Genomic DNA, 102,455 nt, shown 5'->3' on the forward strand with positions numbered 1-102,455 from the left:
TCGATCAAAATCGATATCGGCATCCTGTTTTTTTTAGCAAATTGGGTAAATAATAAGAGCTAGAGCCACCAAACATGATATGTTGCTTGTAGAATATTATAGATATTTCAAGTATCTTTAATTTCAAACCTATCGCCACCTCCCCGCTACCACCCCAGAGCTATAAATCAAGTTAATAACCCAACTTTTATTGCCAACCAATTTAAACCACAATTTAAATGCAATTGATTTTTTCAGAATACACAAATATTCTATGGTACAATAAGATATACTGTAGAAAATTTCATAAAGATCGGTTAAGAAAAACCAAAGTTATATGCAACTGCGCAATTGAATGGGGCAGCAGCTTTAAGAATTTCTGTATACATGTACACACACACGTTCATGCGCGTCTGCTTCGCATTCTAATAGCATGGTAATTGCATCTTTTTTTTGTAATGTTATTTTAGTTCCTTTTTATCATAAGTATTTAATTGTTGGTGTGGCTGCTGAGTAGAGGCATAGCAAGTGGTGCGGTCTGTCCCGAGTTCGAGCCCTACCGGGGAAAGTATTATTTTTTTTTTTGCTGGTGTGGCTGTTGAGTAGAGTCGACAGCAAGTAATGCGGTCAGTTGCAAATTCGAGCCCTGCCAAGGGAACTTTTTTTTATTAATTTATTTGGTGTTGGAAAAAGATGGTTCAGGGTATCCCCTAGTCGGGAGCTCCCGACTAGAACCTCTTACTTGTCATTATAAAAACTCTGGGAACACATGTTTCAGCTATTTTGGAAGTCCCAGCCGCAAATAAAATGGTTGTAAAGTTTTTTTTTATAAAATCAGCTTCAAAATCATTTCCAAAGACCTAACGTTTCACAAAATGCATCTCTCTTGGATGAAAATGCAGACGATGACAGACATTTTAAAATATCTATGTAGAATATAAATTTGAACGTAGAGTTCCACAAATTTGTAAGAATAATTTGTGATTTTCGAAATGTATTGAACTAACTCGGCATTTAGTGGTTGTACTACGCTTCTTACAAATGAGAAGGCAATCATTTTCTGTAGATCAGCTCCACCGTCGACTTCGTGAGCGAGCTTTGGACCCGAACAAAAACGAAGAAGTCGACGGTGGACCTGTGGTGGATCGACGGAAATTTAGTGGCTATCAATGTTTCTTCTGGCTGTCCCATCTATACGATGAATGGTTAACCCAATCCGCCAAAGGGGGGAGATGAAGAACAATATCGGTTGTTCTTTTTATTTAATCTTCATACAGATTTTAGACTCAAAGCGATGTAAATTAAACTCATATTGACGCCTTAATTAGTACATGGCAAAATAAATGTAAACGTTTCAAATCGAAGTCCAACTATAGAATAAACAATTCTTGAATGTTGTTCACAAATTTTATTCGTATATATTAAAATATTTTACACGCACACACACACATAGATGCAAATACATTAATCATATTCTGATACATGTTACATAGGTATTGAGTTTGAGACTGATTCAGTCGACTTAGATAAATTACATTTTGTATAATATGGCGATGTAACCAGATGAATTAAGTAAAACATATATCAATGTCTGACATACTTAGTCCATTCAAACGGATCGATCGCATTGGAACACACACAAATCAGTATAATTTCAGTTGAATTGAAACTTACCATAGAAATTGGGGTCTGTTTATATTATTTGTTGGATACTCAGTTATAAAACTTTGCTTAACATAAAACTAATTGGATTGTATACAAAATATGTGTATATTGAATGACGAGACACACCTTTGAAATAAATATTTGTACAGATATGTTAATAATAGCGGAAGCTTCATATTATTTATTCATTTATTTTTTCTCGACTTTTTTGTTCTTGTATAAAGCAACACAAAACCAAGTCAATTTTCCTTCTTCTCTTTTTAAGTACTTGTTTTAAGATTGTGCAAACCTAGCTGATAGTGGTAATTTATTCAGTTATGCTTAATGTTACTTTATATTATTGGATTGCTAGAGTAATTAGACATAAATGTACATCGTTTTATGGACTATCATTATATTTTTTACGCACAACCACAATATATTTTTGGCTAATGTCCCTTGCGAGTTGTCAAGCAAATAAATAGGTATATATATATATATATATATATATAAACTTTACTTTGCTTAACAACCTTTAAGGGACATCACCAAAAGAACAGAAAAAGTTAAGGAATCTCAATTTAAATGACTATAATATGTACAAACCTAGTTTGATTTGCTTAGGCCTTACGTTCTAACCATTCGCAAGGTATATATTTTTTTATTGAATTATTTCTTAAGCATTGGCGAAAATTAAATTTGAAAAAATATTACAAGATCATTGCCGTTTAGTCGGTAGTTGATACATTTATGCTAAGTATGCAGGTCCTGTATCGGTGGTTCTATAGTGCACACAGATATGCACTATAGATTTAGCTTACTTTAGACTATATAGACATGTGCACACGTGAGAATTAAACAATATTCATGTATTTTCCTAAGGATGCACTTACGTGATGACATCGGGCTTTGGACTGTATTATATTCGTATTCAGTCTTCGGAATACAGTGCATAGCCCCCATGTTAAAGCAGAAAGAAATCAAAATAAATTATTTAAAAAAAAAAAAACTACATATTTCATGTATGTACTCGTTTTCTAGTTATTGGTGGGTTATTTAATATAATCTAATAATTTCTTCTTAAGTGCTTTAATATTAATTTGATTTCTTGTTTTTAGACAACTTGAATTTAATTTAAGTTTGAGAAAAAATGCTTGCATCAATTTAGTTATCTTCTTTGCAACATTTACAAATACATGCATTATTTTTGATATTTTTTGAAATCAAAGATTTTGTTGAGAATTCATTAAAATAATTTCACACTTTTTCGCTGTTCAAAATGAAACAACACGGACAAGTTTTTGTATATATCTATAAGTAGCAATGTGTATACAACTATTGTTGATCTGTAATCCTTATATAGCATCTTATTTTTTACAAACATACATAATGACATACACACATATACATTTTAGACATTTACTTACTACAGATTTTTATAACCGATAGCGAATACATTCTTGTGTATTTCATCATGTCTTTATCATATATATATATACGTTTAGTGATATAAAATTGACCAGATAAACCTTTTAATTAAACTCTAAAGAACATATAAGTGTATAAGCACGCATAAGCCGGTTCCCACTCGTTGTATATCATGGAAGGAAAAATTACGCATTCTCAGAAAACACAAACGAACGTTTTTTCAATATAGTATAGATAACAAATCATCTTATTTTTTTAGAATATTCATTATCCGGAATGGGTATATCCACAGATTTACTACAAGAAAAGAAATTACAAATAAAGGAGAGAAAAACGAAAAAGATTTGAATGAATAAAATTTATTCCATCATTGCACTTATTGTGCCACAATAGTTGTCTAAACTATCAATCCTATAAAACTCGAAGGTAAAAATAATAAATAATTTACACATAAATGTTATGAAATACGTACATGCATTAATCGAAAATTAATCAAAATTGCGCAGATATATTAACATCTGTAATTACAAACTTATAATAGTAATAATGCACACATATATATATATATATCTTTAATTATATAAACTGAAATGATGTCACGGTGTTGTTGCTATTTCATCGAATGCTTTAATATCTCTATGTATATATGTAGCTATCCAAGTAGTCTGCTGATGGATTATATTAATATTTTCAATGACGAGTTGAGTTGACTTTGTCGAAATTAAATGCGGATACCACACAAATAACTGCAAAGCTGCTTCGCCCCGATATACCTTTTGTCGGTAAAAAATAGTATTGTTACGTTTAGTTTCCGCAGGGCTACCAGGTAACATAGTATGCTTTGATAGAAGAACTAATGTAATACAAAATTTCGTCTGTTTTACTACACGTGACATTGTAGTTGTGTATCTTTCATCAGATTTGATGCAGATTTATGTTTACAAATTACATTTTACATAGATACATACATATATATTTTAAATTAAATTATCAATTAGTTTTAATGTATATTAAAATCAGTCGATTTTTCCGTTTACGTTTGGATTATTTTATATATATATATATATATTGAATATCGATTCTTAGACATTAATATTACTGACATGCATTATAGTGTAATAAACATACAAACATTTTACATAAATATCAATGAGCAAATTCCATACATGCCCACAAAAAAAAACACTTTTTTTTTTATCCTTTCCTCGACAAGTAGCATAGTCAATGGAATGATGTTAGTGTAAGTGTATGAATGTGCTAAGTTTATGGCAGTACGACTTTACGGCTGTAAAAGTTTATGGCTGCATCACATACATTAATTAGATGAGGGACTTAAACAAATATTGTACGACAAAGAATTTGGGCTTACACACACTCACATTTATATATTTTTGCATAGGTGGTATGTACGAGTATATAAAGAAATGGACTTCCTGTTCCATCATAATTGGTTAATACACAAGCACTTTCATACTAACATATTTTAGATGCATAAAATCGTAGTTTCCAGTTTTTATTTTTGAGAATGGTGAGGCGAGGCTTATTCAGCTGACATGATATTATGAACCTGCTCCAATTTAAATGCAAGTCGTTGTTTTTGAGAAAATTCGTCCTCCTCCAGTGTAACCGTCAACTGCTCGTTATATTTAACAGCGTAAGTGTAGAGCTCATGTAGAGCACAATTCGTATTAAACTCAGTTGTGTGCAGCTGAAAGCATAGGAAATCATTAGGTTCACATTGACTCACAACTCAAACAAGAAGAAAACTACATTTTTGAATCGAACATTAGATAAAGTCATACATATGTATTCCAAGTATTGCAAATTTAGTTTTAATATTGCAAAAAAAAAAAAAAAAAAAAAAAAAGATGACGTAACGCTTGAATATCTCCAATACAAGTTTACTAGATAGTATTAGCCGGACTTTATTCGGGCCAACTAACTTTTAACCTTTTATTCCAAAACAAAGAAGGGGGATTTGCAAAGTGTGCATTTTCACAAACACCTTCAGATAAAAAATTCAGTTGCTTAGCTCAATTATACTTATAATTTTTCTATTTAAAATTTAAATAAAATTAACCAGTCTGAGGCATCACATGGGCGCATAGCTCGAACGACGAACCGAAGCACACAAAATTAATTTTTACTTGTAATCATGATTTTAAAGAAGATTTGTTTGCCATTTAATTTTATTTTAAAACTTACCCTAGATTCTTCAGCGAGCATAGCGTTCATGTCCTGATCAGAAATGGATGACATATCCCGAATATCCCTGTAATACCGGTCAACCCACTTGCGATACTCGGGTATATCCTTAGCGTATAATAGTTTTGAGCTTGGCGAATCTTTGCCTGCAATAAAAAACACATTGACATTAAGTTTGTTGTGTCACCAAGTGGAATAATTGGATTTATTTTATCCTACCCAATCGATGATCTGACGTTGAGCAAGAATCCATAAATGTTTGAGCTACAACTGACAGACAGGAGTCCACAATATTCGATTTATGTATATCAAATACAAAATTTGGATTCTTTATTAAATTCACCCAGAAACTAGAAATTAAACGAAAATTAATAAATCACTTGTCGTAATTAATGCAAATTGTATAAAATACGAACCGCAAAGGTAAACTGTTGCTTTTCCAAGTGTGTACGACTTCGGGATCTGTTATTCCGTGCAAAAGGGCTTGGTCATCCAAAAAGTCAAACATGTATTTAATTGCCAAGGGCAAGGCGGAGCCACGATGAGCGGTACTGAATATTGTCTCAAAGAGGTCATCTACGAACTTCTGCAAAGTACCCTTAGTCGCCAGCAGTCTTGTTAGGTATATTTCAGAGACCAATTTATTGACACGTTCGCCTTCCTTTTGAATATCGCTGTCATGATGTTTGACCAAATGCCAATATTTCATTCCATTTTCGTGCATATCATTGTTCAAGGGGCTTCCGGCGCGGCTGAATGTCGGTGAGGAGGAGGTGTACTTCGATATATTCAGTGTTTCATATCTAAATGGCAGAAAAATAAATTATTTTGCTACAAATTAAGTAAAGAACATCACACTTTTTTCATTAACCTTTCAGATGGTATTCGAAAACCACGAAATACTAGAAAAAACCAACTTCGTCATAATGTATGTATATCTATATATATAGTTCGCAGGAGCTCCTAAGTATATTCTACTACGAGATCGAAGCATTCCTTGGATTGAAAATATTGGCCAATCCCACTAGAGACAAATAAACAAGTAAGAGGTTCTAGTCGGGAGCTCCCGATTAGGGGATACCCTGAACCCTCTTCTTCCAACATCAAATGCATATATATATTCTATTTTAGAAACTATATGTTAAGTTTGGTGACTCTAGCTCTTATTATTTACCAAAATTGCCCAAAAACAGGATATCGATATCGATTTTTATCGATTACTTGGAAACGGAGTAAGTTATCGATTATCGGAAACAAACTCGATCTGCGCGGGAACTAGGAGTATCTACATCTAAAATTTCTCTAATGTCTCTAGCTCTTATAGGTTCTGAGATCCTTGCGTTCATACATACGGACGGACGGACTGACAGACAGACGGACATAGATCGACTCGGCTATTGATGCTGATCAAGAATATATATACTTTATGGGGTCGGAGATGTTTCCTTCTGCCTGTTACATACATTTGGATTTTGCACAAATACAATATACCCTTATAACCATTTTTAATGTGTTCAGGGTATAAAAACTTGTCATATTTCTGCTAGTTTTACCACCCAAAGATAGTTGTTCTTTCCTTTTTGTTACTTACTTGTGAGATTTCTCGTTTTTATCAGACAATATACTAAAGTTATAGATGGAACTTTGCTTTGGTACTAGGCTCAGACCGGCTCCATCTGGCACATTGTAATGCTGCAATGTGTTTAGCTTTTTCCAATCGCTCTCCGTTTTTGATGTAGCATCCTCATCATATAGAATTACACGACCCGTTGCTCCAGTTCGCCATTCTAATTAGGTAAAAAAAGAAAAAAAAAATGTAAGTACAAATTGATTTATGCAGACGATGAATTAATGATCACATACCCAGGTCCAAATCATCTTTGCGAGGTCTTTGGCTGGATGGTATATTTCTATAAATCGTTTCCAAGCATTTCTCCTTCACCTGACCAATCGTATCGCAGTCGAGCACCTTAACGGATACGTTCTCGGTGTGTGACGGCAACATGTCCAAATTATTGCAAAAAATTGGCTGTTGTATAATGCTGGCATTCACGGTCATGGGTCGAAAATCAATGGACTGCCGGATAAGCTTCTCCTCGCTCAGAGAGTAGCGAGCCTCGTGGGTGCACGCATCAACCGGACCCTTGTCTACTTGACCCTTAACCGCACGAAACAGCATGTATAGAGGCTCTCCGGCACACTCCTTTAGGAATTTGTAGAGAAGAAACGTAAACCAAGCACTCAACATTTTCTCGGCCACACTTTCGGTACGTCGAAGCAATAATTTGGGATGACTCTTGCCCTCAATGCATTTTTCAATAAGGTCGCCCAATAATGTTTTCAATATGTCCGTACAATACTCCAGTTTTGATTGCAGCGTGACCATTATTAATGAGGCGACATTAACACGTTCCCGCATCGAGAAATAACGATTCGACTCTAAAGTTCTTATGAAAAGCAGCAGGAATGTTTTGTTCATAATGAGCTGGGCAAATAGCCGCAATCCCTTTTCTTTGCGCAACAATTCCGGTCGCTCCCATTGCAAGACGACGTGATCTTCATGATTGGGAAATAAGATTTTCATAGCATACGAGCGATAATCCAAAAATGGTATGCCACCCGACGTTAGATCGCCCGTCAAGTCCGTCATTTCCGTTTGAAGTTCGGCGAATGCTTCCTTACACTCGGCAGCCACACGCAATTCCAAAATGTCCATTTGCTCCTGCATGTTTCGGAGCTCACGGTGAGACTCGGCGGTCTTTTTTCTATATGCCACAAGCAGGGCACAAAAGATCAGAAAGAATATAACGCAGCCGGCAATTACAACAAAGACAACGTTATCCCCCCAATCCATAATCAGGTTCGATGACTCGTAACTGAGTATGCCAATGCGATACTCCAATGATGATCCAATACGCACAATCACCTCCGGACCATTGGGACTGTTACTGGCAGCGACTGCTTCGGTGGGCGGCCGGCAAGTCAGCTGCTGTCGCGATAGAGACGTTATATTGCAGTAGCCGTTGCCAATTTTCACTTCAACATCCGTTTCTTTGCACGCGCGATCTAGATTTCGACCATTTATGGTGAGGTACTCACTTTTGAAGTATTTGACACGTTCCTCGAAAGTGAAGTATTCCGGATTCGGGTAGAGCTCAAAATGATTGTTGTGCTTTTTCGACAAGTTCTGAACCTTAAGCACATTGTCCATGAGAAATCCGTATTCGAGCAGCGTGGGATTCTCCGGATCCAAAATTTGGCTATCTGCCTCAATAGTCGGCGACGGGCATTCCATTTCCGTATCGGATTGAACCCGGCACTGGCTCGCGTACATTTGACCCTTGTAAAAGACATAGATGCTTGGTGCTTGTATGCTGGTAAATTGTGTTCCCGTAACTATAATTCGTATACCGCCAGCAGGAATACCCTTTGGTACTTTAATTTGGCCACTGGGTCCGGAGCTAACTTGCTCAACAGTTGGATCGAGTACATATTTAAAATTGTAGTCGTTAAATTCTCGCGGCCCATTGTCGAAAGACATTTTCAGACGTCCTTCGATAATACCCGGAGACGGCGCGGTCCGACATATCGCTTGCGATGAGTCCGTGCTAATGATTTTACAAGGTAGATGATCATTTATAAAGGCCTGTATTCGTGATCCGGCATTCAAATGTTTGCCAATTATCCGTATTTGGGTACCTCCTGACGACGGGCCGAAGCGCGGATAAAAATTCGATATTTTCGGATCGACAAACTCATAATCTTCCTTTGATTCGCCACGATAGTCCCCGATTTGAACCACGATTCGCCCATTTCGATACATCTGCTCGCCGGGACTATCCACAGTACAAACAATTTGTTTTGTGTCAATGTAAAACTGTTGAAATGGCATGCAATTAATGCCAGCAATTCGAACCCCGGAATATATGTCATTATAATTTTTTCCCAGATTTATGCCCTTTATAGTTATATTAGTGCCGCCCTCCCATGGTCCAGTTTTGGGACCAAAGGAATGAATCTCTGGATTTGGACAAATCTCGCTACGATTCAGCCAATCCGTTTTGCCTTCATTATTTTTGTTACATTGCTCAACCACCTCGCATGTGTTCGTCGAAGAACACCATCCGCAATTGTACTTTTCGGCCAGCGCAAGACATATTCCACAACTATCTGCCATCACGCGACAACGATAAATCACAACTGTAAACAAAAGAAAGGTTGGTTAAAACTGAAATTTATAATAGATCTCTATGTATAAAAATGTTTGAAGGTGCACGTTAAGACGGGGTTTCGGGAAATTCCACCCGCACGTGTGGAATATACGCGATAAACGTTTGTATAAAACTTTCTTGTTTACCATCCGATCAACCACAAACTCATTTTCAAAGATCTTTGTTCTAATTTAAATTTAACGCTTTTTCGCACTTCTCGAAAAATTCATTACTTTTGGCTGAATATGGGAGTCAAAAATTTGGTATATCACGTTTTATGTTCAAAATTTATTTTGCAAAGATCTTTACGAAAAATCATTTGAGACGTTTCAAACTTTTCGCAGCATTTAAGATTGTTCGTGGAAAATGCGATTTATTGGCTTTTTGGGTGAAGTTTTAAGTTTTATCCGGGCAAGGCCGGGCTTTCCATACCTTTCGTATTTTTTTTTTTGGCGCTATTCAAAGTGAAAACTTGAAACTTGGCTTTATAGTTTAATATTTTGAGGGTCGTGCTAACTCATGAGCGCGATAATACATAAAAGAATTAAAGCTGTAGTCAGTAAATTATATAGTAAGTCCAATATTAATAAGACTCCATTCGAATAATTAAAGCGGTATTTGAGAAAGAAAATAATTGAACTTTAACATTTTAAAACAAGAAAGAGGTTCTTGACGGGAGCTCCCGTCTAGGGAATACCCTGAACTCTTTTATTCCAACACCAAATGCAGTCCGCGCAACGCGCTCGTTTGCAGTAAGATAAATTAAAAACAAATAAGAGGTTCTAGTCGGGAGCTCCCGCTTAGGGGATACCCTGAACCCTCTTCTTCCAACATCATATATATATATATATATATTTATTCTATTTTAGAAGCTATATGTCAAGTTTGGTGACTAGCTCTTATTATTTACCAAAATTCCCCAAAAAACAAGATATCGATATCGTTTTTTATCGATTGCTTGGAAACGGAGTAAGTTATCGATTATCGGAAACAAACTCGATTTGCGAAAGCCCTAGAAGCACCATCATCTAATTTCAAGTCTCTAGCTCTTATAGGTTCTGAGATCCTTGCGTTCATACATACGGACGGACGGACGGACAGACAGACGGACATGGCTAGATCGACTCGGCTATTGATGCTGATCAAGAATATATGTACTTTATGGGGTCGGAGAAGCTTACTTCTGCCTGTTACATACATTTGGATTTTGCACAAATACAATATACCCTTTTTACCCATTTTTAAAGGGTTTATATGGGGTAAAAGTGGGTTTAAATCTTTGGACGAAAATATATAAATTTTTTCATAAAACAGTTTCATAAAAAGTAGAAAGTACGTATATCTTCGGCACGCCGGAGATTTAATACCCTTGTTGAGATTTGCCTACGGTTGTGCAGATATGTGAGAATAGTGCAGCTCGTAAATGCTGACTTTAAACAAAGTATCTGGATAAATATAATATTTAACTTTACGAAAATTCATTAATCGATCGGTTCTTCCTATTCTGGTTTATTAATATACAGTCGTATAATATTAATAAGATTTGGCTTATATGCCAGCAGCATAGTTTAACTAATAAGTTAAGATATTTTGATAAACAGAAAAGTTTTTCATACGAGAACTTATGATGGCCGAAGTTGATCAAAAATTTGTCATATGTAGTGAAAATTATAAATGCCGAGTTTGGTAAAGAGAGAACTTGATAAAAAAAAGTTGTTAATGCAAACTTCACGACGATAGCTTTAAAATTGAGGGACTAGTTGGATATGAAACAGACAGAAACAGACATCAGCTCGCCTGTTCTAAAGCTGATCTAGAATTGTTAATTATTTATTATCGTTAAATATTACTAAATGGAGTCGGAGATGTCTCCTCTATGTGTTACGCATTTATGAGAAAATGACAAGAAGGGCTTCCAAGGCTGCGGCAGACTTACCGTGAATATTATGGGGATTGTCGAGAGGCTTCGATCCGCCCCATATAACTGCAAAAGTTGCGGTTAGGTTCGGTGATCGTGATGTGTACTGAAATTCCATGCTGTCGCAGTAGATTGTATCGCCAAGCAATTGGGCGTTTAGGCTAGTCACACGACCTTCAATATTGAACTGGCATACGAAACGTGTCTGCACAATAAACTGGCCAATGATGTGAACCTTAACCTTGATGGATTTGCTGGTGCCGGCAGCAACAAGAACCTCACTGCCATCGCCGGTGGCGTTAATGGTCGGGCAGAAACCAGGTCCGGACCGATAGCTCGGACCAATGCGGCTGACGCCGGTCACCAGGATATCGTTGCGGCAATTCTCGGCCGTATCATGGGTGCAGCGGTGCGCCTCCACACACCAGTCGCACGGAAACTCCGATGATACACAGCGCGTACACGATGAGTGCGTGCTGCAGTCGAAGAACGTGAAGTCGGTTGAGACAAGATCTGGACCGTTCCGCGTGCGCACCGATAGCTTCGCTGTGAAATGATGTTTGCCCTGTTCAATTTGCGGCAACATATCCGTGCGGGGCGTGGTACAGTTGACGCCGTTTCGCTTCTTTGTGGCATTTGTGAATAGAGCCTTGTCCTCGGTTGTGAAAGCGCAAATCAGATTCTCTTTTAGCTGCGGCAAATGATCAATGATCAGCTCCAAGGTTCGAGCGGTCGTACGCTGTAATTGATGTGGCACCACGCTCGTAATTGTCGTACATTTACCCGTTTTGTAGCTAACCCAGTAAAGTGGATCATTGGCGTCATCCTGACAATTTGAGCGTGGGCTGCACTTATTTTCCAGTGAGCACCAACCACAGTATGGATCTTTTGCACCCAGACATTCGCCACAAGTCCTAAAGTCAGCACAATCATAAACCTTCACCTTGGATACCTTGCGCTCGGACATGGCGTAAACGTAAAGGTTCTGGTTATCGAACTGCATGTCCTGATTGATGGCCGATCCCAAATCAACGGCCAAGCTTGCATATTCATTTGCAACGGTCGCCGATTCAACGACTACTTTCTTAATATATCCGTCCACGGTTCCAATGAACACAACCGTATACCCGCTGGTGCTGGTCGCAGCTACAGATGTGAGCCTCGTGTTAAACATTGCCACTGGGACAGCTGTGATTGGCTGCTCTCCTCCGAGGGGTGAATTAACATCCAGTCCGCAAAAGTCTTCGCCAATGGTTTGTAGTTTCTGCAATCAGTAATATTATTTAGTTATACTTATTATTATTTATTAAGTTTTGTCAGCCACAACTTTGGCCAAACCAACTGCCCCACGAGCCGCAGAACCTAAACCCATATATTTTTCTAAAATGGCTTGGCTTAAAATTAAAAACTGTTGTCCTTTTGAAGAGTCAGCCCACGGAAAAACAAACTTGGGCCTCAGCCATTGCATTTATATTAGCATATTCGGTAGATGCCAATTTTTGATACAGATCAAACTACGGATTTCAATATTGTCAGTCGAATTCTATTTTCATCAACAATTTGAAAATGGGTTTTCAGTAGATTGTTCCATCCGAAAGCCGAACAACTAACTTCTTTGGGTTTGCAGCCCCGATATGCAACAATTCTCTGATCTACTTAGATTCTCTTTATCGTTTTGGTATATCCCGGGGCCTGGCGCAGTTCAATATTTTTGCTTCAAATTTTAGACATTAATTTTACACCCATTTCCCACCCGTGAAGTATTTAACTTTACCAAGTTCTTGTCTCAGTAATTTTTAGTCGTATGTAAAGTCGAAAAATAAAAATTCATAAAATCTTTGACCCGCTTTTTTACCCATGTATTAAATTAAATTTCACAAAGGGCTTCGAAACTGTGCCGATCGGATGCTGAACAAAAAAAAAGTGACATACACCAATTCTGCCAATTTCCCACAGTTGCGAGTGGAATTTCCAAACTTGGAAAGGTGAATTTCCCAAAAAATGTGAAACGTGTCTTAAATGAATTTGCATAATGATATTTGTTAATTAGCTAACTTTCGATACTTCGCCCATTTAAACTTTGAGGGTCTGCTTTGAAGGAATTGGGATTTTAAGATATTCCCCGATTTTTCCACACTTGCGATTGAAATTTTGTGTATAAATACATACCGTTAAAACACAAGGCATGCTGGGTGATATAAAGTCGAGTCCACGCATTCCATTTCCGTTGAAGCAGAATTTGATGTTCTGCATAAATTTGCGACGAATTGATTTCAATGAGTAGATGCAAAGGGCCGAGTTGTTGGTTGGGGTATTGCTTTCACCCTTTGAGAAGACAGCAAAGAGGACGTCATCCTGTATCGAGATACCCAAACTTTGCGCCAAATCCGAGCTAGGTTTGCCCAAAAAGCCGGCCTGAACCAAATTGAATTTAGTTCCGCCCTGAGCCTCACTAATGCACTCCACCGGAATTTCAGTGTACGAGTAATAGTTGGAGTCCTCTTGGCATATTCGGACCAATTTAGTTATATACTCCTTGGGCGACGAGTGATGACTATGCTTCAACTGGGTGGTTAGGAAATATGAAAACCGTTCTGAGCTGAAGCCGTACACATAGTTCACCAGATATGTTTCACGAGCATACGAATTTATAAAGGTGCGCGTGCCAGTCGTAACAGCCGATGATGCTATCTGAAACATTTTGGTTTTTTCCAGAGATCGGGACGCTACAGCTGGGATCTCGCTACGGTACGGCGAGTTGTTGGTATAGGTAACGCCCACGTACATAACATTCGTCACCGGATGCTGGGGGGGTCCAGGCGCAATGAAAGCAACCGTTGAGGAGTTGTCATCATTCGCAACAACGGCGTCCGGCACCTCATGCTCAACTATGCTAACATTTTGCAGATTACGGACCGTACAGGTGCCCTGGAACAAGGATCCACATGCGATTAGACGCGATGTGGCGCGATCTATAAGAAGCACCTTATTATAGTTATCTGTTGGCTTGCGCACGGCATTAAGCGGACAGTCCAGTATGGTGCACTCGACTGAATCATTTTGTGGTCCTGTCTTCACGGTTTCGTGTAGCTCCAGATCCGGCGATAGCTGATACAATCGATTCACACCGCCAACAAACACTCTGCCCGTAACTGTGTCCACCAGCAGATGGTTAAGTTTTGTGTCAAATTTGGCTACATTTGTTATTATATTCGTGCTGAAGTTCCCAGCATTACGGGCCAGTACATTTGGGTCCGTTTCCGTTATATTAACCCTAAGGGCTTCAGCACTTCGTCCAATCCTATCAGCCCGAACAGCCAATACAGACGGCTGCTCGATCGCAAATCCAGAATTTAGCTGTTCATTACTATTCTTATATAGGTGCAATATTTGTCCGTGGGCTGAACGTGATGGTAGATTTCCCAAAATTGTAATTGATAGTAAACAGAGTATACAGAGTATATTCATTTCCACAGTCGCTGGCTAATCGCCACAATGGCGATCAGATCGAAATATGAATAATCCTTTGCTAAGGATTCGCAATTCTCTATTGGGCTCCAAATATTTCCAGCTTCTTTTCTTTTATTCAAAACAAAAAGAACGTTGCAGTTGCGAGTGCGTTTAAATGTCTTGCAAGCAGCCGCAGTAAATGCCACTTTTCAAACACCGGATTCTGTTTTATCCATATTCATTTGATCTTTAGATATTAAATCTACAACTTGTGTCGACTCCCACTTGCTGCTACATTATTAATATCTCAGCACCTACATAAGAAAGTATATAATAAAGTACAGCAATTAATGAGGATGAAGAAAAATATGCCAAGAAAATACTTTAGACCTCTTTACTTAATTATACACCAATAGACCACAAAAGTTCATTTGTCCATGAGTTGAATGCACTTTAAGTGACCGTCCAGCAAATACCCTGCACTTGTACATGAAAAACGCACACATTAACATTGCAGCTGAGCCTTTATTCTTCGAAATTTCCGTTATCCAAAAACTATCCAGACACGGACAGAAGGATAATCAAGAATATATATATTGTGAATGTTGTTTGTCTGTCACATACATTTACACAAAACTATTATACCCACTACCTCCTCCCCACTCCACCCAGGGTGAAAAATGGAGATATCAACGGGGTGAAAATGGAGATATCAACAAATTTATCATTACTAGTTGCTTTGTTAATAATAAGTATTTGTTTTCCTTATTCTGACTGCTTGACAATGTAGCTCTCGTTTGGCAATTTTTTTTTTAATGTACTTCTCTGATTATATTACACAGTAGGAGCACATATATATTAGATATACATATATTTATATCCGGGCTTTGAAGCAATTTTCTTATACATATGTTTGTATGTGTGTACATATGTTGATACATGCACCGTCTGCAGTGAAATGTATTCCTTGCTATCAGTTCATTTTCATTCAAACATATACAAATGTGTACTTATATATCTGTAGAGCTGATTACAAACGATGTGATTATATGTACATTACATATGTCCATTAAATATATGTAAAACATAACCAACACAAATCACTGAACTTAACACATCCATCCACATGCTAGGGCTTATTTTGAATGAGTCAGAGTCAGAGTTATTTAGCTCTTTCGAATAATTCGACTCAATCAAATACCGTTTTTTCATGATTTCGTAAGCATCGGTAATATTTTGTGTGCATTCAGGATCATGTCGGCTCAAAAGTTTGATAGCGAATACCAGACCCACGCCCACCGCGGATAAAAGGCGTTATATGTGTTAATGGAGCTAATTAAATGTATCCACAGTTTGAGAAAATAAGCTTTAAGTTTTGATATCGTCGGTTCATTACACTGGCTAGTTAATTATCGTACGAAATCGTTATTCTATTGTTTCGAATAAACACAGTAATGTACATCTGACGGATGTACACACATAGTGTATGTATGTGCTCATACATGCGCACTTTTCATTTGCAGTTGATTGTTTTTTTCTTTTTCTTTTTTTCAATAAAAAATACCCACTTACACTTGTAATAACGTCTTATGTTCATATTATAAGATATATATACAAAAAAGTCGCAAGCATACGCACAAAGCTGTAATTCTAAAAATACTTATTTCTGTCGATTTAACAATTCAATATTCACAAATGTCTTTTATTGCATTTATATGTCAACGAAAGTGTTGACTGGTGGAAAAAATGAAAGTACAAAGAAAATTGATCGTTATTATAAATACAAAATATGACTTTATAAATTAATTGATTTAATACTTGGATTCTTGCAAAATAAATGTACACTTTTTGCCACCGAACGACACACACACACGCATGCACTAAACAAATACACACCGACATACCAGATACAACTCTACCATATTCAAGATGTCGGATACCATAAAATATCGATAATTTGATAGACGCATTGACCACCATTCAGTGTTGTACAGTGGTTTAAGATCGCAATGCAACATGCTGCAACGCCCAAATACATCGATATTTTTCAAAAAAGCAGCGCTGCTTCGATATTTTTTCATCACTATAGTGTGACCATTATTTCAGTTTCCTTTTCTTCGCAGCGTGCCGCGTGTAAGTTTTTAATAGAAAAAATTTTGTCAAAATGTCGGATTCTGAACAGCATGAATTCGGCGGCGACTCGGGTGCATCAGCAACTTACCCGATGCAATGTTCAGCGCTGCGCAAAAATGGATATGTGATGCTTAAGGGACGCCCTTGCAAGATAGTGGATATGTCTACCTCCAAGACAGGCAAGCATGGCCACGCCAAAGTCCATCTTGTTGGCATCGACATATTTACACAGAAAAAGTACGAGGATATCTGTCCCTCCACCCACAATATGGATGTGCCGCATGTAAAACGAGAGGACTTCCAGCTCACCGATATTAGTGATGATGGCTACCTATGTCTGATGAACGACAACGGCGACTTACGCGAAGACCTCAAGATTCCCGACAGTGCATTGGGTACATCTTTGCGCGCCGATCACGTTGCCGGAAAGGAGCTTTTGTGCACCGTGATGAAAGCCTGTGGAGAGGAGTGCGTTATTGCCGTCAAAAACAATACTGCTTTGGATAAATAAGCTTATCGGGGTAGTTTCAACCACTGACCTGATACTGGAAAAGTGTAATGATATAATGAAGTAATATCAATTAAAAAATTCAAAAATACAAACTGCTGCGTTTTTTTTGTATTTATTTACATACATATGTATTGAGCATTATTTCAGCTTGACATTTCAATTGCCATTTTCGTTTAAGCATCAAAACGAACATTGGTTAATTTGTGAGCTATTCAATGGCTGAATGTAAATTGCCGACGCATGAACGTAGTTTTTTTTAAACCAAAAACTGGCTTTAAAAATTCGCAAACACGTGGATCTTGCCAATTTTTTTAGTGATGAGCATTTAACTTGATAATGAAAAACGCTGAGGTTAGAGCGAGAGCGCACAATATCCATAATGCAAATGTGAGAACATTTCGCACGTAGTACATGTGTGTATGTATGTATTTGGAATATATATATATATATATATATATATATATATATATATATATATGTGTGTGTGTGTGTGTCTGTGTATATATATGTCCAAATGAATCCTGATCAGAGTTAAATATAATAAATACTTTTGCACTCAGTTTTATAAATTAGCCATATAGGTTCTAGATACCACAAATAATTCACTTTCATTATCATTTAAAATGACAAGTTTAAACCCTTGGAATTTTTGTACGACGCCCGATCTGCAACATCTTTCAATAAGGAATTTTCTAAACTGAGTTATTTTAGTACTTTGTTAAAATATTGAAAAGGAGGTTAATGGCTGTTTGCTTTTTCATCTTTTCCCTAATGTTTACACATATAGAGGAATGTTCGTGGATATTCGCCGCAGTGTCAACTTTTTTGTTACCCCACCATACTAACAATACTTGCAGACATTTCTGAAAATCAATAACTCCCATATTCTAAGGCTACAAGGTAATGAGTCTCATTTAGATATAAAATTGTTAGAATCGTTTTGCTATAAAAAAGTATAGCAAGAATCGAGGTATAATTAAGTCTTAACATGATAATTAAACGTGTCGAGAGAGACTATATGAGAATATTGATACTCGCATAAGAGTGTATTTGTTTCGATGACACAACAGGGCTGCCAACTGGCGCTATAAAAACTATTAAATTCAAAGTTAAGAATTGCTCGAAATGTTTGCATTATCACTGAAAATAGTTTAATTCAACTAGAAATTAGCTGAATTGGTAACATTGCACTCGGATAAAAAGACATTCAAAAAAATCTCTAGAAATTTCAGTAACACCCGTGATACCAAAAAAAAAACATGCCTATCGATACATCACTTTAATGTCACTGTGACTATCGACAAATTTCAATACGACCGTAAATTATGTATTCATATTACGACGGTACCGTAGTACTTCTACAAACCTCCATCAGTTGGTCAAAAATGTTCGCGTTACGTGCTGCCGCTAAAGCTGATAAAAATTTGCTGCCATTTTTGGGGCAATTGTGTAAGTATAGATATGTATTTTTAGGAAAATACAAATATTAAGTATCCAGGAAAAAATGTTTTTCACGCAAAAAATCGTTCTTTAACTTGGTCTTATAACCGGACGAAGGTGGCTTGACGAAAAACGAACATAACCTTATATGTGGTTGAAAAGAACTGATTGCATAATATTGAAAATACAGTGTTTAACTTGACTTAGTTTTTATAAAGGTTAATTTGCTATTTCGGATGCAATAGGTACTAAAAACGAAAGTGCAAAACTTTTTTTTATAGGCATACACATATTTTTAATGGCCAGCAAAAAAATGTACATACATATGTATGTATGCACTTCGTGCATATCTGTTTTGCAAACTTTCGGTGTTTCAATGAAAAAACAATAACAAAAAATTGAATCTGGTTTTGTCATATCAATCTCCTACTATTTCCTGTTGTGATATTTAAAATCCTTACTCAATTATAGTGTGTGATATGATTGTGACGTAATATAGGGTGGTATGTACATGCATATGTATAACATACGCGTATGTATATGTATATCATATAACCGCATGCATTAGGAGAAGCAAAAAAGTTTATAAACATACATACACATATATATTTGAACGAATTCTGTTTGCAGCTCGCGGCCATGCTGCCAAGGCAGCCGCTAAGGCGGCCGCTGTAGCCAATGGCAAAATTGTGGCCGTAATTGGTGCCGTCGTGGACGTGCAATTTGATGATAACTTGCCGCCAATTCTGAATGCATTGGAGGTTGACAACCGTTCGCCCCGTTTGGTGCTGGAAGTGGCCCAACATTTGGGCGAGAACACCGTACGCACCATTGCTATGGACGGTACTGAGGGTTTGGTTCGTGGACAGAAGGTTCTCGATACTGGCTCCCCAATTCGTATTCCAGTCGGAGCGGAGACTCTAGGACGCATTATGAATGTCATTGGTAAGCATCAATTTATGAATATATTAAAACTGTTATGTTGTCTTTATATATGAAATGTTTCCCATGTTTAAAGGCGAACCAATCGATGAGCGTGGTCCCATTCCGTCTCAGAAGACCTCGCCTATTCATGCTGAAGCTCCCGAATTCGTGGACATGTCAGTCGAACAGGAAATCCTGGTTACCGGAATTAAAGTCGTCGACCTTCTGGCACCCTATTGTAAGGGTGGTAAAATTGGTCTGTTTGGTGGTGCCGGTGTCGGCAAAACTGTGCTAATTATGGAGCTTATCAACAACGTGGCTAAGGCACATGGTGGTTACTCTGTGTTCGCCGGCGTTGGCGAACGTACTCGCGAGGGCAATGATCTGTACAACGAGATGATTGAATCTGGTGTTATTTCGCTCAAGGATAAGACCTCGAAGGTGGCTCTAGTCTACGGTCAAATGAATGAACCCCCAGGCGCTCGTGCTCGTGTTGCCTTGACTGGTCTCACCGTTGCCGAATATTTCCGTGACGAGGAGGGACAGGATGTGCTGCTTTTCATTGACAACATTTTCCGTTTTACTCAGGCCGGTTCCGAAGTGTCCGCTCTTTTGGGTCGTATTCCATCAGCCGTCGGTTACCAGCCGACTTTGGCAACTGACATGGGTACTATGCAAGAGCGTATTACCACAACCAAAAAGGGCTCCATCACTTCGGTCCAGGCTATTTATGTGCCAGCTGACGATTTGACCGATCCTGCTCCAGCCACAACTTTCGCCCATTTGGACGCCACCACTGTCTTGTCGCGTGCCATTGCCGAATTGGGTATCTACCCGGCTGTCGATCCTTTGGATTCCACTTCACGTATCATGGATCCCAACATCATTGGCCAGGAACACTACAATGTCGCTCGCGGTGTGCAAAAAATCTTGCAAGATTACAAATCTCTCCAAGATATCATTGCCATTTTGGGTATGGATGAGTTGTCTGAGGAGGACAAACTGACTGTCGCGCGTGCACGTAAGATCCAGCGTTTCTTGTCACAGCCATTCCAAGTCGCTGAGGTCTTCACTGGACATGCCGGTAAACTAGTCCCATTGGAGCAAACAATTAAGGGCTTTTCACAGATTTTGGCTGGTGAATACGATCATCTGCCAGAGATTGCGTTCTACATGGTTGGCCCAATCGAAGAAGTTGTTGAGAAGGCCGACCGTCTAGCCAAGGAAGCAGCCTAAAATGCATATTACAAAAATGGTTTTTGCAAATTAATATTCAATTGTATTAAGCATAAAGATATCAGAGACAAATGAAAAAAATAAAACGTAATTAAACAACACGAGTCTTAAATATTTTAATATCTCTGCAGCCAAGGACACTACCGAACACCACAAGGTCATGGCTAGATCGATGCCCTCCCGTTATATTGAATTCTATCCAAATGTGATTGGACAAATCTTGGGATCAAGGTTACCGTATTTGGATTTTAGTACATTTCTAATCTGGTGCACTTTATCAACTGAATTTGTGCAGCATTGCCGGTTTCTCTGCAATTTTTTAAAATTTGGGGACTTCTCCAATGTATTTTTGTACCCTGACCCCATTGAATATGGATAAAACAGTTTTTGTCCAATTGTATGTAGCACCAAAAAGGAAGCATCTCCGACACCATAATATATATATATATATTCGTGATCAGCAACAACAGCCGGCTCGATATAGCAATATACATATGTCTGTCCGTATATATGAGCACATCAATCCCAACCAAAACAAATAAGAGCTGAAGACTTGTAATTTTGAACGTTAGTCGTCCTAGAGCCCGCGCAGTCCGATAATCGATAACTTGCCTCGTTTCCACGCAATCGATAAGAGTCAATATCGAATATCTGTTTTTGGAGCAAGCCTCTAATCATTTCCCTGATCCTTCGACTTTATTTTCACAAACATTCCAAAATCAAAGTAATGAAATTTAATCACGGAAATGCTCAAACTTGAGATTTCGTTCTTTATAAAACACAAGGAAGCATCCGTATGTACGTATATTCGAATTAGGTGATATATACAAACTTAGATCTACAGTTAAATTACAGGGTTGCCACTTAGGGTAAATGGCTTAAAGAAGCGTAAAGTGTTGGAAAGCGAGAACTAAATAACGGCAGATGACAAAATGAGGCTGAAAGTATGTAGATTTGGCATCAATAATAATTGCAGCTGATGCATATGAAGTATCCGGTGCATCTGACTGCCATTTCCAGTCGCATCGAGAAACTGGTCACATTGCACTGGACGACAAATGGACTCAATTGGATTGCTACGAGGCAAACATCATATTTTCATGACTGCCTTACAACCAAGTGACAGCGACCAGGCAGGAGAAAAACTTCGCTAGCTGCCGCTGCGGCTGCTGGACGTTTGAAATAATAGTCGCGAGCGTGGATGAAGAGTACTGGGAGGTACTGCGGCTCGCCAGCACCAGCGTCTGGAGCAGGCCAAGCGTGGAGCTACGGCGTGTCCGACTACGCGAAAGCCGTGCCAGGAGTATGCCGCGAATACTTCACGGAGCACAGTGCGAGCTATCTATTATCTCTATCATCCTTCACCTAAAGATAAGACTTTATTTTAATGAATTTCAAATAATGTCCACAATTAAGAGAGTCACTCGGTTACTTCGTTACAAAAAAAAACCGATTCCTAGACTTGGGTAGGGTCAGCTTGAAGCACCGTCGCCGTCGCGCAACTGCAGAAAATCTTCGCACAATAGTTTCGTCCAGTGTGTGGGATGCGCCTGCAGGTCGGTAATGATCTCGTCTAGCATAGCGACCAATATCTCCAATCTGTAGTCGTCCAACACATCATAACAATACAACTGCAGGCGATTGGGCATTGGGAATTAGCTCATTAATTATCAGGATAAAAGTGTGTTCCTTACAATATTTGGAAATATCCTGGCGATAGCAATGAAAACATTCCGCATCATCAGAGTTCCACTTGCCAATGGAGCTCTCGTTGGGCTGCTCGGATTTACGAACCACAACAGTTTTATATGGTATGCTCCCAGCGCTCTCGCTTTGGCTTACATCTCTCTCATTATGTCTAGGGATCGCATACACACATACATTAAAACGGTCCCTAGACATAATGAGGGGCAGTTTCCTGTAGTGGGAGCGAGATAAAAGACAGCAATGCTGATCTATCGTACAAATCATTTGTATTTTTTACTATCTTGATGTATGAGCATGAGAGCGTGTCTCGGACCCAAACAAAAACAAAAACTACTAAATATTTGAAACTAAGAGAGAGAGAGAACAGCCTCTTTAAAGTGATAATGACGACGGAGGAGTAGGCTCTACAGGTGGAAGGGCGGCAATGGGCGACGCGCTTTAATTTAGCTAAAGTTGTTATTATTGCGATTCTGATTTTTAAAGTAAAGTTTAAAGTAATATTTCTAATATCGCACATTGACTGAGTAAGTGCAAATGAATATTACACTAATTAAAGACCCATTTCGAGATATATGATATTTGTAATAATTTTTATTAGGTATGTATTTGTAGTTAATAAATCATAAATATATAATAATGAATATTGATTTTTAAGAGTTATTACCGATATTTTTAAATATGTATTTTTATATAGTATTTTGAGGACATCAACTACAGCAAGTTTGTAATTCGAATAGGCATTTGTAATTTGTGGTTTGATTTTTTTAATTTTCGTTTTCGTTTCGTTTTGTTTTAGTTTTATTTTTGAGACACTTGGTAAACAATTTGTTACATTCTATCTCTTACTGTGCTTACTGTTTTTTTTAACAACATTTCGATCGATTTATAAATTTGAGTTTGTATTTGTAATAATATTCGATCTTATAATACTATCATATTATAAGTATTTTTTTAGATAATTTAAGAAAACATTTTAAATACTAGAAAATTTGTAATAATCATTTTATTCCTGTTCCTTTTGGATTAATTGAACATGCATACACGACATCAACAGCAGTAACTTTCTCTTCTTCTTTAAAGATTAAAATTTATCCTTGATCCGTGATTATTGCATTTAAATTAAGAAATTATCGCCCCATATGGGATTCCAAAAATGTATGTACATATGTATTTATATATGTAAGTATGCATGTATGTCATATATATGTAATCATGTATTTAGGTAAATGTGACATATTTTATAATCATTTACTCATTTTTTATATATCCTTGCGTAGGTACACACATCTACATATATCTGACGAGCTGGGCTGATATAGATGATATGACAGTCATGTCGGTCTATCTGAAAAACTTTTCATAAATGTGTTTTTTTTTACAGATCGGACCACATTTATTATGTAGGTGGTACAGGAACTTTTTTCAAAACTATTTTACTTTACATTAAACAATTTCTTACAATTTCTTTCCAATTAGACAATTAAGAAAATGTTGTATCAACTATAAAGCATATAGCTCCCAAAGGAATACTAATTGTTAAATTCAACAATTGATTTTTTCCGTATTTCAAGAGTCTGCGTAAAATCGGAACACTTTTTTATATAGCTCGCATAGGACAAATCGGTTGAAACGTGCAGGTATTATAAATTGGTTGTTTAGAAATAAATTGCACCTCTGCAAGTGTATATAATCTTCGGCAATCCGACGATAACTGCATTTTCTTATTTAATTTTTGCCTTTGTGTAACAGTATTTGTGCACAATTATTACAAATTCATTGAATTTGTCGTTGAAGATCGGAGTTTAGTTTGGATTATATAAATTAAAAATGTTCTTTTGGTGATTCGACATATTTGGTTTTATATAGTACAATTAACATATTATGCGTATATTCTGTATGGATTAATATAAACAATTTATTTAATGTCGAAATGTCTGTGAAGCATGTTTCTTAACATTTTAACATTAACATTTTCTTTTTTACGGATACATAAGTAGTACACGTTTTGCTGTTTTAATAATCTTAGTCTCTGTTAGTTCACACAAACACGTTTTATAATTTTATAATCTTTCTATTAGATTTATTCGCAAACATTCAAGGAAAATTTGTCATTTACTGATAACTCACGAAATTAAAATTGGAATTTATAGTTGAAAGTCAATAAAATGATGCAGACATGTATTGAAAAAATGTATTCCAAAATTATGTACATTTATTTTTAAATAAGATTTCTGGTTTAATAAAAGAACATAAAAAAGAACATTTATATATTATATACGTAAATATGCATATATATGCATATGCATAAATACATATTTACAAAAGCCCCACAAAATATACAATTAGTTTTACACATATATATATATATATAGGTATATAGCTTAGCCTAGGACACTTGCTTCAGAAATCGACAAGAACTTCTTATTAAGGATCATAATGATCAATTTGATTTGGTTTTCTAGTCAAAATGTTTTTAGTTGTTTTAGTTAAATATTTGTTTACTAGAGTACTCGTATAAAATTCGAATAAATTATTTAAATACACATAAGAATTATTATCAAAATAGAAATTAGAATTTTATGACTCTTAGCTGCGTGTAGTTGTTGTCACTGCATGGTATCCACATTATTTTACATAACTTAAGTATCTGCATTAAGGATCTAAATTAGGATGAGTAGAAATTTAAGAGGCCATCCGAAATTATCCGATCAGAGAAGGATCGAACCTTTAGCGTTTGGCCAGCTTCCTAATTTCTAATTCGATACTTATTTTAGATTTGAATCCAATAATTCAGATACCAATCATTTGTAGCTCCATTTTTTTCTTTTAACAACAATTAGCTAATTGTTATTATTGTATTTTTGGTTCGGTTGTAATTTTTTTGGTGTAGTTAAATTTGTAAATGCTTAGTGTACATATTTATTAACTAATGCTTTGCAATATTATAATAGTTTCCTAGCTTCGATATCTTTTATAATTTCACACTTGTAGTATCCCAAAATGAATGGTAATATGGTAATAAGTTGTGGGTATGCATTGAAAAGTACATAAACATATATGCACATAAATGCACACACAATTATACATTAGACAATTACAATTGAATAATCTGCTTAAATTTTACATGAAGGTACGTACAATTATGTGAATAGTATGCTAAAACTTAATATGCTGACGGTCGATGTGTGTGTGTGTGTGTGCTAATAGAGATCTTTTTTTAAACAGAGCCTTTCTCTAGATACATTTATGTATTTATATCTGTTCGATAGCAAAGAACTAACTATTTATATGTATATGAATGAAATATTACATCCGATTTATGCATTTTGAATTGAAATATTTTATGTTTTTTTTCTTTTTAAGTGTCTTGAAAGTTTGTAATCCTTTCGATATCTGGGGACAATTTGTAATCCGTTTCCTTTGCTTTTATATATATATATTTTTTTTTTTGGGTTTACAATTAAAAATAGTCATAGCTTTTAGATCAAATAGTTGTGGATACGTTTTTGAATATTTACTGGACACATCGTGGTTACATTAATTTTGTATAATACATATTTATAGATATTACGCTTTCATAAAGCATTTTACTCTTTCGTTTGCATATACAACATAGTAATTAAATAGATTGTAAATTATAAAAGGGCAAAGAAACACACATTTTGAATATTATTTTTCTTTTTTTTTCCTATCTCTTCGATTTGCTTAGAAGTGCACACAAGTTGAGTTGAACTATTGTTGTTTCAGCTGTTTATTATAAAGATTCATACACACATAGATCATATTAGGCTATCGGAGCGAATTAATTATACTATCTTTGAATTTCTGCGGACTCCGCCTACTTCTGTGGCATAAAATCGAAAGTCGTTGCCCCGCTGATCTTGCCAGATGCACTTCGATGGAAGTGAACGTTTTGCCATTTATTGTCGCGTCTGTGCCAAACGCGTGTCTCCTCCGATTGATGAGTATGTGCGTGTCCTTGCCTAGTAAGATTTTTCAAAAAGCGTTATTCAAATATATTACAAATAAGACAGCATCATATTATAAGCATAGCGAGATCAATCCAATAGTTGACCACTATTCCAAAAAAATAAGTAAGAGGTTCTAGTCGGGAGCTCCCGACTAGGGGATACCCTGAACCCTCTTATTCCAACACCAAACAAATTAATAAAAAAAAGTTCCCTCTACAGGGCTCGAATTTGCAACTGACCGCATTACTTACTGTCGACTCTACTCAACAGCCACACCAGCAAAAAAAAAATAATAATACTTTCCCCGGTAGCGCTCGAACTCGCGACAGACCGCACCACTTGCTATGCCTCTGCCCAGCAGCCACACCAACAATTAAGTACTTATGATAAAAAAAAGAACTAAAATAACATTAAAAAAAAGATGCAATTACCATGCTATTAGAATGCGAAGCAGACGCGCATGAATGTGTGTGTGTACATGTATACAGAAATTCTTAAAGCTGCTGCCCCATTCAATTGCGCAGTTGCATATAACTTTGGTTTTTTTTACCCGATCTTTATGAAGTATACCTTATTGTACCATAGAATATTTGTGTATTCTGAAAAAATCAATTGCATTTAAATTGTGGTTTAAATTGGTTGGCAATTAAAGTTGGGTTATTAACTTGATTTATAGCTCTGGGGTGGAAGCGGGGAGGTGGCGATAGGTATGAAATGAAAGATACTTGAAATATCTATAATATTCTAGAAGCAACATATCATGTTTGGTGGCTCTAGCTCTTATTATTTACCCAATTTGCTAAAAAAAAACAGGATGTCGATATCGATTTTGATCGATTGCTTGGAAACGGAGTAAGTTATCGATTATCGGAAACAAACTCGATCTGCGCAGGAACTAGGAGCATCTACATCTAAAATTCAAGTCTCTAGCTCTTATAGGTTCTGAGATCCTTTGGCTCATACATACGGACGGACGGACGGATGGACGGACGGACAGACAGACAGACAGACGGACTAGATCGACTCGGCTATTAATGCTGATCAAGAATATATATACTTTATGGGGTCGGAGATGCTTCCTTCTGCCTGTTACATACATTTGGATTTTACACAAATACAATATACCCTTATACCCATTTTCATGGGTTCAGGGTATAAAAAGGCTCTAGTCGGAATTGCCTCCAGTCCTGCATAAACATATGCATATCCTAAGCCCATCTTGAATGACACTCTGGTTTCCTTCTGTGCTTCGTCTTCCCTCAGCATTCTTTAATAGCTTCGGTGCTCAAAGTGCGATCTTTTTGAAATTTTCATGGCTCCAAAAAGGCCAGGGTCTTAAAACCCCATGTTTGTTTGGAATAATGTGGCCAGGCTTTCAAAAAGTGAAACAGTTTTAAGCTTAACAAATATGAGACAAGATCCTGACAAAAAGTGATAAGTTCTGTGTATTTGTTAACGACAAAGCACATTTAAAATTTCGAATCTCTAGTTTCAGTTTCCTTGAAGTTTGACCTAGAGTCCTGCCACACACTACTTAAATAGATGAAAATAAATTCCACTAGATCGATTGAATTTTCCCTGCTGGCTCAAACTCTTTGATAAGTCGTAATTGGGTTCTTAGATGGTTTGTCAAATATATTTTCTAGTAAAAAATAAAAACTTACTTGTCAATGTACTGTGTAAGTCTTACATAGGCGATACAAGCGGCTTCTTCTCCCAGTAAGTGTACGTGGGGATTTAATATTGTTGTGTTAATGGCTTTGCAATTTTTGCCAAGTACTTAATTAAAATAAAAGAAATGCGTACATTAAATTTTAGTATTATTTAAATTTAGACAGCTCATTTACCGAGCTTCATTTATTCTTTGTCATATTTACCATTCTCGAAATAAAATTTGTGAAAATCAATTCCTTCGACCAAGTTTCCCAATGCCTCCGGCTCAAAAGCAGTTAGATGTGGATCACATATTTTACTGTAGCCAAAGAGGATTAACGAAAAATCAGCTTATACAGTTGGCCTAAAGGATAAGGTTAACTCACGTATATCCGTCAAAGTCGCCGCTGTTGATGGCTTCAATCAACTGCTCTGTGATCTTGATTATTTCCTGTCGTCTGGCTGCTTTTTTAGATGCATTTGTTTTCGAACATTTTTTGTAATAAGTTAAATTAAAACAGATCAGTGAACCAAGTCAGATTATTTTTAATAGTGTATTTCGTTAAAAGTCAGAGACTACAACCACGGATGAATTTCGATTATGAACGATAGTTGGATGAGAATTACAATTGAACAATCCAACCAACCAACATACTAAGGAAATCAAAAACCACAAACTAAATGCATGTGATGGTATACTTTGATAAACTCTTCAAAAAATAAAGTATGGCAATATGTCAATCGTGTACATATGTATGTACATCTTATGTTTATTTTTTGCCCTTGTGGAAGGTATTATAAAGCAGATATATCCTAGATCAGCATTAACAGCCGAGCTGATAAAGCCAAATCCGTCTGTCTGTTTCTATGCGAACAATATGAACGATCGGTCAAAAAGTTGGTTCTTATATGGAACACTTCTTTGTTTATCAAGATATCTTGACCAAACTCCGAATTTTTTAGTTTTCCTATGCTCCTCATATATATGCAATTCCTAACAACATCGGACCACTACATCATATAGCTGTCATAGGAAAATCGGTCGAAAATGAAGTAGTTGTATAGTAAACTTTTTTGTTTTTCTTAAAATCTTTACCGAACTCGGCATTATTAAGTTTCATTATGCGACAGTTAGGCAAAATCTTTAAAAAGAAGAATTTAAAAAGAATGTACCATTATAAATGAACTTCTTGGATGAACAACTTTTTGGTTTATAAAGAAATCTTGACCAATATCTTAAACTTTCACAAAGTGTATTACATCTTTAAAACATTTAATTCATTAAGTCTTGAAGTAAGCACACAATTACCGAATTATCTATTGAATTTAATGGACTATTTAATTAGAATTGATTAAATTTGTTCTTTACGTACACATAAAAAATTGTAATAAAATATTCATTCTTAAAACTACAAACACAGAAGAAACCGTGTTTATCACACGAAATTATGACGGAATTTTCAGGAGAAGACTATAGGGATCTGAACTTAACTAAGGAACATCTCGCCCGAAACGTTGATATTACCAGAAAATGAACGAGTGAACTTATTCAGCAAATTGAACTAAATATCCCCACTCTAATAAATACCACTCGCAAAACGAGTATTTTTGTCGGTATCTCTAATATATTTTGGTATTTCAACATATCGATAACAATCGGTTTTAAGGCTTGGTATTTTACCGTTATTTTTCATATTCAGTGTTAGATAGTAAGGGAAAAAATTGCAAATATATATAATGTATGAATATAAATAGTATCGTAACATATTTAAAAACTGAGGCTGGTAGCCGGTTTTATTTAAAAATAGTTCTGAAAAAGTGTTGCTTTTAAGGTGAATATAAATAACACTTTTCTTATTTAAATGATCAAGCCGGAGTGGAAACAGTTCTTAAATTTCCACTTTTACTTTCGCTTTCGATATTGATTTCGAAGTAGAAAACTGTCGAATAAAAGATTTTTAATTTTTTTTGAGACATTGTTTACCGTTTAGCAAATATTCAATTAGTGCACAATTTTTGGGTACAACTTTTTTGAAAACAAAATTGAGTTAAGAATGTGGCTAAGTAAAATATTCTTCATCAGAAAGCGGCTCACATGAAAGAAAAATTATCGACAGTTTTTTTTTTCGGTTTCAAGTTTTATACCACGGTACCAAGATCCTGATTTTCTATTCTATATAGTATCTATATAATATATAATATATTATAAATATATATAACATAATATAGACGTATAGGTCAAGACAACGTAGTATTCGATTTTATTTTATTAATTTTTTTATCTTATTTTTTTTTTTTTTTTTGCTTACCATCCCATTAAATATGGAAGTTTATTCTTCGACATTCTTACCAAGAAAAAAATACAACTTAAGACGTGTAGTTCAAATTTTAAGTTTAAAACTTGAAACTTGAAAAAATTGGACCGGGAGAGGCCGGGAATACCCAACTAGTTTGATCTAAGTCTTTGTCGTCCAATGAATACTGAAATCATTTGGCAACAATGTGGGTTGTATTATACTTATTATTTTTAGTTGAAAGAATTATAAAACAAAAATAAACCAGCCGTAGTGAAACCCCCTTTGTTATATAGCGTCAGCATCTGAGGTGCCACAAAATGTATATCAAATAATAATAATAATAATTGAAATGTGATAGCATGCACGTGAATGTGATTGATAAAGTAGCAAACTGTTTCGAAAATTCTAAATCAAAATGCAGATTTTCTTACGATAAGATACATTCAAGCATTTATAAAAGAAGAAATACAATGTATGATATACATAGTATAGATATACATATGCTTATGACTGATTAAAAAAGGATTGGGAGCTAAGGAGCAAAGCCCTAATACATACCTGAAGAGCATTGTGAGTTTCCTGATATTTGCTGGCAAGTTTTTGCAGGACACACAATCCTTATTTCTAAAACGCACACATTTCAATCATTTATAAATATATATACATTATTCAATATAACGTATATATATATATATATGTGTATATAAAATCAAAAGACTAAATAAATAATTAAGGATTCGTGTTCTTCAGATAATTATGCATGTAAGTTTTGTAAAATTAGATGACATTGAAATGCTTTTAAATGCTTTGCTAGACCAAAAGGGGAGAGGAATCCGGGAATCCGGAAATAGACCTACTCAAAACCAGTGTTGGAAGCTGCTGGAAACTAAATTATTGAGGGTTCGTGTTTATCAGATAATTATGCATTTAAGTTAATATGTCAACTGTGATACGTGAACTGCTTTCAAATGCTTTGCTAGACCAAAGGAGAGAGGAATCCGGGTATCTGGGAACCGACCTACTTAACACCAGTGTTGGAAACTGTGAAAAAACGGCTGAATTCAACGTTAAAAAGCGCTAAAACAAATAGCTGACAACTGGAAACTGACCTCAGAAAACAGTCGAATTTGGCTGACAATTGGAAACTGACCTCAGAAAACAGTCGAATTTGGCTGCAAACTTTCGGAATTTGATTATCTGATCATTATATTATTGTGTTAATTCTTTAAAAAAAAAAACAAAGAGAGATGCAACAGTTTTGAGTACGGGCTCATTTACATACTGGGAACATACTATACATAAGTATGTAAGGTTTCTAATGCCGAGCGCCAAGTTTTTTTTTAAGAACAACTGAGACATCAGCTAGCTTCAAACAAATACGAATATTATATACAGTATAATACGATGCCAGATATGTCTTATATGAAGCTACGAAAGTTGACGAGATAATACAATACGATACATACGTATGATATGCTTGCATTTGCAGCTGAGCTTAGTAGTTGACTTTTTTGGATATACAGCAAAAATTGAGCATGCGATCTGCAATAGATCAGAAAAAATATAATTCATGTATGTATAGAAAATAGACGCCATTATTTACAGAATTCATTTGCTTTTGCATCCAGAAACTGGGCTACAGAACTCTATAGAAAATGCCTAGCATTAATTTTGGAGCATACTCACCTCTAAGGCGGGACTTTGAATGCATTTGACTTTCGGCATCAATGCGTTTACAATTCTCATTAGTATTAATTTTGATACTGGCATTCGTATTGTCGATGACATTGGCCTCGACTCTGTTGGTGTACCCAACACCGAATGGCACGGTCGTCGACTTTGATTGGAGCTGGGTCTGTTGGCCGACTGTTAAAATGCGATGTGTACAGTCAGGCAAATATATAGTATATATATATATATCATATATATTATTGTTAGTAGAAGTCTCTTTGCAGCATGCAGCGGCTGGTCTGGTCAACATCGCGAATATCATTTAGCATAATTATTGTCTTTGTTAGTTTTCGCGAATGAATTCTTTATGAATCACGAATGATTCTTTAAAGAGCGAGTACTATTCGAATATGTATTGATTACAGTTTCCATACTCATACGACTTGAAGATGATATCTTTATGAATCACGAATGATTCTTTAAAGAGTGAGCACTATTCGAAGATGTGTTAATTACAGTTCCCATACTCATACGGATTGAGGTTGATTTTTAATATTCATACATTCATTTTCATATTAAGAATCTTTGTCAATTTAAGAAGCTACCAACTATGAAAAAAAAAAAACAAATTAACAGCAAACTGATCTTTGGAGAAATTCTAGACGAGATTGTTCGAAAATGTATGTATAAATCTGGAGGGAATCGGGCGATCCGATAAAAAGAGCTGTCGTTCCCAAGTTAATCCAAGGTGAGCAGCTCCAGTGCTGAAATTAAAATAAGTCAATGAAGACGGCGCCTTCAAATCAGATACGTAACAACTCGATAGTATCAGCTCGATAAAGTAGGGGCCGACTAAACCTCAGAGAGAATGACTTTTCAGAACTGCTCTTAGTTCGTTTATTGGGTTCGTTAGTCAAATAAAATGATATCACAAACTCGATCTGCTTTAAATGAATGCCTAAACGATTGACGACTTTAGTATGTGGTGCTTGTCTCGATGAGGTAACACAAGAAACAACAAAAACTATAATAATAGTAATAATAAAAAAAAAGGTAATCAAAAACTAAAAATAAAATGCAAATGAAAATTTACCTTCTGGGTCTTTTGATATGACTGTGGTACTGCGATCAACGATCCCTTTTTTATCTTCTAAAAAAAAAATAAACAAATTTCATAATTGAAAATGCAACCGTTTTTATTACTTTTAATTGTTAAGTATTGTTGTGTATTTGCGCACATACAGAAAATATTATTTTAAATACCCCTGGAATCCACCCAAGGACCCAAAAATATAAGGCCTATGTATAATGTGGTCCATGTTGTATATATACCGTATACATATACTTGTAGAGGGTATTATAGTTTTGCCACAGATCGAGACACATCTTCGATACCATAAAGTCTATATTTATTCTTGAACAGCCGAGTTGTTATAGCCATGTCCGTCTGTCTGTCTGTTTATATGCAAACTTGAGACCTTGCAAAATCCGTCTTTCTGTTGCAGGCTCGATCGGACCACATGTATATAGGTTTTTTTTTTATGGTTTAAGTTACTTTTATTTTTGCAAATTTTCTGTTACTTTTTACTTTTAGCAACTTTTATCAGCGTGAGTATGTATATAGGATAATTGTAAGAAAAACTTTCTTGTCTAGCATATAGAAGTTAAACGATGCTGCCTTTATTTGATCCAAATCTAATGAAGGCTGTATTATATGGCTGCATAGGAAACCTCGGTCAAAAAATGAGTTCTGTTTTTCCCCTCAGATATTTTCATCAAACTCAGCTTTTGCGAGCTACACTATTCTTACATCTCTCTGTCTGCTAGGTTATTAGATTTTCGTACTTCCGCGCTTGTGAATTATTTTGTAATATTTTAGCCTGAAAAGTTGAAAAGTGTGCAAAGAAATTTCTATTTTACAGGTACGTGTACTTTAAAGCTAATCACGACGAAAATAAAGCAAAGATGAATTGATCAATTGACTACATAAAAACATTATTTAATCTTGGCAATTTTTCAATGCAGTTAAAGATCGTGAAAGAAAATAAAATAAATTAAACTTTGCACCTAATTGGTATGATTTTCGAGTGATATTAAAAACGGGCAAGGTTTCTGGTATACCCAACATTAACACGTTCTGTCTATAATTATCTATAGTTAATATTGAAAATTTTTTCAGACTTTTGCAGCTTTCCAAATCTACAAATGGACCTGTAGATCGCCATTAAAAATGTTCAATGGGTTGTATTAAAAAAAAAGGTCTGTCTGTCTGTCTGTTTACCTTCCCGTCTACTTGTTTGTCTCTCTCTGTCTGACTTTGAGTCTTTCGGTTTGCAAGTCTTTCTGTCTGTCAATCTGTCTGTCTACCAGTGTGTCAGTCTGTCTGTCTGCCTTGCCATACATATGCCTGTCTTTCTGTATGTCTGCCTGTTTGAAGTCGCAGATGACTTTCCCTACAACTTGCATATTGCTACGGAATTTGATTGAGGCTCAAATCGAATTACTTTTATTCTTTAAGATGTTTTAAGATGAGCCTAAATTGATTAAACAAAACCTGTAGCCTATAATTATTTATGCCATCTGCAATGTGAAAACAAAAGTTGTGTATTCATGTTGACAAGTTAGTGTGATTTTTCTTAAAGTAAATATTAACCATGCCTATATTGAAATGTACAAAATGTATGGTAAAAAAAATGATAGACAAGCAGATTACAACCAGAATTACAATAGCTATTATAACGACATTAAAGTAATTAAATACACGTGCAGATTATATGAAAATAAATTGCCAGCATAAGTTGATAAATTGAAAATAAACCGATTCTAGTTAAAATGCACTATTTAATGCGACACTTAACGGTCAACGGTTATATACATATATAAATTATATAATTTATAAATGTTTTATATTATTTCACTATTCAATATATATATATATATATATATATATATATATATATATATATATATATATATATATATATATATATATATATATATATGAATATATTTTAGAAGGTATATCTTTAGCTATACTGTCTATTTTGTTGGCTAGAAACTCATTCAATTGTAAAATGTAACCTAACGAGCTGAACTCATCTATAAAAGAATTCCCCACTTCATTCAAAATAGGTTTTAGCGACAAAGATCATAAACAATTATAGACTCCAACTATTGTTCTAATTGACATAAATATTTACCTTTGACGTCATCGTCCTCTAGTGTTGTGCTAGAGGAATCGGTTGATTCCTTCACCTGAGATCCATCTCCCTTTTTGGTGATCATGCTTCTGCCTTTAAACGAAAATTAAACACAAAATTTATTTTTTCTTTCCATTACAATATTAAATCTATTTACTGGAGAAATTCCTAGTTGCCAGCATTGTGGTGAGTATAGCTCCCTTAAGCTTGCGACGAGCATTGAATTTCTTGAGACAATCCACGGTTTCCTGGCGATGTACTACAGAAGCAACACGCTCTCGTTGCTATTTAAAAATTACGGAGAACCTTGATTAGTCCGGAATGTATACGGCAAATATATGCCAGTTACTTACACAAATCCATGGATGTTTAAGGGCTTCAGCTGCGGTTATTCGCTTATTTGGGTTTACAGTGAGCATTTGATTGATCAGATTTTTTGCCTCTGGCGTAACCGTGTCCCATTCTGGCGAAGGATACTAAAATAGAAGTTGCAAGAATTTGATAAATATATATATACCAAGGATAATTTAGAAAATGTTATGCAGATAAATCTGCTGTCTGCATTTCCAATACTTAACTAATTGGATCTTTATGTTTGGATATCGAAATATTATCAAAATAGTAATTTTTATTGAGATCATGCAGTGTAAAAACTGAATCAGCGTACAAATATATCGTTTTCTAATTTAGGGTGGATTGAAAGAGGTTCTTACATCGTAGGCCCCGGCCTTGATTTGTGAATACAAGCGGTGTTGATCCTCGTCCCAGAACGGTGGATACCCGACCAGCAGTATGTAGAGTATCACTCCTGTATATAAACAATTCATATGCTTAAAGTTGTTCATAAACTATTTACAAATTGGGTTAACATAATGGAAGTGTGTAGTGAGTAGTGACAACAATAACATATTACACATAAAATAAATAAGAATAATAGATGAGAAATGCTTGTGCTTACCACATGCCCATATATCTACCGATTTGCCATATGGTTCCTTTTTCAATACCTCGGGCGATAGATACCCAGGGGTACCGGCAAATCCGAACCAGGCTTGGTGATCACCTTGTACTTCAATGGCTAGACCAAAGTCCGCGAGTTTCACAGCTGCACCCTTTGCCTTACTTGCTAATAGTAAATTCTCTGGCTTGAGATCTCGATGCACCACACCGTTCTGGTGGCAGTGATTGACAGATTCCAATATTTGCTGAATACAATGTGATGCATCAGCCTCTGAATAAAATTCACGTGCAACAATATCTTCGAAAAGTTCACCACCAGTTACACTGCAAAATGCATTTAGTATTCAGTTGGTAAATTTTGCTTCAAGTTCAAGTTTTTAGATTGCTTTCGTTCAGAAAATTGTTAATTCCATTTCGTATTTATACTAGGTATTTATACAAAGGTAGTTAGAGTGCAGATTTAAGAGAGAGCTATAGTTAGTAAGTAAACAGGAACTCGGTGGGGAAAGGATGAACTATGAATCTCAATAAACAATAGTCAAGTCCATTGCTTTATTCACAAAGGAACCCGAAAGCTTTTGTTTACAATCAAATTATAATTAGATATTTTTTCTACAAGCAACCTATATTCATAACATTGTATTAGTACATATATGAAACTCTACAGGGGTGCGAGTCGTTACTTACAGATCAAAAACAAGATAGTGATAGTTTTCCTCCTGTATGCTGTCATGCAATCGAACTGAAAGTCAAACAAATCGAATAAAAACCTTTTACATTTAATTATGATTAACATTATTATTCTATCGTTAAAGATATCCCATTGTCGCATTTATTTTATAACATATACTTAAACAGAAAGAGAGCTAAGTCGAGTTTTATAGACTAAGTTTTTTGTTCACATAGTAAAAAAATAAAATAGCGTTCCGGGAATTGATCCAAAACAGGTTTTAAAAACTCTTCTTCGGGCCGAAGAAGTACATTTTTATCGCATTAGACGTCTTTAAAACAAAAGCCTATGATAAACTCCTCTTTAACCGATTGTGTTTGGCTGATTAAATGGAATCAGTGCCAAATTTTAAAATTTATTTTATACAGAAGACTTCGTTTAGCTTGGATAATAAAACTAGACTACATGGACAATTTATATAGATATCATACCAATATTAGGATGGTGCAATTTCCTACAAATCCTAGCTTCTCGTTCTAGCTTTTGGAAATCTGAAAGAACGCAAAATGCAGTTTGTCATAAAGAAATACGAATATTTATTTAAAAAAATAATAGATTCTTACCTCTTGCTGTTAGTTTCTTGGTATTTATAATTTTAGCGGCAAACTCGAATCCAGTTGATTTTTGGACACATCTTTTTACTATTGAAAAAGCACCCCTGTAAAAAACATAAATTAATATAAACAAACTATTTTTTTTCTTAAGAGCAAGAAGAGTAGAAGACGATTAGGATCTGAGCCGATTTAGCCATGTTCTAGCCTGTTCTTCTGTGAATCGCGGACACTCGTAAGCTGAATGCTTTTAATTTGAAATATATATTCGAAATATCAACAATTTTGATGTTTATGTTAGACTATAGAGTATACAGATTGGAAATATTTAACTTTTTGTATACCTGCTTCGTCCCTGAGTTTTGGTCCTTATAAGAATCGGACAACAAACACAAATACCAATCAGAAAAGTTAATACCATAGGAAGAGGTATATGTAAAAGCCTGAAGGTTTGTAATGGCAACTCGGCGCAGGGTCACACTTGAGCATCTCGATGGAGGGGGCTGTGGGATTCGGTGTTTGCACTTACTTGCCGAGCTCTTCCTTGATATCGTAATTGTCCGAAAAACGCGTACAGGCTGCTGGGGCAGCCATCGCGATGGCACACTTGAGAAAATCTATTGTGTGTGTGTCAATTAGAGTCTGTATCACTTACTAGTTTGTAGCCGTAAATTTGCAGACAAACTTTACTAATCCTTGTTGTTCGTATTCAATTCAAATTGTGTTGCAGCACGCTTCCGTTGTTTTTGTTGGGGGAGATTTTTTCCGATTCCTGCGAGATGCTATTGAAATACTTGTGCTCTTGTTACAAAGAAATATATAAGCACATAAATAGATACATATGTTTTGTTCAAATCTGTAATTATCTACAGATGCCGAGTCTTTAATATACTTTATAACACACATACATATGTTGAAAGAACCTAACTTGATACACGTTCACACTGAATGATCATGCATATAAAAATACTTTAAATACTGTACAATAATAATCATGTTGCAAAGTGCGTTCTGAAAGTAATTATTTTAATATTACTTAATCACATTCTTAATTTTTAAATCCAATATTTTCCACTAAAGAACCTGAAGTCGTATAATTCATTGGTGAGTTTTACACCATGATCGATTTTTCCCTTCAAATAAGAGGAAAACTTACTAATCTAGGTACGGTCACACTGCGTGCAGTTGACCATGACCACGTTTTTCACTTGAAACAGGTGTCTTGTGATGCCAATACAGGAAAACGTAAAAAGTTAGATGCAAAATGAAAATTGTTAAATATGTATAGGACCCGCGTTTTTATTATCATTTACATTATAAAAAATACGAAACTGTTGACATGTTTTGCAAAACTGGTTAATAGAGAATAAAATATATCAAAACGCCAACCATTTTATAGCTAAAAAGTCCGTTAAATAAGTAAAATATTAGTTTAGGCATAGGTAGAAGGTTTGGCGGTAAAGTAATTTTCTTTAATCCAAATGCAGAGTAAATCTATATTAATGAACAAAAATTTATATAAACTGATTTTTTTATTCGAATATAAAGGTTGCAGCGTGAAGCAGTGCTATAAATGTATGAATATAAGAAATATATATGTATGTATATGCTATAAATATATGAAATCACATACATACATATATTCGTTACATATGCATTTGCATTGTATGTACACACACTGCAGTTAGCTATACATATGTGTATGTAAGTTGACAAGTTACCCAACATATTCCAGCAAAGGGTTCGACTGGAAGGCAACCGAGCCAATGTGCACCAAATAATGTCAGTAAATACATCGCCTTTTTCACAAGCACTGAATTGAAACAACATCACAAATAGTTACTGATGCATTGTATGAACAAATAACTACACTTTACAGAAGATAACACTATACTGTTGTTGTTCATATACATACATATATGCATGTATGTATAGTAGAAATGCATAATATACATATAATAATAATATGAAATCTATTAACTGTACAAATTGCAACAAGTTCTTGTATATACTTATATTATGCATACATATGTATGTATGTATGAATGTGCATGCCTAACTGTTACATTTGCAAGTGTATTTGCTTATACATACGTTTGTATGTAAGCTCATAGTTGACATTGTACATACGAATGCATGGATGGGTGTATATATACATACATGCAAATATTTTTGACAGGTTTCACATATTTACTAGTATGTATGTACATATGTCTGTATAGATTTATATATGAACATGTTGCTCTTGTTCCCATATTCCATTATAGCTGCGCATGAATTTTCCACCGTTCCAATTGCTAGTAATGCAGGGAGGGTATCAGAATACATACAAATTTATTTTGTGTACATTATACAGTCTACACATGTGTGCTGAAATAACATTTTTGTATATAAAGTTAACTTTTTACGTATGGACATATGTATGTACGTCCATACATTTTTTTAAGATGTGCGTAAAAAACATAGAAAACATGTTGGTATATATGTATATGCATAGTTAATTATACTTATTTTATCAGTCTAGGAATTGTAGATTGCTTGTACACATACATATGCACAAAGTATATAATCGAACTTATTGAATGTATACACATACATACATACGTGCTTAAGTGTAACCATGTCCTTACAAAATCGGACGACACGAAAAAAATCATACCTATTCATGCACATGGGTATTTCGAAAAATGCTTGTTATAGTAGTATATTTAAATATTCAAATATGCTTTTATATATTAATATATACATGTAAATATGTTATTTATATAATCGGTATGTATAAATATAATTGTACATATATACATATATAAATTTAAAAATGAAATCTAAATAAAAAAAGGTCAATATTTTCTGTCACCCTATTATATGTACATACATACATATGCATGTACTTAAGCAGCGTATACACGTTATGCTCACGCTATATAATGAGGAATATATATGTTTATTCGTAGATGTAAAGAGAGATGTATATACATATATATAAATATATAATATATATATATATATATATATATATATATATATATATTAAGAATGTGTGTACATCCATATGTAAATATGTAAATTTGTATGTACACCTTACCAATAATACATCGTGTGGGTACATATACATATATATGAACATTTGAATGCTTTTCGGATAGTTTTTTCAGCTATCTGATAAATATAATTTTGTGCGCACACAGATGCATATACGTACTTGTCTGTGTATATTATACGTAAGCGTTTCAACACATGGATATTCATATGTATTTGTGCATGAACGTTAACATATGTATCTACGTTTAATTGTTATATGCTTGAAAAGTATGTATCTGTCAAATGAATGGTAATGTATATACATACATACAATGTATATTAAACGTATTCCACTATAGAATGTACATATTTAAGTAAATGGGTAACGGGACCAGAGGCAGCACGCGACTTATGTGTATATATGTATGTATACCACGAATTGTCTTTTGTTAAACGTCCGTTGGTTAGCAAAGCGAATTCAATACTGATGGCTTCAGATATAAAAAAGCAGCATCAGGAGTAGATATAGGAACGCATATCTATATGTGTTCCACACATTTCTGTATCCCAGGTCGCCTCTTTATACTGAGAATGTTTTGGATATTGACTCTCTCGCTCTCTCTGAAGCTCGGGGAGGAAGTCTCCACTTTTTGGACGCATGACCGGCAAAAGCTTTTCTTCCTTTAGCCTAGTTTGAGCTTTTGCGCTTATATTCTTGATTATCGATAGCAGGTCATGAACTAAATCAATTGATGCCCGTAAAATATGTGCACACATGTATGTACATCGCTTCAACTTAAATCAACTTTTTATTTTACATTTGTCAGATGTACATACGTAGCTTTGTAATAAGCTAAAGAGAGCATTTCCAACCCTACAAAATTGAGAGGGAACAAATCTATATCTCTATTTCGTAAAAAAGTTTCTCATTAGTTGTCCACTCTTGCTATACCCTAAGACCTTAGAAAATGGATAAACAGCCGATCCAAGACTATTGAGCAATTGAATACGTATATACAATAATATATATTACATTAATAATGAATATTAATAAATAAATGGGGACCCCATAGAAATGTCTATTAGTCTGGTTTTATTGACGTGTTGGCTACTTTATTCTCAACCTATTCAGTTATAATATCTGTTATATTATGTTATAATGGACTCTCCTGCTCAAATTCTACAACGGTCTGCGCTTGTCTCCAGTCTCCAGTCTACAGTCTGCAGTCTGCAGTCTTCAAATTAAAGGTGAACTGCAGGTAACCTAATCAAGCTCCTATAGTTCGGATGGGATTCAACTAGTCAACAACTAAACTCTTAATCTGCTTATGGTCTACATTTAGTTCCATATAAAATGATTGACAGTATATGAATTACCATGTATAAAAATCTAGAAAGTACGGCACACCGAAAATTGTATACCCGTGTAGTCTATATTAGCTCGGCATGCACTAAATATGCTGATCCAGAATATATATACATATAGAATATATATATGAAAAATTTTAATAAATATTAATAGCATTTCTTTGAGACTCTAATATATTAACAAGCTTCGTTATAGACTTTTTACCAAACCGACCATGAGTTAAGTATAAAAATTCTATGTGTATAGACTTTGCTAAGTTAAAGCCTTCAAATGAATATTAAACATTTATATAATACATTTGTACCTATCAATGAATATTGAATAATGAACAATACAAATAGTTGGATTCACAAAAAAAATGCGAAAAGTGCGATTTCAACCAGGCAGACTAGGAAAACTCTAAAGGCAATTGGAAAATAGATAAACGATAGATAGAAATTTGTGATATAAACTGGCGCTGAAAACCTTATACAATCCGTATATGAGCTCTGTTCTAGAGAATGCACATTTAATAAATGTATTTCAGGGGAACTTCTTATCGATCGGGGGTTACCACAGGGATCGCTCGGACTATTAATTTTTTTTACAATTTATATTTATTTATATTTTGTATTTCCTAAAACCTTGTTCTCTGTAAAAAAAAAATTAAAAATTCATGTAAATTCGAGAGCCTTAAATAGATATTACGACAAACCAATATTAGAAATAAAATAAATCATATGCATATTTGAAAATGTTAGGGACTAGTCCTATATTAAGGATAATTCTTATATTATCCTTTATCATGAAATAAATAATAAATAAATAAATAATATTAGTTAACTAATAAATATAGGTATCGATTTTTAAATTACGTTTGTTGACTTTATATCGGGCCTAATAAGAGCTGGGGATATCGAATTAAGGATGAATTTCGAAAAAATTTCACTGTTTGGACTCCCCCGAACTTTTTGACGGTACGTACTTTGCTTCTTAATCTACTCGAGGAGGAGACTGAGACAGAGGCAGAACATCAACAATATGTGTATTTCCTGCTCTCATTTCGCATGTTCTCGATTATACAGAACTCTATTGACCGATATTTACATCCATTATCTATATTATATTGTTCCTTATCATAAAACACATATTGAAAGATTCACCAAATAATTCATTGAAGACGCTTTGCACTTTGCGGAAAGAAATTATATTAATACTTTATCGAATCTCTTTTACTATATTTATTTTTCAGTTTATTTTTTTTTATTAAAACCATGTTAGGTTATTTATGATTTCGCTTTATTTTATAAATTATAGAATGCAACTTTCGATCAGCACAACTAACATAAATAAGTTTGACATCCTTTAAGTTAGTTTAGTCAGAATGTAAATACTTTGCTCAATATAGATATTAAATTAAATATTTAATCGAATTTAGAGTTCCGACGTCATGCGATTTGTTAAGACCTGAACGCGTCGAGCATTACAGCTTTTGCACAGCACATGATCATCCAATGGATAACAGCCCCGACCATCAGCCTCAGAGGACAACAGGAGGGAACAGTCCTGGTTAAAAGAAATAAAGAATATATAAGCTGAGTTCTTATTTATACAGTCAATATTATTATAATGAATAGTATAGGTTAAGTAGCTTAATGTGTGTACAGATGCTTCAAATAGAAGATTTATGTTCTAGGTTTTTAGACGGACGGATGATTCTTTGTAGAGTTTTCCGAGACAGACTACTTTAAATGGAACTGATATTTCGTCCGTAATAACCATACGAATAATTGTTACACCAACCATTATTCAACGGTTAATTAAAGAGGGAAGATTAATTATCAGAAATCTTCTGTAATACGGACGGAATACGCACACCGGGATTGCATTTTAAGGGCAAACGCTTGCGTACAAAACGTAGCGAAGAGCTGAACAAAAAACTCAGAGAGTGTAATCTATTTATAGATTATCGTTAGCGTACAAAACGCAGCGAAGAGAAATTATTAAGAGCATATATAGCACAAACAAGCGGCTGAAAAAAAAAACAGAGTGAAATCTATTTATATAGATTATGGGAGATGAAAAGAAAACGGGCGGTTAACACACGGATCGGTAAATACTAGAAGAAGCGCACAAACAAAAATGCACAACACACATTTACAAATTGACAAATGAATGTGCTTAAATGCACAGGTCACAAATAAGTCCTTGCGATAAGACAAAAATAATCGAGCAGGTGAAGGTGTTTCAATTAATATTTTAAATAAGGGATTAGTACTACATTAAAGCTTTAATAAATAATAATAAATAAAACAAGAGGGTCTAGTCGGGAGCTCCCAACTAGAAGATACCTTAAACTCTCTTCTATCAACACCAAATGCAACTCGCGCTACGACCTCGTTTGCATAAGCATATAATGAAAAAAATAAAAACTTTTCTTCCTATAAGAACTCGAACTCGTAACAGCCTAAACCCATCATCCCAATACGAATTCGAACTCGTAATCGACTTAGCTATTGATGCTGCTGAAGAATATATATACTTTATGAGGTCGAGAAGATAGTTCCTCATGCCTGTTATATACATTTGCACAAAAACAATATACCCGTTTTATACATTTTATTTGAGTACAAGTTTAACTAAAAAAACAAGAAACAACTAACCCTTTTTATGTTATTGACTCTTTCAAAATCAGATAAAGAAAATTTTAAACAGTAATAAAAAGATTTTTGCAACTAAGCCTCAAAAGTTTTGGAGTAAAATCGGGCATAGAGTTGGCCTACCTCATCTATATAGTCTAGGTTATGTTGTGCAGGCGAATCACAACAATTGGAAAAGCAAAGGTAGACGAAAAGAATGCTCCGCCGGAAAAAAAAGAAACCTCAAAAATACAAATACATCTTGCCTAAAGACCTAATGTGAATTTAACGTCTAGATTTATGTGCGTAGGACCAATGCCCCATAAGCACATAGTGCTGTCTTATTAGTTAATAAAACATTTTTTATAAAAAACAACAAACCAATCGGAACTAGGTACAGGTACATACATCAGATTGATAAGATGACGATTGAGATTTCTGTGTTTGATTATATTTGAACTTTAAGTACAATATTTTTAGTAACGTATTTTCTATAAGCTTACCTCGCATTTATAGCAATCCAGGTGAAAGCTACGATCCAGAGCGACAACGCGCACAGTTTCCTCTTGGCCCGCTTCCGGCATAATTGGTTCTTGGCAGACACAGCACCGAGGCGCAAATTTCCTAAATTCAAATACGTTTTATTGCATTTAACATATATACTTTTGAACGATATGGCTTAACCAAAGACAATATAAACAATAAGATGAGTAACGCCATACAACAAAATGTTACTATGCAGCTTGATTTTTTGAAAATTGACAAACAAAAACGAAATCAGTTTCAATGCTAAAAATAAAATTTACTCTCAGCTTCGGCCTCGGCTCACCAACAAGCCGCGACTTCCACATTCGTTCGTCTGGCTTTGGAGAGCGAAAAGCCAGTCGTCAAGTGGGAAAAGCCAGATGAAAAGTCAGGCTAGATAAATTGCTCTCACTCATCTTAGTGTTCATATTGTCTTTGTCTCTAACGCACTTATGGAAATCGGCAATGCAGTAATTTTGATTGGTGGCATCGACTGTGAACGGAATGGCTGCAAAGCGAAGAACAAAATAATTAAACATCATTAAAATACAAAATACAAAAAATTAGAAATTAACATTTCCCACCATCCAAACTATTTCCGCATACAACACAAGTGAAGCATTGGGGATGATAGGGCTTGCCGGTTGCCCTCAGAATGCGCTCCAAAATTGGTTTCAAGCAAACCGAACATTTTTCCAGCGTCTGCAGGTAATCGTGTTCGCAAAACGGCTGCCCTTCCAGAGCATAAAATGGTTTTCCCTGCAAATTGATTTGGCATTCGGTGCAAGTGAAACACGAAATGTGATAAATCTGATCCATGGCCGTGCAGCCGCTGCTCTCGCCCAGGACGCGTTCGCCACATTTAAAGCAACGTCCTGTCAAACACACAAAAAACAAATGGTATTAGTCTTGACGCGTTACAAAGTTAATTAAATAATTTACTAACCGTAGCTCTCCACCTCACTTGTAGTATCAATCGAGGCCAAATGATATTGCTTCATGTTCTCGCCCATATTACTTGCATTATGTTCAGCTCTCGCCTCGCCATTGGAGTACAGATGAGTATTTGATTCACTCGCTACCAACATGCTATTGCTACTGCCGGAACCAACGGGCGTGTTGCTCTGATTTACGTACGTAGCATAAGTATTGCAATTAGCACGTGACGACATGTCGCTGGGTGGGCGTGGGTTAATGGGCTCATATATCGAGTCATATGTAGAAGAGCTCTACAAAAAAAATAAACAACGAAACAAATTTTAAATCCATTATATATTAGATAATAATTTTTTAAAGCTTTCAAGCCCGTTAACTAATTAAAACGCAATTGAAAAATAATATATATCTTTTTGGTCTTTATGTTTGAATATCGTTTGCTGCGTCCACGTTTTTCTACTCCAACAATTCCTTTGCCATCGAAAGATAGTTATATAGACGTTGCCACAAATTATTTCAAATGGTTTACGCAACAGTTTCGAGTTTCCTTGTTTCCAAAAGCAAAAGTCAAATGAATATCCTGCTTATTCGTTTAGTTGATTTTTGCGCCAGCATCCGACCGATCTCCGATCTCCAGCAGCGGAATGCGCTCGTCCTTAAAATATATGCTTTTGCCCGGATCTGCAAAATAGATCTTGACCCGCGTCGATTCTCCTTACAGTCCTCGAGTGAGCAGCTCGTTTCGCGGATAATCTTTGCAAGATTCACTCAAGCTAAAAATTAAAGCTCCGAGAGGCATTTATTTTGGATCGCTGCAAGCAATGTTATTTTTATGGCTGTTTCCTGCATGTCTTCCTTTTGACGAAATTGGAGCCTTTTTTTTTTATTAATTTTCACTCGCGTTTTCCGGCTGTTGTTATTTATCAAGGATATACAAGGTATATGGGGTATAGTATCCTATAAGGATAGAGTATGGGTATGCTTCCGCGCAGCTACCTGGGATAATGCACCATAGCCAAAATAGTCCGCACACGTTTTGTTTTGATAGCCCTTAAATATACAAAAAACACTTTGCTTAATTATTATATTCTCTAAATTTTAAGCGATGATAGTTTACCTTGAGATTTGCGTTCTGTGTAGCATAATGATTGGTATAATTTGCGCGTGAAATTGCAGGTGCGGCCTTTTTATTTGGATTTTCTTTGAAATTCGCCGCTTTGCTAAAGACATCGCTTGCTCGTCGGAGCTCGCTATAGGAAGAGCTCACCGGACTTGGGGGTGGTGGTAGGTCTTCTTCTGGCTCCTTGTCTAACATTGATTTTGTCCAAACGGAGAGCATTTTGGGCACAGACGCATTCGGCGAAACAACATCAACCATATTTGAATCTGTAAGGACAATTTGCTTAATAATTTGTTTATTTGTAATAAGTATCAATAGCTTAGTCCATGTAACTGTCGGCAATATCTATTTATCTCGTACAAAATGGCTTTAAAATCATTTTCTAACTTTCGTCAAAATTCACCCCTCTTAGATCGAGAATTTGGGCCAAGGGTTGAATGAGCGAAGACTAAAGACAAATATCTTTAGGAAAATTAATTTGAGTTGTGTTTCTCACATTTTTCTAAAATACTCTGATGGAAAATAAAGGTCATAAATTGAATGTACAGAACTTATTTGAAAATCTACACAAAAACTTAATTTCTACATTTCAGCGATCTTTTATATATCGCCAGACACTGTAAAAATCGTAAGAAAAATTTACCATACTTTGGTTTTGCCATATTTAAAATAAAATATATTTAAAAAATAACCTAAATAGTTGAACTTGAATGAATGGGAAAACGTGAACTTCAGCTCTTTTTTTATTTAAGCCTGGATGTAAAGTTCCCGCGAGCCGAATGCTAGGGAAATTTATAGAAAACATTTGAAGCGAAAAACATGGGAAATACTAGTTGCATATAAACGAGAACGTGATTATGAAAATTCCCCCAGACGAAAGATGGGTGCTTAAAAGATTCTGGGAAAATTTTAAATTAAAGATAAAAATAAAAAGGTGCATAAATTTGAGGCAATTTGTTGATTGAAACCTAATATCCATTTTTTAAAATTATTAACGTCCTTGGAAGCGAGTTTAATTTGATGCCGTATTTAAGATATGTTAATTTTGCTTGATAGGGCGTAAAGATGGACGCTTCAAGAAGCGGGTAATCATTATAAGAACTTAATGTGCTAACTCACCCTTTTGTGGACAATTTTGTAGTTGCATGGATAAATGCATGAATGCAGCTTTTGGCTCGTTGGTTGGAATCTCGCGAGCAGCTGGCAAATTGCTATAAATTGAAGCAATTGGGCTTCCGAAATGATGGCCACTCAATGACGTGGAAGAAAGCTTCGGAATGCTTTGAATGGGATCTGTGACCTGAGTCTGCGATCCCAACAGTCCTTTCCTTTCCATTTGCTGTTTGTGATACGCCAAAGCTTCCAGTTGCTGCTCCAATACGGCCGGGTTATCCAAAGTGGTTTGGCTGTTGCTAGGTTTATCGCCGCCGAGTCCTGAATATATGGCTGGCTGCCTGCGCAAAAGGTTGCCGCCGCCTTCGGTTCCTTTGGTTTTTGACAATTCCAAGCTGAGCAAAGGCTGGGAAAAAAGCGGTTCTCGGGTATCCATAACTTGTTTGCTGAGGGGTACCTAAAACAAAAAAAAAAAACAAAAAATATCCTCAATTAGAATAAACAACATAAATGAGTTGGGCTTGGCCGTGGATGTCTTTACCTGAGGCATTTCATTTGTTTTCTTCAATGGCTTTGGTGGAATGGATGGTGCCGTCTTCGATTTGCTGAGAGTGGCATTCTGTGCAGACTCAGCTTTCTGTTGTAAGTTGTCAACTAAAGCTGCTACTTTTCCGGTCCTTACAAGTCCATCGTCACACCTCCTGTTCAATATTGTTAGTTGCTTTAATTGCTCTTCTATGGAATTCATTGTGTCGTCTCCTCGCCCTATCAATTGCAAACTGACGAATATTTTGTTATTTTATAAAGACACACTAATCTGTTAAACGACTTTCCATCGCACAGTTAGTAGTTCATCTTCAACGATTGCGGAAAATAATTGATTTATAAATACACAACACAATTAGGGATGTGTGAACATTGACAGCAATTATCGTTGCATTATTTTCGGGTAATGCATGTAAGGGCTATCGCTATGATTTTTGTCCGACTATCGATGACAAGTCACAAATTATATTGATTTTTCAATGTAGCTTTTTATACGATAGTCTAAATAAGGTTGTTATATCGATACCATTTAAAGCTGATTAGAATTGTACCACTAACCATACAATGTATAGACATACCAAATAGCACTTTTTATCGAAACAAGAAAAATCGAAAGGCGACCTCAATGTTATTTGCGACCATTTTAGTGTGTCCAGACAGAGTAGGACTGCTGAGAGTGGCAACCGAACGCCGGCCTCAAAAGCCGAACGTTCAGTATGAAGCCGCATCTCGCTCAGCGCACAGCGTCGCGCGTGATGATGCGTTTTCTTAATATATGTATGTATGCCATTTTTAAATCCTTACAGCCCAAAAGCATATGTGTGTATGCATGTGCATCGCTCATTGCTTTACGCACTTGCGTCCATCTCTTTCTCCCTCCACGAGATCTACAAACATTCCTATGTTTGTGTTGTGTGGATGTGCGCACAAGTAGATCGCGGCGTTTGTCGCGAGCCAGAGGTTATTTCTTCAATTGTGTGCCTTTTGTGCATATGGTAGCAATAGGCACCCACATTTAAATGCTCTATCATGTATTTCTTCGTCCAGTCAGGCATGATGAGAAGAATTTTATCAAATTTTATTTTATACACAATTAATTAGCCTAAATTAAATATTTATATTTATTTTCTGTTTACTGTAGGGCCCTTTTTTGCTTAAAATACAAAAATATCTAAGTCGTATTTCTGCAAGGGTAATCACCGTCGGCTTGTCGAAGAATTTAAGAAATGAATAAAAATTGACGCACACTTTTTCAAGTAAGCAGTTGTGTGAAATTATAAAAGGGTTTGGCCTGTTCATGTGCAAAATTACTATTTTCCATGCTTCTTGTAGGGGTAAGGGTACCTGATCGCTGGCATGTGTGCTTGATTACTTTTTGGGTCGGCCAACCACGCACACTAACACACTTTTCTATATGGATGGGAGCATTACTGCGCTTGTGTGCGTGTTGGTTGCCTGCCTGCCTGCCCGATGCAAATTTGACAAAATTTGAAGTTTTTGGCATTTGTGAATTTCGAGCTCTACACACATACATACACACACTCACAAATGTGTGTGAATGTGCTGATCAAGAGTTTGTCGCGAGGCAGAAATATTTTTATCAATGGGTGCGTAAATTTGGGCGACTGGCAAGGTCTTTGTTTTTTTGGCATGCCTGCGGTGGGCTTGCAGCCGCAAAAGAAACAAATGTATAAAAAGGCAATGAAAATGGTATGGATCCAGACGCATGATATACATTCTGATCGTTAATTGCCTGTAATAAAACCCTTTAACCTAAGATTATAATAATGCCAATAAAAGATTACTTGCATTTTTTCCATATCAAAGTGCAAACCAGCGACAAGTGCCATCCACCTGTTTCATTCAAGCGCGACGTTGTGCGCTGAGCGAGATGCGGCTTCATACTGAACGTCCGGCTTTTGAGGCCGGCGTTCGGCTGCCACTCTCAGCAGTCTTACTCTGTATGGGCACACTAAAATGGTCGCAGGTACCATTGGGGGTTGGCTGGTGCCATTTGGTATGTCTATACATTGTATGGTTAGTGATTGTACACGTTGCCACAAGAGCACTACATTTTATCAAGAAATAAATGGTAGGACTTATCAGCTGTCCGTTACATTATATGCGTTTAAACACGTTTTGAGCGGGACCAGCGGTAATCGCTAGCTGGTGAATTCTTCTTTTATTTAGTCTTAGGTCCGGAAACGGACATTTTCTGTTACATGATGATGACTGAACAGGGATCAACGTTCGTTATTATCTTCATCGATTTAAATTTGTTTGATTTAATTCCCCAAAGCGAACACCAACCAAAATTAAATTTGTGTGGGCTTCAGATGATTTGCAACACTGCTTACAGCGTTGCCCTGGAGCGCGATCGAAAAGTTTGGCGCCAATGAAATTTACAGAGATATGAATTTAATATACCTACACCAGGTATTTTGCTTTTACGGATACTTGTATATCATGAGTATATTTATAAATATAAGCAAAAACCAGTTAAAAGAATTCTTTCTTTAAAGCTTATTAATTAATTATTTTGTATTGCATTTTTATATTTACACATTCACGGTAATACGAAGATTGGCATTAATATTGGTAAATCTAGGCTCTACTTGTTTGAATGAGCCAAAGTTAAACGAATGAAAATTATGCGTGTTCTCTACTGGCGGTAAAAAATTTACAAATTCCATTCGTATAGCCATTTTTCACTGTCAACATTTCTTAAATTTTTTGCGAATGTCACATTTTTTTTCTGGAAATGTGTGCGTTTTCCCATAGGAGATCACATTTCATACACTTTTCAAGAATGTGACATTAAAAAAAAAAAAAATTGGTATTCGCCCCGAATAATCGTGTTTTTTGCGACTTATCGATGTTATGAAAATATGAAAGTATCATTACCATAGACAGATGATAAGGCAACGAAGGTAAGAGGTAATTTTAAGTTATAATTTAAAATTTTACTAATTGTACAGTTTTTATACCCTGAACCCATTAAAAATGGGTATAAAGGTATATGCTGTTGCTAGCGTTTGCCTCGCAATAAGGTAAATATATTCATGAATAATTTCTGTATTTATTGTTCTAAGGTTATAAAAGGCAGTATACAAAAATGCATTTCGTTTAACACAAACTTGTTTTAATGACTTATTTGAGAAGTTCTTGTTTTTCTTTTACAATCTAAACATATGGTCAAAATTGCAGTTAAGAAATAATATTGTATATTTTCCATGTACAGCTTTATGCGGCTTTAGGCTTCTTATTCGGCACAAAGCTAGACGACTTTATGACACACTTGTGCTGACCGTGCAATCCATGGACGGGCAAACAGCGACAATCGCTGACCGTTTCGGTTTTAAATAGGGTGTCTGCAATGGAGGATGTGACCTGGTTGAGCACCTTCTTTTGGTCAGCAGCTTTGAGCTTATCGAAGTTTTGTGTGTCGAATGCCCAACCGCCGTTGTTGAGCACAAAATCAATGCCCATGTCGTTCTCGAATTGCAATTTGGTGCGCTTCTTGTTATCCTTGCCATCTAAGGTGGCCACCAAACGCGCATTAAAACCTAGATTGTGGACGAGTATGTTAATGTATATGCTTTCAACTTCTGAACCCATTAATTGCTCTTACCAACTAGCTTTTCCGATGGAACACCCTCCAGTGCAAGTCCCTTTATAGGCGCTATTAAGTGAAGAAGAGCCCCATCGAATTTGGTCACGGATCCTGTTATTTGGGCTCGAACGAACTTCAACTGCAGGAATACGAATAAAATTAATATTTGTAATGTGTTAAAAGGTAAAAATGTTAACCTAACGTTTATATTAGAGCTGCCAAGGCAAAGGCTAATTTAATCCCTAATATAAATAATTTGGTGATCGCGAGAGCAAATATAAATCAGTTGACATGACAGCCTCTTTTGCGCCTTTTTAAAAATATTTGAACAGCTCGCAGTCTGGGCACACTGAACATTTCATTAGAGCAGCTGATAGACGAAATCCAAAATTATACAAAACGTTTTTGCTTTTCGAAGATACCTTGACCAAATCGACATTTACTAGTTGCGCAAAGTGCACAGTTTTATCACAATCAGAGCATAAATATCAAATAGCTGCCATAGTAAATATTAGCAAAAATCCCGTTAGCTTAATTAAAGCGTGTTGCTTTAACCAAACATGGCATTTACGAATTATATTATGCGATTGAAATAAAATATAGCAGCCCAGTTAATCAAATACCTCTATAGAATGATGGGTAAGAAAGAGTTCTTGTATACTTTATGTCTATGCCGGCGTTTAAGCTTGGTTTTCCTAAAATAGCACATTTTGTTATGCATGTTATTTCGTTGCTTTGTTAAGTCACGATAGCACTGAAACTATTGAAAGTATCGATCGGGGTGCCTATCGATAGTTTGGCAGGCTCTAATGTAAACGCACGCATTGTAAATGCAATAGACGCTTACCCAGTTGTTGTACTGAAGGGAATTGCTGCGAACGCCAACAATGCTTTTGGCTGCGCCGGCACGGAACGGATAATCTAGAGCCAATTGGAATGCCTTTTCATCTGATTGCGGAACAATGGTCTTAACAAAACGCTCGAGCGTATTGTAGATGTCCAGTAATCGCTTTTCCGTGATAATTTGCTCGACACAATTTTCGCAGAAGTTCTTTGGCCCATTCAGTTGAACATTGGCCACGTTTCCTTTGTAGTTGATTTTACCGTTGTCACTCGTCAACAGGGCCGGGTAACGCTTGTTCTCATCAAATGCGATCACACCCACTTGAACATCGGAGAATCCACGTGTCTTGAGCGATTCGCGTAAATCGGTTATTGCGGGCGCAACCAAATTGGCCAAAACACTGGGCGTTACATTAATATCGACCACAAAGACAACATCTGCCTTGTTGGTTGGCGTCTTCACGGTGAATTCCTCGCCGAAGTCACGCTGACCTGGCGCACCGGAACACTTGAGACAGCGCGTTGGCAACAATACCCATTTGTGTTGTAACTTCAGCGCCGAGCCATATGCCAAGGCAAAGGTGCAGGCAACCGATTCCTTATCCTTTTCGGGTATATTCAGCACGGCAATATCGCACGCAAGGCGATAGGGCCTAGAGTCCAATGTCAAGTAATGGAGGGCCAGCGGTGATTCGATGCCAAAGATCTCGCTGCATATCTCATTGCGCGTCGGGCTCTCCAGCTGGGCCTTATCGAATGCCACGGGATTGCATTTACCCACACCATACTCGTTGCCCAAGGCCGCGGAGTCGCTGGCTAGCGTTCCATCGATTAGCAGATAGTCGTCGTAGGGCTCGGCGTTACCATTTCCGAGGAGGCCACGAGTTTTGCTTGTGTAAAATCCGTTGACATTGACATGGCAAACCTTGAGGTCCGTCGTGCAAACGATCTGCACGCCGTACTCCGAGTGCAGGTAGACCGTATAGAAGCGTCGCCAGCCATGGATGCCAGGCAAATGTTGCGGATACTCGACGGGTTTGCCGTTCACCTTAAGTGCAGCCGTATCGCTCACCTCCATATAGTTGCCGTCGCGATCAATCAGTGTGATGCCCTTCAGTTTGCCATTGTTGAGCTGCGCGATGACCGTAAAGTTTTTGTCGACGCTGTCCTGGGCCAGAATATATTTGCAATTGCCGGGATAGGCGTACGTCTGGCCATCGAAACTGAACACATGCTGGCCATCCACAATGTGGCCGTGCAGCTCGAAGTCGTGGAAGAAGAGCCAAGATTGCAACCAATTCTTGCTGAATATGCCCTCCCAGTTCTCGTTCAACAAAAAGTTGATCGCACTCGAACGGAACGACAGCGCCACCGGCAACCTGGCCAAGGCATCCAACGAACTGGGCCAGAAACTTAGCCAATCCTGCGAGTCGGCGAATGGAACGCGGCCAACGGGCGTATTGCTCTTGACGGCCGCCCAAACTGAACGCACAGCCTTCCACAACAACTTTGAGAGCTCGTCCAGTGACTTCTCCTCATTGACGGGCAACTGTTTCAGTTTGGACTCGAGATATTCGTGAAGCTTTTGCAACAGCTCGGTAACCTCAGGTGTTTGCGGTAAAATATTTAATTGCTCGAATATATTGTTGAGCAGCTCCAATGTGCGCTCGACAAGCTTAAGCTGTTTGACCTTGGTTGTCAGCTCGTTGCGTAGGCTTTCAAATGTTGGCAGCTTGGCCACGTATTCCTTAACTTCGTTGATTATTTCTTCAGCCGCATTCACGACGACCTTTATCAGTTCCTGGGCCGCTTCTTGCAAGGGTTTCAGCGCCTCGTTTATCGCCTTCCCGTAGTTCTTCAATGCGGGGCCGTATTTCTCCAGCCAAGCAATCAGTTCCTTGAATGCCTTTGTCCAGATATTGAGAAGCTCGACACGCAGTTGTCCAAGCACCTTTGTCGTGGCTACGACCAACTGTTCCCATGCCTTTAGCACTGAGTTCTCCCACAGATCCTTCAACTTTTCACCGAGCTCAACAAATGCCTTGTGCACTTTCTCATACTTTTCGGATGTCGTCTTTATAACTTCGTCGATTACTTTGCTTATTTTCTCAATGACGGTTCGTCTAAAAAAGAAATAATGAATTTAAATATCTTACGTGGCACTTTAATACTTCATACTATATATTCGAAGTATAAAATCAGAGTCTTCTAATCAGGGTATAGGATACCATTTGATCAGTTGGTCGACTAGGATCTCTTTTTGACTTCTTGATAAAAACTCATTCTAAATTCGAATTATCTTTCGATTATCTTCGATCATCAATTATCAACTGAAGATATTAAATACAGTTCATCTCATATACTTACGCAGCATCGATAATTGGTTTCAAAGTGGGATCGTTTTCGAGTTCTTTGATTATTGCTTTCACTTGATCCTCGTAGGCGTTCTTTAGTTTTGTAAAATCTGGGCCACTTTCAGAGGCCAATTTAAGATTCTCTTTAAGCTCCTGATAGACCTTATCGAAACGCTTTTTCAAATTTTCGGTTACCGAGTCCGTTTCTTTCTTAAGTTCCGTCTCAACAGTGCTCTGTAATAAATCAAATAGATGTTTAATAGAGGTTTATAGATAGGTTATTTTAATAATTTGCCTACCAGGAACGCGGAGACGTCGGCCTCATTTGTTTTGTAGTTGGTTTGCAGGAAGTTGGCGGGATCAAGAGCTATGCGTCCATTGTATATGGGTTTGCCGGCGCCTATCACATCGAACTTGAACTCTTTACCCAGCTTGACCTCGGCACTGGCATCAATAAGGTTTTGTCGCTTAACTGTGACCTTGGCCCACGTTGGCTGAATCTCGCTAAAGACTTCCAAGGGTTTCTGTTCGAAAACTTGCAGTTTCGAGTTGATTTTCGCAATACGCTTCTGCAGATCAAAGTCGCCGGCCACATGAAGTACTTGATCATTTAGCGCGTTCACCGAAATCTCGACACGATTCTTGTTGCCAAACAGATAGGCACCAGCCTTCTGGTCACCTGTGCTGCCCTGCAGCTCGGTGCTGGCACTGAAATCCGTTGTCTCCGTGTTCACAGCAGCATGCGTGTTTAGTTCGTATTGAATGCGCAAGCCGGAGGAACGGATTTGTTGGTTCGATGTAATATTGAAACCGTTTGCCGCGTGAATATTACGAATTTGATTCTTTGCAATCAGCTTATGTTCGGAACTGCGGAATATATCGAATATCAACTCGCTGTTGAGAATGCGCTGATCACGGTTGCCGTCCAGGCTGCCCGTAATGCTCAGAGGTCGTATCGTTGGATGTTCAACCTTCAGTTGACCCTTGGCATTGAGGGCGACCTGTTCCACGCCCGATAAGTCCAGCACGGCCGAGACGCGTGCCACATCATTCGGACGCTGCAGCTTGTCGATATAGAAGGCCGCGGACTGCTCGTAATGACCAAAGAATTGGCCATCCTTGGGCACTTGCTGAACGGTCTCGAACACAATTTGCCGCTTTGGCAGCGACAGTTGAACGTTTGAGCCGGCGGGCAGGAAATTGGCCGTGAGCTGATACTTGAGATTGTTGCTCGATATAATATGACCGTCCAGATTGTATTGGTACTTGAAGCCCTGACGTGTGTGCTTGGACTTGAACTCCAACTCGTAGGGATAGCCGAGCTCGCGTAGGTCGACCAGGATGAGCACATTATGCTGCACGGCGTCCAGTTGTTCATCGTTTGCGCTCACTGTGGACTGCAGCTGGATGTTGACACATTGCTTCTTCTCCTCACAGATGGACAGCTTGGTGTTGAATTCCTTGTTGGTTACTTTAATCGTTGCGACACCGTTCTTGGGGCCAACATTGCCATTGATTGTGTACGCAAAGCCGACTTCCTTGTCGGAGTTCAGGTCGAAGGTTTGACGGACAAGTTTGAAATTGCCGTTATGCGTTTTACCCTGGTATTGCACCTGTCCTTGGCCCTCAATTATTGCCTTGTTCTGCTCCTTCTTCAAACTGTATGTGGCTGTGCCTGCAATTATCGTGCTCTGTGCACTCTTAAGGTTGACCTTGATGGTCTTGCCCTGGCCCTTTACATCCAGAGCATAGTTGTCTAGCTTCAATTTCTTGGAATTCCAGTTGCCAACAATGTAGAAATCATCAATACTAGTATACGAGGCCTCAGCGCTCAATTTGATATCCAAGTCCAACACATTATCCAGGTCGACCCTGAGCTTAGCCTTACGCTCGCCCAGGACTTCCGCAATGGCAACCACAACTATGGGCTGCTGCGTGGGCAGCGTGACACGCAGATCCAGTCCCTTCTTATGCGTTGACCTATACAATTTGGTGTCCAGCCCGTAGGACTTGTCTGCCTGCTTCAACTGAGCGCTAAGCGAGCTGCTACCCTCGACAGCCTTGTCCTGGCGTACAGATATCTCGATATTCTTAGCAGACTCGTAGCTGGTGTCCAGTGTGTAATGGATGGCAGCTGTGTCGGCTCCGCCGTAATTAATATCCGCATTTGTTTTAATATATTTCTCGGCATATTGTGCCTGGAAAGCGTACTTTTGCGAGCCGCTAGCATTTCCTTCCGTCAAACTGCCCGACTTCTCGTTCTGATAGCTGCCATTAAATTTGATCGGAGCTTTTAGATTATTGTTCTGTGCATCAAAGGTGTAAGTGCCCTGTTTCGCTGTACCCTTCCATACGGAATTGATATTGGTGAATTGCCCATTTCCCGATTTGGTATACAGTGCAAATTCCACATCATAGGCACCTTGGCTGTCCGTTTGCTTCAACCACTTGCCCTGGCTGCTAGCCTCCCAGTTTTTGAACTCAGACTTGGGCGATTGCAGCTTGACTTGCAGCTCATAGCTGGCGGGCACAGTTGCCTCACCCGCATCGTATTTACCATTCGCGTTGACTATTAACCTATCACCCAATTTGACGGACATCTGAACCGCTTCCTGCTTGCTGGACTCATCGCTCGTGAAGGATAACTCAAAGGGTTGGCTCCACAGGGGACTTTGTGCGGAAACGACAAGTTCGACTGCATTGTTTTTGCCCTTCAGCAGATATTGTCCACGATAGTTGAGCTCGGACTTTTGTCCATTGTCGGGTGTATAGATTATTTGACCGTTAACCGAAAGTTCCTTCGTTTTGACATTCCAACGATCCAGCTTCCCCTTAAAAGCTAGCGAACGTTTCTTGCCCGACTCCTGGTAGTTAAACAGCACATCCATATTGCCCTGAATTAGATGGGTTTTGGGATTTGCCGTCACATGGCGATTGATGCTGCCATCGAGAATGTGTCCCTCCGGACAGGTGAGCGTGAACGTGCCCTGGACATCGCCATTTGTACGCCATTCGCCTTTTAGAGCTCCGCTCGCATCGAATGCGTACTTTTTATCATTCGCCTCGAACACATTTTTGGTGCTAAACTTCAGTTTATCGATGGTGTTTTCCGTTTTCAGTTGCACTTTCTTATTGCCGTCCAGTGTTAGACTCGCGTCCAGATCATATTTTGGCGCCTGCACGTGGAATTTGGCGTCAAGTTCTAGCTTATGCTTTGGCTCAGTCTTTTGGGTCTCAACGGTGGCCGTTAGCTCACCTTTGCCATTTTTGGTTATCTTAAAATCACCTTTGGCCGTTAGCAAATTCTTGACAATCACATTCACCTTGGCTGCGGCGATCTTATCCTGCGGATGTTGCGACTCACTGGTCAACTTAAATAATTCAGCGTTGTCGCGACTGATGCGCAGTTCGCTGTTGGTTTTCTCCGGCGTGCCGAGCACCTTGAGTATCCATTGTACGGGCTTCTCCTTGGCCGTTAGCTGTGCACTGCCCTGCAGATCGATGTGCACATCCTGTGCCGAGTAGCGCTGTCCCAGCTCACCCTTGGCCGTCAACGAGCTGCCCCAGCTGGTTGTCAGGACATTGTCTATGATGAATATATTACCACTGACATCACACTTGGAGACGAGGTCAATGGAATGCTTGTTCAGTTTCGCATTTGCCTTCAGTTCGTAGTCGTGCACGGAACGCTGATTGGATTGATATTTAACATTGAGCGTAGCGGACTTTTGGTCGCGTGTTGCCTCAACATCGAATTGGAATTTGTTCACATCGAACGTGGACTCGACTGTCACCGAGCCAACCGGCTTGTTCTTGTGCTCAACGCTCAGATCTTGCGAAAATTTGCCCGAACGCAGGTTATTGGAATTCTCGGTATTCACGTACTCCAGCTCTGTGTTGCTCTTGATGGACCAGGCCACAGCCTTGCCGGTCAGCTGCAGGGCATACACCTTTTCGCCAAGCGTTAGCTGTGCCGAGCCACCGTATACATTCTCCGGAGCACGTTCGTCATTGACAAACACACCGGCCGCATACTGGCCATTGTCCAGTTTAAAGTTGCTCTTCACCAGGAACGATTCCTGGTTGGGCGCAATACGCACTTCGGTGCTGAGCGAGGTCGGTCCGATATCGATCCAACCGTTGATCACGAAACGATCGTTGTTGCGGCTCGAGATTTGGAAATTCTGAAAATTGTAACGCGCCTGTTTCTCCCCCGTTTTTTGTAACACGATCTTGCCGTCGACCTGGTAGCCGTTGATGTTATTCGAGACACCGTTTTTATCCTGGATCTCAATAATCGGCTTGTACTCATTACCATTTTTGGCAAAACCAATTTTGCTCTTCTTAATTGTTTTATCCTGTTCATATTGACCGTATAGGACCAACTCCTGAGCGTCATTGGTAATGCCAGCTTCCACGCCCAGATGATACTGGGGACTATCCAGTGTTAGGCGACCATATGTTTTGGGTTTGGTACCGAGCTCAAGGGCCAAGCTGGTATCATGGGAAACCTTGGAGCCGGGCGTACTATACTGTAGTTTCCACTGATTGCTGCCCGATGGAAGAGTTGAGTGCGTACCCTTGAGGTTAAATTTACGCTCGGTTGTCAGGTAGACAGCAAATGTGAATGGACGGGAAAGATGAACCTCATCAACGAGTGAATTTCCCTTGCCGCCGCCAGCTCCAATATCGCTCAGACTGGTTGAACTGACCAAGCAGACGTTTAAACCAATCACATCCAGCTGATTAAAGCACAGCTCGGTTGGTTTGGCAGTCTTCTGTTTCTTGCCGGCCTTTAGGGGAATGGATTTGATGGGCTTGTCCTGTTCGGCAACGAAAAACTCCGTGTTCAACTGCACATTAATGAGCTCCAGCTTTTCGCGTGGCAGCTCCACGTTGACATTGAAGCCATCGCCATCCTTGATCAAAGAAACGGACACATCGCTGCCAGTTGCTGAATGTGCGCTCGACACAACCCGAAGGCCCGTGGCAAGCACCTGGGTATTGAAGCCAAGTTGAACATTTACATTAACATCAACGCTTGGCACAAATTTCAAACGGTATTTGGCTCTTTGCCAATTCTGTTCCAAAATTGCGTTGACATCGATGTTAACCGCAAAATCAATTTTGTTAGCCGCAAAGCCCTGGGCTGCCAGCTCCAGTGGCACGCCTAGGCCGGTTGGATAGGTAAGCTCTGAGTCGAGGAAGAGATGATGGCTGGAGAACTGTTTCTCGAATGAGGTCAATTCCTTTTTGGCCTTGTCAAATGCTTCCGAGAAGTGCTTGATAATGTCCTCCAAGGTGGTTGGAATATTGTCGCCCAGACTCAAAAATGCCAGCTCGGAGCCGAACAGTTTTAGCGACAGATCCAAGTTCAGGTCCTGTTCGTTATTACTGCCATAGGTTTTGTACTTTTTGGCCGTCTTGGCGGCATCGTCGACAATGGAGCGTCTGGCGCGGCCACCAGCTCCATTTCCGGCACCGTTGCCCACCTCAATCAGTTTGACAATCTCATCAAAGTCTTTGTTCAGCAAACCCTTGGGTCCCAAATAATATTCCAGAAGATTCTCAAGGTTCTCTTGTCGTACGTTTGCTTCAAACACATTGAAATTATGCCCAAAGATTTCCGTAGTCACATTAAAACGCGTTGAGCGTGGCAAAAATCCATGCTGCGAATAGATGAGCTTGTAATCTGAGCTGGCGCTCAAGCCCAATGCGTCCAGTTTATAGGAGAGCTCGTTGTTAAAGCTATATCTTCTATAGTCTTTCGGGAACTGCTTGGTCACGCGAATGTTGCCTAAGTAGTATCTTTGCTGCTCACGTGTCGCGTCCGTTGAATCGCGTATGGCTCTCAGATTGGATTCAATAAAGCCACCAACCTGATAAACCTTCTCCGTGTTAACCATTTCGGAAATCTGGTTGGCTAAATCGGCAGTTGGACAGCTAATGGCTGCCAGGTAGGCTTCAATGCGCAACTCGGAATCTTCATTGTGATCCTTAAGCAGGTCGACAGCCTTAGACCCTAAGGCTCCATTGCAGCCGAGGGTTGAGACCGCCTGCAGAGCAGCGACACGTATGCGATTGGAGCGGCCGGGAGAGACGCACTCGTTCAGTGCTTGTGGAACATTATTGGCAAAATTTTTCGCATTGCCAATGCCCTTCAGAATGTACACTATACGTTCCTCTTCCTTCTTGGAATTGGGCTTACAGCTCTTAAGACCATCGACAAACTTTTTAGAAATCGCCTCAATATCGCCGGATTTGCAGCCATTTTTGTTGCAATACTTGGCCACGAGGCTGCCCACAGCCAAATAGATCTCCTTTGGTGCATTGGGCGACAGTTGGGCAGACGCTTGATTGAGTGTTTCCTTGTCCACCGTCTCGACTAGGTTGAGCGACAATATAGCAAGGATTTTCTCCTTTACTTCGAATTTATTGAGCTGCTTTAGTATAGCTCTGGCCGATTCAGCTGTATTTGTGCGGAATAGTGCGTCCAGGTAGACCTTGCGAGCCAACACCTTGTTGGGATGCGGAATGGCCGACAGCTCCAGCAAGGTTTCCGCATCAGATTGTCGCAAAAGGCGTATTAGCTCAACGAATTTCTTGGCGCTATCCTTTTTGACATAATCACCGGTTAGGTCGACAAGTTCGGCGAGTGCCGACTTGAGAGCAGCAATATTTTTCGTCGCATAAGTTTCGGACTTTTGAAAAATAATGCTGGCTGGACTCGAACCAGTAGCCGGCGCATTCGCTGCTGTACCGGCAGGATTTTGTAGTTTCAGTGTGGTGACAACCTTGGCAGTGATATCCGTTACACCCTTTGTTGTGCCCGCGAATTTATACAGCTCCACTAACTGAACATTTTGGACAACACCACGTTCAATTTTCGATTCCTTATTGTAGTCGGACTGAAAGATTGCAGTCGACTTAACGCCAGCCTTCTCATTGACAATCCCGGACAACAGGCCGCTGGTGAGTTGCTCTCGATGAGCGCAGCTGTTCAGGTCGCGCACCTTGGTCACGGTCTCGACATTGCCAGACTTTGAGGTTGAGGTGTGCGTTGGACACTGGCCGAATACATCCACCTCATTCGTCACATCGGTTCCGGTTTCCGATTGCAAAAGCGATATAATGCCACGCTTAATGTTAAGCGAATACTCGGTATCGCTGGCATCGGTGCAAATCTGTGCGTCCAGCTGGCCATTGGCCAGTGTGAAGTGCACCGGCTTCTGGATGTTGGTCAGTATCTTTTTCTCAATCGATTCTTTGGTGTTAATAACCTTAACGGCGCCGACCTGCAGTGTGTAGCCGCAGTTGCCATTGGCAAAGATCTTGGCCGAGCCAGTTACTTTGAGGCTGGTGTCATCCGCTTCGTTGACAACGCCCGAACTCAATCCGACTGTTAAGATGCTGTCAAATGCGTACTCATAAAAGTTACCAGGCGTATATTTCAGTAGACCATTATCGGCTGTTACGTTATAAAAAAATCATTGTTATTGCCCGAAAAAAAAGTCAGCTTCCGATAGATTTACTTACGTCGAGGACATCCTTTATTGCAACTACCATCTGCAATCAATAAATAAATAATATTAATTTACGGCCTGCACCCAAAGAGAAATAATCAAATTTCAAAGAGTGCTCTACTAGAATATACGCCCAACCAAGCGCCGAGCTGCCTTCGTCTTCCTTTGGTCCAACATGGGAAATACCTTCGTGATTAGCTTCGAATTGCTAAGAATTTTAGATATTACATTTCCACGTCCGTGGAATCATCTTCTATTTATTAAAATTTTTTTTAATAGCGCATCGAATAAGGAATTTATGTTGGAATCAACGGCCTCCGCCCATGTTGGTCGTGTGTTGAGAATCTTGAGGCCGAAAATTAACCTTTGACCCACACTTTTCATCCAAGAGCGGTGAGCTTTGCGAAAAATGTATCAAATTAATTCTCTAACAGATCTTTGAAAATAAGTTTCAAACCGATAGTAAAATGGTTACAGATTTTCCGCCCAATTTCCACTGTTGCGGGTAAAATTGTACAATTCGTTAAAACACATATTCATTAAGTTCTTATATACAGATTTGAAAATCGATAGATCGACTGTAAAAAGTGTGGATGTGTTTTTTATACCCTTGCAGACGGTAATATAATTTTGCCTCGAAAATAGGCCGTTTTCTCTCGTTTTCATTAGAACTTTCTTATTTCGACTTTATTCGAAATGGTGATAATATGTGCTCTGAATAAATATTCACATTTAAATCAAATAACTTTTTGCATGTGCATTTATATACATAAATGTTCTTTTCTTATATGTACTTATATATATCTTGCCTGAACAAATGTGATTCCTGCTGCAGGCGGAAAACGGGCACTTCAATTAATTTCAATAAAACGCGATTATTTCAATACAATATTTGTATACCCTACAATAATTGATACAATAGTACAATTGTATTTCTGTGTTATGCTTATGCTTAATTTATCCACATCATATAGCACCACATCATATAAGTAGCTCGCATAGGGACAATTGCTCGAAAATGAACTGATTGCATAAGTACTCCATTGTGTGGATAAGTACAGCTACATAACGCACATCTACTGTATCTATTCAAAATGTGTAAAATGTATCTGTCGATTTGAATGTACGCGTCGATCTCAGAAGATATAGAAGCTAGAAGCTCTGACCGAATTTAAAGTTTTCTTTCGATATTTATTTATTTAAAAAATAAAATGTAGAATTTATTTTCTTGTACAGTATCTCCGGTTAAGTGTATGTCACTTTTTACGTATTACCTCACTTTTATAAATTTATAGTTTTCTTTCCATATTTATAGTTTTCGAGCCTATACAAATTTTAACAAGTAAGAGGTTCTAGTCGGGAGCTCCCGACTAGGGGATACCCTGAACCCTCTTATTCCAACACCAAATAAATCTCTTGGCAGGGCTCGAATTTGCAGCTGACCGCATTACTTACTGTCGACTCTACTCAACAGCCACACCAGCAAAAAAAAAAAAATAATAATACTTTCCCCGGTAGGGCTCGAACTCGCGACAGACCGCACCACTTGCTATGCCTCTACTCAGCAGCCACACCAACAATTAAATACTTATGATAAAAAGGAACTAAAATAACATTACAAAAAAAAGATGCAATTACCATGCTATTAGAATGCGAAGCAGACGCGCATGAACGTGTGTGTGTACATGTATACAGAAATTCTTAAAGCTGCTGCCCCATTCAATTGCACAGTTGCATATAACTTTGGTTTTTCTTAACCGATCTTTATGAAATTTTCTACAGTATATCTTATTGTACCATAGAATATTTGTGTATTCTGAAAAAATCAATTGCATGGTTTAAATAGGTTGGCAATAAAAGTTGGGTTATTAACTTGATTTATAGCTCTGGGGTGGTAGCGGGGAGGTGGCGATAGGTATGAAATGAAAGATACTTGAAATATCTATAATATTCTAGAAGCAACATATCATGTTTGGTGGCTCTAGCTCTTATAGGTTCTGAGATCCTTTGGCTCATACATACGGACGGACGGACGGACAGACAGACGGACATGGCTAGATCGACTCGGCTATTGATGCTGATCAAGAATATATATACTTTATGGGGTCGGAGATGCTTCCTTCTGCATGTTACATACATTTGGCTTTCGCACAAATACAATATACCCTTATACCCATTGTTAATGGGTTCAGGGTATAAAAATAAAATGTATTTATTTTCTTGTATAGTAATTTCGACTTTTGTATCCCACTTTTCAGTTCTAGAAATTCCATATAGACCGAACTGTCAACAGCGAAGTTTTGTCAAGAATGGCTGTTCGAATGACTGATACAGTGTATTCCACAGTCGGGCGTATACAATTAGAGCACCCGAAATATGTTTGCGTGTGTACATACCAGAGTTAACTGTAGTTGCCAATAGCAGAAGAATCAGGATACCACAAGTGTTAACAGGAATAGCCATCCTTTTAACTGTACCGGCCCCCTTTGGGTAAGCCTACAGAAAATGAATGGATCATTGCACATTGCATTAGTAATTTATTCGTATATGTGTATGCGTTTTTTTTTTTTAAATGTGTAATATTTTGGGAGAATATCATCCGTATGTACATTATGTTGCACTTATGTACTTGTTTTTAATTTTTTTGGTGTTTTTTTTTTATTGCATTGTGTAACACGAAATAGGAAGGATTCTGTACCTTTTATACACGGAAATTTATACTGCAATTCCTTTTACTGAACTAAGTTCAGAGAAACACGCACACAACTCGACAAACAACCGAATCGATATGGACCCGACGACAACTGACTTCGAATTAAGCCGCATTTTCCGCTAGAACACAATTTAAATACATCGCCTTGCCTCTGCGTACAAATACGTATCTGTTTATAGTATAATATCTACATAGAACTGTAGAAGTGTTCGTGCTTGTGCTTGCCTATGTGTGTTTGTATGCATGTATTAGTTGCTAAACGATATTCTTGATGAGCGTGTCCCCACTTGGGTGTCATTTTTGTCTGTGCTCTCACGGTCAGGTTGCTCTCATGCATTGAAATATCAGTTTGAAGCATTGAAGGGTGCGCTGCCTTCTGAGCATTTTCCATTATCAGAAGAGGATTTAACGCATTCGACCCCTGCTCAGCTACTTTATCTCCACTGTATGTGTGTGTACGTAAGTACACAGTACATATGTATGTGTGTGTGTGTGCATGGCAAGTGAGAGTGGCCGACTGGGAGATACCATGTAGCCTATTACAAATTGCTACACATGCATACATAAGCACACATACACACATGCATACATATCAAGGTTTTCGCGTCGTAAGCTGACCCCCCGCCTATTGCAATGACTGTGCTTCTTCTTATACCCTTAACGGTAAAAAGGTTTTGTGCAAATTTGTATAGCGCAAACTGCGCATCAAGCGGTGTTTGTGAGAGTGTGTGTGTATATGTGTGTGAATGTGTATTTTTGTATATGCATTGAGGGATGCTAGAATGAAGTAAAGCTGGCTTGGCGCTGTGCCCAGGGTAAATCCTAGTCGAGTACTCCCGACTGGAACACTTTTACTTGTTTCCCCCTTGCCCGACGCTTTAGAAAATGTATTTTTATACCCTGAACCCATTAAAAATGGGTATAAGGGTATATTGTATTTGTGCGAAAGCCAAATGTATGTAACAGGCAGAAGGAAGCATCTCCGACCCCATAAAGTATACATATTATTGATCAGCATCAATAGCCGAGTCGATCTAGCCATGTCCGTCTGTCTGTCTGTTCGTCCGTCCGTCCGTCCGGACGCTCCTAGCTCCCGCGCAGATCGAGTTTGTTTCCGATGATCGATAACTTACTCCGTTTCCAAGCAATCGATAAAAATCTATATCGATATCCTGTTTTGTCAATTTTGGTAAATAATAAGAGCTAGAGTCACCAAATTTGACATATAGCTTCTAAAATAGAATATATATATGCATTTGATGTTCGAAAAAGAGGGTTCAGGGTATCCCCTAGTCGGGAGCTCCCGACTAGAACCTCTTACTTGTCTGACTTATTTTTGTGTTTATTGACTGCAATGAATGATAGAATTATCCTAAGCTAAAACCGACAATAATTTCATTTTAGGTGCAGTTGAGGGAGGTAGCCGAAAAATTCCTACGTACATCGATGCTTGTGTGTGTGTGTACACATATGTATGTATGTATTTGTGTATGAATTGCAGCTTACGCCTGATAAGAAACTTTAATCGTTAATTAAAAGTTGCTTGAAAGCAAAACGCGGCTCGATAAGCGCACAAATTCTCGCTGTTCATACCTGACAGAAAAAATTACAGTTCGTAAGATTATCGCTTAAATATTATTGGTATAAGTCTATGCATAGCGAATTTCTTGTATCTATCTCTGTATATATAGCTGTTTATCATGACTGACTGTCTGACAGACTGACTGACTGACTGACCGACTCATTGATTGGTGATCAGATTAAGCTAAAATTTTTACTGTAGTACGGAGGACGAGGAGGCGCACGGTAACACAAGCTTTTCAGAAATTTCATCCGCAAGTATAGAAAAAGCGTGAAAAAGTGAAGCAGCGAAACTTTTTTGTTTGCCATCCGTTTGGCTTCAAAATTATTTCCAAATTTGATTGTTCAATTGATTTGAGAGGCTTTTAACACTTTTTAGGCAGTCCATACTTCCTTGGGTAACAACCTCTAGTCCACAGTGTGTTATGGATCTTAAGATATATAGAAACTTAAAGACTGATGGTCTCTCATCTTGTTACTTCAATAGTATTTCTAATCTAATCAATACAATTTAAGAAGCATTCATTTAACCTTTGTACTCACGATTGATTCTGCAGCTTGGGTAGAATTATTCGATTAATATAATTAATTTTTTATACTATATCGATTTATTTGTTAGCAAAGCAATAAAACTTTGAGAGTAGTTCGCATAGAAACAGACAGACGGCTGTTGATGCGGATAATAAATATATAAATATATATACTAAATGGGGTCGGAGAATGTGTTCTGCTATGCATTGCACATTTCATGACAACATTATAATACCCTCTACAAAGTAAATATGACCTTGGAGCTGCTCGGAGAGTATAGTTTTAGGACTTATCGAAAAACGTATCAAATAAATTCTCTAATAGATCTATTAAAATGAGTTTCAAATTGATAGTAAAAAAAGTTGCAAACTTTCCGCCCAATTTCCACTGTTGCGTCCCAAGACGCCGAAACACATATTAATTAAGTTCTTATGTAGGAATTTGAAAATAGGTTTGAAGACTTAAAACTTAGCGCAAAAATAAAAACTTTGAACCGCATTTTCCACCGAGAAAACATGGTTTCTGCGAAAATTGTGGAACACATCTCAAATGGTTTTAGTTTTATAGATCTTTGTACGAATATATCTATTGGAAAAGTCTTCAGCTCCCCAAATGAATTTTCTAACTCTTATAGTCGGGGCAAACAGTTTTATATATAGAGATTATTCTAGCAAGTATATAAACGAAGGGATCTCTATTATTTTAGCTATAACATATTCCGTCCGAACGAACTCCAACTTGTTACATGGCTTAAAGTCAAACGGATGGGAAACTAATTGTTGTTATCAATCATGTTCCTTAATCAATGAGGCACGTCGTTATCCGCGGCAAGGGCTAATAGGCTATAGAGCTAGGAACTTGAAATTTATAAATCATATTCTCGTTATATTTAATTAATTATATTCAAAATATCAATTTGTAAACAAAGCATACCTTGAAGATTGTGAAAGCTGCCGAGGCGTAAGTTCTTGAATACTATTCACAAAATTACCAATTACCAAAGTTATTCCAGACCGCACATTAGTTATAGATTTGTGTTAACCGTGGCCTACCTCTATTTTTTGTAAACGTTCTCTTAAGGCTACGGAAAATAAAGATAAATCACGGTTAACACAGACGTATAAAAACCCACAGTATAAGATCTCCAAATGCATACGATTTTTTATAAGGCAGATCTGATCTCTTTTAGTCGGGAATTTCACGTATAATCGAGGTTCAACTGTAGTTTTACCCAATGCGAAAATACGCTAAAATTATTATGGATCAATTGTCGTTTAAAGCTTAAAAATATTGTTTTTATTATTATTAATTATTATATGTTATGTTAATCACAAATTAACAAATTGTAGTATTTACGGTTTATTTAACGGCTTGGTTCTGAGCAACAGGAGTGTTAATTTTATTTTTATTTGTATTTTTATTTTGTTATTTTGTAATTTCATAAATGTAAGTTTGTATTCAACTGTCGAGAGTAATAAAAGAAACATCTTAATGTGTGTGGATCTGTTTCATTCAGTGGGTAATGTACAGTATAATGAATAAACACAGCCACACACACTTTTTGTGGCCCTTGTAAATGGCCTATATAATATCTAGATGTACTCACACATGCACATGCATTCATATATTATATATATTATATCATTCGATTTGATGAAAGTTTTACTTTGTTGTTTTTTGTGTATTTCGAATTTATTTAATAAATTTAGCTTGGCATGACTTTTTAAAAATCGGCTCAGAATGAAAAATTTATAAGGGCATGAAAACCTTTATCCTAACTATTAAATTTTACTATCCGGCAGACCGAAAATGTTGTGCCTATTCCAGAACTTTCTTAAGATTCGACACATTTTTGAAGATTTACGGAATATGAGAAACGAAGCTCAGAAACAGAATAAAGAAATATTTATGTACAATTTTGTTTAAATCACATGGCAAACAAATGGGAGATGCAATCGGGATAAACAAACTCTTAATTTAACGAGAATCCGGCTTCGACTTTTAGACTGTGGCTACAATAAAACCAAAAAAAAAAGATGAGAAGAAGAAAGAGGAGCTGTAAGATAATTAAACTAATAATTGGTGAGATTAACCTCAATCTTGAAAATAAAAATTTACTTTTAGTAAGAAAGTATTTTGGTTCTTAGAGATGGATCCTGTTTCAGCTTAACGACCAGCTGGCACTTAAAACAGATAGACAGATACGCGGATGCAGAACAACAAGTTAAATAATAATCAAGTATGTTGATAATGGGGCTTAATTTGCTTTGCCAATCAAAGTTGGAATAGGCATATTCTGAATATATGAAACCCTATCTGACATTCTGGCTACGCTACAGCACAGCTCTACGCTAATTGTCGCCTAAGAGTACTCGTAATAAGTATTTGGTAAAGACACTTGTATGGTTGGAATTATTACTTAATGTTATTCGCATTTGTTAATGTTTAGGTATGCATTTAGTATATTTTTCTCGCTGATTTAGGCACTTTGTAAACTTTAATTAGAGATATATAGATATATATATATATAAATACGTACATACATAGAATAAATACCCGCCCCTCACTTTAAAATTTTAAATATGCCAATATTACCCATAGGTAACGTTTACTTTTAAAATTTATTTGATTTTAATTCGGGGCCAATTGTTTAGAGTTCATTCCAGCAACCCTTAATTATTTAGGAGTGGCCCATTTGGAAAGTAAGGAGCTATTATCTTATGATTTCAAAGGACGGAAAATAGTTTAGCTTAGTAATTCCAGTCCATTTTATCTTTGCTTTTCACAAAAGATACATTAGAGTGCTGCAAAACAAAGGGGAAAATAAAATTAGTTTATCATTTGTTAATCTTTTATTGTTACTCGCTTCCTTTATTTGCAAATAATAACTAAATAAATGCAAAACTTTAAGCTCGCTCTAATGTGTTATGTTGAATGTCCGCACGCCTGTCCGTAGATCTCACAAATATAAACATATAGTTTTCGAAAAATATTGTATTCTAATAGATTATAATTTTTAAGAAATTGATCTACTTGCCTATAATTTAATTTCCGTAATTCAATAGGTAGTAAAACATTGTAGCCCACCAACTCGAAAAAAAATAACAAATTAATTTACAATTTTTGAATATCAAATATTTTTATAAATAATTTTTTTTTCTCATTTCAAAATAAGGTCTGTCACAATATTTCCGAACAAATATCAATCTTTTAAAAATAAATGTTTTTCCTATCAAACGAGATTAATCATTTTCATTTTTTGTTAATATTATCATTATTATTATTAATGTTATCATCATCATTATTATTATTATTAATATTATTATTATTATTATTATTATTATTATTGTTATTATTATTATTATAATCATTATCATTAACATTATCATTATCATGAATCTTCACCCACTAAAACTTTGCGACTGTTTTTTCCCGGTTTGGCTGTGTGTTGATCCGCACTCAGTCAGTCAGTTAGTTAGTCAAAAAGATGTCTCCATTAAAAATGTTGTGTCAAGATTGGAATACCCTATGCATTTTAATGGGTACCCATTTGCAATGGGTTCAGGATATGAAAATGATATTGGAAATGATTTTGCAACGCTTTAAAGAAGCGCAAAAAAAAGTAATGTGGATGCTGTAAAATGATGATGACTTACATTAAGGACAGCCGCATTCATCGACGACCATCTTGGGCAAATCACGTTTAATAATACCGTCGTCGCCGTAGTATATGAGGGACATGCTTGAGAATTTAATTGGAGCACAACAGGGACGCATGCCATTCAGCAGGCCCATTTTGCGATATTCCTCAATAAAGTGCGCATGAAATGTTTGAAATGTGTCCGGCGTACGAAACGGTCCAGTACACTCGCCTCTGCAATAATTGGCAAAATATCCCCTTGGCGCAATGATCCAATCGTCCCAGCCAAGTGCCTTAAACGACACGTAAAACGATTCCTTGCAGCATTGTCCGCTCAACGCGCCGCCGCAGTCGACCGCCCGTCTTCGAACACGCCGCGGCCGGGTCGATTCGGTGTGGAGCACGAGAAATGGGCGGTTTGGATTCACGTGACCCGAGCCAGTCTTCATCTTTGTGTAGGCATTCGGTGCAGACCACTGAAAGAGATGCAGCGAGTATTGGCTACCGCAGCCAGTGCAGTCGATCAATAGACGCAGATTTTCACCGGTAGCGTCGCGGTACCATTCGCGAATCGTTTCGGTTAGGTCGAACTTTTGCCAACCCAGGTGATCGGTGTCCACTTCAAAGGATGCCCGAAACAAAAAGGCCTGATCTATTGCCTGCCAATATATGAAGCAGAAATTTAGTTACCGATTACCACTTGATCGCCAGAAAATTACCTTTTCGGTTATATTTATGCCCTCGGTCATTCGAAATACCCAAATTTTGATCCTTTGGCGGGGTGCATTTGCGTGGTTCTTCCGTTTACCCTTCATTGTTGTCTGTTGTATTTGATGTTGGGCTTCGGCTCTTGCGTCCCATTCATTCGGCTGCTTTTCGATGCGAATGTGCATTTGCGCACTCCTAATGGATATCTTTTGGTTTGGAACACGCGCCTTTTGAGGAGCAAACTCGACTATACGGTACTTCCGATATTGTGTTCCTAAAAAAAAAAAGCGATCAGTTGATTTTATTAGAAGGAAAACCTAGAAACCTTTTTAACTTTTTGCTTTAGTCGAGTTAGGCGGTGGGGTTAGAGTATCTCCAAGTCGGGCACTCCCAACAAGAGCACACTTGTATTGATTAATTACACTTAATTAATATAGCTTGTAAGTTTTAATTGTTAAATTAAAATATTTTTTTGAGCTAATAATAATGCAAACAAGTGTAGACTGGCTAAGGACCGATTGGTCTAGTTGGAAGTGCTCGACTAGGGGATACCCTCACATCAACGCCGAGCTACCTTTACAAACACTCTAGGTTCCTCTTGTACATGCATACACAACAAGTGCACTAGGCTATACCCTAAACTTTCTTCTACCAACACCAAATGCAGCTCGCCCTAGATAGCTCGCCTTGGTAGTTACAAAATTAAATAATTTATCTGTATATACTATTCTAGTTGGTAAATGTCAAATTTGGTGACTCTAGCTCTTTCAATTTAAAGAAATTTTGTTTTAAAACGTGATTTTGATATTGATATTTATCGAGTGCTCGGAAACGGGTGAAAAAAATTTCAAGTCTCTAGGTCTTATAGATTCCGGTTATAGGTTCATACATACGGACATGGCTATATCGAATATATATACTTAATGGGGTCGGGAGCTGTGGCTGTACTAATTCTTTCCTTAGCCCCATACTATGGGAAATTCAATCGATATACGCTTCGGTGTCGATATCCCGATCTTTTCACGGCTTAATTATGGCACACAAAGGCTCAAGGCTCTAGGTTTAAAATTGATTTATTTTCCATTTTGGAGGGGAATGGGATGAGGTATATGTAATGAATTTTGGTGTATTTATTTTATTATTATTATTTTCTAGTTATGCTATATATATGCGAGAATATATATTTCATGGCAAAGTTGACTCAGCCCGTCATCTTGATCAAGAATATATACATATATGGTATACATTATAGGGGCAGAGATGCTTCTGTCTGCCTTCAGTCTGTTACATAAATCTACACTCGCATTATACCCTTTCTACCCTGACGAAGGCTAAACACCAACTAGAGTACTTTTGTTTTTTTTTCGTTTTGCATTTTTAATTGTTTACTCTGTCTGTTGCTCTTGTTTCGCACCTAAGAACAATAGTGAAAGTACTTCACCGCACCTCAGTCTGCAATATCCACTCAGACGACAGCACATTACTTCCATACGTCTGTCTATGCGTGCGTGTGTGTCTGTGTGTGTGTGTGTGTGTGTGTGTGTGTGTGTGTGTGTGCAGGTAGTCTGGTCGGGGCCAGACAAATACATACATAGATACTTGCTCGTCTATATGTACGGGTCCCTGTATGGCTGTAGGAGATACTTGAGTGCGCCTATGCCTCTAGTTGAGGACTGACATATCTGTATTGTACTAACGGCAACATAAAGGTGTCTGTCTATGCAAGTATACATACATATAGGTGTCTGCCAGCGGCTGGCAGCTCTTTTTCAACCCACCACCCAGCGCCGTCATTGACTTGCTTGGTTTACGTATTATTTGTCTATCTATCCGTTCTCTGTAACTTCGTATAAACACACACAAACATATTCACGTTTGCATGTATTCCTTGAGCACGTTAATACATATATATATATATACATATATGTATATATGTGTGTGTGCGAACTTACGTTACTAATGAAAACCCTGCAAAGAAAGCATACGTTTGGCATTGTTTTCTTGTTTTGCAGCACAATGTGACCATCCCCTCCCAATCGGGCAAGCAGAAAGGCGAGACACAGGCGGGTCACACTGGTTACATACAGAGCTTCAATTCAGGCTTTTCAGTGGCCCATTCTCGCTTCGAAAAACGTAGCCGAATCTAAATCTGAGCACAAATTGACAATAAACAACTTTCAGTACACAATTTCAGTTGCTTTCGGCCGACGATCCCTAATAATTAGTCCAATTTAAGAGGTTTTAGTCGGGAGTTCCCGACTAGGGTATACCCTGAACCCTCTTATTCCAACACCAAATGCAGCTCGCGCTACGCCCTCTTTTTTGCTTTAGAAGTAATAAAGAAAAATTAAACAAGTAAGAGGTTCTAGTCGGGAGCTCCCGACTAGGGGATACCCTGAATCCTCTTCTTCCAACATCAAATGCATATATATATTCTATTTTAGGATATGGATATAGATTTTTATCGATTGCATCTACATCTAAAATTTCAAGTCTCTAGCTCTTATAGGTTCTGAGATCCTTGCGTTTATACATACGGACGGATGGACGGACAGACAGACGGACATGACTAGATCGACTCGGCTATTGATGCTGATCAAGAATATATATACTTTATGGGGTCGGAGATGCTTCCTTCTGCCTGTTACATACATTTGGATTTTGCACAAATACAATATACCCTTATACCCATTTTTAATAGGTTCAGGGTATAAAAAGACTGAATAAGCTTACATGGATCAGGTTGCATTTTGGTAAAGAAGGGTGTGACAATATTAACACTAATATTAAAATACATGCATATTAAAAATTGACAATAGTTTTGTTCTATTAAATAACGGATTATTGTAATAAAATATATGGTTATAAAAAGAGAAGGACAGCGGCTTGGAACTCTAGAGTCGGTTACAAGTATGCTGATTATAGAACTGGAAGGTCCCGGAAATAGCTATGCACACATCCCGTCGACTCTTGGTGTTTATGCTTTAATAAAGAAATTCTGGTACTAACCCTCCTCGGCAAAGGTGATAATTTCTTGTGTGCTGCCAAAGAAGTCTTCGCGCTCGAGGCCGACGACATCGTGATCCTGCATGGGCATGGTTGTGTGTTGTGTCAAAGCCTCTTTCTCTTTGCCTCGAGCATTATGGGGCTGAAGTTTCGGTTTATGGTCTTTGGCATGGATCTGGACGCTGTAATCATTAAAATAAATATGATCATTGTGCTCGAAGCCGCCACCGCTTATGTCGTTATTGGTGCTATCACTATCACTACTACGATTTATATCAATAAGATATGTTGATTTTCTATAAGCATTTGACTTGGATTTCCTGTTGACACCATCCTCTTGCTCCTCTTTTCTGGCGACTCGCAATGGTGAACTGTCCGCGGTCCGTGCCGGACCATTTGCCGTGGCCCTTGTGCCCTTTGTTTGAATCGAATCGTTCCACTGCCACGTGGCTGTGTTTCTTCTTTCGGCTGTTCGATTTCTTAATAGATTTGCCTTCTGGCTGCTTTTGGTGCTCCTGCTAATCGTGTATGCCACATTTTTACTGGCGGAATCGGGAGCATGGTAGTCATTGATCTCGGCCACGGTCTGCAGCCTGTCGCTGTCAAAGACATCGTTGGTAACCATTTGGCCACCGTCTGCCCGATAGATCGTCTCCCAGATGAACTGTTTGGGTAGCGGATGGGATACATTTGGTTTATGGGTGAGTCCAAGTTTCGTTAGAATTTGTCGCTTTATCGACTCCAAACGAACCCGGTCGCTGAGCCCGATATTGTTATGGTTACGATTAGTTTTCTTATAGATGTAATTGTTGTTGTTGTGGTTATTGTACTTGTCATTGTTGTTGTTGTTGTTGTTGTTGTTGTTGTTGTAGTCTGTGTGTGGGTTATCTGTGTAAATGTGGACAATTGTTAAGTGTTTTGTAAGTATCAAAGTTGTTTGGATTCGTGTTGTAAATTTTGTGTACATATTAGAGATGGGCGCGTGCATACCTTTCAGCTTTGACGCAAGGCGTGCACTTGAAAAAAGAGCCCAGGCCTGCACTAACAATATTTTTTAAATGGCAAAAAAAAACATATAAACATACTAAACTTTTCTGTAAATACTATGTACACTTTGCAAAAATCTCCTCGCGTTTCTGCCTAAAGGAAGAACGGCCCGTGCCCATCTCTATTGCGAATACAGTGTTAATTGTGTGTTGTGCTTATTTTAAATGCCGACAAAATATTGTAGTCGGATACATCCGACTTTGAACATACTGCGCAATTAGTTTGACTTCATATTAACAAAAGAAAATCAGTAATGTACCTACCTGGAGATTCTAATTAAAAGGTATGGATGCCTTATGCTTAATGTAGCGATCAGACGGACTGTTCAGTTTTTTTCAGCTTTCTCTCGTGTACACTACTAACAAATCTTCACTGACCTATTAATTGAACATACTATGGATAATGTATAAATTTGAAGAAAAAATATAACTGAAGAAACTATGGATAAAGGATTAATTTGTTGAAAAAATATATTGTGTTCATTTAGTTTTAACAAGTGGTAAATGATAGAGTTGTTTATAGTGTTTTTATATTTTAATAAAGTTAATTAATATTATTTTTAATTAAACCTGAGAATGCTTTATCTCGACTAATTTTTTGCTTTTTAGCAACATATTCCTATGAAGTCATTGACAAAATTGGCTGTGATTAGGGGCGTAGCTGGGCACACTCGTTCTATAGCCAATTTATAAATAAACAAATAAACAATACAAATAAAAACAATCAGATTTTAATAAGGCCAATTTATTGGAATATGGAATTTGATTTGTAGTATGTAAATACGATGGGATTTAAAATGAGAGACTCACGTTTGTCGCTGTAAAAGTTGCCCTCTTCAAGTTGGCACAAAGTGCAGCCCTTCTGTGTGACCAGACTTGAAACATATCCGCCGCTGCTCGCAATCGCATTGCAGTTGATCAGCTTAACCTCAAGCCAAAACAGACAAATAAGCAGCCACACTAAATTAGCACGGTTGCGTTTGGCTTTAGAGAAATGGCGCATTGTGCCGTAATTGCCGCCCGATGGCCATGACGAAACGGAAGTCTTTAAAGACGACGTCGAATTGCACGTACGTATTTTTGCTGTTGCCATTATTTTTGCGCTGTCTCCTTCTCGTTCTCGCAGTACTTCCAGACTTGGCAGAAATATGCTGCTATCCTGATATTGCTGCTGTTTGCTGCTGCCCGTCTGCTGTCTGCTCCCGTTGTTGTTGCTGTTGTTGTGCCTCCGCCGTCGTCGACGGCGACGCCGACGTCGTCTTCTCTGCCTCTTGCGATTATTGCAAAACATTTTGCACAGGTTGTTCGTCTTCAGCTGCTGGTCATTTGTGATGTCATAGGAAGCATGACCGTGCCCATACTGTTCCTTCAATTTACTCTCCCCATTGCTGGTCGGCGCGCTGTTAGGCGCTGGCATGGAGCTGGGCGCAGCTATTTGGTGGCCCATCTTAAACAGCGTTATGTATCTGGTCATCAGCGCCAGGAGTGCAACCATCCATTGACGAGCAAGTGTGACGACCACGCCGAGTATCATTATGGCCGCTACCCGAATGCAGGCATTCGCCTTGAGCCGCTGCGTCGACGCACAGAGGTTGATGCTGCTGCTGCCGCTGCTGCTGCTGCTGCATGTTGTGCAGCATATCAGGCTTAGGTTAGTGCAGCTGCAGCAGCATACTAGAACGCAGCAGCCCTGTCGACAGCAGAAGCATGGGCAATTGTAGATGCATTTGATATCCTTGGATCCTGTTGCTGCTGCTGATACAATCGGTTCCTGTTGCTCAAAGTCGAGTCTCATTGTCATTTTTGCAGCGCCTACTCCATGATAGTGCATATTACGGCATCCACTTTCTTAATGGACAAATCCGTTTACTGCATTGAATAAAGAAGTACATGGATATCAGATTAAATTCAAATTATTTGGTTAAAAAAATTCAATTCAAATTTCTTCAACACGGGATGCTTGAATTGCAGAAGCAGAAAACTGAGTCGGTCGAACCAATCAGGTTCGCTTTAAACTCGACACAAGTTGCGTCTCCGTTTAGCTCGAACATGTTGCTGATTCGAAAATGTCGCACTTCAATTGTACGATTGTCTGCGGGATTGGCTAAATCGTTTATTCTAACATTACTCATCTCAATAAAATATTGTTTGCCAGCGATTTCTTTAACCTAGAATGCCATTATGGTTAATACTCTTATAGGTTAATACGGACGGGCGGACAGACAAACAGACGGACATGGTTATATCGACTCGACTATTGATGCTGGCGAAGGATATGTGTACCTTATGTGGTAGGAGATGCTTCCTTCTGCCTGTTTTCATACATTCAGGGTATACAAAATAAATTGTCTTCCGCCAGTTTTTGGTACCTAATTTGCCAAGCGATTTATTATTGTGCATAATAAATAATTTCATTTAAAATTTCAAAAATTAAAAAAAAGAAAATTTTTTTAATTAGATGAGGAACTTTTTCCCAACGAGAAACTTGTGGCAATTTATGACGAAAATCAAGAACATAAAGAAGCCGAAAACGGTAAAGAAACCCAAATTTAACCTGATCTACCCAAAAAAGCAATAAATGCTATTGAAATGGAGATTGTTGGCCCAAATGCAATGTAAACATATTTTAGGGGATTTTTCAGCAAAAGCTTAACGGCCATTATTCGAAAAACAAAAAAAATTTTTTTTTGGGCTTGGAAGCAGTTGAGTTTTTTCTCCAGCCAAATATAAATAGTTCTTCGGGCCCAAGAGGGGTTAACGAAGGGTAGGTGTTAATTGACACAACTTGGTTTGCCCGACTACCAGATACTCTTTACCCAATCGGTAAAATATTTGTGGCTTACTTCGCACTTCACGCTGCGGCATGCTTCTCTCCTCAGTCGATACTTTTGATTTAATTCGGTATTTATTGTCCAAGCTTTTCGAAAATTCTCCAAAAGTATGTAAATCCGAAACTTAAACTGAGTATTTATTTTTAATTTATGGATTTAATTTAATTTATTTAAAAGTAAAATTGTCTGATCATAGAATATAGCCAAATGCGAATTACAAAGGCCCCATACAGGTACCTATAGATGCATTTATATAAAAGTTAAATGCGGAATAAGGGTATATATATGGCATTCAATATTGAGATAGTTGTTCAATTTTGGGATCAGTGGAGAAGGCATCCAAAAAGTGAAATATTTCTAATATAAGTATGCTACAGACTAAATTTGATCCACATAGATCTCTAAGTTATTGAGTTAAGCTTAATAAACCAAGTCTGAAATCGATTTCGGATGATTGAGCAGGGCTATTGCTCTTTTTAAGAAACTAGTTACTAGTTCTACAACACCTGCAGCCCTTCAATTTAAAGACTTTAAGGTGAGGACTTCTATTTACACTCTATTGTGAATGCCAATCTCTGCAATTGGTTGTCATTCGACACTCTCCCGTTATGCCCAGCCTCGTGTACCGTTATGGAATGAAGTTCTTGCCTAGAATGACGGGTTCTTGTAATAAAGTAATTGCTAAATGTGGCCATAACAAGAACGTTAATGTAAATAATAATAAAAAATAATAAAAATAAAATATATATTAATAATAATAAAATAATTTGATCAAAAGTATAAAATGATGAAATATTAGACAAAACTGACAATAAAATGAGATAAACTAAATTGACAATACTTTTCTCCGTGACTGTGTGTGTATGTACTTGTGTATTTGTGTAAGTACACGAACAAACATACGCACATACACACATACATACACACGTATAGATTATGTTCATATAGTAGAAACCATTTGTAACGACTGACAGACAAAAGGATGCGACGAGACGACGCCAACAGCGACCAATATAAAAGCCAGCTGGGGCTGTGGGTTATAGGAAGAGCAAGCGGGACGGGACACAGCGAGGGGGTCCACAGCCAAAGCGGCAATCAAATGAATTGGAGAGTTTCTATGCTTTAAGCTATGATGACACAATCTATTTGGCTCACAATTTTGCAAGATTTTCAATAGAGAACTATTTAAATTTGCAGCACAGGAGTTGCCATTTATATTTTATATTTTTATTAATTAAACAATTAAACATTGGTGTGGGTATGGTATGGCGTGTAAATTGCTGGTTTTCTTCATTTTGGCATTTCGCAGACACAACAAAATTCCGGGTAATATTTTATTATACAACCCAGCTTAATTAACAATGTATTTATGTATGTATGTTTGCAAGTCTTACATTTACAGTTGGTTAGTGGCAGACAAACTAATATTGTATTAGACAATCTTGTAATAGTGACTAATATAATGGTTAGTTAAATCCAACAACTCTAAGTTCTTTGTTTACGAAGATGTCTAGATATCTACATACATGCATACTTATTCAGACTCACACACACACAGACACACACACACATAATCAGTGCTTAAGCATTGGAGACACTTCGTCTGGAGCACATTTATTGGAGATGGAGTGAAATTCGATTGTCAGCCAAAACTGGCAAATTCGCCAAGCTCACATATACACATACATACATACATTCAAATAGATAGTTGTGTATGTGTGTGTTAAAAGTACATAAGTGAATGTGCATGTGTATCTGCACATATGAATACATACATATCCATGTTGTGTGTTCTCTCCTTCATATGCATGTACATATGTACTTCATTTAATTGTGCTTGGTAGGTTTTCTAAGTCTTGTAACTCATTAGTGTTATTAATTTAATTTATTATGTATAATTAATAAGAATAAATTAATTTCTTTTGTTAGTTTAGTCTAGTACATTTCAATTTCTTTTTAATGTGCTATAATAATATATATATATATGGTATATATATTATAGTTTGTAATGTTAAATGTATTAGATATTTTGGATATTTTTCTGTTGTGTTACTTGAACCGATCGAAGCCGTTTACTTTAACACAATTAGCACACTTTAAATTTCTTATTTAATTCATAAAATAAACTGGCGAATTTATTTGATTTATGTTAATTGGCACTTTAAAAAACGTTAACTATTTATCTGGCACCAAATCGTGACAGTTGCAGAGCAAGTTGCTTTGCGAAATAACAATAACGTTTATTCCGCTCGGTGTTAACGGACTAAATGAAAATTGAAAAACGAAAACACGCTTACGAGTGAAAAGGCAATAGTATTTCATCAGCTGGTACAGTATGCACTCGATACGAATACTCCATAACTTTTACTTTAAGCAAGCAATAAGAATATTTGTTTTTAAACTACTATTTCTTGATTGGAAATCCCATTTGAATGTTTATTAAATATCAATAATTGCATTATGTAATATTTACATATTCATTTGATATTTTCTGTGTATATTTAATCCATTCTACTCGCCTTTAATTTATATCGATGTGTACATCAAAAGTGTAAAGAACAGTTAATAATAATGCCAATATATTAAACAAAGTTTGATAACTGTTTCTTACAGCGAGTTATGCCTGTGTATAAAATGTACTCTTTCAGGTTAACGGAAAACGAAGCGAACGAAACTACATTGGCCACATGTCAGCTGGTCGCATATATTAAAGGAGGGTGCTACTCGACAAGAGCTCACTGCTATGAATCTACGAAAGCCCTAGCCAGTATTCAAAAACTGGCCACCCTTTTTATTCGATTATTTATTTGCGCCAAACTCTGACAGAGAATAGAGTTTCAAAGAATATGATTAATTAAAATTGTCTATGATATACAAAAGCCCACAGCTAATATTATGTTTTGATTTTACGTTCCTTCAGGTTTTCTTAGCTTAGCAAATTTTGGTTCATTGAAGCAGCATACAACATATTTTTGATACTTATAATGTGTCAACACTGAGAATATATAGAATGGTTACATATCTACTTATCTTATATATCCATGCATTTGGCGGGTATCTTATTGCTTCTCGATTCAGACTTTGTTGTTATCGACTATATATTTTAAAACTTGCCGCAACAGAGCGCGTTTTCGGCTCAAACTGCTTATAAAGGGAATTGCACAATCAAATGCATACCCTGGCAGCCCTGGTTTTATCGATATAAACCACACACGATAATCGATTATTGTTCGTGCTCGTTTTGCTACGTGCTTTAAGTAATTCAAATTCGTACTTTATGTTGTTCTCACACACAGGAATGTCAACAAGTGCTGCGATGATTGCAAGTCACAGATTGCGTTCAATTAATATAGTCAAAATACTGACGTTTTGGGCCGCATCGTATCCGGAAAATTCCCAGATGTTAGACGTACCTGGCCACAGCCAGTCGAGGATGGCGACGTCAAATAATTTAATGTGTGCAATCGCAGTAATGCTGAGAAGATTAATACCACCACTTTCGCCATTCGCAATGTTCATTATTTCATCAAAGCGTTGTAATCAATCCGGCTACGAAAATTGTCAAAAGTTGATCCCCCCGCACATTGCTGCAGTTGTTCCATTTCTTCAATCTGCGGCGGGATCAAAGGGCGGGACAAAATGGCGCAGAGCGCAGGGACGGCAAACATAACCTGATTCAGCGATTTAATAAATTTCAGCCGCAATTATGGCAGGTCGGAGAATGGGTATAAAAATCTGGGACTCAGGTAAGAATGAACGAAAATCCGTAAACATTTTAAGGTAGCGTAAGGTCTCGACCTCTTGAAATATTAGCAGCTGACAATTGAAAATTTCTTCGCAAAAGATAAGATGATATTTATACCGGGCGGTCCATAAACAACATTCTTTGGCTTTGGCGGTAATTCCAATTAGAGATGATCGATATTTACTCAACCAGTTTGAAGTACCTTGAAGTATTTAGTTACTGTTAACAATTGTAAAAATAAGAGTGCTTTTTTTTTGTCAAGTGTCGTACAGCAACGGTACTGCTTGACGATGAATTGTCGATAGTTTTGGACTATCGCGAGCGCTTCGAGGTGAGCGATTGCCGAATGCAATTGAGTAACGATACTAATTGACGATGAATTTTCGATTTTTTTTTTTAAACAAGCTGGCGGCTATCGACGACAAATCATCACAATCATCAAATTTTGATTTGGCGCCAACTGTTTATATATTTAAAAGCATGCAATAAATTGCTATTGCTTGCGTTTGCTATTTAAATTAAGTTTTGAAATTAAATATTAATTAAATTGTCTGTCAAAATTGACGTGTGCGTTAGATGAAAATAGGAACAGAGAATACGATTATCTACTTGCTAAATAGTTTATAGAATAAGATTAAATAAGAGCAAAAGAAGACCCACAGATTTTCCTCTTGGAATCAGAACGAAACGTTTAATGCAAGGCATAGTTAATTGAACCAAATTTGAGAGATAAAGGTTTATAATTTGTATTAGTCTAAAGGGGGATTTTAATCATCGGGAATCTTCTGGAGTTTAATGGTACGCAAACTTTAGGATCCCAATTTATTCCATTTGAAAGAGATTGATTATGAAGAAAACTAAATAAAGAAGTTTATCGTTTACTACAAAGTTTTACAAACTTTTAAGCAGAAAATGTTCTCGTATTTATCTGTAAATATGCCAACATTTTTAAGTATGAAAAATGTTTTGGCGCTAAAGAAGTAACTTTAATTTCTTGACCAGAATACTCTTATTTTTTAATCAAAACTTTAATAACATTTCATTGTAATTTCAATTAACACCTTGTCCATTTGACAAAGTGTAGCCTCAACACTTACTTTACCTGCCCTGTTATGGCCAATATTGCTGGCCGATTCCTGGCATACTTAACAAAACAATAATAAACAAAAAATTATCATTTTAACATCATTTCACATTTAAAGCTACCTTGCCAAAAACAAAATCTCCTTTTGATAATTTGCCGATTTTTATACCCTGAACCCATTAAAAATGGGTATAAGGGTATATTGTATTTGTGCAAAATCCAAATGTATGTAACAGGCAGAAGGAAGCATCTCCGACCCCATAAAGTATATATATTACGGATCAGCATCAATAGCCGAGTCGATCTACCCATGTCCGTCTGTCTGTCTGTCTGTCCGTCCGCCCGTCCGTCCGTCCGTATGTATGAACGCAAGGATCTCAGAACCTATAAGAGCTAGAAACTTGATGTTATATTAGATGCTTCTAGTTCCCGCGCAGATCGAGTTTGGTTCCGATAATCGATAACTTCCTCCGTTTCCAAGCAATCGATAAAAATCTATATCGATTCCTGTTTTTTGGGCAATTTTGGTAAATAATAAGAGCTAGAGTCACAAAACTTGACATTTAGCTTCTAAAATAGAATATATATATGTATATTTTATATTGGAAAAAGAGGGTTCAGTATATCCCCTAGTCGGGAGCTCCCGACTAGAACCTTTTACTGGTTTTTTATTGTTCTCATTTTTTGGTATGTGAAAGAAGAATCTGTTCTAAACATCATTTCACATTAACATCATTTCACATTAAAAAGCTACCTTGGCAAGAACCAAATCGCTTTTAAATAATTTGCCGATATTTATTTTTTATACTCCTTTTTTGCGGTATGTGCAGGAAGAATCCATTGTAAAGTAAATTTCCCTGACAAGAGCATTTGCCCTTTTACCAAAAATATTGTCTTTTTGTAAATACTGGTACAGCTCATATGGGAGAGTCGGTGTAGTTTTGAGTGTATTAGTGGCTCGAGGAATTACGGTTCGCTGCTTTGTTTCCTATAAACATAAGCACATGCATACGAGCAGGCATTTTCTATATGTTTGTGCATTTGAGCACAATTGTAATTGTGAATGGGCTTTGCCACCAAGAAGTTAACTATATTTATTTTCGAAATTTAACAAAATACAAATTTATGTTTTCAAAGATGCTCCGAGAAGTTTTCCGGGCATCTCAGCAAAATACAATGGAATGTCTCGATTAGTTTATATTTTACGATTTAGTCAAAAGGGTTTGCTAAAAAATGTCGATTTCCTTATTTATTAAAATATGTCGTTGGACATGAATAACTAGAACAACAACAATGAGCTCAAGTCGAGCCTGACTAGGATATACCCTGTACCCAACCTGTAATATTCATAAAAAACACGCACAAGAGGAGAACGCAATCTGGACTCAATGCAGCGACAGATAAATCAAATAGTTTGATCTTTATTTAATTATGTATATGTTGAAAATGTAATTTTAATGTACAGTATGTCAAGTGTTATTACTATTATTATTACTATACTATAATTTGTATACCGTTTAATTCTAGTAAAAAAAAAAGAATCGAAATAAATTAGAAATGAAAAATAATACTGACTTTAAGGTATATTAATTTTCAAATAAACCTACAAAATGAGTTATATTCGTTAGTAAAAACACTTAACACAAAAAGCTGTCAAAAGATACATATACCCTTGTTAATCCATTTGCAATGGGTACAGGGTATAACGGGAGGCCTAACACAATTAAAACACAAGAAGACACAAAAAATAGCTTGCTCTTGCCGAAGATTCAATACCCTAGAAGATCTACAATAGATGTACGGTATACATATTTCTGATACCCTAACTTAAATAACTGAACGCAATTGTGTAGATACTTGTGTCGCCATGCCGTTCGATGCATTATATATTTCGTGAATACCTCTTAGCAGCCTCTTCGGCAAGGGTATAAAATAATGACGACGATAACAACAACAAAAACAACAAAAACAACAACAACAACAGTCGTCGCACATAATGGCAACTACAGCGGTAGCCAAAGCAAAATCAACATCAACAGAAAAAGCAACAGTCAAAGACCAAAAGAAACGGCAGAAAAGCAGTTTCGGTTGACTTGCAGACCGTGAAAAGCCACGAGCCACGATTGAAATACCGAATTTCATACCGAAAACATATGAATACTGATTGTTTAAATAAAGAGCAAGCGGTATAGATGACGCTACATACACACACATACACACATACCTATGCACAAGCTGATGATTGCACAAACAGACATACTTGTAACAACAACAATACACACACACACGCACACATAACAATAAGTGCTCATACAGATCAGCATACATATGCTTACATATAGTATGCATTGTGCCTGTGTGTGCTTGTGTGTGTGTGTGGACATACGGTACATATATATTAATGTGAAATTGCAATTACACACATTTACGATGATTGAGCACATATTTAATACATACAAATGCACGTACATACACATGCATGTGTAGAATATCTGAGCTAGAGGAACTACACTATTTTTAGCTAACTCGAAAACTGTTCGTCCTGACTGATTGACTGATTGACTGATTGACTGACTGACTTACTGATTGATTGACTGGTGATCAAGGCGCAGCCCAAAGAGACGAGTTTTGCGCTTTCGTCTGTTTGGATTCAAACTAGGAACGATTGTAGAAAATTCTTTGTACAAATTTATCTGATATGTACGTGTTTCACACTTTTTGCAAAATTCACCTGCCGTCATGGATTCCATTGCAAACTAATTTTCAATACTTATCTTAAATATCATACTATATATTTTGGGTAGATTTAAGTTTCGGAAAGTTTATAAAATTAAAATGTTAATATATGTGCATACATGTTAACTTATATATTTATAAAATGGCATAACCCCTACTTAATATATACCTATCCATACTGACAATAATGCTGCTCAATACCTCAAGAGTCGGGCATTTTAGTCCAAATATTTGTGAAGAAAAAAAAAGTCAGAAGTTATTCAAGGATCAATTGATGTATAAACCCAAACGCAAGGAGCCAAATTTTGTGGTCAGATCAGAGACTAAATTCCGCCCAGAAATTGTTAATATATATGCTAATATGTAGCTCTTGTTTTTTACTCTTGTATTCCTGTACAGAGCGTTGAACTCAGATCTCAGACCTCTGACGTCAAAAAAAAAAAAAAACAAAAAGGAAAAGGAAAGAAGAAAGAAACGAAAGAAGGGAGGAAGGAAGGAGGAAGGGAGGGAGGGCAAAGTAACTGAAAGGGAAGGCATGGGGTGGTTTTTCTGATAGCCAACACTCGCTCGGTTGACGGCGTCACGGTTCCATCTATCAAACAGGTGTTCTGTATAGAAAGCGCGGGCTTTGCTAGCCATAAAGAGGTTTTCACTTGTAAAGGCGAGATCACAGAAAACAAACTCAACCGAACGGATGCATGTACGTGTGTGTGTCTGTGTATGTTGTTTACAAAAATACTCGTAGTACATGCACATAGATATATAGATATATGTGGATATATATTCAAAACATACCCCGAGTCTTGGCCAGCTGTCTTCTTCATCGACAATTAGCCCGCTTTCTTCCACAGAGACTTTAAGGCCTATAAGACAGTAAATAGGAGGGCCCGACCAGGATTTCGATTGTGTATATGGGTATATATCTTAGATATTCTATATTGTACATCAGCAGCGGGTATTACCCGGCTTTGTCAGGGACAGGTTTTTTTTCTCTCTTTAAGTTAAATTGTTTTTCCAAACGTTTCTCGCCTGAAAATATCCATAGGAGATCGCAATCGTTGAACCTCGTTTCAAATGTAACTTTACACAGAAATTTAAGAATAAGTTAAAATTCTATCGGGTGATAAACAAAAGGTTACAATCCACATTTTCTGGCCTTGATATTTTACGGTGAGCTCAAAAATCATTTCGAAGCCAATCGGAACATATTTCTATATGTGTATAATAGCTGATATTATCCAAATTTATCCAAGAATTTGAAAATGAGATTTAATCGAATTCAAAACCAAAAGTTCAAAGAATTATAGAGCTTTTGAGCCGCCGTTTCTCAATTGACTTTCTACGCAGATCAAAAAAATTTAAAACAACAAAATCTTATACAATCATTCTTTTTTAATTTTCCACGTCTTGGGGTGGAATCTCTCAAAACAGAAAACACGTCATCTTGCCAGCTCCTTCGGCTTGGGCTGTGGATTGCTCAACAATCAGTCAGTCAGTATTTAGAGATGGATATACATATATAGATATATAGAGCTGTAGATCTATATATGTATATATATTTCATGCTTCGCATCTTGTATAATTTGTTAGAGTATAGATGCTGCGACTTTTGCTGCTGGCCTTAGAAATTCGACTTCGTAAGCCATATAGGAGATGGTTCAGTGATCATTCTCTCTCTTTCCCCTCATACTCTTCTTCGTTTTCTCCTTCTTCTTCTTCTGCCGTGGCTTACAACGGTAGTAGCCGTTTGTTTGGCACGCGCCGTCTTGTCAATCTCGCCAGCACCTGTGCAATGCGTGCGAAGAGTATGGCCAACCAGATCTATGTACATGTATGTACACATGTGTATATATGTATATATATCTGTGCATGTCTGTATGTGTGCATATCGAAATATTGTATAGCCTTCCGACGGGTACTCTTATTTGGCAATAAGGTATGTAACACATAGAAGGAGGGGTCTTCAATATATACCATAGAGTATGTATATTCTTGATCAATATCAGCAGTCTCTTCGTTAAGGTTAAATAGACTCTCATGTAATACTATTGCCATAATGCTCCGCATAGGAGTACATCTATATACACTATATAATTCGATATTTTAATGCTTTAAGCAAACTTAGCCTCATCGACATCGCACTTCTAAATCATATGGTTTTATGCGAGGGTATTTGAAGTTCGAGTCGGTCGAGTGGTTCGGTTCGAGTGGTTCGAGTACATGAGTTCGAGTACAACATTTACATGACTCGTATAAATTCATAAGTGCATATATGGAAGTAAGTAGTGTGTATTCCTTTTTAATTCAGATGCATATAATCATTATATATATATATATATATATATATATATATATATAATATATAGATTTTAAAAGCTCATGCCTGTTCTTACAAAGATGTACAGCAAATACTTTACTTTACTTTGTGGCACTGGCATACAAAAGATGAATAGATGTATTTCTTGAGCTATGTATTTTAATACGTTAGGCCCCTTTAAATGGATAATATTATTATCTATTAAAATTAGATATATCAGTTCTTAAGTAGGGAAGAGAAAGTATTTAAGAATAGAGAACGATTTTTTTTCAACTTCTAAGGTATACTATTTCCATATTCAATTTCAATAAGAAAATTGGGTAAGAAATTTTCCTATCTCAATTTTTAGGTATATTTGGATAAAGAGAAAATTAAATATATCAGCTTTTAAGTAGAGAAGAGAACAATCTAACATTTAAGACAAGAGCATTTTGCTTTCCATTTATTCAGTCCGTCAATCTGTCAATAAATCTAATCACTAAATCAATCTGACACAAAAATAATATGTTTTCTTTTAAATATATAAAAAAGTATGTAATTACGAATGCATAATTCGATGTGATTACAGGGTATCTACGAGTGTCATGAATACAAATACGTGCGATTTTTGAATAATTGTATATTATATATACACATATTAAGCACGGGGCTGTAAGCCAAAAAACCCCAACTTTGTGAAGCAACCCTGAATCAGGTTTTGGTATAATCTAAAAATTGAATGAAATTCTAGGCTTGTTCGCTCTGCCGAAAATATTGAGAGCTATATCTATTTTGATATGAAATATACGGACTAAATTTGATGTGGACCCAAAATTTAAAACTAAAGAAATGCTTGAAACCAATTTTTTTTAAATCTCTGGGGTTGACTCTTTGTTAAAATTGGCTTATTAAAAAACCAAACCATTTTTGAAAAACATATAATTCGGCTTAACTGTTTTTTGTGTCGAAAACTTCTTTATCGAACCGGTTCAGACCCGTATGTATTATATGAGTATGTCTTCCCCATACGAAACTGTACTGTTTAATGTATGTATATCACAAAGCTTGATATACATACGTATTTATATTCTTCATACAATTACAAAAGCAATACATACATACAAAGAAGATGAATAGTTTTTGTAAACCTGTAGAACATTCAACTTGCCAAATAATAGTCGGAAGAGGGTTGAAGGGAGACAGTCTTTCCTCCGTTTTTTTTTTTGTTTACATCTCTCCTATCACTCTTTACCCTAAAACAAGAAAAAATCATAAAGCTCCGCTTAATATACACACATATGCAGCGTATATTAAACACATATATATATAAACATTCTATATACATACGTCCCTATATTTGTATATATATATACTTTTATATAAATACATATATATATATATATATATATATATATATATATATATATATATATATAAATATATGTATTTATGTGTTTGGGGGAAATCAACGGCCCAGCCTAGCCTTCCTCACATGCATCGGTATGTTTGTGCTTGAATATGTAAATAGACATGTATATATGTATGTAGGTGTGTGTATATGCGTAAGAGTGCATGTAGTGTAAGCATATTTGAGTCTGTGACTGGGTTGAAGTGACATACATATATACACTTGTTCATACATACACATACATACATACTTAGCTGCTAACATGGCCACGCGCGTTTCTCTGAGCACGCACACATATGCATCTGTATGTGTGTACATATGAATGCGTACAACTTTTAAAATCGCGCTTCTCTGTTGATCGTGGAAGCACAACAAAAATAATAAAAAAAAACTTGCTCACACATTAGGTAAGGTAACGCAAACGCTCCCGATTAGTCGCCGGCCCGTTTGAGTAGAAACGAAACCGACCAACCGTAAAGCCACCAGTAGCATTTGTGCTCAGGCCTGGTTTTGAGAGTGGCTCAGAACACACTCACACACTTACATGCATCAATACACCAGCACACACACATACATACATACATATACATATAAATATCGCTCTCACTGCTCAAGCTGGTCTTGATATGCACACACACACATATGTACATGTCGCTCTCCCTGTTCAAGCTAGTTTTGATATGCACACACACACACACATATACATATCGCTCTCATTCCTCAAGCTAGTTTTGATATACACACACATATATATGAATATATATGTATATAAGACAATAAGTATGTATGTATCGAAAGCAGCTTGTTGAGTGAGAGCGGCTTCGAGCTGCTTCCGCCGACCATTCACATTCAACAGCCAAACAGTTTCGCCTAAGAACTCTTTCAGCGCGGTCTACCGATCCACCTGGCAGGGACCTGAAGCGCGGTCGCTAACAAAAGCAGCAGCAGTAGCAGCAGCAAGTGGAACGCGGCTTCTTCTTCTCTCTCGCTGTAACGACAAAGAATGATGTGAAAACACATACCCTGTATATTTGATAATTGCACACGAGATCGGTGTGGCCGTGATGTACAATCAATTCATTTGTGGGGTTACCTGTACAAAAAATGTGAAATCAATCGAAAATACTTGCATGAAAAAGCAGACAACATAATTAGTGAGAGAACTGTTGAGTGTCGGTTGTTTTATAGTGAATACTCAACAAGTCGCATTATTTAAAGCTTTTTTACTCTCGTTATGCAGACCAAAATTGCCAATTAAGTTGATTACCGTTTGAACAGCATTTGGGTGAGGTGAGTACATTTTTATACACTTTTATCCTTGCAGGTGCACCATGCAGGTGTCGAATAATCGCAGAACGAGTCAGTTAGGAATCTTTTCTCTCAAGAAAACTTAACATAGATCCGCGCGCATAATACCATATAGCTCAAATATGTACTATCGATTATCGGCTATCAATTATTGCTTAAACTCTTACAGTCTCTAATATTTTATTGCTAGGGTTGCAAGCCCCAAACAAAGAAACAGTGCTACGGTGCGCGGTTCGAGCCTTGAGTTTAAGGAATCGTTTCGTACAAAACTAGGGTTGACTTTATATTCATAAATATGGTTTCTTTTAAGTTTTTGCTTAATTTGATCTCTTCCCAAAATTTGTTCATTTCTAATGTGGTTAGATAAATGCATATTGAGCATTTTTATACCCTGAACCCATTAAAAATGGGTATAACGGTATATTGTATTTGTGCAAAATTCAAATGTTTGTAACAGGCAGAAGGAAGCATCCCCGACCCCATAAAGTATATATATTCTTGATCAGTACCAATAGCCGAGTCGATCTAGCCATCTCCGTCTGTCTTGTCGTCCGTCCGTCCGTCCGTCCGTCCGTATGTATGAACGCAAGGTTCTCAGAACCTATAAGAGCTAGAGACTTGAAATGATAGATGTAGATGCTCCTAGTTCCCGCGCAGATCGAGTTTGTTTCCGATAATCGATAGCTTACTCCGTTTCCAAGCAATCGATACAAATCGATATCGATATCCTGTTTTTTGACAATTTTGGTAAATAATAAGAGCTAGAGTCACCAAACTTGACATATAGCTTCTAAAATAAAATATATATATGCATTTGATGTTGGAAGAAGAGGGTTCAGGGTATCCCCTAGTCGGGAGCTCCCGACTAGAACCTCTTACTTTGTTTTTGTTAGGCTCATGGTTAAAGTAAATTGGAATTCCGGGTTCAAATCGGTTTGTTTTAAGCCTAGTTATCGACCAGTTATTACGATCATTGCCAGCTAAAAGTATTCAAAGTCTTAAGCGCTGGACAAAAATTAAGTTTGAGTTGAAATACATTTTCATTTCTTGCGGTTTGTAGTAGACACGTTGGAGAGGATAACTTAAGCCCTGAATGCAAGTATATTGTAACTCTTACTTACCTACAATAGAATTTCGAATAGAATATTCAACTAATAGCTCTAATAGCAAATCGTATTTGACCCCATGAAAAGAAGGCAGGTCTGAGAAAATGCTGAATGCCAACGCAAATGAAGATCAAGACCAAGTTATATTATGGACTCTATCTAGCAGATATGTGTGTGTGTGGTTATATGCATGTTTGTATGTTTGTATTTAAATAGAGACAAATTTACCCACGCTACTGACCTTGAGCTTGTTTTCCCGTTTCTTAGTGGAGTTTATTCGTAACTCTCGTGTTGCGCTAGGTCGACGTAGTCATCGTCGTCGTCATCGCTGTCGTCGTAGTCGTCGTCGTCGTCGTCGTCGGCGGCGTCGCCGCCATTATTTAGCGCGAGTGTGTGAAAATAAGTTTTTATTTTCCCACTTTTATTTTTCAAATTGAATGTATTACGCGGCCAAAATATGATCTAAGAGAGAATACTTAAGCACTTTGCTTAGGTTTCGAGTTGGTTCGTCCGTGATCTCTATACTCTATGCTGAGAATATCTCTTTTTATTAGATTATGCTTTCTACATCAACACATTAAATATAGGTATAGGCAGAGAACTTAGAACATTATCTTATGACACGGATATACACGTGCGTATTTTATTAAATTGTGGGCTAGGGAGCTGCGATCTTAGATCGTGCATTCGTTATCTCTATACTCTTTGCTGAATATCTCTTTCTTTTATTTAACATATAACCCTTTCCATATGAACACATTTATTACAGTTTTAGACAGAGAAATAGCTACATTATATTATGACACTTGCTTATTTAAATGGTGGGTTAGCTAACCCTAGCATAGAGCGGGATCTGCAATCTTAAAAGTATATCCATATATGTTCTTAATCAGCGACAGTAGCCAGTTTAATTTAACGATATTCAAGTTCTATCCACTTCTCTATAAGAGCTTGAATAAGGAAATAAAATGTTTTTGCTTTTTTGCATTCCTCCCGCACATTTGAAATCGCAATTTGTCATACTGATCGGACTTTAAGCACCGAAGCGTACGTATGTATTTGCTTGTATGTTTTTGTATATGATATGTATGTATGTTTCTATAGAAGGAAAATAAAATTGTTTAAGGACTAGGTGAGCCTTGGGGGTATCTTCTAGTCGGGCACTCGTACGTGATTTTGTAATACTTCTTCTTTCCTTCTTTCTACCAAGGATCAATTTTCTGCTAAGATCAGCTGTTTGCTATGAAATACGTGGTATTTGCCAGTCGGGCAGTCTCGACTAGAGCATTCTTATTTGTTATAGTCTTCTGTGGGTTAAGTTTGATGCATTCGTGTTTATTTTCCCGCCACGATCAGCCACAGCCGGCTCACAAGAGGCGCCTCTGTTCTGGTGGTGGCAATGTTTAAAGTTCATGGCCGTAAAGAGGCAAGAGACAAAGCGTAATAAGAGTTTCAAGAACATTTTTATTATTACTTTTTTATTTACTAATTGTAAACGGACAATTGAAGCTGAAATATTCCACAGTTTGGACCATAAAATGGGTTCAGGATCTTCTGTAAATTAACTTTCTTTTTATCTAAAAGAATATTGCAATCTGCTTATTTAATTATGTCCAGAAACATTATTTAAGAATATTTTTATTATACCTTTTTATACCCTGAACTCATTAAAAATGGGTATAAGGGTATATTGTATTTGTGCAAAATCCAAATGTATGTAACAGGCAGAAGTAAGCATCTCCGACCCCATAAAGTATATATATTCTTGATCAGCATCAATAGCCGAGTCGATCTAGCCATGTCCGTCTGTCTGTCCGTCCGTCCGTCCGTCCGTATGTATGAACGCAAGGACCAGAAAAAGGGTTCAATATATAATATGAGGATCTTCTGTAAATGAACTTTCTTTTTATCCAAAAGAACATTACGATCTCCTTTTTTGAATATGTTCAATATCTGAGCGGGATATAAGATCACAGACATATCAACCCGGCTGATTAAGTAGTATATATATATTGTTATATATATATATGTATATATATATATATAAATATATATATATATATTTGCATGTATGTGTATATATGCATATATATGTGTATGGGAAGTCTCCTTAAATGCTGCACACATGGCAGGATTAGAATACCCTGCACATGGCTAAAAAAAACAGGTGGTCCGTTAACTACATGCGGATAGAGATAGACACACATTCGACTATGCATCATATGCAATTCACAATAATATCATCAGTCTGAATGCCGGATCCCGCACCCCTAACATAAAGACCCATACATATGCACTTGCCCGACCGACGACAGTGACCCGACCCTAGGAGAGGGCGAGCCTTAAAAAGGTCAATTAACAACAGGTGAATAAGTGCGCGCGCGCGCGCCCTATATGCTCTGTCTGTATGCAGGTGTGTATATATGATATTTATACATACATATGTTCATGAATGTAGCTCGTGCGCGCTGCCACAAGAAGGGACGAATAAAGGTGAAGAGCCGGCCCAAAGAAATGAGCGGGAAAATACGACTATACGTTGCACCTAATATAGCTTAGCTATGTTAGATGCAATTTTCTTCTATTCAGGATCAGTAAAAAGCTAGTCGCGAGAAGTCCATGCATTCGAATGCGAGTACCCTAACAAACCTATGGAGGATTCCAATATCCCAACAAACCTGTAGAGCATTTAAATACTCTAACAAAACTGTAGAGTATGCGAATATCCCAACAAACCTGTAGAGTATTCGAATATCCTACCAAACCTGTAAAGTATTCCAATATCTCAACAATCCTGTAGAGTATTCGAATACTCTAACAAACCTGTAGGTGAATAACCTTACAAACCTGTAGAGTATTCGAATAGCATAACAAACCTGTAGAGTATTTCAATATCCCAACAAACCTGTAGAGTATTCGAATACTCTAACAAACCTGTAGAGAGAGTACTCGAATATCCCAACAAACCTGTAGAGTATTCGAATATCCAAACAAACCTGTGGAGTATTCGAATATCCCAACACACCTATAGAGAATTCGAATACTCTAACAAACCTGTAGATAATTCGAATATCCAATAGTTTCCTTTTCCCTTTGCCCTCTCCTATAATATGCTCTAGAACGAAAATGGATATTCCAGTTTAAAAAAAAAAAATTAAAATACCGAAAAGATTAAAAATTATCCTAATATTATGTTCAAATTATGTACTAGACTATATAAATGTTTTGGCAAATCAGGAAATTGGTGCCTCGAAATCAATTTCGACCGTTTTAGGCTGATTTTCGAATATTTTGAGATTGCTGGCGTAAATGAGAGAGGGAGAAAGGGAGGTTTTTTTTTGCCTACCTTTGCCTCGAGCTCCAAAAAAATGTGTGTTCTTTTTGTTTGAGGAGCAGGAACTGCAATCGTTTTGTGGTTGCAGTTTAGCTCATAATCAACATGATTTGCCTCGGCATTATCATCGAGATTTCTTGTGCAGCGTTTTGTCAGACCTGAACGTGCACCGAGTCCCCACTACTGGTTACCGCATTTGAACCCTGTTTTTTAGAGCCAAGTGAGGTATATCTGGTACGTTGAATGTCGGCAATAAACTCACCTCGAATAATCGTCCTGTTAGACTTAGCTGTGACAATGTAAGCTATGGCTATGAAAATGAACATAACGAGTAGCTAAATTTACTCATCTATTTTCTCAAGTTCTCAACACACACTCTAGTTATTATTACTTAACTGTCCAAAACTCCCGACTTATACTTACATAGTTTTTGTATACCATAAGCACACTTTTATATTGAGTTGAGCGCAAGAAAGAATCGATAAGGCATTTGGTACAGGGTATTACCTAGTCGAGTTCTATCGATAAGAAAACCAAACAATTTATATTCCTGTGCAAAGGTATATTGGGGTATAAGGGTATACTGATTTTGGGCACGAGTTGGTAAATTTCAGAAGCTTCATTGGAAGCATCTCCGTGTCCATAAAGTATGTAAAATTCTTGTTCATCTCGGAAACTACAATTACGAAGGTCTTGAAAAATTTGAAATGTATAATAAAATAAAATAATATAAAGTAAAATAAAATAAATAAAATAAATGAAATAAATAAAATAAAATATAATAAAATAAAGTAAAATATAATATAGCAAATGAATAAAACAAGTAAAATAAATAATATAATAAAATAAATAAAATAAAATAAACTGTATGATTCGAAATTAAATTTGCATAATGAAATATTATATATATATTACGAATATTTAATAAAATAAATTAAATTAAATAAAGTAATTTCTTACTGCTGATTAATAATTAAATTTTCATAATGAAATATTATACATATATTATACATAATTATGTATATATATATTGAAAAATGTGTTCCTTATCTTTTGTTTTGTAATTATAATTGTAAATCGATTTTTACAATTTTAATTATATTTAAATAATAATTAAATTGAGCTTTTGCGTGTACGTACATCTTATTATTTATTAATTTGTATAAAGGTAGCTGAGCACTTGACACAGGGTATCTGCCAGTCAGGTACGCCCGACTAGAGCACTCTTTGTTGCTGTTGTTGATTTTTTACCTTGTGCAATACTAGTTCTGTCTGTCTGCCTGCTGCTCGCCTTTACCTTGTTGTCTTCATCAGGTTGTTGTTTCGTGTTCGTGGTTCGAGCGCAAGCTAAAAAAACGGCTGCCATCCGTTCTCCGCCCTCCGTTGCCTGTTCCCTGTTCCTTGTCTTCCGTCGTCCGTCCCATGTCCTCGGTTGTCCGGCTGCTGAGCTTCTATCAGCACGTTTCTGAAATTCTATCAGTTGCCACTGCCACTGCTCTGTAAGTAGCACACTTTTCTCTAGTTATCTATAATTATGAATAGACAGGCCAAAAACCTTAGCCTTGGGCAAGGCATTTAGCAGATGGTAAGATTGTGGCTGTAGGACCGAGTAACTAAGTAACTGAGTAACTGATGTAGCCTACGTTCGCTTCGCTTTTTCAGGTATTTATGATATGCTTATAATGGAAATGCAGACGTCGCCACATCTTAGCCATGGGCTAGCGACACTCTCGCCTGTACACCACCTAGTACACCAGCATCAGCATCAGCACCAGCACCATATTATCCATCAATCCCAAGCCCAGCCCCAGCCCCAGCACCAGCATCAACAACTCCCACAGCAAATGGGCGGCTCATCAACATTGCACACACTCCAAAGCTCCACAGCCAGCGAGCACCTCGCCGTCAGCATCAGCACCCATCAGCATCAGCATCAGCATAGCCAAGTCTTTACCCAGACATCGTTGGATGACAAGTCAAAGGGTAAGTTATTCAAATCACTTTTACAATTGTTATCGGGGCTGGAAGTGATCGGCTGACGGTTCGAACCGGCTTGCTGCTTCAACTTGTAATACATTCGTATAATATTTAACGTATGGGTCAATAAGGAATATAGCCCATTCAAGAATATAAGCATAAATTATCTGCACCAAACTGGGAAATTAAAAGCTTTCTTTGAGAACTCAGATTGTATAAAAATCCATCTAACGGGCAAAACTTAGTTTATTTATAGCCTAATTTCACTGTCAACATTTGCTAATGTCAAACATGTTGCTTGCGTTTTCCCATAAGAAACTACATTTTTGACATGTGCCAAAAGTTGTTGGTATTCGCCCTGAGTAATGGGGGAACATAGAAAAGTATCATTAATAGCTTACTTCCACTGTCTTCATTTCCTACATTTTGTGACTGTATGTTTTCCCATAAGAAAATACATTTTTCACATTCAAGGTCGTATTTTTTGACTTTTTGAACGAAAACTTTGCGGCGCTTAGGTAAATTAAATCAAACCGATCAGCTGTTTATTTAAAGTAGCGCTACTTTTAACATTCATATATTATGCTAATGGAATTGCGTTATAGTGGAATCAGGTCCTAGGATATCCTTGTTCACGAAAAGTCTGAGTTTATTTTATATCATCGATGTAGATCATTTCCAAGAAATCAATAATAGTCGATATCATTTTATCTTGTCATTGACCATATCTCGGAGTCCTTAGGGGCTGAAGAGCCTAAATAATGGGATGTAGGATGTCTTAGAGTTTACAAAAATCTAGAATGGGAAGTGTCTTGAACTTTTGACATTTTGATGCCGTTTATTCCCTGAAAGTAGAAATAAATATATAGAATATAAACTATAAAGTTATAAACATATTCCACTGTTTTGAGACGAGAAACACCTAATTTGAGTAATTTTTATACCCTGCACCCATTAAAAATGGGTATAAGGGTATATTCTAATTGTGCAAAATCCAAATGTATGTAACAGGCAGAAGGAAGCATCTTCGACCCCACAAAGTATATATATTCTTGATCAGCATCAATAGCCGAGTCGATCTAGCCATGTCCGTCTGACTGTCCGTCCGTCCGTCCGTCCGTATGTATGAACGCAATGATCTCAGAACCTATAAGAGCTAGAGACTTGAAATGTTTAGATGTAGATGCTCCTAGTTTCCGCGCAGATCGAGTTTGTTTCCGATAATCGATAACTTACTCCGTTTCGAAGCAATCGATAAAAATCGATATCGATATCCTGTTTTTTTGGGCAATTATGGTAAATAATAAGAGCTAGAGTCACCAAACTTGACATATAGCTTCTATAATAGAATATATATGCATTTGATGTTGGAAGAAGAGGGTTCAGGGTATCCCCTAGTCGGCAGCTCCCGACTAGAACCTCTTACTTGTTTGTACTTGATTCAAGAATTTTTGTACTAGTTTTAAGACTTTTTAAAGCTTATATGAAATGAAGTTGAAATTACGCTTAATTCAAGAATTTTTATCCCGATTCGGGCTCAAAACCTAAAAATTGTTAAATCAAGTGCGAAAAGTCTTGTCATTAACACGTCGTTTTTCTCACTGTGTACTTACAAAAAATTACCACGCCCACTAGAAGTCGGCCGATGATCGAAAAAGGTTCAGGGCTGCAAATTGTAAAAGTCGACAGTTTGAAGGTCAACCGTAGCGAGTTTTCCATTGTAAATAATATTTTGTACTTAAACTAAAATCTAATTCATATATTAAACGGCATAAAATTAATGGTATAAAAAGAATAGGGGCTATGTAAATATGTACATGTTTGTCGACTTGATTTGAATACGTAGCAAGCTATTCATAAAACATTGAGGATGGAACAAGGAACTAAACAAAAGATTGCATTTACATTTCCGAGTTAACATAAGTAGGAGTGCTCTAGTCGGGCGTGCCCGACTGGGCGGATACCCTACCTTTATTCCATGCATACATAGCGCACTTTCGCTGAGCTCTTGCGTATTCTTTCCTCAGCCCCAAACTAATTAGATTAAATTAGGTGTTGATTATCTGATGTTTTTGAGATTTTCATGGCTTAATTATGCCACACAAAAGGGGTATCTGTATATACCAAATGATAACCTTATACCAAGTTAATCGTTTTCCATAAATCGATATTTATCAATATTATCAAAATAGGAGGAGGTTTAGAACACTAATTAGAATCTCGTTCCGCGAGAGTATATATACTTTTAAAATATCAAGTGTAGCTTGCTATCTAGTTCTAATAAATTTCAAAATAATCGATTTCCAGTTATCGATGTTTATCAATATTTTGAAAATTGAAGGAAATATGAAACCCTAATTTTTGTAATATATATATACTTTTTAAATATCGAGCATAGCTTTTGTATTTTGCCGAAATAGACTCAGGTCCACAAAAGCCTTTAAACCTGTTTTCCCCACACTCAATGCGTTCAGGGTATTAAAAAGGGTCAACGAAATAGCATACATTTATAAGTACACGCGGTTTGCTATTGAGAAAGGCATACAGACTAAACTCTAGTTAAAATTTTGTCAAAGAACAATAGCCTTGGCTCGCAACTTGCCTGCGATGGGGAGGGATCGGGGGATAGGTAGGCCAAAGACAAGTGTTCGACTTAAGAGTAAGACACATTCACGGACCTTGTTCTTCCGAGCTCTTCTTCTTGGTTTTCTGTTGTTATGTATGGTCTCGGAATTAAATGAACAAATTCTGTTGCTTCAGTCACGGATTTGACAATAGAAATTGTTGCGCAGCACAGTGGATCGATTTGCACAAATATTGGGCGAGACGAGATCAATACCCATTCCCATTTATCTCTTTCGTATCTATTACTTTCTGATAAGTTCTAAAATTGGGTAATCTGCAAACAAAGCTCTCATCCCTAAAGCTATAGTAATAAACCTTATATATAGCTGTCGAGATATCTTGATCAAACTAGATATTTACGAGATTCCTTACATATTTTTCATCAACATCCGACTACTGTCTCTATGTACAAAACTGTTTGTCCTGACTGGTTGACTGACTGACTGACTGATTGACTGACTGACTGACTGACTGATTGATTAATTAATTAAATTAACTTTTTATACCCTGAACCCATTGAAAATGGGTAAAAAGGGTATTTTGTATTTGTGCAAAATCCAAATGTATGTAACAGGCAGAAGGAAGCTTCTCCGACCCCATAAAGTATATATATTCTTGATCAGCATCAATAGCCGAGTCGATCTAGCCATGATCGTCTGTCTGTCCGTCCATCCGTCCGTCCGTTCGTCCGTATGTATGAAAGCAAAGATCTCAGAACCTATAAGAGCTAGAGACTTGAAATTTTAGTTGTATATGCTCCTAGTTCCCGCGCAGATCGAGTTTGTTTCCGGTAATCGATACCTTACTCCGTTTCCAAGCAATCGATAAAAATCGATATCGACATCCTGTTTTTTTTAGCAAATTGGGTAAATAATAAGAGCTAGAGCCACTAAACATGATATGTTGCTTCTAGAATATTATAGATATTTCAAGTATCTTTCATTTCATACCTATCGCCACCTCACCGCTTCCACCCCAGAGCTATAAATCAAGTTAATAACCCAACTTTTATTGCCAACCAATTTAAACCACAATTTAAATGCAATTGATTTTTTCAGTTAATTATTAATTGTTGGTGTGGCTGCAGAGTAGAGGCATAGCAAGTGGTGCGGTCTGTCGCGAGCTCGAGCCCTACCAAGGGAATTTTTTTTATTAATTTATTTGGTGTTGGAATAAGAGGGTTTAGGGTATCCCCTAGTCGGGAGCTCCCGACTAGAACCTCTTACTTGTTTTTTAAATATTGTAGGAGATATCCTTAAAGTGAAACAACGTAACATTTTTCGGATTCGCATTCGTATTCTTATTGATCTGACAAAACCTATCTGAGCCTCTCCTTATTGAGAATATATACATATTTTGCGATTCGCAATTTAAAGCATA

General features: G+C 37.1%; 7 protein-coding genes and 1 long non-coding RNA gene across 22 annotated transcripts; 3 read left to right on the forward strand and 5 right to left on the reverse strand.

Moving 5' to 3' along the window:
• Window positions 1–3,394: 3,394 nt before the first annotated feature.
• LOC115766794 (plexin-A2) lies at window positions 3,395–16,856 on the reverse strand. 3 transcript variants are annotated; one of them, XM_030710815.1, is made up of 9 exons: window positions 16,408–16,856; window positions 13,555–15,149; window positions 11,404–12,649; window positions 7,120–9,456; window positions 6,848–7,043; window positions 5,673–6,059; window positions 5,476–5,606; window positions 5,257–5,402; window positions 3,395–4,759 (listed from the first exon to the last, which is right to left on the reverse strand). In XM_030710815.1, exons 2-9 carry the CDS (start codon window positions 14,851–14,853, stop codon window positions 4,592–4,594), a joined length of 5,910 nt encoding a protein of 1,969 aa, XP_030566675.1. In that variant the 5' UTR covers window positions 14,854–15,149; window positions 16,408–16,856; the 3' UTR covers window positions 3,395–4,591. The 3 variants fall into 3 exon arrangements, with proteins under 3 accessions (XP_030566675.1, XP_030566676.1, XP_030566677.1); XM_030710816.1 differs by lacking the exon at window positions 16,408–16,856 and having other exon boundaries at window positions 13,555–15,159; XM_030710817.1 differs by lacking the exons at window positions 13,555–15,149; window positions 16,408–16,856 and adding an exon at window positions 13,441–13,481.
• An 83-nt stretch (window positions 16,857–16,939) lies between these two features.
• LOC115766795 (eukaryotic translation initiation factor 5A-like) lies at window positions 16,940–17,571 on the forward strand. Its single transcript, XM_030710818.1, has one exon. It carries the CDS (start codon window positions 17,000–17,002, stop codon window positions 17,477–17,479), a length of 480 nt encoding a protein of 159 aa, XP_030566678.1. The 5' UTR covers window positions 16,940–16,999; the 3' UTR covers window positions 17,480–17,571.
• Window positions 17,572–18,832: 1,261 nt separating this feature from the next.
• Window positions 18,833–21,183, forward strand: LOC115766732 (ATP synthase subunit beta, mitochondrial). Its single transcript, XM_030710693.1, has 3 exons — window positions 18,833–18,928; window positions 19,550–19,864; window positions 19,938–21,183. Exons 1-3 carry the CDS (start codon window positions 18,865–18,867, stop codon window positions 21,077–21,079), a joined length of 1,521 nt encoding a protein of 506 aa, XP_030566553.1. The 5' UTR covers window positions 18,833–18,864; the 3' UTR covers window positions 21,080–21,183.
• Window positions 21,184–21,801: 618 nt separating this feature from the next.
• Window positions 21,802–23,254, forward strand: LOC115766768. Its single transcript, XR_004018318.1, has 3 exons — window positions 21,802–21,877; window positions 21,935–22,023; window positions 22,100–23,254. It is a non-coding gene; the product is annotated as an uncharacterized LOC115766768 (long non-coding RNA).
• Window positions 23,255–25,670: 2,416 nt separating this feature from the next.
• On the reverse strand, window positions 25,671–41,321 carry LOC115766720 (calcium/calmodulin-dependent protein kinase type II alpha chain). Of its 12 annotated transcripts, none has more exons than XM_030710661.1 (16): window positions 41,172–41,313; window positions 38,349–38,601; window positions 37,832–37,926; window positions 37,700–37,759; window positions 37,226–37,280; window positions 36,537–36,862; window positions 36,292–36,386; window positions 35,932–36,054; window positions 35,736–35,862; window positions 35,579–35,671; window positions 33,472–33,528; window positions 31,266–31,331; window positions 28,797–28,875; window positions 28,635–28,729; window positions 28,422–28,536; window positions 25,671–26,769 (listed from the first exon to the last, which is right to left on the reverse strand). In XM_030710661.1, exons 2-16 carry the CDS (start codon window positions 38,411–38,413, stop codon window positions 26,625–26,627), a joined length of 1,596 nt encoding a protein of 531 aa, XP_030566521.1. In that variant the 5' UTR covers window positions 38,414–38,601; window positions 41,172–41,313; the 3' UTR covers window positions 25,671–26,624. The 12 variants fall into 12 exon arrangements, with proteins under 12 accessions (XP_030566521.1, XP_030566523.1, XP_030566520.1 ...); XM_030710663.1 differs by having other exon boundaries at window positions 28,797–28,872; window positions 41,168–41,313; XM_030710660.1 differs by having other exon boundaries at window positions 41,168–41,313.
• A 2,144-nt stretch (window positions 41,322–43,465) lies between these two features.
• Window positions 43,466–49,442, reverse strand: LOC115766774. The gene is made up of 9 exons (XM_030710786.1): window positions 49,063–49,442; window positions 48,528–48,978; window positions 47,406–47,674; window positions 47,285–47,338; window positions 46,299–46,581; window positions 45,937–46,227; window positions 45,803–45,860; window positions 45,331–45,451; window positions 43,466–43,754 (listed from the first exon to the last, which is right to left on the reverse strand). The coding sequence occupies exons 1-9, from the start codon at window positions 49,267–49,269 to the stop codon at window positions 43,623–43,625; spliced, it is 1,866 nt and encodes a 621-aa protein (XP_030566646.1). The 5' UTR covers window positions 49,270–49,442; the 3' UTR covers window positions 43,466–43,622.
• Window positions 49,443–52,131: 2,689 nt separating this feature from the next.
• On the reverse strand, window positions 52,132–66,188 carry LOC115766730 (apolipophorins). The gene is made up of 8 exons (XM_030710690.1): window positions 66,099–66,188; window positions 65,797–65,896; window positions 63,414–63,443; window positions 56,177–63,345; window positions 55,891–56,111; window positions 53,528–55,646; window positions 52,699–52,819; window positions 52,132–52,633 (listed from the first exon to the last, which is right to left on the reverse strand). Exons 2-8 carry the CDS (start codon window positions 65,861–65,863, stop codon window positions 52,311–52,313), a joined length of 10,050 nt encoding a protein of 3,349 aa, XP_030566550.1. The 5' UTR covers window positions 65,864–65,896; window positions 66,099–66,188; the 3' UTR covers window positions 52,132–52,310.
• A 3,395-nt stretch (window positions 66,189–69,583) lies between these two features.
• LOC115766731 (inhibin beta chain) lies at window positions 69,584–81,321 on the reverse strand. Of its 2 annotated transcripts, XM_030710691.1 has the most exons (6): window positions 81,232–81,321; window positions 77,436–78,494; window positions 75,583–76,467; window positions 72,585–72,847; window positions 71,882–72,524; window positions 69,584–71,029 (listed from the first exon to the last, which is right to left on the reverse strand). In XM_030710691.1, exons 2-5 carry the CDS (start codon window positions 78,454–78,456, stop codon window positions 71,883–71,885), a joined length of 2,811 nt encoding a protein of 936 aa, XP_030566551.1. In that variant the 5' UTR covers window positions 78,457–78,494; window positions 81,232–81,321; the 3' UTR covers window positions 69,584–71,029; window position 71,882. The 2 variants fall into 2 exon arrangements, with proteins under 2 accessions (XP_030566551.1, XP_030566552.1); XM_030710692.1 differs by lacking the exon at window positions 81,232–81,321 and having other exon boundaries at window positions 75,583–76,243; window positions 77,436–77,614.
• Window positions 81,322–102,455: the final 21,134 nt, after the last annotated feature.

The sequence above is a fragment of the Drosophila novamexicana genome, unplaced genomic scaffold, assembly GCF_003285875.2.
Source record: "Drosophila novamexicana strain 15010-1031.04,08,12 unplaced genomic scaffold, DnovRS2.1 tig00001222-arrow-arrow-pilon, whole genome shotgun sequence".
Classification (NCBI taxonomy): Eukaryota; Metazoa; Arthropoda; class Insecta; order Diptera; family Drosophilidae; genus Drosophila; species Drosophila novamexicana.

What these genes read in the sequence shown, in the direction of transcription:
- LOC115766794 (XM_030710815.1), bottom strand. Translation starts at nt 14,853, where the DNA reads ATGAATATACTCTGTATACTCTGTTTACTATCAATTACAATTTTGGGA. An exon ending in AAAAACGAGAAATCTCACAA is followed by an intron (nt 6,060 to 6,847) that starts GTAAGTAACAAA and finishes TCTGCCATTTAG; the next exon opens with ATATGAAACACTGAATATAT. An exon ending in AACGTCAGATCATCGATTGG is followed by an intron (nt 5,403 to 5,475) that starts GTAGGATAAAAT and finishes TTTTTATTGCAG; the next exon opens with GCAAAGATTCGCCAAGCTCA.
- LOC115766795 (XM_030710818.1), top strand. Translation starts at nt 17,000, where the DNA reads ATGTCGGATTCTGAACAGCATGAATTCGGCGGCGACTCGGGTGCATCA.
- LOC115766732 (XM_030710693.1), top strand. Translation starts at nt 18,865, where the DNA reads ATGTTCGCGTTACGTGCTGCCGCTAAAGCTGATAAAAATTTGCTGCCA. An exon ending in GCCATTTTTGGGGCAATTGT is followed by an intron (nt 18,929 to 19,549) that starts GTAAGTATAGAT and finishes TTCTGTTTGCAG; the next exon opens with CTCGCGGCCATGCTGCCAAG. An exon ending in ACGCATTATGAATGTCATTG is followed by an intron (nt 19,865 to 19,937) that starts GTAAGCATCAAT and finishes CCATGTTTAAAG; the next exon opens with GCGAACCAATCGATGAGCGT.
- LOC115766720 (XM_030710661.1), bottom strand. Translation starts at nt 38,413, where the DNA reads ATGGCTGCCCCAGCAGCCTGTACGCGTTTTTCGGACAATTACGATATC. An exon ending in ATCAAGGAAGAGCTCGGCAA is followed by an intron (nt 37,927 to 38,348) that starts GTAAGTGCAAAC and finishes TGTTTTTTACAG; the next exon opens with GGGTGCTTTTTCAATAGTAA. An exon ending in GGCGACTTTGACGGATATAC is followed by an intron (nt 28,730 to 28,796) that starts GTGAGTTAACCT and finishes CTTTGGCTACAG; the next exon opens with TAAAATATGTGATCCACATC.
- LOC115766774 (XM_030710786.1), bottom strand. Translation starts at nt 49,269, where the DNA reads ATGAATTCCATAGAAGAGCAATTAAAGCAACTAACAATATTGAACAGG. An exon ending in CACAGAACGCAAATCTCAAG is followed by an intron (nt 47,339 to 47,405) that starts GTAAACTATCAT and finishes TGTATATTTAAG; the next exon opens with GGCTATCAAAACAAAACGTG. An exon ending in TGCATTGCCGATTTCCATAA is followed by an intron (nt 45,452 to 45,802) that starts GTGCGTTAGAGA and finishes ATTTGAATTTAG; the next exon opens with GAAATTTGCGCCTCGGTGCT.
- LOC115766730 (XM_030710690.1), bottom strand. Translation starts at nt 65,863, where the DNA reads ATGGCTATTCCTGTTAACACTTGTGGTATCCTGATTCTTCTGCTATTG. An exon ending in CAATAAAGGATGTCCTCGAC is followed by an intron (nt 63,346 to 63,413) that starts GTAAGTAAATCT and finishes ATAACGTAACAG; the next exon opens with CCGATAATGGTCTACTGAAA. An exon ending in CCGACGTCTCCGCGTTCCTG is followed by an intron (nt 56,112 to 56,176) that starts GTAGGCAAATTA and finishes GATTTATTACAG; the next exon opens with AGCACTGTTGAGACGGAACT.
- LOC115766731 (XM_030710691.1), bottom strand. Translation starts at nt 78,456, where the DNA reads ATGCACTATCATGGAGTAGGCGCTGCAAAAATGACAATGAGACTCGAC. An exon ending in TATCACCTTTGCCGAGGAGG is followed by an intron (nt 72,848 to 75,582) that starts GTTAGTACCAGA and finishes TTTTTTTTTTAG; the next exon opens with GAACACAATATCGGAAGTAC. An exon ending in GCATAAATATAACCGAAAAG is followed by an intron (nt 72,525 to 72,584) that starts GTAATTTTCTGG and finishes ATATATTGGCAG; the next exon opens with GCAATAGATCAGGCCTTTTT.